Below are 144,179 nucleotides of genomic sequence, written 5' to 3'. Positions count from 1 at the left end.
CATTTGCAAAAGTGTCATGAACAGACATTAACGAAGTTTGAAGTCTGGTTTCATTAAACCACAATTTGGTCAACCTACGGTAAATGTGTCAGTGATAAGCATAAAACATTAATGACGGGTTTTAAAAAGAAAGAATACATAAGTAAACTTAACATTAATCAGTAGATGATGGTGGATACTAAATGGACCTAAGCACTGTAATGTTCCTAAGCACTGTAATACGGAACAAATGACTAGAAAGAGAAGTACATTAATGTGAGTTTATAATTCTAATTTCGTTCTATATTGAAAGCCTGTCTTCTGTGTACTTCCTGTCAATGAGTGTAGCTTCATGTTGTAAGCCTTAGATATTGTAGTATTGTACTGTATTGTTTACACACGTCTGTCATGATGTGTAAGGTACGAGAAGAATACAAGCGAGTGCTCCATGGAATGAAGACACGCGCTTGTAAAGAGAAGTATAGCGAGCGTTTGAATAACTCGTAGTCAACGTCTGTCAGTTGGCGGAGCTTGATGTATACCCTAGATTTTCCCTAATATAACTTATGTCTAAGGTAATAAATATATCTTCCCCACCTCCGTGCGTCGTGCCATCATTTACACTTCAAGTGGCGACGAGGATCGAGCTCCGCCGCCTCCTTTGATGAAGTTTTGCACCTTTTTTCACTGCCGAGGCCGTTTTATCTGTGGGCGTTGGGCATCTCCGTTTATATAAAGTAGCAGCGGCTGCAACGTTGACTGGCTCTGGCAGATCCCATGCTGCTGGCCGCTCCGTTCGCCCGAATGTAGCAGCGGTTGCAGCGGATGTTTGTGAGGCCAATCTGCAAGCTGATAAGCCAATCTGCGAGCTGCTCTATCTCACAAGTAAGTCCCGGCCACACTGTCTTGCTGTAATTTCTTCCGGACATTAACCACGCCCCTCACCAACTCGCTTATCACAGCAAATCCTGATTACCACTGTACACAGTGTAGAGGGGCACCCGCTCTGCATGGACAATACATAAGTGTTGCGCAAGTACAGAAGGTCAAGTTTAAGCTTATAAAGCCTTCACAAAACATTATTCACTGCTGATCTGCAGTTTGGTTTATACACAGCAAGCATGATGAGAGACTCCTGGGAAGCATAGATGTGAAATACATCGTCTCTTCATACTTCCTATGATACAACAATTACTACAATAGAGTGCTAGTTAGATTTTCTGTGTTCCTGGTGTTTAATATTACCGCATTATCAGCTGTGTGGCATTGACAGGACCAGCAATCAGAGATATTACTTTTCAATTGCAAATATTAACCCTGTATCAACCTAATCATCATGTCTTTTAGCCGTGTCCCACCTCCCATGTTCTTTCTATCAGATGTGGGGGAACCTGCTATTCCATGGAAGAGATGGATTAAAGCTTTTGAGCACTACTCAGGTGTGATATGCGGTCCAAATTGTAGTGTGGAAAAAAAGCAATCACTTTTGTTACACTGGCTGGGTCCAGCTGGCCAAGAAAAGTTTGAGGACTTGCCTGAACTGTCTCCTGAAGAAAGTGCAGATTTAAATGAATATGAATGTTCAAAAAAAAAAGAGGAGCAAACACTATGAAAAGAAAGTGAGCACTATCCTTGAACGCTACAAGTTTGGTAAGAGAGTTCAGTAAGAAGGTGAAAGTGTTGAGCAATACATAACCACTTTGAGAAAGTTAGCCAGAACCTGTAATTTTAATGCACAAGTGGATGAAAGACTTTGTGACCAGTTCATGTTGGAGTGCAGGAGCAGTAAGGTGAGAGAAAAGTTGTGGGCTGAGGATGATCCATCCCTTGACACAGTTTTGAGGATAGCCAAAGAAGTTGAACATATGGAAAAATGTGTTCGTGAATTAGAGGACAGAATGCAGTCTATTGAAATCAAACACGATAATCTGAAGAGCAGTGTTCCCGTCAATGCTAATAAAGGTAGTAAATCAGTAGCCCAAGTGACGGATATGATGAGCAGCAGAAGAAAGCCAGAGAAGACTCGCAGATCAATGTGGAACGAGGACAAGAAAAACAAAGGAGCATCCAAGACATATGCGAGGAGGAGTCCACGCAAACAGAGGAATAGTCCAAGGAGGAGGAATACTGCCAGGTGTTTCAGGTGTGACAGTACAGATCATTGGGCAGATAACCCTGAGTGCCCAGCCTTGAAGATTATATGTGGTAAATGTAAGGGCAAGGGCCATTACGCCAGATGTTGTAAAGCACAGAATACCTCTATGAATTGGATTGGTGATGATAACCACAGTGATGGTGATGAAGATGAATGTGTATTTGTTATCTCTGATGAGGAACATGAAGAAGAAATGGAGAGTCTGAAGGCTATTGTATGTGTTTACGGAGTAAATATGCACATGATGATTGATTCTGGTGCCAAATACACTCTTATACCGCAGGATAGGTGGGACAAGAAAAAACATGAATACTTGCATGAACCAGACATTAAGCCCAGAGCCTATGGTGGTGTTAAAATAGACGTTATTGGCTGGTTTTGGGGTGCACTCAAGTTTTAAGATAGGAAAGAGAATGGAAAAATCTACATTACGAGAGCTGGGAGAATTCCTTTATTAAGATGGACCCACCAAAGTAAACTCAAGGTTAAATTAGATGCCAGTGCCGATGAAACTGTGATAAACATTGAAAATGAAGCAATAAGTAAATGCACCGGAATGAAGAACACAAAGAATACTGATGAGGTGATGAAAGGTGTCTTCAAAGATGAGATAGGCTGTCTGCAAGGGTTTTCACATAAAATCAAGATGAAGCCAGGATACATTCCGGTGGCACAAAAATTACGTAATGTTCCTCTTTCTATGAGAGAAGAGGTGAAAAAGGAGTTGAAGAACCTAGCGGAACAGTGTGTTATAGAGAGTATTGATGCCAGTGAATGGGTGTCTCCTTTAGTTGTACTGAGGAAGAAATCTAGGAAGCTAAGGATATGTGTTGACATGAGGGAACTAAATAAATGTGTGATACCAGATAGGCACCCGCTCCCTAACATCCAGGAAGTAGTCTCTACTATTGGTCCATCTAAACACTTCTCCACTCTCGATTTAACCTCAGCATATCACCAGGTGAAGCTGCATAAAGAATCTAGGTGTATGAGAGCATTTATCACGCCAGACGGATAATATCAATATAAAAGGCTACCATTTGGGCTCATATCGGCTGCATCTGTCTTTCAAAAGATTATGCATACATTATTTGAAGGTGACCATGGCGTCCTGTGTTTCTAAGATGACATTTTAGTTCATGCTGTTGACCAAAGAACACATGATGAGAGACTATGACACGTATGCAGGAAGCTATGTGATGCTGGCATGACTTTAAGCAAAGAAAAATGTAAGATTCATTGTAGTGAAATCGAATATTTGGGACATACCATATCATCTGAAGGTGTACGACCAAAGAAACAACTACTACATGCTATTGAAAATATGCCCCAAGACCCAAATCTAAAGAAGAAGTGCATACTTTTATTGGCATGGCCGAGTACTACTCAAAATTCATGCATGATTTTGCTATGCACACCATTCCACTTCGCGAACTTTAAAAACATTTTTTTACATGGAACACAGAGTGTGAAGAACAATTTATGTGGATAAAACATGAACTGAACAAAGCACCATCTTTGAGGAACTTCAGAAGTGGTGAGAAAACTGTTATCACAACGGATGCCAGCAATGTGGGTCTGGGAGCAGTTATCACACAGGAGATTGGTGGCAAGGAGAGACTGATTGCATTTGCATCTAGGTTTTTGAAAGGGGTGGAAAAATAATATGCAGCTATTGAAAAGGAGACATTAGCCATCAAATGGGCTGCTGAGAAATTTCGGAACTTTATTTGGGGTGCGGAAGTGGAATTTCGTATGGACCACAAACCACTGATCCATGTCATAATGAATTAAGGATTGGATAATGTATCTAATCGTATAAAAAGATGGGTCATACTCCTGCAAGAATATAATTGTGTGGTGAGATATGTACCGGGCACAAGAAATCGTGCTGCTGACTGCCTTTCAAGACTTACTAATGTCTTTGAGATAGATGATGATGAGGAGATGAAGTCTGAAGTTGTGCTCAACATTGAAGGATTGTCTATTTCGGAGAAGGAATGGGAAGAGGCAGAAGAGTTGGACACAACGTTTCTAGAATTGAAACAGATCATTCTAAGTGGAAACTCTTTAATGAAGACTAAATATGAAGAAATCGGACTGTCAGAATATTGGAAAGTTGCCAATGAGCTCAAAGTGGAGAATAACAGGATTATGAGGAACAACAGAATTATTCCACCCACGAGTCTAGGCAAGAGGATTATCGAATTGGGACATGAAGGCCACCAAGGGCATAGTGAAGACGAAGCAAAGAATACGTGATGATTTCTGGTGGCCAGGATATGATCTACAGATCGAGAGAGTCATACATGACTTTATCCTTTGCAAAGAGAGTGATAGGGGATGTGTGAGTGAGAAATATCCTATTGTAGTCACAGATATTCCAGGTACCACTTCGGAAGATCTTGGTATGGATATATTGGGTCCGATTTACAGTGGAGGTGAGCAAAAATATTGCCTGGTAATCATTGATCTTTTGACTAGATGGGTAGAGGTCATGATCAAACCATGCATGACCGCCAAAATGGTGGTTGAATTTTTAACGGAGGTTTGTGGAAGGGAAGGTTTACCCAAAAGCATATTAACGGACAATGGAGTTCAGTTCCGTTCAAGGGAGATGAAAAGATTTTGTGTAGAAAATTCCATTGCGCAAAAAAGGAGTGCCCCATATCACCCGCAGACAAATGGGGTGGTTGAGCGCTTCAACAGGGTACTTAAGGATGCTGTGCGATGGGCTTGGGCCAATGGAGTGAAGTGGGAAGAAGCAGTTAGGCAGAAGATAAATGCTCACCTCTTCACAGCACATTGCACGACAGGTCTATCACCATTTGAAATGAGTAGAGGTCGGAAAGCCAACACTAAGTTGACTCCACCTTGGATGAAAAGAATGACTGTAATGAAGAAAGATTTTGGAGATGCATGTGAGAACATTAGAGAAATGCAGTTGAAGAACAAGGAAGCTCATGACAGGTCTACAGGTAGGAACGCTAATAGGGTGTCACTGGTAGTTGGGGGACTGGTGAGGATTAAACTCTGACCAGTTCTAAGGAATGGTCCATGTAAATGGTCAAAACCTGTTGGTGTGATTGAAGTATTCAAGCATGCAGTAAGAGTGGAGGATGGAAGGGTATGGAATTTGGAAAGGGTATGTCTATTGAAAACACCTAGAGTGGATCCACCAGAACATGGTGTAAATCTTAGAGAGGAAGGTGGTGGTAAGGATTTGTGTGCAATTGGAAAGCGGTGTAAAGATGTAGTGAGTAAGAAGAAATCGTCAGTAATTTCCTTGCCAAAACCTAAAACAGATTCTTCGCGCACGACAAGGAGAGAAAGGGTAATTTATGATCCTCATGTCATGAAGGACTTTGTGTGGGGACATTGATCCTCACGTTATGAAGGACTTTGTGTGGGGACATTGATCTTTGACCATAATATAAAGCTTGTAAAATAGTTGGGGGTTTAGTTATTTTGTTAAGATAAGTTAAGGAGGGGAGATGTGTAGTATTTTACTGTATTGTTTACACACGTCTGTCATGACGTGTAAGACACGAGAAGAATACAAGCGAGTGCTCCATGGAATGCAGACACGCGCTTGTAAAGATAAGTATAGCGAGCGTTTGAATAACTCGTAGTCAACGTCTGTCAGTTGGCGGAGCTCGATGTATACCCTAGCTTTTCTCTAATATAACTTATGTATAAGGTAATAAATATATCTTCCCCACCTATATGCGTCGTGCCATCATTTACACTTCAGATATTCATTAACGTCGTCACTGTTTATATTAGTAAAGCAAAACTGTTGGGGCCCTGAGAGACAGTCGGTTGCAGCCTGATCTAAGTGACAGAAGTTAAAATCAATACAACGAGTAGTTTTTGTGGCTAACAAGGAACAAAAATGATTCATGCAATCAGGAGAAAGGCTGCAATAGACAAAGCCATTGCATTGGATGGCAGTGTCCAGTTTGCAGATCAGTTTGTTTTTATGGAAAGCAGCATAGCACTTAGAGACTAAGGGGCCAATTTACAAACAGAATTTAACATGGTAAAGTCCAATTGAAAACATTTTTGGCCTGGTTTGCTGCAGTGCTGGAAGAAATAGCATGCTCGCAGCGCAAATGTGCTTCATCAGTGATTATGGGTGATTTTGTTATAGGTGTTCCACAAACCGGAGCACAATTCACACATTCCTCAGTGCCAGTTGTGCAGAGCTCCATGTTTACATGTTTGCCTGCCATGCAGGAGCATCATGGAAATGGGCAACGTTACAGTTCTTAAACAAAATGGTGAATGCTCTTGATTGTGTGGTATGCAGTGATAAAATTGTGGCAAAAATATCACCTGTATAAAAAAATCACTGCAAAAATGCTGTGGTTTGACCAGGTAAAAGTGTACCCCATTACACCATTTAAGGGGAGTGGGGCTTGCGGGGGTGTCCCCTGCCCCCCCATTAAATGGTATAATGGGTCCAGGGGTTGCAGTGGTGTCCCCCGCATCCTTTACATGGATTGCTTCAGCAAAACCACTGCCTTTTTGCCACAATATTTTGTGTCCACGGCCATTTTTTCCCGTGATTCTAACACATGGAACTGATTGTGCCAAATTGATTCGGCTTTTCCTAGCAGTTGTATGTGCCACCAAAGAGGATACACAAAACCTAGCTCCCTACTACCACCACATACAAACATCATCTGGTCCCTCTGCAGGCAGTGAGCTCATCTAGCTCCCTCTCCCATTCCTCTCTAACCTTGCAGTGTTGATTAAGAGGGGTTCAGTACAAGATCCCCTCACCACTTCCAAAGATATCTATTTACGTAAAGGAGGCATGTCCATTTTCTGTTTCCTACATGGGAATCAGTGCTGAACTTGTAATGAGGAACACAGCCACTTTTCTTCCCCTTTGCAAGCACTTGCGTAGGCTCATGCCCAGTCTACTTTCATAAATAGGTAGTGTAAGGCCACGGCAGAGTCTCTAAGAGAAGATTCTGAATCCAGTCCTGCGGAATGGACTGTCTCAACAGTCAATATTAGCCTATAAGTAGCGGGAAGTTAATGGGTTATTCAAATTTAGAGTCATGCAGTTCAAAGAGCAGTAACAGCTTGTGATGAACAGGAGCAAGAAAGTGTCACGCTCCTTAATCTAGAATTTCTTAGGCAATATTGATAATACGTTATTATGGGCCCAATTTGTGGATATTTTTGCACGGTTCAAAGTGACTTTGCCCTGCTGAAATGTGACTTTGCACTGCTGACACAAACCATTTTTAATGGAACTGTGCAAAGTGTATTTTTTTGCAGTGCAAAGTAATTTTTGCATTAAAAAATGAACTTTGCACTGACTTTGCACTGCAAAAATAAACTTTGCACAGTTGCATGTATCAGGGTGTGTAAAGTCAGATTTCAGCAGTGGAAAGCCACTTTGAACCGTGGAGAACAATTCCATGATTCGGGCCCATATGTCTTTCTTAGCAGCATATTGAGTCAGATGATCCGGGTAAAAGTCCTCGACCACGTGCAATGGCCAATTAAATGTACAGCGCATTCCTTTCAGATAAAGCACATGACGTCAAAATCATTACAGTGCAAGTCTATGGCATTTGCATTGCGGGAAGCCCACTCTGAAATGTGAAGTTTCTTCTGCCCATGGCACATTCTAAAAGATCAATGCAAGAGTGTAAAATAATGATAATGACAATAAGTAAGTAAATAAATGATGGCACATATATTTGAGGGTTTAGCTATATCTCCAGTCACCTGAGTAGGTTGCTGGTGGCTCTCTATGACATGGTGTCTCATTCCAGAACTGTTTCACGAGTGCAAGAGTCATTTTGGTAATTGTTAGGACTATTGCAAACATGTCCACAGTGCAAGATGTTTGCCCTGCTGTTCATATGTTGCTCTAATACCACCAAGTCAAATATTGTCCTGGTGCACAAATGCATTGAAAGAATGTATACTTAAGGATTTTTGTTTTGCTACAGTGTTTCCCCATGCAAGTGACAAAAAGATGTGCTTCCATGGAGGCTTGGTTTAAGGTGTTGACCGTTCCACATGCAACGGCTGCATTCATGAGGCACTACGTAAAAGCGCAATCGTGATACGCCGACCCACTTCAGCTCTTAATAACTCTTTACACAATCACCACCTAAAGCTATAACCCTACAAAATCGCCATTATTAAGTAGGTTAACGCACAGGTACGAGTATTTTACTCGATCCTTGGATTGCAATTGTGACAGTACTTTGCACCTGAGTAGACATATTCTACCGCCAACTTTATTTAAAGCTCCGACAAGGGTAGGTTCCTGCTTAAAAGTATCTCATGCCTGTCCTTCAAATTTCAAAGAATAAAATATTCTGCAAATGTTGCTGGTGTATGGTGGATATTGCAAGGCATTGTGCATTTACCTGGTATTATTTACGTTTGCCATTAAGTAAATTATGTTTGTCGCTTTGGGACTGGGTCAATGTTCATACCAGACCAGTTGCCTACAGTTTGTAATGTGTGCTAAATCAATAGACTGTTTAGTTAGAGGTACACACGTTCTGCTCGAGATATTACATCCTTTCCTTTGTTGCAGTGTGTCAATTGTCAGGTATGATTTGTTTTCAATAATGGTGTGCCAAGCTTTTACATGTGCATTCGCTCCCAGCACCCAAGTGAGTGAAGGGACTGGGTTGACCCTCCTCTCAGTCGGTGATGGGTGCAATTTTGTAAGTGATGTGCCTGTCACTGTCAATGCTATTCTTGTATTTGCACTTCTGTATCTGTGACGTACAGGGACGTCATTTCCTCAAAATGCCAGGGGAAGTGGAAGTGACATCACAGGACCCTTGACCCACTGATGACATCACAGGAAGTGATGTCATTTAACCCCACCCCAACGTGATATCGTGGGAAGCGATGCAACACGACCTTTTACACATTGACAAAACAGGAAGTGGCATCACCTGGCATTGTACACTACGAAAAATATGGTTACGATATCACTATAATGTGATGTACATTTCATACAAGAATGGATCTCCATATGTATTGTTAAGATCAGTGTGTTTAGGTCCATATTACCAAATTAAGGTGAATGCAAGCAGACATCCATGACCAAATGATAATGATGTGTTATTATATAGCACTTACGCTTAAGCTCTTAAATAGAATAATATACACCCAATATCTCACAACCTGTGTTGGTATTCATTTATTGACCTCAGAAGGATGAAAGGCTGAGTTGAGGCGTTTAAGAACAGACTAAATCAGTGACTCACCCCTTGAAGTGTGCCTGAAATAAACCTTTAATGAGTCTAGCAATTATTGTATAGAATTCCAGAAAGACACATTATTTGGTATTCCTATTCTTTCTTATTTAGGGTCAGTGCTGAAAGTGTTAGACTTGTGGCACTCAGGTTCTTATTTTTCTTCTTTTTTTTTTAAGGGGCCTGAACAAGAAAGCCAGCCACTGTAGAAGTAAAGAGCCACATGGTGCTGGCCAACATTTTTTTTTTTTTTAGAGGTCACAAGAGAGACCACCGAGGCGCAAGGGACATTTTTATCCCTGGTGACATATACTGAATGAAGTGTCAATATATGGGACCATTTTATCCAGAGTGTAAAGTGACTATGTAAAGTCTGCTGTCTGCACTCATGTTACCTTGCAGCTTGCTTGCGACTTAGCAGTCAAGCCCAGAGAAAACAAAAACAGAAGCAGTGCTTCCGGATGCAAAAAAGCAAAAATATTTAAAACTTTGGGGATGTTTGATGAGATTTAATTTTGGCTCACCTGCATGCCACAAAATCATTCATAACAAATTGAGAGAAACACTGTTCTTCTGAAAAGTGTGAGATCCGCTAAATGGTTCAATGTAATCTAACTGCATATATGCTCCCAATGTTCACATTCTACCTGTGCACCACATCTGAATGCACAAAGGGGAGGGAAGGAGAGAAACTGGTACTAGTGTGCTGGGACGTTTGGGTCAGCATAGCGTTACCTTAATAGGGCTAAGACAGAAGTTGCAGAATTGCCCGCTACTATACGGGGGCTCGGGGATAAGCCCACGAGCAGGGCATAAAGGACAAACTTTTGGGAGGACATGCGGCCGGCGATGGGCCCCCTGCCCCTCTGCTGCGACCATCGAGTAGGATGGATAGCATGTTGCAGGGCCCCTCCCCCGGGATGGTGTGCACAGTGGATTGAACAGGCAGAGCGACCCTATGGCATATATACTGGACATTGGATCATCTCAACTAGGGATCTGAATGCAATTGAACGTGAGGAGCAACAGGCGAGCCGGGGGACAATGATGATGCAACATAAGTCCTGTGTAAAGGCCTGAGTGTAAGATTAGCTCCTTAGTACACAACTTAGAGCGATTACCATTGAGGTGCGTAGGAACGTATGCCACGGGCAGGATGAGCCGCAGCAGCCAGTCCCGGCACGAACAGACCCTAGGGTTGGACCAGAGTGGAGCAATGTTTGTGAAGGGCGAAAAAGCCAAGGGCAAACAGCCCACGATGGACATCTATGCAAAGGCGCAACAAACCCCCATCACCCCGGCGCAAGGTGCAGCGATTGCACCCACAGAAACAGGCACCCCCCGAAGAGATAGCGTCATTCTAATGGCCATAACGGAATTGAAAGCCTCATGGGGGGTAATAATGGCAGACATGAGAACCACACTGGAGAATAAAATAGACGCAGTGGGAATTGAGGTTAACTTGTTGAGACAAGACATGAGGGCATTGGCGGAGAGAACTAGCGGCTTGGAAAGTGTAGTGAAGATCATCACGGACACTGGAGCGAATAACGCTAAGGAGGTCCACATACTAAAACAACAGGTGGCTAACCTGGAGAGTCGAGCGGAGGAGGCGGAAGGACGAGCGAGGCGCAACAACGTCCGGGTGGTCGGACTGCCGGAGGGGGAAGAAGGGCAGGACCCCATGACATATGTGGAGAACATGATCCTGCAGGAGATTGGTGCCGGTGAGCTGTCTCAGGGGTTTGCAATTGAGCGCGTCCATCGGGCACTGATGAGAAGACCACAGCCTGGGGCCTCTCCCAGGGCAATTATAGTGACAATTCTGAACTACAGAGACCGAGAGAAGATATTGGAATTCTTCCGGAAAGGAGGGATGATAGAGAGGGGAACCGCTACCATCACAGCATATCCGGATTACACCATGCAGGTGCAGAGACAGCGATATAGCAATGTGGCTGTCAAGAGGAGACTACGCATAGCTGGATACAAATACATGCTGCTGTGTCCTGCAAAGCTTTAAGTTTTCCACAAAAATAAAGTGCTGTTTTTTGACACCCCGGCGGAGGCGGAAAAGTGGTTGGATGCAAATGGCTGTCCGGACCGAGGCGAGGAGCAGGCCCAGCAGGAGCACGATAAGTGATCATAAAGCCGTGTATGGTGGCGGGGGGAGGAGGTTACCAGCAAAGGAGTGACAGAATTGGGGAATTGAATAGCGCAAAGAAATGTAAAACGAATGACATTTGGACATGTTGGACTTGAATATAGACAGTGAAATGAAGAAAGGGTAGCAAAGAAGGCGCTTAGACTAATCCATAAAGTTGGAGCCACATGTTGAAGAAGGCTTACCCCCAAGTAGTAGTATAGTTAGATCACCACTAGGGTGGTAATACCCTGCTGAGCTGTAAGTACGGCTTTGCCGGAAAGAGGCTAGATGTGGGGGTGCCTGAGATCCAGGGATGGAGCTGGGCAACAGTTGTGGGTGGGTGGGGAGCAGGTGGGTAGTGTAGTGGAATTTGGGGTGGGGGGAGGGGGTAGGGGGAAGAGTCGGAGATGGGGATGTTGAAGTGTGTGTTGAGGTGTTTGATGTGTTTTTAGTTAAGGGGAATTTAAGTTGGGAAACAAGCCTATACAGAAAGGGATTAAACTTGGATATGGACTGCAATGATGGGAGGATGGGTGGGATTCTAATAGGCCATGGGGGACCTTAAAATAATTACTTGGAACGTTAGGGGGCTCAATAGCTATTTAAAAAGGAACAAGGTCATGTTATACCTGCGTAGACAAAAGATAGACATAGCTCTGTTGCAGGAGACTCACCTGACACAGGATAAGATGGAGATGATTGGGAAGAAATGGAAGGGAACTGTGGTGGGTGCATCATATTCGGCTTATGCTAGGGGAGTACTTATTTGGGTAGCGCCACATGTCCTTTTTCAGCTGGTACAGACGATCGCTGAGACGGACGGGAGGATGGTCATAATGAGGGGATTGGTGGAAAATAAAGAGATAAGTATGCCCCGAATCAAAATACAGTGGCATATTTTAGGACAGTGTGTAACAACCTCAGCATGTGTGTGGGGAGTGTAGTGATTTGGGGAGGAGACTTTAATTGTGTTCTAAACCCTAATTGCGCTCTAAACCCTAAGGTCGATAGATCGGATGGGAAAATGGACAGACCTACCCCAGCCACTAAAGCGTTACAGACACTGCTGAATGACTCGGAGATGTGTGGAAGACACGACATCCCCATGGACAATATTCGCATTATTCCGCCCCGCAGCAGTTACATACAAGGTTGGACTATGTCTTTGTCACACCAGATGTACTGATGGAGATTACGCAAGCAGAATATAAAGCAAGGGCCCTTTCAGACCACTCGCCCTTGATCCTCGGATGGCAATACCGACCCCCGAGAGCGAGGATTCCGACATGGTGACTCAGAGCAGAGACGCTGAGAGACCCCTTTTTTAGGGAGGATATGAGGGGGGAGATTGTTAACTACTTTGAGACGAATACTGGTAGTGTGGACTCGGTGGGCACGTTGTGGGAAGCCTTTAAAGTTGTGATGAGAGGGGTAGCCATAGCAAAATCTAAAGGATTGCAAGGAGGGATCCTGGCTGACCTGCGGGAGACAGAGGGAGAATTGGAAATAGCACTGAGGGGAGAAAATAATACCAAGGAAGACACTGAACTGATACTCAGGCTGGGCACTGAGAAGTACTGTGTAACCTTAATTACAAAAAGTATATAGAGAGACAACATGCGGGAGGGGACAAACCAGGAAGGATCTTGGCATGGCTATATAAAAGTGAAAACCCGAGACCCATGATTAGAACAATAACAAGGGAAGATGGTAGTGTAGTTGATGCTCAGGAGGGAGTTATCCAAGAATTTGCAGACTATTACAGGCTACTATATGGGGATTATGGGGAGAGTAATTGTATAACGATAGCAGAAACACTGGAGGATATAGGATTGCCACAGATCAGTGCTGAAGAAAGAGAGGAGCTGGATGCACCAATTACTTTAGAAGAGCTAGGAGAGGTGGTGAGACAGTTGCCCACCAATAAGTCTCCGGGGGCTGATGGTCTCCCAAGTGAATTCTATAAAGTATTTAAAGATGAGGTGCTCCCCCCACTGTTAGGAATGTTGAATGAGGCATATAAGCTGGGCAGACTGCCAGAGTCACTTAGAGAAGCAATTATAGTACCGCTTCCCAAACCTATGAAGCTGGGGCATAGCTGCGGTTCATATAGACCCTTGTCAATGTTAAATCAAGATAGCAAAATACTGACGGTCGTTTTGGCAAACAGACTGAGGAGGGTCATAGGCAAACTAATACATCCTGACCAGACGGACTATGTCCCGAATAGGAACATAACCAATAATCATTGACGACTCCATCGAGTGATTGAGTATGGAAACGAGAGCGAGGGTGAATTGGCAATTGTGTCACTGGACGCAATAAAGGCCTTCGATTCGGTCAAATGACCATGGCTGTTGGCGGCCTTGGCTGGCTATGGGATGGGGCCTGGGTATCTGCTAAAATGTTATATAGTAAACCGCTGGCCAGAGTTAAAACAGGACCAGTGATATCGGAAAGATGGCAACTCCGTAGGGGTACCAGACAAGGATGTCCTGGAACCCCTAGCGATATACTTGAGGCAACAATATGATACGATAGGCATTGCTGTGGGAGGGGAATGACATCTGGTCTCCCTATATGCGGATGACATGCTGTTGTACTTGCGACACCCGGAGGAAAACCCCCAATATATATTGGAAGTGATGGAAAGATATGCGGGGCTGTCGGGTATAGCGGTGAACCCTCAGAAATCTAGCATGTTCCCATTGGGTGGATATAAAGGGATCCTATTGAAACAGCTACCGGTGTTACAGGTACCTTGGGAAGTTAGCACGTTTCGCTATTTGGGGATAGATCTATACCACACGGTGGAAGAGGAGCATAAGTGCAACACAGAGGTAGCCATTAAGAAAATCGAAAATTGCATGAGGTTCTGGGTGAAGCTACCCTTAGCAATGATGGGACTTGGGGCAATGTTGAAGATGGTGGTCCTACCTAGGCTCCTGCACTATTTTGGGAATATACCGCACTTGATACCAAAGAAGTTCTTCACTAGATTGGACAGTATGTGCAGGGATTTCCTGTGGCATGGCACACGGAACAGAGTGGCCTTCTGGAAGCTCCAGAATTACTATGAGAAAGGGGGTATAAAACTGCCTAATTATGAAGTCTATCATATAGCAAGCCAACTGCAATATGTTGCTAAATGGCTCTCAGAGGAGGTGACCTCTGAATCCAGGTTGTTTGGACAAGATTGTGCCCCATTTTATTTAAGAGAGATTATGTGGCTGCCCAAGCCGGAAATGGAAGGGCATCCAAAGATGATGGTACTTGGATGGAAGATGTGGCACAGGGCATGCCAGATGATGGAGAACCCATCCCCGTGTTCCCCGCAAGTACCCCTAGTTGCACTGGCGGGTGAGGAAAAGCAACTAAGGATGATAATCAGAAACCATTGGGAACCGGTTGGGATAGCAACAATGGGTGATATTTGGCAAGAGGGGGCTATAAGGGATTTTGGGGTGTTGGTGGAGGAAACCGGGTTGCATACAGGCCAGTATATCATGTACCACAGGATGGTGCAAAGTATTAAGAGAACATGGCCCGAAACGGTGCTAGAGGAAGAACCAGATGCTACTATAGATATGATATATGACATAGCAGAGGGGAGACATGAGATATCTAGAATATACGAGATGATGATGTCTAAAGTAGGAAAGGAGGTGATACAATTGAGACAGACTGGGAGGCGGAAATGGGAGCCCCTGTGGATGATGGGATGTGGGAACGAGCCCAAGGGTATCATAAAAAGGTGTCGAGGAACGCAAGACTACAGCAGATGCAACTGTATATTACGCACATGGCGTATATGACTCCCCAGAGGATATCTAGGTTTAAAAATGCAGGATGGCAAGCATGCCCTAAATGTGACGAAGAGAATGCAGGTATGGTGCATATGTTCTGGTCATGCCCGGTTATCGAGCGCTTCTGGAGCGAAGTGGCACACAAACTAGCAGAATGTGCGGTCAAGATTGTGGTTGATACAGTGTGGGCCTGCTTTTTGGGGGGGTTCCCTAGACCACGGAAACTCAAGCATGTGAGAAAACTAAAGGACCTAGCATATGCGCTTGCGAAGAGGAGAATAGCTATTGGGTGGAAACAAACCAAGACTTGAGGTATGGTGGAAGGATTTGCAGAAATGGGCGGAGGCAGAAACCATGGTGTGGCAAGAAGCGAGCAGCGCTGGGAGGGAGTAAGAGACAGAGACCCTGATGGCCTGGAAATTATTAGTAGCAGAGCTGTTTGGGTCTATGCGAGACCCAACGGAGCCAACGGAAGGGGATACCCTACCACAAGATGCAGGAATAGAACGTGAAATATAATAGGCTCGAAACAGGGGGGTGGGATAAGGGAAGCAGTGAACACAATTAAGCGATGTACAACCGAAATGTTATTGTATGCATTGAAAGTTTGGTTTGTATTGTTTGTTTGAAGAAACTAATAAAAACATTGTTACAAACTATGGTTAGTAGACTCTTGTTCGGTACTAGGGAGGGTCGTATGAGCCTTGGGGAAGGGCAAGGCCAGTGGTCTTCCCTCTTTAAAATAATTGGTCCAAGGACGAAGGTAATATCTGTTGGTACTGTGGAAATTATACAGTAGCAAAACACTTTGAATTCAGAGAAAAACTGTATTTAAGAGAAACTTAAGGTGTTCTGATTTATTACAACAAAGCCCTTGAAATGCACCGGGTGCGGGAAGGGATGAGCATCGTAACACGGCGTGTCTCTCCCTGTTGCAAAGCAGAAGGGGTCGAAAATGAGATACAAAGTTTCATCTTGGGGAACATCAACGGGCAGCATGATGAGTCAAGATGCTCATCAATTCCCACACCCACTGAATTCCAGGCTGGATCTACTCTCATAACTAAATTATTTTAACTTAAAATAAATATATATATATATTTAATTTGAAAAAAAAAAACCATTGTTAAAGGGATGTTACAGATACATTGCTCTAACAAAGATCTTTCAAATTCAGAGAAAACAACTTTGTTAAATGGATATTATGGTTAAGTATCTCTAGAATGATAACTTGCGCCACAACTATGCACTGCTCAGACTGACCCACAGTAACATCTAAGATGACATCACAAATGGCCTAAAAGTCTTTCCCTGGTGGACATGGGCAATCACAATGGGTCATCAAATTTACATCACTATTTATGGACCCGACATTTTGCCTTATTTTAAAAACTACAACTATGGACAGATGATCACAAACTTTGCAAAAGCATGCTTTCGTCACCTGGCAGAAGATTCTCCTTTTGACACAACTCACGTTTCTCAAATGACCAATCAGTGCCTTCATACAATGTCCACAGATGTTATGGGATTTACTGATTGGTCCAGAGGCGTCTGCTTTCGCTACATATATAAATATATATATATATATATTGAGGGCTTAGTTCGCAATTAAAAATTGTGCGTATTTTTCTCATTCTCCTCACTGCATCAATTTCCAAAGTGACTCACCAACTATCTCTTTTAATGCTCCTAAAATGTTCCCTTTATCCATAACACTGAAAATGACTGTTCTATGTATGTATTTAAATAAATGGGTTCTATATGAAGATAGATATATTTTCTGCTGACATGCCACTGTTTGGAAATCAAGATCTTTGAAAAAAGTGAGAACTTCAGATTTAAATTGCATGAACACTTGTTGAACCAACACAAATGATAATGAAAACATGCATTGTCACCAGTCACACTTCTGTGGTGCTGTTTTTTATGTTGAATTGCAATCCACAAAATAAACCTTTCACACATAATCCCACACCCATGCATCATGAAGTCCCCCTAATATCCCAATCACACACATTTTAGGTTAATTTAGGAAGAAATACCTGCATTTTATTTTTACAACAATAAAGCAGGATTTGTTCCCCAAATTCACTTAAACTATGTTTCTTCCTCAACTTCCTACAACACCTTATTCTCTCAACTGACCTTGATTACGGTCCCTGAGGGCCCAATTTACTTACCTAACTTTTAGATCATAACTCAACTCAAACTCTCACCTCCCATGTCACTACGCCTACTCTCTTCTCTACACCATCACTCAATTAGAGTGCAGCTATAAACCTTGATCAATTCCAGCCTAGCTGCTCACATACAAACATTAACACATAAACACCTCATCATTCTAATAAAACACAGCTGTATCCCATGACAAACCTGTCTAGCTGCACACATAAGTGTCGTACAGGCCCAACACAGCCAGAACCCAGTCTTGGTGTCAACCCGCCAGACTGCACACATTTAACTGATATCAATACCACCACACCTAATGCTAGGATGCAGCTACCATCAGGCAATTACATCAGCTGCACACCTAACTGGTGCTCCTAAGCACCCTGCAGCACCTTTTTCTCTCAACTGACCTGCACTACGGTCCACAAGGGCGTTCAACCTACCAGCGCTTTGAGGTCATACCAATGATATATAGAGTGCTATATAAATGCCAAATAACATACCATAACATAACATAACTAGCATACACTTACCTTGTGCTTGACACAGCTTATTATTTAATATTCGTAGGTATTTAATATTTTCCACCGGAAAAGAACAAGATCTTAGATCTAGATCTCAGGGGAAATGCTTGAAAAGAAAAACATCAACACTATCCCAAAAACCCAAACCTTCACAAATCCTCCTGCCTTACCATGCCTACTTTTTCCAATTCTGTCCAAACTACATTACTCTTTCCCCTTATATAGTTTTAAGGCCATTAAAAAAACACATTTTTTTGTTCTTGCAAATCTTGATATGGAATATGGAATTTTAAAAAAATGAAAATCCTTGGGTCCAGCAATGATTCATGGGATGTATAACATTATTTTTGAGTTACGAGGCACCCAGCTCTCTGACAAATGTTATAAAAACTACAGGATGGATTTCCTTTGAGAGTGTTTGTGTCCAGCTTGTTTCTTATTTGATGAAAATCTGTCCAGCGATCTTGGCTGTGTGCTTGAATAAAAAGGTGAAAAATGCAAAAATGTAATAAGTGAAAAAAACACCCTTTTTTTGACCCATTATATTTTTTTAAACATAATACAGATTTGCCCCAAATTGTCCAGTTTTAGAGGGCCCGTGCTAGATATTTGGTTTGGAAAATGTAGTGCAGATCCATCCTATGTGCCAAATGTTATTAGACAGTTATTAGAAAAAAGGATGTTCGTATTTCCTATGGTTAATATGTTTCATCTTAAATCAGTGCAACAAAACCTTTGACATTATGAGTGAAAAGCATTTATTGAATTGATGTTGAGATGCCATTTTAACACAAATCTCAATAATACCCCAGACATTTGGCAGGTGTTAAAAGCTACAAAACATTAACTTTGACCCTCCTTTTCATACCACATGAGCACAATGATGACATCACACAAGATATAATGTATGACATAATTTATGACATCATGTATAGCATCATCAAATACATCACTGGAAACTAGAGAACAATGATGACATCACCATTATGGTCATATTGCATCACAAATACATTGTGGAGATCACCAGTAAATTGTTTGAGATCAGTACAGTAACTTCAATATAATAGACTGTGTGGTGTCAGGATCAATGTTTGTCTTCAATTCTCCTTTAAAGTTCTGTTTCTTTTCAAGAATGACATGAGTTGTGTCCTTAAGCACTTTGCATAGAAGCACAAGCCTAGTGCCTTGTCCAACATAAAATCCTTTTGGTAACAAGGACATAAAATGAGTGCGGGATTCATAATCAGGATGCTCGTAGAAGGTAATGTAATAGTTGACGTGATCTTGTTCAGGATTTTCTGACAGGTAGTCCCCATGAATGTTGTGACATCTGAAAAGCTCCTCATTGTAGCATTACACACATTGGTGAAGTAATTAGTACACTATTTAGCAGTGGACAAAAGGATATGAACATTAGAGGACCCAGGTTGATGAATCCCTGCATTTTTCATATCACAGCAAAGTTATAGTTACTGTAAGAAAGGAAAGCGTAGGCTCCAAACACTAGGTTTGGGGACCTGTAAAGGTCAATCAAAATGAAATGCAATGGGTTGGTTCAAGGACAACATTTTAAAATTATAAAGGACTGGTTGAACTTCTGTTGTTCATATTGTAAATGCATATGAAAATGTAGATTGCATTTAGCATGAACTACTTTCTAGAATGTACTATTCAATGATTTTTGATGCTGGACAATCACTCTTCTCCTTTCTGTCAAGTATGCATGATATATATATATATATATATATATATATATATATATATATATATATACTGACAGGGTTTATTACACCTGTGTCCGCATGCAGCATTTCTACACTCGCCAGACTTTTTCACTGAGATGATTCATTTCGTATGATTTCATAAGTGATTTTTATTAGTGATATCATATGTGTTGTCATTAGAAATGTCTTAATTGATGCCATTATTCATGTCTTTGATGATGTCATAAGATATGCCATGAGTGAGGCCATACAGGACAGTAGATTCATCATCATCGGTAATGGCATCTGTGATGTCATCAATGTGCTCTAGTTCCCAGTGATGTCATTGATGATGTCATCAACATAAATGATATGGTTATAATATGATGCCTCCCCATCTGATGTAAGATCGATCATGTTCAGTACCAACCATAAAGGAAATGTGAATTTGATCCGGTGAGTACCACAGTACATGCATGGGCCAAGATATATAAAAGAATTGGACTGGAGAACCCATATGACCCAGAAATCCCACCGTGGAACTTCCCTAGTATCGTTCCCACTTTTGATAAAGCCCTACAAAAGATATGGGACCCGACCAAGAAATTTAAAATGCGAGATATGTTCCCAGAAGGTGTATATGTCGACCTGAACAAGTGTATTTACGCAATGAGAGGCGGACAACTTCAACAATTTCATTTTCACCGTAAGAAAGCAGCATTTGCAGCTAAATAGAGCTATAATAGCGACAGACGGGCAAAGGAAAGGGGCTTCAGTCTTGTATAACCTGGTCCAGTCCCACTCTGTGTCACACAACACTGTAAAAGAGAAATGGGAACGCAACCTTAATATCACACTGAGTGAAGAAAAATGGGTAGATGCTGCCAGCTCACTAGAACAGTCTCGTTGAACTCAGGATTGCGATTAATTCAATTCAAAGTGTTAAATCAGCTACATTACACTCCTGCTAAACTGTCTAAATCTGTGGAGGGTTGCAGAGGTATATTTCTGAAATGTAACTCACCGGATGCAGATGCGTACCATATATATTGGTCCTGCCCTAAGGTGGTGTTGTTTTGGGGCGAGGTTGCTGAGATCCTGGAGGAAATAAACAACTATCCCTGAAACCCCCTCCCCATTGAAATACCTATTTGGGGATATTGGCAAAGTGGCAGAAACCACAAGACGATTTTTTAATTTAGCATGTGTGATTGCAAAAGGATGTATATCGAAGTGTTGGAAATCTGTCAATGCACCCGGTAAGAACGACTTCCTTAGAGACTTGTCAATGGTAAATTAATGTGAGGAACAATATGTGTCGTCCACATGTCGCCCCAAGGATATCTGGGCCCCGTTCCGAAGTTATTTTAGGAGTATGATATGAGACAATGATTCTACACCACCAATAACACCCTGAGTAATAGGACTATATTTGATATGTTCTCAATGCTAACACGATGTATCAATTGAAAATGCTGATGCCCAGTGGTTCCTTCTGGGCTGACTGAAAGGTTCTCCCTGGCTAATGTGTGGATGTGTAGGGCTCCACCCGCCACTGCAAATGTATTTACCATGCTTAATGAAGAAGAGCTGCATGAGGATGTTTGGATTCCAGATGCCCTTGTAAAGAGCATTGCAGTTGCAGTGAGTAGGGGAGCATATCACTGCTGTCACTTTGGTATTCTCTATGTCTCATGGATGTTGCTAGTAATCTGTGAATGGGGTCTGCCGGTTCCTCAAAAACAGGTTTGCAATCGACAAGGCCGCTTGCATGCACTGCTGGTCTACCTAGTCTCTTGGTGTGGGTACAGGTATGGGTGCTGCCCCATGTTGCGGCAGCAGTGGCTTGCAAAAGGACCATGAAACGGGGGTGGACAACACTTTGGCTGCAAATCTTCTCACAGAAAAATCAACATGCTGCCTGTGTTTGTTGCCCCTGTTGTTCACTAGACCCAGCCGGGTGAAGGAATTTAGCAGTTATGGCAGGAGCACAGTGTTTCCTCAATGCTGATAAAGTGGGGAACACAGGGATGTAACGTATATAAGGCTGCAGTCGCCCTGGAGGTGGGGCGGGGCATTGAAGTTTGATTTATAGATCACCTATCTCATTGGTAAGGGGGAAAGTACAGACATTACAGGTATCCCAGCATGATTTTCCTAGTGGCACAGCACCAAGAATGTTGGGTAGGACAGTGCCCTCTTATTTGCCACTGTATCTTGCTCTTTTGGGGTCACAGAGCTTGCAGATTTGTTCAGGGTCCTGCCATATGTCCAGGAGTGTCGCTCTGTTTCCCACCCTCCACAGTAGTAAGCATTTGTTGTTATCACATGCTTCCTGTAGGTTGAGATTTTGTTTTGGGTGAGCTATGTTAGCACACAATGTAGTGTCTTGTCCTCCCAGACCTTCTGTGTGGTGTTTGAGGCACATAAGGACATTTGGACATGAGGTCCAAAATACCTTGAGCTATCCCTCCGCAAATTCCTCCCCTCTCGAGCTCTTTGCTCCTCTACATCTAACTCCCTCAGGGTCAGTCGTTTTTCAAAGAAACAAGCTGGGGGCAGTTTGGTTGGACCTGTCAGGTAGTGGTAGTTAGTAAGACTCATTGCAAATATTATTATTATTATTATTATTATTATTATTATTATTATTAATAATAATAATTATTTTCAATATTATTATTAGGGTATTTAATTAATTGAATGTGAACTTATCTTCGGGAAGGAACAACAAGCTTTACAAATCAAAGGGGAAGGAGATGGTAAGGGAAACAGAGCTACAACGAATTGGGAAACTAAAAGCATTGGCGGAGGGGTAGCAATGTATCTACAAGCAAACATGGGAGGAAATAGGGTTTCCCCATCTCAGGTTAGATGGAGAGTAAAGGCTATGTGCATCTAGTTGTTTGGGATGATAGTCACCAGAAGGCCTTCTAAATAGCATTGCCACCATCCAGTTGTCAGAGTACCGCAGCTTGGATAGCAGATCATAAGTCTTTTTCTGGGATGAAGAGCTTGATTTTCTGCAGGAGAGAAAGTTGGTACCAAGCCTTTTGTGTCTTCCATGCTATGTGCTGTTTGAAGGAGACATGTCTGTCAATGTTTAACTCAAGAGATTTGGCATAGATGTCCAGTGGTGGGGTGAATCCCTTGATGTTCATAACAGAGGGCCAGGTCTGTATGTCAGGGTGTTTGGTTTTGTTGGTCAGCATTAAGAATTCGGTCTTGGAGGGGTTGAGATTCAGGGAAGCCCTGTACATTCACAAGTGGATCATTGTGAGGCAGACTTTAAGCTTGTTGGAGGATATCTTGAAGTAGACCAGCATGTCATCTGCATATTGGTGAATCTGAACATTATGTGGAGACAGAATGGATCTGAGTGGTTCCATGTAAAGATTGACGATCAGGGGTGAGAGGATGGATCCTTGCAGGACTTCATAGGTGATGGGTAGTATATGCAATATGGAGGAATCCATTTGGACAAACTGGTAGTGGTTAGCAAGGTTGAATTTGAACCAGCTGGGGAAAAACTCATTGATCCTGTGCAGCAATGTATAATATTGGTGAGCGTCTGGTAGTCAAATGCTTCTGAGAGGTCAAGGAGAACCATGAGGCAATGGGGGACATCATCGAGGATTTTAAGGGCATTGCCAATCACCTTGTGGTACTCCTTATTGTGCTGAATTCGGGTGTGAATCCAGATTGATAGTATTACAGAAGGTTATTGGCTTTCATGTGTTGAAAGAGTTATGTGGCTACTACTTTCTCAAAGATCTTACATAGGAAGGAAAGATGGGTGATGGGGCAATAGTTGGTGAGGTCATTAGGGTCCAGTGTTTGTTTCTTGAGAAGCAGGAGAATTTGTCTGGTCTTGAGGGTTGAGAGGAAGGTGTCATTAGTTGGGGAGTTGTTGGCGATTGTCATGTAAGGGAGGAGTGCTTCAGTCGGAAGAGTCATGAGCACATAGGCAGGGAGGGTGTCATTCACATATGATGCGATCTTGAGAGATGCTAAGGTGGCAGTGAAGTCTTCCATAGTGAGTGTCTTAAAGTTGTCCAGGCATTTGTGGTTTTGTGAGATGGGATGTATAGTGGCTGTCAGTTGTGACGCTGGTGTCTATGTGTTGACAGAACATGCTGATCTGGTTGAAGAAAGTGTTGATGGTATGGTTGGGTCAGGCAGATGATCAATGCAATGCTTGATAACATTGGAAAGGGCTCTGCTTTCATTGTTGGTCTTGGCTATGGTGTTTTGGTAGTATTTTTGTAGTATTTGTATTTATTTGAAGGACATGGATGTCAATTCAATCGAAAATGACTAAAAATAACACATTCCAGGTGGCAGAGGCATTCTCATGAAGGGTGCCTGTAGAAAAGCACAAATATGGGAACAGGTAGTGAACAAGTTTATCAGGGTGTAATAAAGTGGGACATACAACCAGACAAGACAAACAGAAAACTATAGAAGAATACAGTATAGATATACATTGCTAAGTATAACTGGAGTCAGTGGTGGGGTCAGGTAGGGTCAGGTAGGGAGGATGATGGAGAGGGCAGGGGGAGCTCCTCCTTTAGTAAGTATGTTTAGGCCAATCTTTCAAGAGATCCACAGTTGGGTTGGCTTTGATTGTTATTGGCAGTGGGTTCCAGTGGAGCAGGACAAGTTGGGAGAAAGAGCAGAAGCAGAATATGACACAGGGAGGGTATTAGTTAACCTTGGTAGATGTGATCAATCGTCTACATGTAGCATGGAGATCCTTAAGCAGGATGAGGCTGGATTCACTGCAGGATTTTTGCCAAGTAACTTCTTGTTTTCTGATGGTTCTTTTTTTGAAGTTGAGTTCTTGAGTGTACCAGCTTGGGGTATAGGCTTGTGGATGTGCTGTTTCATTGGGGCATGGCAGTTGATGTCGGATGTAAGAGTGTTGTTGAGTTCATGGAGAAGCGACTCACAGTCTGGCTCTTCTCAGGTAGATTGGCCTATGTGAGGTGGAGGTTGGCATGGTCTTCCATGAGAGCCTTCACTGTGAAGTTCTTGAATGTTCTGAAGGCTTGCTTGCTGCATTGACGATGGGTGTACTTGAGTGTGGTGGTGTGACTAATGTCAAATGGAATTGCCAAATGTTCCAACTTGTCGACCTGGGTTGGAAAGTATTGATGGGGGTGGGCAGGGCATTGATGATGATGTCAAGGATATTGCCTTTCTTGTGAGTTAGGTCTTTCATTTGCTGTTTGAGGTTCAGAGTGTTGAGTAGGCAGTGGCAATCTTCTTTCATTTACCTGTTTGCTGGTTTGCCAGGGATGTTGGCATCACTGAGGAAGATGTTGTTGGCATGTGTGAGAGACATGGTGGTAACCAAGTCTGTGAAGTCTTCGATGAATGAGGTGTTGGGCTTGGTAGGTCTGTAGATGAGGTGGAAACTGTCTGTGTCCATTCGGGAGAGCAGGAAGTTACAGGAAAGGTTTTTGAAAGAGACGATTGTAGAAACATCCATTTGGGTACATGGTCATGATGGCTTTCACATTATGGTGAGACTTCTGCTCATCTTGTTTGGATGGTCTTATTGTAGAATTCTGCAGTAGCTAGGAATGAGGCTAATTACTATGTGGGTGGAGGTGGATGTGATCCAGGTCTCGGTAATAAATATTCTGTCCAAGCCATGTGCGGTGATGAGTTCAGCAATGTCTGCTGTTTGATTGACTGGTGAGTGGATATTGGTGAGCAACAGATTTTGCGTAGAGGTGGGTGATAAGGTGGTGATGGGGTCTATAGTGAGATGTTTGAGGTTGCTGCAATGCAGTGTCATTGATTTTGCTGGTGAGTGGTGTGGTTGGCGATGAGTGGTGATGGTGGGGATGTTGAGATAGAGGTGTAAAACACATAATCAGGGGAGCATACCTGATTTAAGAGGAGCAGGGTTCCAGTCCTGGGTCCTTCCAGTCCAAACAGGTTTGAACAGGAATTGCCCTTTCCTTCATATGACCTTGTCTTTAGATACGCAGAGGACAGCTTCTCTTGCTCTAAGAGTGAATAAAGAAAAGGAAGGGGAATGGCTGAGCAGGTGGGTGGGTCTTAGGTTATGTGACCTAGATCCACTTGCACCAGCTCTCCAACTGCAACACTATAGAGGCTGGATGGTTGCTTAAGTAGACACATAGACTATAAAACCCATTTTCTCCCGGATTTAGCCAGCATATAAAGTTACTTAGTAACACTTCTGTTTACACCTATTACTGTCTGTGTATCAGTAGAATATTGTCTCAAGTATGTGTGGCAGGGGATATACCCATGAAACCACACAGTTAGACAAACCCGTGGTGTAACAACATTCAGAACAATGTATTAAGAATTACAAAACATAAAACCACCATAACTGATGCCACATGACTTTAAAACTGATCATGTATTTAAAATTAAACAAAAATTAAAAAAAATTCAAACAAAAATATATTAGTGGGTGTTGTTCAAAAAAACAGGGATTTCAGAAATGAGTACAAATATTTACAAAACAATGCATTCACTTTATATTTTAGCAAATGTTGAGTGACTGCACTCACTTTACCCTATATTGCTATAACGTCATATGCAGGAGACAGTGAAGAAATCAAGCAAGAACATTTGATGAATGTGAAACATAGTAAACTCCTTTTGCTAATAAAATGTCCTGAGCATCGAGAGGATTTGCTGTCCCAGGTCTCTATGAAATGGTATTGATCTACTTTCATCTTATTTCACTCCGCCACGCGCGCGCAGAATCTTAAATGAGACCGGTCCCACAGCGGACGGACCTGTCTTTCGAGCTGAACTGTTTGTATCCCTGCAGTGCGTGTGTGGCTTGCCTTTTGGTTTATGTATGGTTTTAGTTGTCACAACTCTTGAAGGCACAATATTCTTTTACAAGTAAGAATTAATTTATGTTCGTGCTTGTGTGTGACACAGGATGATTTGAGGCTTTGTTTGTGTTCTGCTGGAGAAAAAAAAAACAATTGGTATTATTTTTTGTCAAAGGATTTTCAACAAATAAACACCCATTTCATTTTTCTGAGCGAAGAGCTAGTCAAGGTGTGCAGAACTCGGGGCCCAGAGGGATACATAGGATCTGGTTTTCAGTATTATCACCATGAAAAGTCAATGGATACAAAGAGGAAATCAGGTACACATTCTTTAGACCCAATGGATTTGAAGATTGAAGGCCACTGCTGTCCAACATTCACATAACGCGCCACAAAATCGTACTGGATACGTCATGCGGTGCCATTGTAACTCTGCGCCCATTACCCAGGTAGGTTGGCTGCAAAGGGCCAAGAATCCTGGCAATAGGCATTGCATACATGACCATCACCCAAGTAACTGCCTTTATAAATCACTCAAAGGGAAAGACGTATAACCTCTCTTGTGGTCTGCAGCATTTTGAGTAGCCATAATGGCACTTGCTGACCTCTCCCATTATTCACGTCGATATCTCCACGTTGCTGTACACGTGATTAGCTTTGATATTAATCAAATGCGTTTGCTGAAAAGGATAGTGCATTCTCTGTGTTAATGGATGCCCTGCTGTAGGCTGTAAGGCCCCTATTGCAGGAAGTGCTAAAACGGGCCTCCAAAAGTAAACAGAAGAAAGGGATGCGGTCGACATAGTCACCACAAGTTCACCACCCCACATCGTCGAAGATAGAGTGCTCCTGCAGTGGTTTGAGAGGAATTTGTGCAGATGAGTCCACTCCTCAAATAGAAGACAAACATTACAAGTTAATGGCCCAACCTGGTCACTAAAATGACATGTCATGTCATATATGTGAAAAGGAACTTACTTCTGCAGGCACAAGCCTTAATGTTATACAGGCCTTCAACACGTACGACTTGACATGCCGAAACCTCAAATCTAAGGACCCACACTACACACTGCATACATGGACAAATGGACATAGTATCTCCTGTCTTGACTTCGTCTACCTGGATTATAATCTCCTGCAATGCTGTGGAGCTATTAGCGAAACCTTTACGGGGCATAGTGACCAGGCAAGCCTGACTCGGACACACTCACTTCCTTGCTCACGCGATATTAGCTATATTAGTGACCAGGTCTCAGTAGCCAGTACTGGCAACCGCATTTTCTGGAACTGCAGAAACATGGCTAAAATGAGCGGCTTCTTTGGTAAACAATTCTTTGGTAAACTAGAATGGAACTGTTTCCGCTTGTTGCTATGAATTAATTGAACCTCTCTATCTGCTGCCGTTCTGAAGTGCTGCCATTAATTGCTTGTAACTATCTGACCGCGCTCTTCACTTCACTGAGGAGAGTCTGTCTATACCTGCCAGCGCTGCCCCATCCGCATGCTCTGAGCCCACATACCAACACTAATTGACGTGACAGGAATTGTCAAATCTAAGTGCCCTCTGATGTATGCATCTTAATCGCTGATGGGAACTGTCAAACCTAGGTGCCCTCTGATGCATGCATTTTAGTCGCTGATGGGAACTCTCAAACCTAGGTGCCCTCTGATGTATGCATCTTAGTCGCTGATGGGAATTGTCAAAACTAGGTGCCCTCTGATGTATGCATTTTAGTCACTGATGGGAACTATCAAACCTAGGTGCCCTTTGATGTATGCATTTTTGTCGCTGCTGGGATTGTCAAATCCAGGTATACTCTGCTGTATGCATCTCAGTCCTTGTTGGGATTGTGAAATATAGATGTCCCTCTGCTACCTGTCTCCCAACATGTATACTACTATAACTTGCCACATATACATACTCTGTACCTTACTCTGGACTTTTCTAACCATCACCATAACAATGGCCCACACCAACTCCAAACCTTGCAACTTGCAAGAGAGAAACACACGACTTAGAGCGAGACTGCCACGCCTTTATGACCCCAAAAACAAAAGAACTAGACCATTAGGATTTACGTTAACCCTAAATCCTAACCCGCTTGCCCTAGTGGCAGAAAGGCGCCCTAAAACACAAACTGACCTCCTCTATAACCAGAAGAGGTCCAACACTCCCAATCCTAGACTTACTCAAGAAAAAAACCATAACTTCTACCTTATCAGGAGCCCTTATCAATGCGAGGTCCCTCATAGCACACAATACGGAAATTGCCGACATACTGGCCATGGATAACTTAGATCTCCTCGCAATCACTGAGAAATGGCTCCATGTTGCCGCAGGTCCTGCACTCATGATTGCCATACCTGACAATTATAACATACTAAGAGTCGATCGGCCCAACTCTAGGGAAGGCGGTCTGGCTATCATTGCCAAAACTAAGCTAGCTGCAAGACTTACCCTCACCCGGAAATAACATTCTGCAAACTTCTCTCTGCCAAAATACCTATCTCCAATAATAGTACACTAACTGTCTTCCTAGTGTATAGACCACCAGGCCCATTAGGTAACTTTGAGGAAGACTTATCCAGCCTCCTTTCCAATAACATTTAAGACTCCACCCAACTCCTTCTATTAGGTGACTTTAACTTGGGATTTAATGACACTGAGGACAAACAAGCATATTCCATTCACTCAATCTTAGTCGATCATGGCCTCACCCAGAAAGTTCTAGCCTCTACACACATAAAAGGACGAACATTAGATTGGATAGCCAACCGAAACTGTGCTACTACCATTTCTAATATTTTACCACAAACTTGGACTGACCACCACCTCATCTGCTTCTCTTCAACTATAGAGCCTCCCAAACCAAATAATCCGGAAATAGCACCACCTATGCCAACTAGAATAAAAAAGAAAAAACTACTCCCACTTCTCCTACCAGCCCTCACTGCTAGCGATATCAACCCTGACCCTAATACGCTAGTCAAGACATTTAACATAGCTATGTCCAAAGCCTTGGATATAATTGCCCCTATCAAACTACGTAAAAGTAAACCAGAATCTCATCTCAACTCATGGTTCACCCCGCACCTTAAAGAACTACAAATCCAAAAACGTAAACTCCAAGCTATCTGGAGGCATACACCTTCTATGGAGAATAAAACTCTACTTGACAGCCTTGCTAAAAAATATAAGAAGGAAATAATCCAAACCAAAAAAGAAACATTCAATGAGAGAATTAGCAAAGCCAACTCTAATTCTAAAAACTCTTCTCCATCCTCCGGGAAATGGAAAACCCTATTGCTCCCACAGACAATGTCCCCAATGACAAACAATGGTGCACTAGCATCCAAAATGCCTTAGCGAATAAAATCACAACTCTACAATCTAAAATTGCAAAGAAGAAGGCATCCCTGAGTCCCACAAGAACCCATTCCAGCCACTTGACTGACTCACCCAGAACAGTCACCCAAAGCAATTGCAAACCATTCAGATTTACTAACATATCCATTCTGGAAACTGAAAAGGTGATCTTATCATTGAAACCTTCTAATTACCAAGGTGACAATTGCCCAGCACAAGTCATCAAGGATGCTGCAAGAGATTCAGCAACCTTCATCTCGAAACTAATTAATGCCTCCTTTAGATCCAGCACTGTACCCACAAACCTCAAAGAATCCTGGGTACTGCCCCTCCTTAAAAAACAGACCCTTGACCCAGCTATCCCTACTAATTACAGGCCTATCACCACGGTCCCTTTTCTCCTCAAAATTATCGATAGAGTAGCCTACCTCCAGATCCGAAACTATCTGGAGACGAACCAACTACTAGGATCACACCAATCTGGATTCAGACCACTTCATGGCACTGAAACGACCCTTATTGACCTTCAGACACAAATCGACGAGTTGAAGGATAAAGGTAAACCAGCTATGCTCCTCCTCCTTGACTTATCGGCTGCCTTTGACCTGGTGGACCATGCATTGTTATGCAACCACCTAGCGTCTGCCGCCCATTTCTCAAGTGAAGCTATAGCCTGGGCACAACCCTTCCTAGCCAACCGTACGATGAGAGTGTTCTCTCCCTTAGCCTCAGCGGACCCAATACAAATCACCTGTGACGTCCCACAAGGTTCATGTGCCTCCCCCACAATGTACAACATCTTCACTAAGCCACTCTTCGACAAACTTGACAGACTGGGGGTAACTTATACTAATTATGCGGATGACACGCAGATCCTCATACCACTATCTGGCAACTTTGTCGAAGACACAGCTCTAGTAAATAAGATTTACCTCCTCATTCAGGCATGGATGGCCACCCACGGCCTCTGCCTGAATGATGACAAAACAGAGATACTGATCCTGGGTTCCGACTCTAACCTCAAAAAACTTAGCCCTAATTATCTCGCCTTCAACATAGATGGCAATATAATTAAAGTGGCAACCGATGTAAAAACACTAGGTTTCTACCTCGACTCTACATTATCTCTCAAAAAACAAGTTCATTCCCTAGCTTCCTCCACAGCTTACACCTGCAAATTAATCAGGGCTTGCAGACCTTACCTCTCCAAAACCAATTGTATTACACTAGCTAATGCCTTAGTAATGTCCAAACTGGACTACTGTAACGCCCTTTCTGCAGGCGCCAGCAAAACTGTCATAAATAAAATGCAAATACTGCAGAACAATGCTCTTAGAGCAGCCTTGGACATACCCCGCAGAGCTCACATATCCAACATCAGGAAAGACCAGCACTGGCTAAAAATCAGTGACAGAGTTCTCCTCAAGACGTTATCCCTCACCTATAAAGGTCTGAACAATTCTGCACCCCCCTATATCTCGGCCAGACTAACTAGAAAATCCTCTACTCACCAAACTAGAGCCTCTAACCACCTCCTACTTGAAATACCCAGATTTAGATTAACGAAAGCGGGTGGAGCAAGTTTCCCCGTCAGAGCTGCCCGTGCCTGGAATGCACTCCCCACCGCACTGAGAGCCAACCTACCCTACACTAGATTTAGATGTAACGTGAAAAGTTGGCTCTGGACTAATGATGACTTACAATCTGTGCCTTTGTGCTAGGCCCGGATTTATTATCTCCTTTAATGACCATGATATTTCTGAAACCTGACATCAGACCATCTCATATAGGGACCTGTATCTTCTATCTTGTATTCACAGCTTGCATATTTTGTATACCTGTATTGCAAATACATTAATAACACATGTAATGTATCTTTTGTATCTTCTGTATGTATCCTATGTATGTAACCTAAGCTTAAGTATTCTTGTGACTACTGCGCCCGGCTACCCATGAGTTTGGAGCGCATTATCAAATAATAAACTAAACTAAACTAAACTTCATCAAAAATAACAGTGCTCTCATTCATAGGTGTCTCACATTACATCAATGGAACCTCAAATCTCTGATGATTATGTTGATAAATTAACTTATTCTCCTGACTTAAAACAAAACACCACCATAAAACCACAACTGTTGTTTTGACATCTAGATACAGCAAGCCAAGAGGCTACTGCGTACTACTACTAAACAGATTACCAACAGTCTGAGTCACTCATGGTAGGAGAAGAACAATTTGAAGGCACAAGCTAGCATGCATTACAAACATTTGCTCAGAACACATACATTCTCCATGAATAACGCCAACTGGCGGCGGCTATTTGATATAATTAAACACACACAATGAAGGCAAATTCTGGACCATGACTGGACGTTTTTTTAAAAACTAATAGTAAAATAGATATCAAAGTAATTAGAGAACTTGAATTGTATGCGAGCAGTTAAATAACTGTATTATCCCTCTAGCTGCCAACTTTCCACCAATGATGGCTATGTGCCCTCAATTAACCTTTCTGAAGGATTCAATTTTGACGGCAAACTTGAGGTCATCCCAGGCCCTGACATGCTGACAAACGTGCTGTTTAAAGAGAGACCCCTTTCTGGGCCACTATCTTAGAGCAATTATTTTGTAAAATTCTCAAGGAAGATACTATCTCCCTAGCTGGCAGAGATCTGTCTTGACCCCAGTGTTTAAAAAGGGGGATCAAACCAACCCTTCAGATTACTGGCATCTGGCAATATGGGACTTCAGTCAGCAAATATTCTTGACCATACTGCTCAAGAAACTCAATAAATTGATGCAGGCCACTGGTCTTCTCTCCCCCCTTTCAGACTGGATGTCGGAAAGGACACAACACCCTGACTAACGTTAGCCTTTTACAGGATGCAAATACAGAGCCAAAGACAGGCTATATCATTCTTTTATTGATTTTAGCAAAGCCTTTAACGCTGTTTTAAAATCTCAATTCTGGACAAAACTTGAAAGCTGGGGTATTGACCCCATCTTACTTTATTTTTATCAGAGCTCTACATGCTAACACCACAGTAGCTGTACATGTCAATCAGCAGGAGCAAGGGATTACCTCAGAGATCTCCACTAATATTGGAGTCAAACAATATTGCGTACTGGCACCAATGCTGTATAATCTGTACTTCAGTGATTTGGATAAGACTATGAGGACAGTCCATAATTTTCCCCAGCACATTGGCAATGTAGACGTTTCCTGGGTTGGACACGGATATGATACAATTGTCTAGGATCTAACCCCTATTGGGCTTGGCAATGTCTGAATGCATTATCTAGTTACGCTCTGGAGAATAACCTCAAAATTAAGCCCAACAAGACAAAAATATATTTTTTTGGGGAAAAGTTAAGAAATCGGCGCATACTTTGACCATCGACCAATTCTTGTCTAGAAAGGGTTGATAGCTATATCTATTTTGGGGATCCTATCTGTGCTCCCCCCCAAGCCCTTCTACTTTAACTACATGAGATTAAAAATGACAAATAAATGGTTCCTATTGAATCGCTTAATTAGTTAATTATTATATGTTTTGGTTTTACATTAGAAAACCTTTACAAAAAAGAAAGAAGGAAACATGATAAAAATAATTCAAATGCTTACACAATACAATAAATAAATTAAATAATTTGCACTATACAAGAATTGATTTGAATTAAGTTAAAAATAGGTTTCTCGACAAATGAACAGAAACACATACAATTTCTCTCATATAACCCGCCTAAAAACAGAAAGTTACGGATAGTTTTGATTCTACAGAGATAGCAACGTTTTTCCTATTACAGACTTTTTCATATTATATGAGACATTGGGGATAAGACATTGTTAGGGATTTCAATCAGGCACACACCCAGGTCTCGCCTAGCATGTAGTGCGCAATGAAACCCCTATTTATTTGTGTCTATAAGTTCAATATTCTGAATGATATACCACTCATATCACACACATCTCCAAATAACCCCCAGCTCACACTGAACCAGGAATCAGGCTGGTTTGTAAAGGTACATATTTATTTATTTATTTTATATTCAAATCACACATACATTTTAATATATAGAGATATGGGGCAGCAATCACCAAGTGGTGAAAATAGAATTCAAAATAAGTAAAGTAATTGAATTCACTTAAGATAATGTAGAAGATAAAACACAGGGGAAAGAACAGTTTTGGTTTGTGAGCAGATAGTGTTTAGGTTAATATTTCCCCATGCAAAGTACTTAAGGTACAAATGAGCAATCCTACACAGATGTCAGTAATCAGCAGGTATTCATGAATGAAAGACAAGGTCTAGAGTTTAAATGCAATCTTCCCTCCCCAAACAAGAGAGAATTTTAGAATTTGACTCTTTTAAAATGACAGGTGAAAAATGGCTTTGTGCAACAATGCAAAACGGTCAAAAATGCTTAAATGGATATAAATTCTTAGTAAAGCATTACTAAACAGGTCCCAACAAACAGGAGCTACAATATAAACAACAGTACACACTTTAGATCAGGATGAGAGTTGAGAAATACTTTGAATGGGAAAATGACACGTGTAAACTTTTGCTAAAATGTCAATTCGCTGCAAAATGTCATTATGCAATGTTTGAGAAAAACGGGTCAAATACACTGTTATCGTTTTTGTTTGTGGGTGTAGCTAAGGGTCTTATGTATCAGTGAGAGTTGAAATTTTGTTTCTATCTATACATTTGGAGAAGTTATAGAGGTTTTAGTGAGAGGTGTTTTAGCAAAATAGGCGCGAAAATGAAAAAGAAATTTGGTTTTAAAAATGACAGATTGGTTGATTACACTATATTTATGACTATGAAAAAGAGAATGCCACACATGAATCTTCACAGTTACGTGGCCAGCATAAACCTTCACATGGTGGACACTCAATTCCTTTCTGGCATTTACTTTAGTTACTCAAAATCACTAATGACTTAGGGTTTGGTAAAACAAATGAGGAAAATCAGCGCAAGAATGATTTTGACAATACTAGGGTTCTGAATTTAAAGATGGGATGGGTTGAGATAGGGATAAGACAATGCAAATATACTATGGGTCACTGTTCTTCCAATTAATACTTACAGTCCCTTGCAATTAAAATGGACCGTCACGGTTCCGGTCATTGATCGGGTCTGGACAAACAACAGCTGTCAGATCCCTTTGATCAAGGTGGGGTGTAGAGGGAAGCATCCTGCCCCTCCCCAGCAGAGCCTATCCTCTGTTCTTGGCTCAGCCACAAGACGAATGTCGAATGAAGTCTATTGTGCTCCATATGCGAAAACCTCCAGCAGCCATTAGCCTTCCTGTAGCAAGGGGTTGCCGAAATGAAGTGTCAAACTTCCCAGGCTGGTCACTGTCTAATCAAAATTAAGCAGTTACCTAACTCCAATACTGGGTTGCTTTAAACTTAATTTACAATAAAGTCTTTTCTTTAACACATATAAAAATAAGCACAGTTCATGAGGGATTTGGACATTTAAAAGAATTGAGCCCTTCACAAACATGCTTTAAATAGGCACATTTTGCAATTTCTTCAGGAAAAAGAAACACTTTTAACTGGGTTTGACATCTAATTTTCTTATGCAGCTTTCAGGCAGTGTAGCCTGGATTCCTCTGACTGTACTGGATGATCTGTGGTTTCAGCACACTTTATTTTCAATAGTTCACTTGGAAAATGCCCGAAATTAGCGCCAAAACAGCACTTTGAAGGTTGCAATTGATCAAGAGAACTGTATTTTAAAGGCATTTTCGGATTTTAACCCACTTCTGTGGCCTTGATTCGTGTGACAGGTAACAGCACCCACTGGCATTCTCATGCATGGCGTTCTTGTTTTGACATCAACTGTGCCTGTATGTAGCAAGGTGGTTCAGCCTTTTTTTGATTTATGAACCATGTGCAGTTTTGCAGATTTGGCGTGCACAGGGTTTAGCGCCTCCATTTTTGGCAGTTTCTCTCCCCCATTGGCAAAGGGGTGCAGTGTGTCGCATTGGCATGGGTTGAAATATCCGAAACATTGAATTGAGATATGTCAGACACACCATTTCCCCAAAGGTAACTTCATTCAAATGATAGCTTACATTAAGCATCATTAATCGATTGAGTCTGTTTCATATAACTTTATGCATCAAAATTAAAACATCGGATTTAAACATATCAAATATGCCAATTCCCTGAGGTCGATCCCTCATCAGTATCCTAGGAAATTATAATTAATGCACATAGCTAGCCTCCAACTTATTTCTAATCAGATGTCAATATCGCTTCCCTGTTTCCACACATCACATGTCCCCGAAAAAATGGGAGTGCCTGATAACAACCTCCCGAGCTACACTTGAGTGGATTAGCCACACAAGTTTCTTTATCACTCATTACTTTTTCAAGTAGCGATTGAGACAACACTTGAAGTTTTGAATAAAAGGTAGACTCTGGGGCGCCTTGCCTCAGAGGAGAACCCAGACCATGATATTGTTTATTGCCCTCATTCATAATTAACTTCATATAAGTGGAAAGGGATCTCCATTCTACTTTGGATGGATTGCAGACCCAGTTCATACCTTAGAGTAGATAGTGGCATACATTTTGGTAGGAAGATCATTAACGCTTCCCAGATTCCAGACTCTATTTTGGCAAGATCTAAATTGCCAGTAATAAAAGATATTTCTAGGTCATAACATTGTTTTGGTATTACTTTAAGTTTGAAGAAACGGAACAAAGGCAACCAGGAGTATGTGCAGAAGTTGCGTTCTAAAACCGTAATTTGGGTGATCAATAACGAGGATTTGTCTAAAAGGTGATTTCGTACTAGGCGTTTATTTGGGCTGTCAAACAGAGGAAACCCGAGGTATATCATGGAGGTTCTTAGTTCCAACTTTACTTTGTTTAGGAACCAAGTTTACGGAGTGGGCTTTTTGCGAGTACTAAATCGCATGGTGACGGATTTGTGCACATTTATTACTATGCCATTCAAGTTGATATAATTAGAAAAGGCTGTGATCAGATGTTGGAGACCCAGAGGCGTACAATCCACCTATAAAAAATCAATAGCGTACATGCACCAGCATACTCGAATCCCCTCAATCTTAGCGGAAATAAAGGATGCTTTCTTTAAATATCTTCCTACATCACCCATGTAAAGGTTGTACAGTGCTGGCGCGAAAAGGCATCCCTGCCGCAGGCCATTTGAATTTTTTTAGCGGAAATGAGAGAAGGCCTTCACTATTTAAGTGAATCTCCACCTTGGAGCCTTCATGTAGGTGGATTAAAATAGACAAAATTTCCAGAGGTAGTCCCAAGGATGCTAATTATGTCCATAATATAGATCTGTCCATGAGATCGAACGCAAGTGATATATCCATTGCCTCAAAATATATAGGGGTGGCATTTTTTTTACATGCAGTTCTTGGAACAATGTTAACATCAGACCACCCACTTCAGTCCCAACGCCATTTCTGTAGCCAAATTGCAGATTCGATAATATGGAATTCGAAGCTGACCATTCTTCCAGTTGATGTAATATTAAACCCGCAAACATTTTTGACTCTGCATCAAGCATTGCAATGGGACTTTAGTTTATTGGCAGGGCCCTGTCTCCTTTTTTATAAAGCGGGACGATATATGACAAATTCCATGATTTGGGAATATGCTTAGTAATGGCAATATCTGAAAATAATAGAAAGAGTGACTTAGCCCATATTTGCGGACTGGCCTTTAATACGATGTTTGCAAGGCGGTTGGACCCCGCAGCACGGGACAAACTTGACTTTTGGATTTGTGCCATAATCTTAAGGATTGAAAATTTACAATTCCAGGAAGTCTTTCGAATCAGATCGTTTGGTAGAGGGGTGCTCTAGTGGCATACAGGGAGTCAGAGTGCCCTGCCCAAACCTCTTCGGAGATGGGATTTATCTGTGTGGCTGCCAGAGGCAACTCATTCGCATTTATTAATCTCCAGAACTGGCGCAAAGATCCATCTTTCAATGCATTCAGCATTGACTTGTTATCCACTAGGACCATAAAACACTTGAGGCCCTTGAGACAGCTTTTTTATTTTTGTTTCAATTTCTTTAAGCATGCATTTTGGAGTTCCCTTGAGAGTCCCGAGTTACGGAGTCTTCTCAGATCTTTGTTCAGTGCGTTTTTAGACAACCCTACCAGGTTGTCATAAACGCCTAAATGGGTTGTGGGCTGTGCAGACTTTCTACTGTGTTTAGTTGATTTCTTAATTAGGGATTCAAGATGTGAGGTGTAATTTAAATATGTGAATACAAAGTGCATCGTTTCTAAAGGCTGAGTATGGAATTCAGATACAAAAACTCTATTGAATTTCTGTCTGTTGCTGTTATGCCAGGTAACACGGTTCTTTCGCTGGATTTTGCAACATGTAGTTTCGAGGTTGCCTATGCCGAGTCAGTTGGACTGCAACTACTAGGATCCTATGATCACTGGTGGGGGGTAGTGGTAATGTTTAAAGAGTAAGCCAGGTCAAATAAAAAACTCTGACAAGAATATATAGTCTATATCGGAGGATCTAGCACCAACCGACCACGTATATGGATCACAAGCCAAATTTAGAGTAGAATTTATGGAGCTTAGGCCCCAATTACGAAAGTGCTGGTGCAATAAGTGTCCCTCCATGATCTTCCTGGAGGAAGCTCTGCTACCTCATCTGTTAGTAATCTCATCACCATCTTTTCCAAAGATTGATATTCAGGATCCTTAATATAAAACAGATTTAGGTGATTAGCAAAGGGAATTTCTGCATTTAAATTACCCATTGCAATAATCTGGAGTCCTTTGAATGTAATCATTTTCACAAACAACTGATACACCTCTTTCCTCTTTCTCATCCATGCTAGTAGCTGACTGCGGTTTTAGTGAATGGCCCGTGTCAAAGTCCCAATTCGGCTGTTAGATTTGGGATTGGTTGAAGCTTTAATTTTATTTTTGTTTTTATTTTTATGTTTGATCATCCCCTCTTGGGACATCTCATCAGAGAGAGTGTTGGCCACCGGGATACATTCCCCCATGTCAATCACGGAATCCCCTTCTAAGTAGATATTTAATCTGTGACCTAGTGTATCTGCTAGGTCCACGTCCTCCCTTATGAAGATACACCAAGAGTTCTTCAAGAGTTTTTTAACTAAATTAGAATGCACATTATGGGGATGTTTTTTATTATTATTTTTTTTACTTTATTTGGTTTGCTGGACGTATGAGTATTGGCAAGTCTGCCACTCCTACAAGTTGTTGAGTCTCTACCACTGAACACTTTTTTGGTTGTTTCGCACCACCCCTTCTCTCATCACAGATGGCCTGTTTAAGGACCGAACCATCAGCTGCTATTAAGATGGGCTCACCCGTATTACTGTTTCCAATCAGTGGTGGTTTAACCGCTGTAAGCAATCTTTCCTGAATGATCCTTATGTATGTACGGCAGATGGTATTTTTATTCATTTCAGCTAACACCGAATCCATGATGTCGGTATGACGGGCCGGGGCACCCCCTCCCCGTCCCTGGGGGGAGAGCACCAGCATATTGTGGGCGTACTCAAATCATGGAGACTGCGAAAGCGCAAGAAGCGCCACGTCTTCAGGCATGAAATTTAAAGGGGTGTCTAAAAAGGATTGTTCCAGGGCTATGCTAGTGGATGGCCCCACTGTATTCATGGGGTCAGAAGGGGCGAATCTATTATATCGTCAAACAATGAGACCCAAGAGCTGGTGATGGTTAACGGGTTACCTGCCTCTTCCGACTCCAGCAAAGCTGAGTCGGTTGGATCTGGAGACGAAGGGGGAAGAGACATGGCAAGAGTCATCCTCAACTTGTTCTTTACCGGGGTAAAAACAAGGGCCGTGGATAATATATCATCATAGATCCGCGCCCTTTGTTGCTTTGAGCTAAGTGTGTGAGGATTCACCTGCATTGGTTTCAAGGGCACAGTACCTAAGCCAGCCCTTCATAGCGTCATGCTATTTACCGATCACAATAGTCCTGACGTGAAAATGTATGAGAGTAATGGAAGAGGAAGGAAAAGTGGGGAGGTGATTGTGAAGTTAACCCCGTGGCCCACCAGCCACCGGCCCCAGGCTTAACAGGGATAACAGGGCACTTTGCAAGGGCACTTTCTGCATGGGTGCGCGCTAGGGCGCGTGCGCAGCAATTTTTATAAGCGGGCTGCCAAAGGGGCATGGCTTCTAGTAAAATAAGGAAATAACACATTTTAGTTACTTAAATACAAATAACATACATGAATTATGTTCACTGAGAGTTAAACACACCATAGGAGCAAATATCCACAATGGAGATTGAGAAGTCTATCTCCCACGTTCCAGATGGACGATAGTGCTGCAGGGATAAAGGGCACTTCGCAAAGGGAACTTCCGCATGGGCAGACGCTAGGATGCGTGCCCAGGTGTTTTTATCAGCTGGCAGCCAAAGGGGCGTGGCTCCATAGGAGCAAATATCCACATTGGAAATTGAGAAGTCTAGTTCCCACTTTCCAGATGGACAATAGTGCTGGAGGGATAACAGGGCACTGCGCAAAGGCACTTCCGCATGGGCGCACGCTAGGATGCGAGCCCAGGTGTTTTTATCAGCTGGCTGCCAAAAGGGCGTGGCTTCATAGGGGCAAATATCCACAACAGAGATTGAGAAGTCTATCTAACAACGTTCTACATGGATGATAGTGGGCACTTCGCAAAGGCACTTCTGCATGGGCATGAGCGGTAGGATGCGTGCGCAGGAGTTTTTATCAGCTGCTGCCAAAGGGCCGTGGCTTCATAGGAGCAATTATCCACAATGGAGATTGAGAAGTCTATCTCCCACGTTCCAGATGGACGATAGTGCTGCAGGCATAACAGGGCACTTTGCAAAGGGCATTTCCACCTGGGCACGTGTGCTCGGGAGCGTGCTCAGGAGTTTTTATCAGCTGGCTGCAAAAGGGGCATAGCTTCATAGGAGCAAATATCCACAACAGAGATTGAGAAGTTTATCTCCCATGTTCCAGATGGACGATGGTGCTGCAGGGATAACAGGGCACTTCGCAAGGGCACTTCCACATGGGTGCGCATGCTAGGGCACGTGCGCAGGAGTTTTTATCAGCTGGCTGCCAAAGGGGAGTGATTCCACAGGAGCAAATATCCATAATGGAATTTGAGAAGTCTATCTCCCACGTTCCAGATGGACGATAGTGCTGCAGGGATAAGAGGGCACTTCGCAAAGGGCACTTCCGCATGGGCGCACGTTAGGGTGCGTGCCCAGGTGCTTTTATCAGCTGGCTGCCAAAAGGGCGTGGCTTCATAGGAACAAATATCCACAACAGAGATTGAGAAGTCTATCTAACAACGTTCCAGATGGACGATAGTGGGCACTTCGTAAGGGCACGTCCGCATGGGCATACGCAGTGGGATGCGTGCGCAGGAGGTTTTATCAGCTGCTGCCAAAGGGGCATGGCTTCATAGGAGCAAATATCCACAATGGAGATTGAGAAGGGTATCTCCCACGTTCCAGATGGACAAAAGTGCTGCAGGGATAACAGGGCACTTCGCAAAGGGCATTTCCGCATGGGCACGTGTGCTTGGGCGCATGCTCAGGAGTTTTTATCAGCTGGCTTCAAAAGGGGCATAGCTTCATAGGAGCAAATATCCACAACAGAGATTGAGAAGTCTATCTCCCATGTTCCAGATGGACGATGGTGCTGGAGGGATAACAGGGCACTTCGCAATGCAACTTCCACATGGGCGCGCATGCTATAGTGCATGTGCAGGATATTTGATCAGCTGCTGCCAAAGGGGCATGGCTCCATAGGAGCAAATACCCATAATGGAGATTGAGAAGTCTATCTCCCACGTTCCAGATGGACGATAGTGCTGCAGGGATAACAGGGCACTTTGCAGGGGCACTTCCAGATGGGCGCATGCTAGGATGCGTGCCCAGGTGTTTTTATCAGCTGGCTGCCAAAAGTGCGTGGCTTCATAGGAGCAAATATCCACAAAAGAGATTGAGAAGCCTATCTAACAACGTTCTAGATGGATGATAGTGGGCACTTCGCAAGGGCACTTCCGCATGGGCACGTGCGGTAGGATGCGTGCGCAGGAGTTTTTATCAGCTGCTGCCAAAGGGGCGTGGATTCATAGGAGAAAATATCCACAATGGAGATTGAGAAGTATATCTCCCACGTTCCATATGCACGATAGTGCTGCAGGGATAAAAGGGCACTTCACAAACGGCACTTCCGCATGGGAATGCATGCTAGGGCACATGCGCAGGAGTTTTTATCAGCTGCTGCCAAAGGGACCTGGCTCCATAGGAGCAAATACCCATAATGGAGATTGAGAAGTCTATCTCCCACGTTCTAGATGGAAGATAGTGCTGCAGGGATAACAGGGCACTTTGCAAGAGCACTTCCGCATGGGCACACGCTAGGGTGCGTGCCCAGGCATTTTTATCAGCTGGCTGCCAAAAGGGCATGGCTTCATAGGAGCAAATATCCACAAGAGAGATTGAGATGTCTATCTCCCACATTCCAGATGGACGATAGTGGGCACTTCGCAAGGGCACATCCACATGGGTACGCGTGGTAAGGCGCATGCGCAGGAGTTTTTATCAGCTGCTGCCAAAGGAGCGTGGCTTCAGAGGAGCAAATCTCCATTATGGAGATTGAGAAGTCCAGATGGACGATAGTGATGCAGGGATGACAGGGCACATTGCAAAGGGCATTTCCGCATGAGCATGCATGCTCGGGCGCATGCACAGGAGTTTTTATCAGCTGGCTGCCAATGTGGCATGGCTTCATAGGAGCAAATATCCAAAACGGAGATTGAGAAGTCTATCTCCCACGTTCCAGATGGACGATGGTGCTGCAGGGATACCAGGGCACTTCGCAAGGGCACTTCCACATGGGCAAGCAGGCTAGGGCGCATGCGCAGGAGATTTTATCAGCTGCTGCCAAAGGGGCGTGGCTCAATATGAGCAAATATCCACAATGGAGATTGAGAAGTCTATCTCCCACGTTCCAGATGGACGATAGTGCTTCAGGGATAACACGGCACTTCGCAAGGGCTCTTCTGCATGGGCACATGCTAAGGTGCATGCCCAGGTGCTTTTATCAGCTGGCTGCAAAAGGGGCGTGGCTTCATAGGAGCAAATATCCACAACAAAGATTGAGAAGTCTATCTCCCACTTTCCAGATGGAAGATAGTGGGCACTTTGCAAGGGCACTTCCGCATGGGCACGCGCGGTAGGGCGCATGTGCAGGAGCTTTTATCAGCTGCTGCCAAAGGGGCATTGCTTCATAGGAGCAAATATCCATAATGGATATTGAGAACTCTATCTCCCACGTTTCAGATGCACAATAGTGCTGCAGGGATAACAGGACACTTCGCAAAGGGCACTTCCGCATGGGCATCCGTGCTAGGGTGCGTGTGCCAGATTTTTTATCAGCTGGCTGCCAAAGGGGCGTGGCTTCATAGGAGCAAATATCCACAATGTAGATTGAGAAGTCTATCTCCCATGTTCCAGACGGACGATAGTGCTGCAGGGATAACAGGGCACTTTGCAAGGGCACTTCCGCCTGGGCGTGCATGCTAGGGTGCATGCGCAGGAGTTTTTATCAGCTGCTTCCAAAGGGGCGTGGCTTCATAGGAGCACATTTCCACAATGGAGCTTCATAGGAGCAAATATCCATAATGGAGATTGAGAACAATATCTCCCATGTTTCAGATGCACAATAGTGCTTCAGGGATAACAGGGCACTTCGCAAAGGGCACTTCTGCATGGGCATGCGTGCTAGGGTGCTTGTGCCAGACTTTTTATCAGCTGGCTGCCAAAGGGGCGTGGCTTCATAGGAGCAAATATCCACAATGTAGATTGAGAAGTCTATCTCTCATGTTCCAGACAGACGATAGTGCTGCAGGGATAACAGGGCACTTTGCAAGGGCACTTCCGCGTGGGCATGCGTGCTAGGCCGCGTGCACCAGAGTTTTTATCAGCTGGCTGCCAAAGGGGCGTGGCTTCATAGGAGCAAATATCCACAACAGAGATTGAGAAGTCTATCTCCCATGTTCCAGATGGACGATACTGCTGCAGGGATAACAGGGCACTTTACAAGGGCACTTCCGCATGGGCATGTATGCTAGGGCACATGGGCAGGAGTTTTTATCAGCTGCTTCCAAAGAGGTGTGGCTTCATATGAGCAAATATCCACAATGGAGATTGAGAAGTCTATCTCCCACGTTCCAGATGGACGATAGTGCTTCAGGGATAACACGGCACTTCGCAAGGGCTCTTCTGCATGGGCACACGCTAAGGTGCATGCCCAGGTGCTTTTATCAGCTGGCTGCAAAAGGGGCGTTGCTTCATAGGAGCAAATATCCACAACAAAGATTGAGAAGTCTATCTCCCACTTTCCAGATGGAAGATAGTGGGCACTTTGCAAGGGCACTTCCGCATGGGCACGCGCGGTAGGGCGCATGTGCAGGAGCTTTTATCAGCTGCTGCCAAAGGGGCATTGCTTCATAGGAGCAAATATCCATAATGGATATTGAGAACTCTATCTCCCACGTTTCAGATGCACAATAGTGCTGCAGGGATAACAGGACACTTCGCAAAGGGCACTTCCGCATGGGCATGCGTGCTAGGGTGCGTGTGCCAGATTTTTTATCAGCTGGCTGCCAAAGGGGCGTGGCTTCATAGGAGCAAATATCCACAATGTAGATTGAGAAGTCTATCTCCCATGTTCCAGACGGACGATAGTGCTGCAGGGATAACAGGGCACTTTGCAAGGGCACTTCCGCCTGGGCCTGCATGCTAGGGTGCATGCGCAGGAGTTTTTATCAGCTGCTTCCAAAGGGGCGTGGCTTCATAGGAGCACATTTCCACAATGGAGCTTCATAGGAGCAAATATCCATAATGGAGATTGAGAACAATATCTCACACGTTTCAGATGCACAATAGTGCTTCAGGGATAACAGGGCACTTCGCAAAGGGCACTTCTGCATGGGCATGTGTGCTAGGGTGCTTGTGCCAGACTTTTTATCAGCTGGCTGCCAAAGGGGCGTGGCTTCATAGGAGCAAATATCCACAATGTAGATTGAGAAGTCTATCTCCCATGTTCCAGACGGACGATAGTGCTGCAGGGATAACAGGGCACTTTGCAAGGGCACTTCCGCCTGGGCGTGCATGCTAGGGTGCATGCGCAGGAGTTTTTATCAGCTGCTTCCAAAGGGGCGTGGCTTCATAGGAGCACATTTCCACAATGGAGCTTCATAGGAGCAAATATCCATAATGGAGATTGAGAACAATATCTCCCACGTTTCAGATGCACAATAGTGCTTCAGGGATAAAAGGACACTTCGCAAAGGGCACTTCCGCATGGGCATGCTTGCTAGGGTGCGTGTGCCAGATTTTTTATCAGCTGGCTGCCAAAGGGGCGTGGCTTCATAGGAGCAAATATCCACAATGTAGATTGAGAAGTCTATCTCCCATGTTCCAGACGGACGATAGTGCTGCAGGGATAACAGGGCACTTTGCAAGGGCACTTCCGCCTGGGCGTGCATGCTAGGGTGCATGCGCAGGAGTTTTTATCAGCTGCTTCCAAAGGGGCGTGGCTTCATAGGAGCACATTTCCACAATGGAGCTTCATAGGAGCAAATATCCATAATGGAGATTGAGAACAATATCTCCCACGTTTCAGATGCACAATAGTGCTTCAGGGATAACAGGGCACTTCGCAAAGGGCACTTCTGCATGGGCATGCGTGCTAGGGTGCTTGTGCCAGAGTTTTTATCAGCTGGCTGCCAAAGGGGCATGGTTTCATCGGAGCAAATATCCACAACGGAGATTGAGAAGTCTATCTCCCATGTTCCAGATGGACGATAGTGCTGCAGGGATAACAGGGCACTTTGTAAGGGCACTTCCGCGTGGGCATGCGTGCTAGGCCGCGTGCACCAGAGTTTTTATCAGCTGGCTGCCAAAGGGGCGTGGCTTCATAGGAGCAAATATCCACAACAGAGATTGAGAAGTCTATCTCCCATGTTCCAGATGGACGATACTGCTGCAGGGATAACAGGGCACTTTACAAGGGCACTTCCGCATGGGCATGTATGCTAGGGCACATGGGCAGGAGTTTTTATCAGCTGCTTCCAAAGAGGTGTGGCTTCATATGAGCAAATATCCACAATGGAGATTGAGAAGTCTATCTCCCACGTTCCAGATGCACGATAGTGCTTCAGGGATAACACGGCACTTCGCAAGGGCTCTTCTGCATGGGCACACGCTAGGGTGCATGCCCAGGTGCTTTTATCAGCTGACTGCCAAAGGAGCGTGGCTTCATAGGAGCAAATATCCACAACAAAGATTGAGGAGTCTATCTCCCACTTTCCAGATGGAAGATAGTGGGCACTTTGCAAGGGCACTTCCGCATGGGCACGCGCGGTAGGGCGCATGTGCAGGAGTTTTTATCAGCTGCTGCCAAAGGGGCGTTGCTTCATAGGAGCAAATATCCACAATGGAGATTGAGAACTCTATCTCCCACGTTTCAGATGCACAATAGTGCTGCAGGGGTAACAGGACACTTCGCAGAGGGCACTTCCGCATAGGCATGCGTGCTAGGGCGCGTGTGCCAGACTTTTTATCAGCTGGCTGCCAAAGGGGCGTGGCTTCATAGGAGCAAATATCCACAATGTAGATTGAGAAGTCTATCTCCCATGTTCCAGATGGACGATAGTGCTGCAGGGATAACAGGGCACTTTGCAAGGGCACTTCCGCCTGGGCGTGCATGCTAGGGCGCATGCGCAGGAGTTTTGATCAGCTGCTTCCAAAGGGGCGTGGCTTCATAGGAGCAAATTTCCACAATGGAGCTTCATAGGAGCAAATATCCACAATGGAGATTGAGAACAATATCTCCCACGTTTCAGATGCACAATAGTGCTTCAGGGATAACAGGGCACTTCGCAAAGGGCACTTCCGCATGGGCATGCGTGCTAGGGTGCTTGTGCCAGAGTTTTTATCAGCTGGCTGCCAAATGGGTGTGGCTTCATCGGAGCAAATATCCACAACGGAGATTGAGAAGTCTATCTCCCATGTTCCAGATGGACGATAGTGCTGCAGGGATAACAGGGCACTTTGCAAGGACACTTCCGTGTGGGCATGCATGCTAGGCCGCGTGCGCCAGCGTTTTTATCAGCTGGCTGCCAAAGGGGCGTGGCTTCATAGGAGCAAATATCCACAACGGAGATTGAGAAGTATATCTCCACTTTCCAGATGCACAATAGTGCTGCAGGGATAACAGGGCACTTTGCAAAGGGCACTTCCACATGGGCATGTGTGCTAGGGTGCGTGTGCTGGAGTTTTCATCAGCTGGCTGCCAAAGGGGCGTGGCTTCATAGGAGCAAATATCCACAACGGAGATTGAGAAGTCTGTCTCCCATGTTCCAGATGGACGATACTGCTGCAGGGATAACAGGGCACTTTCGCATGGGCGTGCATGCTAGGGCACATGGGCAGGAGTTTTTATCAGCTGCTTCCAAAGGGGTGTGGCTTCATAGGAGCAAATATCCACAATGGAGATTGAGAAGTCTATCTCCCACGTTCCAAATGCACAATAGTGCTGCTGGGATAACAGGGCACTTCACAAATGGCACTTCCGTATGGCTGCATGGTAGGCCGCGTGCGCAACAGTTTTTATCAGCTGGCTGCCAAAGGGGCGTGGCTTCATAGGAGCAAATATCCACAACGGAGATTGAGAAGTCTATCTCCCACGCTCCAGATGCACAATAGTGGTGCAGGGATAACAGGGCACTTTGCAAAGGGCACTACCGCATGGGCATGCGTGCTAGGGCGTGTGCGCCAGAATTTTTATCAGCTGGCTGCCAAAGGGGCATGGCTTCATAGGAGCAAATATCCACAACGGAGATTGAGAAGTCTATCTCCCATGTTCCAGATGGACGATAGTGCTGCAGGGATAACAGGGCACTTTGCAGAGGGCACTTCCGCATGGGCATGCGTGCTAGGGTGCGTGTGCTGGAGTTTTCATCAGCTGGCTGTCAAAAGGGCGTGGCTTCATAGGAGCAAATATACACAACAGAGATTGAGAAGTCAATCCCCCACGTTCCATATCGACGATAATGGGCACATCGCAAGAGCCCTTCCTCATGGGCGCACGCGGTAGGGCGCGTGCACAGGAGTTCTTATCAGCTGCTGCCAAAGGGGCATGGCTTCATAGGAGCAAATATCCACAATGGAGTTCGAGAAGTCTATCTCCCACGTTCCAGGTGGACGCTGGAGCTGCAGGGGTAACAGGGCACTTCGCAAGGGCACTTCCACATGGGCGCGCATGCTACGGCACGTGCGCAGCAGATTTTATCAGCTGCTGGCAAAGGGGCGTGGCTCCATTGGAGCAAATATCCACAATGGAGATTGAGAATTCCATCTCCCATCTTCCAGATGGACAATACTGCTGCAGGGATAACAGGGCACTTTGCAAAGGGCACTTCCGCATGGGCACGCGTGCTCGGATGCGTGCGCAGGAGATTTTATCAGCTGGCTGCCAAAGGAGCGTGGCTTCATAGGAGCAAATATCCACAACAAAGATTGAGAAGTCTATCTCCCACTTTCCAGATGGACGAAAGTGGGCACTTCACAAGGGCACTTCTGCATGGGCAGGAGCGTTAGGGAGTCTGCTTAGCAGTTTTTATCAGCTGCTGCCAAAGGGGCGTGGCTTCATAGGAGCAAATATCCACAATGGAGATTGAGAAGTCTATCTCCCATGTTCCAGTGGGACGATAGTGCTGCAGGGATAACAGAGCACTTCACAAGGGCATTTCCGCATGGGCGCGTGTGCGGGAGCGCGTGCGCAGGAGATTTTATCAGCTGGCTGCCAAAGGGACATGGCTTCATAGGAGCAAATATCCACAACGGAGTTCGAGAAGTCTATCTCCCACGTTCCAGATGGACGATGGAGCTGCAGGGATAACAGGGCACTTTGCAAGGGCACTTCCACATGCGCGCGCGCTAAGGTAAGTGCCCAGGCATTTTTATCAGCTGGCTACCAAAGGGGTGTGGCTTCATAGGAGCAAATATCCACAATGGAGATTGAGAAATCTATCTCTCACTTTCCAGATGCACGATAGTGCTGCAGGGATAACAGGGCACTTCGCAACGGCACTTCCACATGAAACAATTTATTCTGAAGATGGGAGGCCATAACATTGAAGGAATGGACTCAATTTATCGAAAAAGCATTTTACCATGTGCACTATACTGTCTTGCCGCTCTCCCTTTAGTAACGATGAACAGTATTGAACAATTGGAAGGCAAATTACTGCTATCAATTCTGGAGGTCCCAAAAATGGTACCGGTTGAGGCACTTAGATGACAACTTGGGATCCCCTCTATTCAATCTCTCTGGCTGATCCAAAGATGTAATGTATACTTCACAATCATACTTTCCACTCCTTTAGTCAATACTCTGAACAGCTATCTTGCAGACCAATACGCAAAGGATTTAAAAAAACGATTTCTTAATCCAGCTAAGAGTTAAATATGAGCAACAAAGTGATGATTTCAAATCCACACAGAGCAGACATCTTAGAAAAGAAAACCTGTGACCTTGACATGTGCATTAACATAGATAATCTAGCCAAACTAGTGTCATACAAGGAGTATAGCAGACAGGGTTTCAAATAATGATCTCCCAGCCCATATCTGACCAGGCTATGCTCCAGGAAAAACAGAAGATTTATTACGTATTTGCATTTTAACAACTTATCTACGTTGGAGCATACAGGGAGATGGACAAAGATGCCGCGAAAAGAAAGGCAAAGCCGACTTTGCATGCGAGACATTGAAACTGCTTGACATCTTAATACCCAATGCAGCAAACTGATCTGTGTATATGCCAAAAGTTACTCTAATTTTATTGCACATATTGAATGCATTGAAAACAACCAATTTTGTAGCACTATTTACGGGGTCGACTCCATTGTTCTGACGGCAGCAGCATATCATATATGCAAGAGAGTGTGTTCTCTGATTAGTGTCCCTTGATATATTGACCGCCATCTATACTGCTATTATTTTACTATATCACGGGGTATCATCTTCCAGTGCACTAATGCCTGACATATTTTACCACTGTATGTGTTGCAGGGACTTTTGAGGGTGCAGAATTTATCAATGTTTTATGCTCTATCCTATGTAACCTATGCACAGAGAATGGAATGTAAACCTACAAAAGCCCCTTTTTTACCCTGAATGTATTATCTTAGTACTTCTTAATAACTTATATAAGTATATGTATTTAAATCGTTTTACTTTTATTTATATATATTTATTGAAAAAATGCTATGCAAGGGTTTGTCTTAACCATATGCACAAATACAAAAACATTATTTTATTTAGTTGAGTGGCTCTTCAGCAATTAAATCAGGAATACTGAGTGGTTCCTATTGGCACAATTACCATAAAAGTAATTCAATTCCCAGACATGTCATGGATTTCAAATATATATGTATTCAGTGAAAAACTTTGTTAAAGGTATGTTCTGGTTCAGTTGCGCTAATAAAAACCTGTCAAATTCAGTGAAAAAACATTGTTAAAGGAACATTATTGTTACAAGTAAAACCGAAAAACCCCAGAAATTCGTTAGTTATGGTAAGCTAAGCAACCATAATTTACGCCACCACCGTGCACTTCTAAGACTAACAACCATGACACCAAAGATGACAATCCAAATGTCATTGATGACATCACTGATGACATCACATATCTGGCCCCTTGTTTTTTGTTCAATTAAATATCTAGGCCAGGTGGTTTTGTTTACTGACAGTCAGAAGCTGAAAATTCAAAAGGTATTGTATTTGCAGACATTACCCTTCTCATATGTTCTTACAGTAGTTTCCTTAGGGTTGAGTCGCATCTTGTGATGCATATACATAGGGGAAGAAGCAGACCTGAAACACAGCTATCATTTCTTACATCAAGATAACCATTTACGTTATGAACAGTTTCTGATGATAGTGCTTCTCTTTGAGTTACTTTATTTTCCCTCTACATGCCCCATATTTGTATGCAGTGTGAGCTAGTTATTACGTGTTGCACAGTATGCAAAAGTCTGATACGGAAGCATTCACCATTTTACTATCCAACATTGCAACATTATAAATATTGCACCTCTATGGTGCATTCTGCAGTCAATGCGTATGTTTCTGTTTGAGTAGGTTGCTGGACTAAAAAGAACACTGCAATGGAATGTTGTTTATAGCAGTACATTCCTTATTGAAGTACGTAGTTCAAGATACGTCTCCCAATCCCCCGTAACACTTTTTTGCCAACTCTGACGGTCCAAGTCATCGAACAGGGGCTTTGTAAAGATGCTGTACAAAGTTGGCGAAACACATGAGCCTTGGGGCACCCGGCAGGTGATGGGTAAGGGGTCAGCTGCTGCCAGGGGCAAGAAGACTTGCATAGTCATGTTGTTAAGGAATGATTGGATCCACGTGATGGCTGATTTAGAGAAGTGGGTCGCTGAGGTGAGGTGATCACAAAGTACCTTATGGTTGACCAAATCAAATGCCGCGGACAGATCCAGAAGGAGAAGGATAGCGAGTTTGCCTTTGTCTTTGAGATTGTCAATCTGACTTTTTAGGTCAACAAGAGTGGTTTTGGTCCCGTGTTGCGGTCTAAAGCCAGATTGCTGAGTTCTCAAGAGCTTATTATCCCCTAGATAGTCTTGCATTTGTAGGTATGCAACCCTATTGAGAATTCTTAACAAAAATGTGACCGTGGTGATGGGTCTATATTTTTTGGGTATAGTAAGTTCTAACGTGTTTTTTTTCAATAGTGGGAGTACCCAAGATTCCTTCAGGTTGCTAGGCACAATGCCACTTGAGAATGAAGCGTTAATTAATTTGGTGATGAACGGGGCCAGGTCTGTGGCTGCATCTTTGATGATCTGTGCAGGACAACTGTAGCCCTGGCATTTGGATGGTTTTAGTGTGGCTATAATTGTTTGTACCTCATTTACCAATACATTAGTAAATTTAAAGCCTTGAGTCTGTTGGGTGAGTTGTGCTGGGGGCAATTTGGGTGCGGTGGAGTTAGTTAGAAGTCGCCGTTTGTCTGTTATTTTAGTCTGTAAGCTGGCAATTTTGTCGGTGAGAGCATTTTGAATGTTTGTGGACCAAAGTTTGTCTTTTATGCATAAGTCAGTGGATGGGTGAGGTGTCTCCATTTCTCTTAGGATAATGAAGAGTTTTTTAGTACTGGATCCAGCTTGGTTTATTCTATTGTTGAAGGTATCTCGCTTGGTGTGGATAATCTCTTCTTTGTATTTGGCAGATATGTTGGCTACGTTAGTTTTGTTCTCTGGCGACGGGATATGTTTCCAGAGTGCTTCACATTTTTGTTTTTCCGATCGAAGTGACTTCAGTTCGGGGGTGAACCAGGAGTTCACATGGGCTCTTGGTTTCCCTTTATGCATTTTAAGAGGTGCGACTGTATCTATTGCATTAGACATTGAAGAGTTATAGGTGTCAACTAGTACGTTTGGGTCATTCGTATTATGGAGCACATTTAATGTGGGGATAACAAGGGGCATGATTGCCTAGGCAGTAGTGTTGCGCTTGTTTCTGGTAGGACACGGGGGTGCCAGAGGGATGATTTTGTTAGGTGCTTTGTCTGAGATGAATTTGAAACTAATAAGGTGGTGGTCAGTCCATGGTTAGGGTCGTTTTTCATTCAGTGTAATGTTTCAGTTTAGATCTGCTACCCAGTCAAGGATCCTTCCTTTCTCGTGAGTAGGGCTGGTGATTTTGTATTGAAATCCATGTTCAGCCAAGGTATTAGCTAGTGAGGTAGCTTGGAGGTCGTTTTGGTCATTGTAGCCTACGTTAAAATATCCTAGGATTACGGATTGCGAGGTGGTTTTGATATTGTCTGAGAGTAAGGTTGTTATATCCTCCTCAAATGAGCTGGGCCCAGGGGGTCTATAAATTAAGTGTATAGAGAAGGTGCTCCTCTGCGAGGTTTGGAGTTTGGCTGTGAGAAGTTTGCAAGACGAGAGTGGTGATGAGGCGACCGTTCTCATGCTTAGCGTGTTTTTGTAGATGATGGCAATGACTCCTCCTCTAGATGTTGGTCTATCAGATCTAATGATGTCATCATTATCGGGATTGCTAAGAGAAGGGAAGGGCCCGTTGCAGCGTGCAGCCAAGATTCTGTTACTTCAAGGAAGTCCAATTTGTTAGATATTATGATGTTGGCTATGTAGATAGCATGGGCTACTAGGTACCTTGCGTTAATTAAGGCTCCTTTGAAGTGTTGTAGTGGATTGTTTGAGAGGATGTTACTATCTTTAGGTGGTTTATTTTTCTCATTATGGGTGATCTGGGTGTGTTTGATGGTAGAGAGTCCCTTAGGGTTGTGTCTTGGATTCTTGGATTCTGCTGCCTCTGCCTCAGCACCACCCCAAAACCACCTCCACCACCACCACCTCCACTACCACCACCTTTCCAGGGACCTGGTGAGGGGAACAGGTGTGATGATGCAGAGGAGGCACAAGAAGACAAAGAGGATGAGGTAGTGGAAGTCCTTGCTACCAGCTGCCGATGTAGTCTTAGGGGAGGAGGCTTTTTACCACTGTTGGGGGTAGCCAAAGCTCAAGCAGCCAAGGTTCATTGCAATGAGTGCTCAGTTGCGACAAACCTGGGCTGTACAGTTATGCCACCACCTCCATGCGGTGACACCTGAGATCCAACCACAAAGCAGCAGTTGGAAGGTCATCCCCTTTGAACAGGGTAGTAGGTTGAGTAGTCAGCTCCTGTCAGCATAAGAGACACTCCTGTGGGGCAGTGGATGCCTGACTCAGCCTCACAGGCCACATACACCACAGTAGACACTTACCTTTCAAAGGTCACTGTATTGTGTGTGTACTGCAGCGTTGTACTGTGCGGGGGTGAGCAGTTCCGGAGTGGTTTCAAGGCTGTTGTCCGGGACCACGAAGGAAAGTGTCCCCTACTTCAATGAGGCCCACCCATCTTCCTCTCCCCACCTGCCCTTATCCATGTGGTTGGCGACCCTCCCATACCCTCCCTTCCCTTCCTTGTGTGTCTCATTGATAAAATACCCCAAAAATATAACACAAGAAAACACACAAAAAAACTGCTCCTTTCAGAGCCACCTTTCAGTTTAGAAATAGAAGTGCCAATGAAATGGTGCAGGCCCCTGCGTAGTCCATGGATTCTGAGCACAGTGTGGTAGTTTGCAGACTTCTAAAGCATGCAGGTGGTAGAAACATGTAAACCGTTGCATACTTTTCCGGGAGAAAGTGCTGGCTGTGATAAGAGCCTTTTTTTTGGTCTTGTAAGTTTTCAAGTGGCCAAAACCTACTGCACAAATGCTTGCTATACTTGGAAGAAGGGTTGCAGAGAATTTTGGATATTGCACAAAAAAGGTGATTGCCAGCATCAGTAAGATGGACACCATCTCTGCGGGAAATGTTGGTGCTACGAAATGTAATGTTTTCATTGTGGAAGGAAGGCATACCAGCATCTCACAAAAATGCACAAACAGCCTTGTTGACATTGCACCTGACTTTCTCCATTTGGAGACCAAATGAGGAATAGAGAAGCCACATCTGTCTCTGGGCAATGCGTGAAAAAAATACTTGAGAGTTTGGAAACATGTACATGACTTTCCTTCTTCATGGCAAACTGCAGAGAGATTCCAGTAACATGGCCTAAACCGTTCCCTCCACAATGAACAATAATAATGGCTGGATGATCCTGCATCACAAAAGTGGAACAAAAGGGAAGCATATCCAGCCACTTCATGCCATGCACTCCATATCAGTGCACATCCACATGAGGGAATCCAAGATGTGCAGCCACTCGACAGTGCTCTGCATACACCTGCAACCAATGTATCCAAGAGTCCCCCAAAATCTAGAAACTCTGTGCCCTAAAACACAGAGCCATAGTCATAGCCATCTGCAATCCTCTCAGCAAACAGAGCCTTTGCCACGCTCTCTACTTTCAAACAACACCCAGGAAACCTTATTGTGGCCTCCACAGTGCCATTTCTATGCCAACCATCCTTGAAAATCCTGGATGTGGCACGTGCGATCCGCAAACTGCTGCAGTGTTCACAGATAAATCAGCCAAATAAAGGGGGGTGGGAAGAGAAATGTAACCCAGGTTAGAAGATGTCCGCTATTGTTGTGGCTCTGAAAAGAGCCTCTTTTTTTAGGTGTTACTAAATAAACACCTTTTGTTTTCTATTTTTTTTGGGGGGTGGTTATCTTCTTTTCCTCTTTACTGCCTTACATCGACCTCTGCAAACCATCCTTTAGATTGTGGAAAACATAAGCATTTCCAAGAATGGACAGCAAAACGCCATCTGGAGTGAAAATTGCACACTAAGGTAATCAATGTTGACATTGGAGAAAACAGACATCTCAGCACGCTGCAAAACTATACCCATGCCTCGATTAACAAGGAGCCTTACAACATTTTGCTGGGGATTGAAGACATTGGGGTTGTTCCATTGTGCTCCAGATGATATATCAGAAAAAAACACCTTTGGAGTAGGGAAAAGCAGCATCAGTTCTTCCTCCAACAACTTCAGTACAGGAACCAAACTTGGAGCACTGATGTAGCCCAAATACTCTCCTCCCCAGTGCACCACCAAAACATCAGGACTACCAAAGGTAGACATGTTTCTGCAAAGAGCAAGCAGTGGCTGCAAATTATGGCCAGACACACTGTACCACAAAGCCTGCAGGCCTGGAAAACCAAGATCAGCAGAAACTCCTATTTCCTTTGCATACCTCTCCAGAACACATACTAAGGAATATCCCACTATCCATACAGTAACTCCAGCCATCTTCACTACACAACCAACACAGCAATGAAAAAGGTATTACCTTTCCTTCCTGATTGGCTAATCCCTGCAGTACCATTTCCATGCCAGGCACGCTGAGAAGCCCCAGATGAGGCATGTGCGATCCACAAACTACTGCGCTGTTCGTGGATACCGTAACACAGGGTCAGCCCTGCTTCGCTTTCCACTTCACTCTTCGCAGCACTCTCTCATTGGCTACTGTTAAGCAGTCACAAACCCATCCACCAATCACATCCAAGATCTCTACAGCTAACTCTGTCAACTCAGTAAAACACTGCAGATGTACTGTACAACACTCAGAGTACAGGTCCCCTGTGACTCCCAAGCAACTGCATGCAAAAGTACTGTAAAACGCTCCAAAATGTCCACTTCCAGATTCATCCACATCTACATCCATCAACACAAACTACAGGTATGCATATAATTTGTAAAGCACACAGAAAACAAAAACTGCTTTTAGATTACCAAAGCATAGCAAGTACATAGATTGCATGCATGTGTACAGGGTGCCTGTCACTTACCTTGCATAACCTAATCAATGATCATACTCTTATTTGTGCCATCTCCTGACGTCAAGTGACAGTTGCTTACAATGCAGTGTGTTTTCAAAGTTTTCTTTTACTGCCCACTTGCATAACAGCTGCAAACCACATATTTCAATTTTAGCAGCAGTCTCTGTGATTTTTTTTTTCTAAAAAAAAACCCATTGGGTACCTTCCTATCGTGGGAAAAACAGCAAGTTCAACTGCCAGATCCTATGTGAAATGCCCAGAATGCACATAGAAAAGGGAAACTGCATTATGTTAGGAAAGCAATGCAAGTACATACATTGCACAATTGACAAAATGCACCATTGGAAGGAAAGAAAAGAAATGCATGTGCACATTGGAAACAGTGCTATATGTAAATCTGGATAAATAAATGAAACAACAGAAAAGGATTTCTGCACTCATTTAGGAAGCATCTATGTGTGGGAAAGTTAATAACAATCTACACTCTTCTTTCCAATCTGTACATCTTTCTGATCCTTTTTCTCATCCTACTCGAACTTGCACTAACCCATTTCCAAAGCAAGTAGTACAATAGCAATTCACACACTTGCAAAAGTGCAGCCCCATAGGGCACACTTATCAATACACAACTGCCCCATATTAACAATTCTAATGCTCCCAAGTCCCCATTTCTGTGCAGTGCTTTACAATGGAACACTCACACTAACTTGTCCTGCCAACAAATCCCCCTACAATCTCCTAGTGCAATTACTGTGCCATTATCACACATACCCACCAACTTCCTTCTTTCACAATTGCAGTGAAGAACAGCCTCCTGAAAGCCAGTGATTTCTCCTGTGGAAAATAAAACCCAGAAGAAACCTACTCTTCATATCCAACAAAGTAAGTGCAGTACTGTAGTAGTGTTATGCCTGTTACTCAGACAGTGCAGCGTTGGTCTATTGTAGCCTAGAAATTCTATCCAACCCAACAGCAGTTGCTTCACTCTTACTCACTGCACCTTAGCAGGTCCACTCTTTGTATTGTCATCTGAACACCAGTATGGTAACACTCACTAGTTTTGTGAAAACATCATAATGTTCTTACTTCGTCAGGTACAGTAAACTTTCACACACCCTGAAGCAAACCTTCCACACAGAAACACACACACACATACCAGTACAACCATCCCAAACAAAAGTAACAGCCCTTTACACAATCACACACCCCTCCATGTATGCCTACCCTCATAATCAAACTCTCATTCACAGTGCACACACATACATTGTACAACTTCCAAACACAACTTTCCTTTTTTCTCCAACAGACATAAGAGAATGCCTACCAAAAAGCAACTCCATAGAAAACAATGCAGAAATAGAACAGATAAAACTCAAAGCATGCAAAATAGGTATCCGCCTCTACTAGACTTTGTACAAAAAGTGCAAACAAAATAGCTAATACAGTCACTGAGCAAAATGGAACCAGGAAGAAGGAAAAAAGTGTGACCCCTCTTCCAAAATGTAAAACTAGAAAGAAATGTATCAAGAAGAATGCAACTACCACTAGTGATAACACTGCATCTACCAAAGTTAACGTAGACACAGGTAAGCATTCAAAAAAAATAATTTTACAAAAAATGTTACACCATGAAGTCCTTCAGAACCTTATAGAAACAGGGAAGAAATCACGCTCACCCCTTCAAACATACCGCAGAAAACAAATCCTGGAAGCTCTCACAGACAGTGCAATGCTCCTCTAAAGGAAATGTTTATATTAATTTTAACCAGAATGAAACCACTAACAAAATTCATTAATAAACTACAAAAAGTATTTCGCAACATATGCAACATCAACATAGACACCTTTGCAAACTTCTGTGCAGGTGAGTCGATTCAGACAATCAGTACAGAGCCCTATTTCAATGAAGAGGCATACAACAAGTGCAAACAAACCCAATTGCCATATATAGCAGTGGCCAAGGGTATGAAAAAGTAGACAGTACCATTGTGGCAGAAGAAATACTGATTAAAAGAATATCCTCAACAAAACTTACAATCAACTCTCCATTGCACCGAACCAATCCGTCCCATCTACAAATGGCCGTGCACCTCCAAGTGTAACGTACAAAAACAATCCTTCAAATATTTACGGCAATTCCTCAACCAGTATGTGAAAGCCAACGAAAAATTAAAAATTTAAATATTACAAACCATGGACTCCTTTACAGTGCGCAAATGCACAGGACTGTGAGGACATTCATTAGCCTGCATTTCTGGGCCTGCTCACATAAGTACCTTCCACCGTATCAAAATGCTAGCCACACACGATTCTACTATACAAACTCTCATTCAGAGACTATATTATGCAAAAAGTTCTGCTTTAGCACTGGAGTATTTAAATCACATTCTACTACATGGCACAGCCAAACAGCTCCTGGAAGAAATAGACCACATTCAAAGCAAATATTATGGAAGTGAAGAGAACTTTCAAAATCCAGTAACTTTAGAACAGAGTATTGACAACCTTACAGATGCCAACCTTCTTTTACACACGTACAAAAAAGAAATAGCAAAGTGTAAAAGCACATCTGCTGAAGTACCACACCATGTATGTATACGTTGTCACATACATTTTTATACAAAGAGCACCAAATCTGTAGTTATGGAATACGAAATAGAAGACAATAAGGAAGCCCAGTGGTTCCGATTAGCTCTTTAGCTTATAGCAGAAAACAAATACAAAATGACTAACCCCTCAATACTTTGCGCATACTGCACTACAAAGCTTGATAATAACCAAATGCCTTCATGGGCTATCACTTATAACTTGGAAATATTCCCACTTCCAAAACCACTCCAACAGCTTAATTTGTATGAGCGCATTGTAATCCAAACAGTACACCTATTTCAAGTGATAATATGCCTCCAACCGAAAACAGGCAAATTGCCTCCTTCTGAATTACTGAAAGGCATTTGTGGCAAAGTAGTTTATTTGCATTAGATCTTAAAGAAAATGTAGACACTCTAGGAGTGCAACGGCCAATAGATCAATCTTTGATTATCCTAGTGAATGGTGTACATACAAAAGACAAAAAATGTGGCAGCAACTAGTAGACTTAAACAAAGTTAGAGAAGCCCTGCAATATCTTAAAGAGAACAATGAATACTAAAATGACATACACATTGAAGAAAACCTGAGAGAAACCACTGAAATAATTCAGGATTGCATAGCAACTGTTGAATTTGAACTTCTAGATCCTACTACAGATTCCACTATTCTAGATCAATATACACTTAACCCACTGCACTGCAAGTCAGCACAGATGATGCACTTGAAACATATCAAATGTGGCAAGCCAAAGGATCTCCAATCAGCATTTGGAAAAAAGTGTGAAACCACAAGACTTTCCTCTACTCTTTCAAACTGGAAAAAGTGAAAGGTGTGATGAAAGATGCACACAAATAACAGCATCAGAATACAGCTCTTTATGAATGTATTCCGAAGCCCCCAGATTCAGACAAAATGTTAAATACATATTTCACCATCTGTTTGAAAATGAACTAGCAACTCTATGTTACAGAGTTGCACACACATTGAAAACAGGTTCCAATTTTTTTAACATGTCTGCTGTGCAGCTACTTCAAACGGTGCAAGAGAAAGACAAAGTTTCACAGTCAAGTATTACAAATCTCTTGGCAAACATGCATGGTATGAAAAAAAACTGGTTCCGATGTCACGCAGATGTACGGCATATGCTACGTAACCTTGGCCCACCCACATGGTTTGTCACTTTAAGTTGTGCATAGTATGCATGGCAAGACTTGCACGATTTCCGTTGCATAGCAAATGAAAACAAAACAGGGATAGACATGAAAACACCAAGAGAACTCTGCTCTCTTGACGCTGTAAATGTGTCAAGGTACTTCCATCACTGCTTTATTGCCATGCTGTTCTTCATCTGTAATAAAACAATTCCTACCCTCTGAGAAGTGCAACACTCCTTCTGGAGAAAAGAATATCAATTCAGAGGGGCACCACACATCAACATGCTTTTGTGGATTAAAGATGCTCCTAAATTTGGTCAGGACAGTGATGCCACTGTTTTGCAGTTCATTCACAAATATGTCACTTGCGAAATCCCTTCAGAAAGCGCACATAGTGAGATACATGCACACATTTGATGTGTTCAAAGACATAAATGTGGCAAGTATTGTCGACGTAGATATAAAAACAAAGGCAAATACTACACTAAATGCTCCTTTGGTTTGTGTAGACCAGTTTCAGGAAAAGGACAAGTAAACAACTTAATTTCTTCTGTTAGACACATTGTGAAAGGCAAATCACCTAAGAACACATACTGCATTAAAAGAAGCAAAACATCAAAGTACATCAATGATTACAATTCAATCATTGCCCTCCCATGGAATGCAAAGATAGGGATGCAGTACATTACAGACAATTCCACTTTATTTGCTCAATATGTCATCGCCTACTTAACCATACCTAAAAAAACAGAGCTCAAAGACCTCTCTTACAGAAAGCCAAGAACCACTTGGACAGCCACTCATAATAAATGAGGCAGAATTAGTCATGACGGAAGTAGAAGACACATGTGTCAGTATGAAGAATATGAAGAAAACTTTGCTGAACTGAAATCACAACTGAATGATGAACAGTGTAGCGTTTTCCTGGAAGGAACTAAAGAAATTGAACATGGTGTGCAGCATGAAACTAAAACGTGTACCTGTCAAAACTATAAACCTATACTCCTGTATCTAAGTGGTGAAGCTGGTTCAGGCAACATATTCTTAATAAAAATCATCAGCAAGTTCCTCTAACAATTGACAAACAAGCATGCAGCTGTTGTAACTGTCCCTACAGGTTGAGCTGCCACAACATAGGTGGTGTTACTTTACACTGATTGCTACTATTTCCAGTAGAACAGGTTTTTTTAAGTGAAAATGTTTCATAATATTACATCACTGTATATAAATTATTAGTAATTCCTATTTAACATATAGGAAAGCAGTATAAACCTCCTTTAATAAACATATTTTTTGCAATGCATAATTATGCAAGACGTTATCAGCAGAGCATAGCCCAATAGGTAAATCAGAGTAGACATGCTTCCTTGCCTAAGACCAGGGCCTTTCCCCACGGCAGAACAGTTATACCACAATTTGTTTGTAGTTACGTTTCGACAATTTCAACAAAGTAAAACACAGGGCAGACTTCCAAAAGCATCCTTTCAGATCATTGCTGATGCTCTTCGAACAACTTTGCTGCAATCCCATCCAGCACTCTGGGCTGCAGCCACAAGCAGATTTTTGTTTCCCATTTAAACCTACAGCTTCAGCCATGCCGCATGCCTGCAACTTTCCTGAAATCCTGTCCAGCATTCCGGGCTGCAGTCGCAAGCAGATTTTCTTTTCCCATTTAAACCTACAGCATGCAGCAATGCCCCATGACCCAATAAGTAAATCACAGTAGGCATTCATCCTTGCCGTGGGCCAGACCCATTGGCCATTCACCAAACTTACATCACTGTGATTTGTGCCACTGCCCACTGCAGAAAAGTGATATCACTAGTACTTGCGTTTCCACACTTTAAACACATTTTTAACACAAGACTGATGCTCCTCCCACAAGTTTGCTGCAATCCCATCCAGCACTCCAGACTGCAGACGCAATCAGAATTTGTTTTCCCATTTCAACCTAGAGCTTCAGCTATGCCGCATGCCCCAATAAGTAACTCCCGATGTACCAATGCTGTGATGATAATGAGTGAACAAGCGTACATTAGCTTAAACCTTTGCACCCCCCAGTATGAAACCTCACCAAACCTGGCTCAATGCATACTAAGTGCACACTCATGCGTGTCTCTGTAATGTACATAATACATAATAACATATGTCTTTCTAAACATGTCTCTACAAGGCACTTAATATAACAGGCCTCTTTCTCTAGAAAACCAAATGGCTGAATAATATATGGATAAGTGGAATACCTAATGTCACTACTAATCAGAATGAAATGATGGATAACTGAATCCCTAAATGAGTAATGAATTTCTAATGATAACATACCAGACCTCTTCATATAATATCTGGTTTTACAAATCACGCTAGCCTTCCACACGCAATTTGCTACTGGCCTCCCACTTTCCTTACCGTTGCTTCCTGCTGCATAAACTCTGCATTGGCCACCGAGTCTCACGCACTCAACTTGCCACATCACTAATCAGGAGTTGCTTCCCCGCGCACTTCGGTATTCCTTTCACTCTTACCAAAACAGCTGACTGCACTGATGACTCCATTTCCAAACGGAGGTCAATGTTTTAAAGTGCCCGCCACCATAATGATTCCAGGGAAGACTAGACTGCTGACTAACAAAATGGTAGTTCTGTCTTATTCATGTTGTCCTCCTCCTTGTCCCAGTACACATCTGAGGCTGATAAATGTTTGCTTTAACAAACTGAGGATGACAGTAGTCTACAAAGGCTTGAAGGATAGAGGGTTCAGTGTGAAAATGGAGAGGTGGGTACCATGTGTCACCAAAGGACGTCCACTCCCCACTTCCTGAGTTCCCTCCACCCAGGTGATCCCCGCTTGCATATTCACCCCAGGATCCGGATCCAAAAGTGATGGTCTTTCCCTGCCCCCCTTAGAGAAGTATCCAGGGGTAAAAGAAGTGAGGACGCATGGGAGGTGAGTTCAAATCTCTCCTTCATTGCCTTTTTGTTAATGGCCTGAAATGGCCTATGATGGATAACTATTCAAAAATACTAATATTGATCTGATATATGTATTTAACAAAGTATGAGTTTAGAACTTAAAGGTAAGAGGTAAAATGTATCAAACTATAGCATGGGGCATTTGAGAGTAAGCAATCTTGTTATGTTATATTTTATTTTGAGAAAGCAATCAGCCTCATGGCTTTGTTAGCCAGCGGGATCTGCCTCCTACTATAAAATTAGAAATACCAGAATGTATATCCAGTGTTAAAAGGGATGCGCCCATGCTCAGAAACCCTATAAAAGCAATGCATTTGTTTTAGATTGTGTATTTCCCTCTAAAATAAATAGCACACATTTTAATTATTACATTTAAAACACACGGTTTGTTTGAAATGTGTGTTGCTGTTTGGAGAGCAAATCGAGGCAGGTGATACATTTTATTTCCAAATAGATACATTTTCAAATAACTATTTTGTGATTCATTTAGGATTACACATCCCATATTGGAGAGAAATAAAAAGCATGCCTCATGCAGTGCTTGTTTTATGAACTGAAGTATTACTTCATGATTAGCTGTACCCAAGCCCAAGTGCATAGAAAAATGTGCAACAAAATTAGCAGAGGTGTTTATTAATTGAAATATGTGTTATTGCTTGCAAACTGATTGATCAAATACAAAATAAAGTAAATATATAAAATAAGGGGTGAATTAAAGCAAATTGCTAAAAGTTAAAAAAAGAGGTGACCACCTTCTCTATATAATGGACTAGGAATTAATCATGAGATTAACCAAATCTGCCTTCCCCTGTGTATGTTTCGCCAGGCCCCTTAACATGTGTGATGTCTCAGTGTCTGGGTTTTCTGTCTTGTCTTTTAGTTTAGAGTTGTGAGGGGTCGGAAATGAGAGGCAGACACAAGTTATTCATATTTTCAACTAAAGACATTTATTAAATAAAAATAGGTTGGGGAAATGCCTTTCTAGCCCTATTCCAAAGAGGAATCGTCCTACCCAGAAAGCAAAACTTAGGATCTGTCTGTGTCAGTATGTCAGTAAATTATTAGCCGTCCTTGGGTGCAAAACATCCTATCCTGGCCCTCACATTCCATACAAAACAAGAAAGGATGCAAAGACATGTCTTTTACTTGATGTGGGCAAAAGTGTTCAAAATCACTTAGGAAAAGTATAAGAATAGTGCTGTAATGGCTGGTTTGTAATGTGGCAGATGTTAGCTGTGAGTCAGGCATGGAACACCCCTTGGAATGCTGGTGGGAAAACGTACCTTGAGAATTCAGGGAAATCAGTTATGCTGCTGCCCTGAAGATGTTGGTCCAGCTGGGGGGCTTGCTCCCATGTTTCTGAATTAAAGCCTGCTTGCTGTCAATAAAACAGGTTCCTAGCTTGGTATCAAATAGCTCAAATGATAATCTTCCCCAAACAAAAGACCCTTGCATCTAGAGGGTGGTTCACTTCCCCTGGATTCTTTAAATAGGAAAGAAAAAAGTGTCTCTTTAAATCACAGTGTTTTGCACTATGGTTGCTAGTTCCACTGGAGTTTTGTCAGCCACCTTTAATACTTTGTTAGCTTTTATTCTTGAAAATTGCCTGTTTGCCCCCCCTTTTTTTCAATAACCCTTGTTTGATGTCATTAAAAGGTGTTGTTTCTAGAGTATTTAATAACTGATAGGAGTTCTGGATTTCTCCTCTCAGTAGGGTAGCGAGGTAACATGTTTTTAGTTCACCCTCCCATTGAAATTGTCGGGCCAAATCCTCAAAATTGAGGAAACAGTTCCCCAGGTCTTCTCCTTCCCTACAGGGTTCCAAGACCCTATGTGGTCATATGGGTCTCTGAGAAGATGCAGCAATTCTACCTAGCCCAGCTTGAAATCTGATTTCCGCTTTGATTTGATGGGCAGTCATTTGGGGTAAAAGATCTTCCAGGGTTGCCATCTCGATATTCTTTTCAGGACCCATTTCTTCAAAGAAATAGATGCCTGATTCAAACTGGACTGCATCAAGGTCTGTAGCTGGTTGGACGAAGAAGGAAAACACATTTTTTCTACCTCAGGAAATGGGTCTACCTCTATTGGATCACCTATCTCTAGTTGAGCAACAGAATCTAGTAACTCTTCCTGCTTTATCAGGAATCGGGTGGGTCTCCTAAGACTAGGTTTGACACATGAAAAGGGCTTGGCGACAAACCTATTCCCACTTTGATTACTAAGTTTAATTTACTGTGTGGTCTTAAATTGTAATCTGATACCTTGAATGTATCTAACATGGGTCAGCCATGAAAACGACGTTTTTGATGATGGATAGGAAAAGCAAACTTGGTCAAAATCTTTTATTTCATTTTATTTACTTATTGGATATTGCTCAGGCGCTTATACAACAAACAGTGTTTCAAGGTGCCAAAAAGCAAAAAAAGGGGTGTGTGGACAAGGGAGAAAGATACAATGAAGGGTCAGAAATGAGAGGCGGACAGAAGGTATTCATATTTTAAACCAAACATATTTATTGAATAAAAATAGTTTAGGGAAATGCCTTTCTAACAATATTGTAAAGAGGACTCTCCCTACTGAGGGGTCAGAAATGCGAGGTGGACAACTGCTTGTGTTTTTCTCAGAATTGAGCATTATGTTAAAAGAAAAAAAGGTGCAAATAAATCCTCGCTAAACCTACTCTATTAGGGAGTCGCACACCTAGTCTAAGAACTAAGGGGATTACTTCTAACATAAACAAAACAGGCCCTCACACTAAACACACTACACAACAAAACATTAAAGTGAATCTTATACAACATAAATGAGTGAATAATCGACAACCAGTAATTTGGATGACCATCACCTGTACTGGGTAAATCCCTTCACGAGGATTGTTCATAATCAATTTCCTAAAATGTTCAAAAAGAAAAGTAAAGTCTAGAACCAGTTCTTGTAATTTCCAAATGCAATAAAAGGTCACCAAACAAAAATGCGCTTTCAACAGTTCTTCAGCTTTCTTTTGAAAAGTTCCCCATCCTATTTCAGCAAAGAAAACAGCACCAATGGTAATCCTAGATATCATCTTTCCAAGATTGTGTTGCCACAGTTCAAAGAATAAATGAACAACTTCTTCACCAACTTTCCAAGGACGTATGACTTCAGCAGTGTCCTTGGTATAATTGTCAGGACGCTTTTTCTTAGGGTGTTGCTTTCCTCTTGACAACCACCCTTCTACTACTGTTACTATGGAACCAGACTCCTAGACTCAACAGTATGCTACTACTTCAACCACCTTTAATGTAACATCCACTGACAGTATTATACACAACCACAGGTCTGATATTTCTGCTCCAACTTTGTACTTTATGATAGTTAGGCAATTTAAAGACAAGACTCTTCGACCTCTGCAGTTAGGCAAGGGACTTTTGTTCCCTATACTATAGGACAATGGCAGCCTCTTTGCTTCTTCACTCTGTCTTACTGCCACCAGTATAACCTGCCTTTGCTTCCAGGCTGCCTTTCTCTCAACTTTAACAGTCTCAGCATTACAGATTGTTGACTTCATCTTCTTACAAGCACCCAGTTCTTTTCCCCAGCTTCATTCACACCTTCTTGGTTCCAGTAGCTACCCTGAAGCTACATTGCCACAATACCAGCTTTGGATAACAATGTCACACTTATATCAGATATCACTGGACGTGTAACAACTTTAACAACCTCAGAATTCAGGTGGATAGATTTCAACAGGGCTGGTTTCACTATAAAAAGGATTCAGCTCTTGGCTTGGGTAAAGCTTACTCTTTGTGTCAGTTCATTAACTTCTCCTTTTACTAAATGCTTGTTCTTAATGTTCTATGGTTCAATCTTCAAAAGACAATCAGATTTAAGTACACACAACCACTCTTTAAAGAGGATATTTAACTTTAAAGAACCATAAGTAATTGCATTCCGACTATTTAACACAGATATACGCTCTGACTGCAGTTGGGACCTACATTTGTTCACACGTGACCTCTCTTTAATATAATAAGTCTTGTAACAATAGTATCCAAGTGATTTGTAAAGTGTTCCCCTTCCGAATTGGAGACACGCAACCACTTCAGTAATGTTAAACAGTTTACAACTGGGAAATGAAAAAGCTTTTCTTTATACGTGAATACTCTGATGTTTGTTATAAGTGTGTGTGTGATACATTTCAATAGTCAGCCGGACTCTTCGCAACGACGAACAGTTTCTACTCACTCCCACTCTTAGGCAAGTTAATATAAAGCTGGTAACAGTTAATGGCAAGGTTTTCAGAGTGAACCTGAACACATAGTTCCACTCACCAGCTCCAGGAACACAGTGGTTGCTGACTGCTTCTTCTCCTTCTGCTACAACTGTAGGCACTCTTGGGATGCAGGCCCCTCTGCAGCATGGGTGTCTCCGAACCTGCCTTGTCAATGGGGAGTCTCCTTCACTTCTCTGTTACTTGGTTTGCTTCTTTAGACCGGCCTCGGGTTGCAGCATGATCACAGCTCTGCTATTACAGCCACTAGGTGCACCTGGGAAGACTTTCAGTCTTAGCACGTCTCTCTCAGTGCAGCTATGGCAAGGCAGAGTTTATGAACACAGGACCCTCTCAGAACCAGCAGGTGAAATCTGCTTTGCTCGTGTCCCAGCATCCCATAAGTGATCCCACTTACTTATGAACTGCCAGTCTTGTAATCTTATGCTTCTGCTACTAATGTCAGCCTTCCAGATCCTGCTCCAGCTCTTTCGCCTGCTCCTCCTTTCTTTCCCACGTGCTGCAGCCTTTTTTGCCTCTCAGGTGGGGCAATTGAGTTCAGGTGCAGACCCTTACTGATAATTTCCTGACCCTTGCAAAGGCAGTTAGGCCTACTTGCCTATCCTTCCCTTCTACATGTTTCTTCAGTCCTCTTCTTTGTCTCAGTCCCTATAGGATTCTGGGACATGTAGTTCAGTTTAGGAAAGTTTGATTTGGGGGGCATGGCTTAGCGCCGTAGCGGATGGCTGCTTAATTTCCTAGCTCCCAAACCGGCTCTTGCATATTAATAATACTGCACTCATATTTACACCAATTTAAGTTATAACTTACTTGTGGCACTTCCCTGTACTGCCGCTGTGAATCTGGGGCTCAGCGACTGTGTTTGAAGGAGTTTTTGAGGAGTGGCATCATGAGGAGGCATGGCCTATGAAGCAGGGGAGTCATGCTGCAGTCTGAAGCTGGACACCGTGTGAGCTGATCTGCGTTCGCATCTTGGAGGCCCTGCAGACGTTGGGAAGCACATTTGCTTCTTGGCAAGGGTAAACCTCCATAGAAGCACTATCTTCCCACATAATGAAGCAGAATTAACATACAAAATGACTTCCTCATCGAAATATAGACTTATTTAATAACTCCTTCACACAGTGTGGGCTCAAAGCAAATTAAGGGCAGCAAATAACATTTTAATCAGACCAATGATGAAATAATCAGTCTATAATTGCAAATATTGGCAAATAAGGACTTCAAGAAAACTAACAAGGAGCTTAGATACCTCTTGATATCATATATGTGATAGTTGATGCTCATGTGTGACAAACAACACTCTTACTAACTACAAAGCACTAAACCACACAGTATCAGTTCATGCCACTAACATACGCAGGTTTGCGATGAAGTACGTTAACTTCTTGAAAGGCTTTTCTCTAAAAAATATAATACACATAACCTGGAATTACTTTAACTGTCTAGCAAGCTTGCTCTGCCCATTTGATAGCTTACCTGGTCTGAGAGTTCAAATAAATATTAAGATAGAAGATTAACCTCTACTATCAACACGGAACTCAAGACTGCTTCATTGTGTTCACCCAAACAAAGTTTTTCAAGTATAAAGTGTATATAGCTACTGAATCCTGTGTCCTACTATAAAGGGAATTACTTCCATTGCTGTGCTAGCATTCTACTCACTAAAGAGCAGATATCGTGTCTTAATATGTCCCTTAAAAAGGGGCAATCCAACGAAACATTATCCACGTCTACCAGTAATGCCTCCAAAAGATAGAAGAGTGAATCTGCCACACCCAAGAAAGATTCACTCAACCCAGTCATGACTGCCATCCTAATGATAATCAATTCACTTAAACCCTTTATGGAAGCCACAACGGCCAAACTACAAATGCTGGACGATAAGTGGTCCACTTTCGAATCCAGAATATCTGAAGTGGAAAGAAGAGTAAGTGATGTTGAGGATGTCGCTTAGAAAGTGCGGTCTCTGGAGAATTCAGTTCTATCTTTGCAAAAGTAGGCTGAAAACTAGATAGAAACAGGAGGAACAATATACATATAGTTGGCCTTCCTGAAAACATTGAAAATGATAACCACACCCAGTTTTTATAACACATATACCCTACTCTTCTGGATCTGTCTTCACCGCCAAAGTTCAATATCCAGAGAGCTCACCGTATTGGAACCAGAAATTGCTCTTGCAATGCACCAAGGACCTTGATTTCTGCTTTATTGGATTACACCCATGTAACACTCATAATGGAAAGAGTTAAAATGAAGAAAACTCTTATGTGGAAAGGTACCAACATCTTTGTTATGCAGGATGTGTTGAATATCACAGCAGAAAGGAGGAAAGAACTATAAGCTTTTAGACCAGCATTGTGACAGCTCAATGCCAAATATAGGATCAAACATCCTGCTTCTCTAAAAGTCACCCTCAATGGCCAGATGTACACATTTCAAGATCCATTAGACTTACACAATTTCATTCAAAATCATAGGAAAGATGAGATGGATACCACCAGACTGCATAATTAAATAAGGTTGAGCGTGGAAGCTGTTAGTCTATAAATGACTTTCTTGCCATTAAGGGGCACAGAGAGGTACATCCGTATTAGGTGCTCCACCCTTGCCTATTATTGACTCTATTTTTAACATGGTTTGGAGTGGCTGTATCAAGTTAGCTACTACTCTTTCATTTACAAGTGCAGTTCTATGTCTTTTGCAAAACTCCATGTGTTTCAAGTTTTTCTTCCCCATTCCCTTTTGTGTCACTCCTTTCAGTGTCTTAGACCACTTGTTTATGACTATAATGATTACTTTGCTTATAATCCTTTTATTGTAATTTCATGCATCTGAACATTTTAACTTGGAATGTCAAAGGTTTACATAACCCAGTCAAACAACAAAATTATTTCACATCTCAATAGTACGAAACCAGCCATAGCATGCATACAAGAATCCCATCTCTCACAAGATGAGGCAGTCAAACTGAAAAGATTATGGGTAGGCCAAGTTTTCTCAAGTGCAGCAGATGGGAAGAGAACAGAGTGGTCACCCTTATTAACAAACTCCTTCAATGCAAGATATTATCTGCAGAGACAGATAATGTTGGAAGATGGGTCTTAGTCAGAATCCTCATTGATTCCACAGAATATTCTTTTCTCACTGTTTATGGCCCCACTATTCCTGACCCAGGCTTCTGGATTAATTAAAGAAACCATGTATCCAAATTTCGTCTCAATAATTTAATTGTGTGTGAAGATTTCAATGAAATATTAGACCCTATATGTGGCAACAAATCTAATGTACGATTTAGAATTACCATGTCTCACCTTAAATTTGCCAACTTTGTATCAGATTTAGGTCTCATTGATGGCTGGTGCATCATTCATCCCTCAGATTTAGATTACACATTTTTTCGCCTCCTCACTCTCAAGGATTGATTATATTTTAATTTCTAAATCTCTGAAGAATAATAGAATAGAGGCACAAATAGAACCTATTGTCTTATCTGATCATGCGTTGGTCCAGATCAAATTATCCACTGATCAAAACACACATAAATTTAACAGATGGCAATTCAATTTTGCCCTTTTAAGGGATGAAGATTTTGTGAAATGTATTATCAACAACATTCCTTAACAACAAGACTTAAAAAAGAAACAGATGATATTCTCAAACAACTACAAATCGTACATTCACAGTATATTCATACTAACTCTGCCCCAATTCATCACAAAATCATCAAACTCAGAATACAATATAATAATCTAACAACTGAATACTTGTGTGCCAAACTTTTAAAATGTAAATCTAAGATTTATCAGGTTTCAAATAAATCAGGCAAAGCGTTGGCATCCTATTCAAAAAAGATAAAGCAAACATCATGATTATTAAGGATCAAAATGGTAATAGAGTCTTTTCAGACAAAGACATTATACAAGTCTTCTCAACATGTTATCAAAATTATTTTCTTCAGAAAAGTCTCCAGAGAATACTCATGCCTCTGATTTTCTTAACAATATCCATCGTCATGTTTACACTTCTTCAAATTTCAAATCTTTGAAAGATCCTATATCATTGAGTGAAATGTATAATGCCATTAAGAATCTCAAAAAGGATAAGGCGCCAGGCCCACATGGGTTTTCCATTGATTATTTTGCCCATTTTAAAGACACATTAGTTTCGGAGCATAATGAGTTATTGAGATATTTTATTACTAATAAACTAGACTTCGGCTCCTTTTCAGAATCTATGCTGATAGTTTACCCTAAACCTAATAAAAACCCTGAATTAGCCCAAAATTATAGACTCACTTCCCTGATAAACACGGATGGTAAAATATATGCCAAAATTTTAGCCAAGAGACTCAGCCCCCTCGATATGATATGATATGTTATTTATAATGCACTTAATACCCAGAGGTTTCTAAGTGCGGACCGGGGGAGCGAGCCTGTAGTGCTCCATGTTGTCTTGCTTCCAAGGTGAGCATGTTGCTCCTGAGCTATCCTCCAAAGACAAATCTATCCTCCTTCTCCCTAATTTGATTAAGAATGACCAGGTGGAGTATGTGAAAGGAAGGCTGTCCTCTACAAATATTCTACACCAATATCATTAGTAGCATTCAAAACTGCCCACATCCCTACATGGCAATGGCAATAGCACGAGATGCAGACGAGGTGATTGACAGTGTCAAATGGGAATATATGCTTAAAGCCCTATCCTGGCATGAAATCCTTGATTTGTTTATATCCATGGATAGAGTGTTATATTTTAATCCCACAACATCAATAGTCAAATGTCCCCATCATACCCTCTACATAGAGGTACCAGTCAGAGCTGTCCCTTTTCCCCTTTATTGTTTATACTAGCATTAGAACCATTCCTAGAAGCAATCAGACAAGAAGATAACTTATAGGGCACACAGTTTAAAGACATTAAGATCAAAACAGCAGCTTATGCGCATGATGTGTTACTTTTATTAAGACGTTGGATATGTGCATACAACACTTAAATTGTATCATCTCACATGTGTCCCTTGCATCAGGGTACACTTAATAAGTACAAGTCCGATGTATTACCTCTTAACGTACATTGTACAAATCATCATTGCTCTAGTCGTGGAATGAAATGGTGCCCAACAGATATTAAGTACTTAGGCATCCAATTTTCATCCTCAATTAAACACATCATCAAACTAAACACAGCCAATATCATTATAAAAGTGAAGGAATTAACAAATACATGGTCACTGCTTTATATGTGCTGCTAGGGGGATTGGAAACTGTTAAAATGATGCTGTCAACCATTATATTATATTTTATCTATATGCTTCCTGTGTCTATTCCTAGAACTTTTTTTTTAATTCTTTGGACTCTGGTATCCTCAGATTCCTATGGGGTAAGAACAAAAGAAGGATTTCATTGGATAAACTTTAAAAACCTAAATCCAAGGGGTGAGTGGCATTTCCAGATTATAGAAAATATCACTCTTCCTTCTTGCTAAAACAGGCTCAGTTATGGTTCTCCCCAAATGATATAGATATACCCAAATGGCTGCTCATGGGGAAAGCTGTGGTCTCACTTCATGCTCTCTAGGATTGCCCCTATGTTAATAATTATAAGAGACGTGTTTCTAATACCAGTATTAATATATCTATTTCCGCCACAAACTAACAATTTTCAGTTTATATCCCAGTATATATGGATGAATCCCCTAATTAGAATTCAAAAGAGAGTCATCTGTTGGAGACCATGGTTCGATTTAGGAGTCAGGTATATAGGACAACTATTTATCCAAGGAACCCCATTAACATTTGATGAGTTTTCTATTAAATTCCAAAACCCTAGGGCCTTTATCCAGAAATATATGAGCTTAATGAATGCGATTATGGAAAACTATGAATTGTTAGTATCTAATTCTACTAATTATCAAGTTCAAGGATTACTCAATTTATCAAATCGTAATTTTACAATGTCTATGTTGTGTAAAACATGCTCCTCTTTGCAAACCCGATGAAGTTCTATTTAAATGTCAAGAAGCCTGGAATCAAGACTGCCTCCACAACATGACACAATCTAGATGGCCTCGCATAAGGAAAAATATTTGTATGGTAATTGTCTCAGCTAGCCTTCTGCAAACACTTCATTTTTTTCACCATGGTGTGTTTATAACCCACTAATGCTCTTTAAGAGTGGAATTTCTCAAAGTAATAATTGTTGGATATTGATATTGATATTGATATTTTATTTCTATCGCGCTCGTACACAAGTGTTTCAGAGTGCGAAAATCTGTGTAAGATCTCAGGGATCATTTAAGCATATGATCTTTGAATGTTACTATGTTGATGCCTTTTGGAAAAAGATTGGAGAAATCATATATTTTGAATACAGTTCAGTATGTATCTTGAAGTTGTATATCTGGGAATTCAAATAATCCAACCTGCTAGTTGTAAAAATGATGGTTATTTGTTTGACCTACTTGTTACTATAGCCATCCAGACAATTACGTCAAATTCGAAAAATCTGAAAGATATATACTATAAACTATGGTGGAGTTCAGTCTGTAATATTCACAGGATGGAAATAGATTATTTAAACAATGCAACATCCAATCAAGATTGGGATTTTGGTTGAATAGTATTAGTCCTTTTCAAATATATATATATATATATATATATATATATATATATATATATATATATATATATATATATATATATATATATATATATATAAGAAATCCTCCCCTTCCCTTCCCTCCCCTCCTGGTGTTTGTGTTAGTCCTGTGTGTCATGTATGACTGTATATTGTTTCTATGACAAGTAAGTTATAGAACTATTAGCTTATTTAAATTGCATTGTATGCATTGGAATAGAATATACATATAGTATATTCAGTGAAAAAAACTTTTTTAAAGGGACATTATGGTTAAGTTGCGCTACTAAAAACCTATAACATTCAGTGAAAAAAACTTTGTTAAAGGGACATTATGGTTCCAAGTAAAACCAAAAAACCCTTGCAATTCGCCAGTTATGGTAGGCTAATCAACCATAACTCACGCCACCACCGTGCAATGCTTAGACTAACACCCAGGACATCAAAGATGACATCACAAATGTCATTGATGACATCACTGATGACATCACATGTGCATTTACTTTTCATGAAAAGTCTGTACAATAAATATCATGAGGTACGTAGTGCATTAAGGAATGCATTGATACGAATACCATTCTGTTATCAGGTTCTTTGCGGTATACTAAGCTACTCATGTAGAACTGTACAACATACATGATGGAGGTGCAATATTAATAATCTTACCATGCTGAATAGTAAAATGATAAATACTTTCATATTACAGTTTTGCCTACCCACTTACTACATAACTGCATTATTGAAAACAAAACCCAAATAGACAACAGCACATACATATATGAGCATATACAGTGAAAATGAAGTAAACAAAAGAACAGTATGACAAGCCAATCTTCATACCCTAACTCATTAACTTTATGCATAGAAATGATTGCTCTGCTTCAAAGCTACTACTTCGCTATGTATGACTATTTTATAATGTGACTGGACCCTAAGGAAAGTAGTGTGTATACAATGAATACAAATATGAGCATATCCAGGGAAAGTAAAGTAATAAAAAAAACAGAACTATAAGAACGTGTTGATAACCTTACTGATCATCTTCATACATACAAAGCATTGCTGTCCTCCAAATCTGTGTGTTCCCCTATGTATTTGTTTCATATGCTGTGAGTGAACCCCAAGTGAATTACTGTAAGAACATACTTGAAGTATAAGTCTGCAAATATAGTAATTTTTGAATGTTTGGTTCCTGACTGTTACTGGCCTAGATATGTCAGTAAAGGAAAAAAGAGGGAGCCAGACATGTGATGTCATCAGTGATGTCATCAATTACATTTGTGATGTCATCTTTGATATCCTGGGTGTTAGTCTTAGCAGTGCACGGTGGTGGCACACGCTATGGTTGCTTAGCTTACCATAACTGGCGAATTTCAAGGGTTTTTCGGTTTTGCTTGGAACCATAACATCCCTTTAACAAAGCTGTTTTTCACTGAATTTCATAGGTTTTTAGTAGGGCAACTTAACCATAACGTCACTTTAACAATTTTTTTTACTGAATGTCATACGTTTTTGGTTGCTCAACCTAACCATAATACCCCTTTCACAAAGTTTTCTCACTGAATATAGATATAGATAATATAAATTCAATAAATGTTTACTAGGATTCCCTTACCTTACATACATATAACATAGAAAATACTGAACCCCCTGCCCCCGCTACTGATTTCGATGTCCGTGGACCATGTGTATGTGCGCAGACGGACGTGGTCACCATCAACTCTATCCAAAAACTCAGGGGGTATCTTACATTACTGTATCATACAATAAAAACACCAAACATGTTCAAAAGCACCACATAAATACATTACATTTAATAGTAAACAAGAAGTGGAAACTGTATATGTAAAACACCAACCATCCACTGAAATAGCATTTGAAATATAATAGAATATACCAAAACAAAATAAATATGCCTTCAACAAAATTACCTCACAGAAACTGTACAGCAAAAAGCAAGAGCATACCTACACAGCAGTAACACCAAAGGTTTGTAAAAAACTAGTAAGTACACTACATTTATTTCATATATTTATAAACTTTCTGTATTAGGTACACTAAAACTAATATATATTTCTTTTTTTTACACAGAAATGTCCAGTACTGTGGAATGGCTGGAATAAAATTGTCCACGAGATAAAATGAGTGAAGACAGTGATACTAATGGTAGACACAACATTTCTCTATATAAGCCAATTAATAACTATTACTTTATGTGTACTTAACATTTTTTTTTTTAGCAGACCATACAGAAACTACAAATAATATACCAAGAGAGACATTAGAACATACACTGCAACGAGTGCTACTAAAAATGGATATGATAATGAAAAATGTAATTCTTATAAAACACATTAAAGAAAACATTAAATATCACTGTCCCACATCTACCTGTTCCCCCTCTTCATGTCCCAGCCAACTATCCCCAAACCCTCCCCAGCAAGAAAAACGTTACGATGAGACTTCCATCCCTTCCCCCTCCCATACATCATGTCTAAATCCCTAATTACCTTGTATTTGTTTCAGTTTCTGCTTCCCCTCTCTTTTGTAATTTGTATACTGTTATACAATAATAACATTTTAAGTGTATTCTTAGTATATGCCTGTGTCTTATTTTTTTTAAAAAAAGGCAGTTAGGGTGTCCGAGGCCAGTGCGGGTGTCCGGGATGTCCACAATTAACCAAAATGGGTTGTCCTAAGGACACTATGGCTTTTCGTACTGTTCGTAATTAAAATGACATTGCCCTTAGAACACACAAGAAGTCCGCCTGTCGCCAATGAACCAAAATGGGGGTGTCCTAAGAACACTATACCTGTTCGTACTGTTAGTTGTTAAAATGGGGGTGTCCTTAGAATACCCACCCTGTTCGCAATGTCTGCAACCAGAATGAATATGTCCGTAGAACACATACCCCGTCCGCCTGTCCGCAAAGTTTTGATGCACATTTATTTTATTCCGGGACTTCAAAACTGTTCGTAGAACACCCGCGCAAATGCGCACCACACCGTTGGGTCCTACGAAAATTGTGCTTGTCCGCAACTGTCCGCCGCACGTGTGTCACACTTTTAATTAGTTCAGGGACAGGAACACTGTCCGTTGAACACCTGCATGCATACGTACAACCGACCCCGCACATTTGGTGGCCTATGGACAGCTGTCCCATTCGCAAACGTATCCGTGATGTTATCATGTGACCGCACCCACGCTGAGCATGTGTCCTTATTTGCGGATACTGTCCGGGCCCCCAAACATTTAAAAAGTGATATTTTGAGCAATGCAAGGTATTTTCCATTAAATGTTCACCATTGCACATGTCCCAGACAATGTCCCTGGTGATCTACATACTTTTCAGAACTTTTTGAGCCCTTTCTTGGTATTCGATCTCTCCATGGACAGCATGGGTGTCCGCGGAGTGTGCACCTGCACTGCACCCCTATAAAAGGCCACACCCCAGAGCTCATCCTCATCCTGTCTTTCTACTACTGCAGATTGACCTGCTTTTTCTGCTTTTTCTGCTCTTGCTGCTTTTGCTTCAGCTAACCTGATGGAATCCATGGCTGCTGCTGGTGCTATTGTTGTCTCAGCACCACACCCAACCCCTCCACCACCACCACCACCACCACCTCCCCAAGGGCCTGCAGAGGGGAACAGGTGTGAGGATGCAGAGGAGGATGAAGAGGATGAAGAGGATGAGGGAGTGGAAGTCCCTACTACTAGCACTCATTGTGAGTCTTGGGTGTGGCGGTTATTTACCACTCTTGATGGAAAGCCAACAGCTTGTGCGAACAAGGTGTTCTGCACTCAATGCCGCAAGGTGCTGAGTCGTGGCAAGCCTGGTTCATATAGCTATGGTACTACATCAATGAAGCGACACCTAAGGTCGTTCCACACTGGGGCCATTCGTAAGGTTGTACCTTGCTATAAACGTAGTAGGTTGAGTTCCTCTGCAGCATCATCCATTTCCGCTCCTGCCACCAAAAGAGACACTCCTGTGGGACAGTGCATCCCTCCAGCTGCCTTGCAGGCCATTCATGATGCTGTTGACCCTTACATTTCGAGGGTCACAATATTGTGCATGTACTGCGACACAGTACTCTGCAGCGGGGAGAAACTTTGGAGTGCTTTCGAGACTGCGATCAAGGAGCACGAGCAGGACTGCCCACTACCTTAATAAGGCTCACCCTACACCTTCCTCTCTCATCTGCCATTTCTTATCCCCATGGTTGGTGTACCTTCCTTACCCTCCTTTCCCCTCCTTTCCTTGTGTGTCGTGTTTAAAAAAACAAAAAAAAATAAAACAACACAAACCAAAAAAAGGCTCTTTTCAGAGCCGCCTTTCACAGTTCAAAAATAGAAGTGACAAATAAATAGTGCAGGGCCCTGTGCATTTTTTAGAAGTCCGTGGACAGTCCGCGGACATTTAATTTTTTGGGGGTACTGCCCTATCAGAATCAATGCACTTTTCTATGGGAGGAAGTGGTGGCTCTGAAAAGAGCCTTTTTATGGTGTTTTATTGTGTTTCAATAACTTCAAATGGTCAACACCTACTGCAAAATGGATAGCTGTAATTCCAAAAAAGGTGGCAATGCATTTTGTATATTTCACAGAAAAATTGGATTGCCGGCATAAGTAATATGTACTCCATCTCTGCGAAAAATGTGTGTACTACAAAACATAATGTTTTCATTCTGAAAAGAGGACATACCAACATCTCTCAAAAAGGCACAAACAGCCTTGTTAACATTGTGCCTTGATTTCTCCATTTGTGGACCAAATGAGAAATAAGGCAGCTACATTTGTCTCTGCACAATATGGGTAAAAAATTACTCTGGAGTTTGGATACATGTCCATGACTTTCCCAAGTCCTGCTTTCATTACAAATTGCAAAGAGATTCCGGACACATGTCCTAAACTGTTTCCTCAACAATGAATAATAATAATAATGTCTGGATGATGCTGTGTCACCAAAGTAGCACACATAGGTACCAAATCCAGCCACTTCATTCCACGCACTTCATGCCAGTGCACTTCCACATGAGGGAATCCAAGATGTGCAGCCACTCCAAAGCGGTCTGCATGCACCCCCAAACAATTTATCCAAAGATCTCCCAAAATACAGCTTTCTGAAACACACAGACATAGCTATCTGCTCTACGTGCAGGAAAAAGACTGTCTGACAAACTCTCTCCTTAAACAACACACCCAGTAAACCTTACTGGCCAATCCCTTGCTCTGCTCAGTTTCATTTGCATTTGCATGCCTCTCAACCCCAAAATCCCTGTACGTAATATGTGCTGTCCAGGGACAACCATGGTGTCCGCAGACAGATCATAAAATCGGAGAGTGGGGAATGAAAATTTAAATAGTGTGCCCCATTTCCCCTTTGAGGTTGGCTCTGAAAAGAGCCTTATTTTAAGATGCTTCAGAAACACCTTTTATTTTGTACTTTTTTGGGGTTATTTTCCTTATATTCCTCCAAAAATCTTCACTTTAGCTTCTCCAAACCAATCCTTATGTTCCAAAAGAGCATGGCATTTCCCATAAAAGATAAAGACATGCCATCTTCTTTAAAATAAACAACATTACCAGAATCAATGTTCTCATTATTACAAAAGAACATGCCAGCTCTAAGCATGAAAGCAAACATGCCTCGGTTGATTGCACACCTAGCAATATTTTGCTGAGGACAAAAAACAGAACTATTGTCCCATATTGCCCTAGGTACTAAACCAGAAAAAATAACCTTGGCATTTGGAAGTATTTTCATTACTGCCTGAACCAAGTGCTCCAGATCTTCTAACCAAGTACGGACACTCACATAGCCCAAAGGCAAAGCACCACAGTGCAAAACAACTACATGTGGACTGTTCACCCTGCCCAAAGCTCCACAAACGTGTGCAATTCCCTGCACATTGAAACCAGGCACAGTGTTCCACACCACCTCCACTCGTTTAACATCAAAATTGTTTGCCACATTCCTGCATTTAGCATACTGCTCCAGACCATGCACAAACATATCTCCAACCGCCAACACCCTGACTTTCTCCACCTCTGCCATCTTCACTACACACAGTCTCTTTCAACACAAACCACAACCTCAACACCTGATTGGCTGATTCCTACAGTCCTATTTCCATGCCAGATAGGTTGAGAAGCCCCGGATGTGGCACACCCAGTCCGTGGATAGCCGCGGTGTCCGCGGAGCACATAACACTGGGGCAGCCCTTCTACCCTTTCCACTTCACTCTCTGCACCATTCCCTCAGTGGCTACTGTTAAGCAGTCACACAACCATCCACCAATTACATCCAACAACTCTAAATCTAACTCCATCATCACAGATCAGCCCTTTAGATGTACTATTGATCACTCTCAGTACAATTGGGCTGTGACTGCAAAGGACCTACAGCAACAACTACTATAAAACTCCCCAAGATTTCTACTTGCAGATTCATGCACATCCACATGCATGAATACAGACTACAGGTATGAATATTTTCTACACAGCAAATGTACAGCTCTTCTAGGAATACATATAAACAGAGTAACTGCCACTTACCCTGTATAAACTGTAAAATGAACTTACTGTAATTTCTCCCATCTGCTATGATCAGGTGTCACTTGCAAACCTGTCTGCGCTCCAGATTTTTGTTTACACACACAGCTATCTAAAAATGTTTTATTTCATATTAAAAGATGGGAGAATAACAGTATAATTATGGAAAAAGGCTTTCTATTGTGTTATAAAATTACACAAAGCCAGGATGAGTACATGCATCTTCATTCATGCACACAGACAGACAATGTCATTAAAAAGGCTCCCAGCTGAAACGACACCACTGCCTCTATATCACATCCTTCTGCTTTTTTTTCCCACACCTACACAAATGCATACATTCCATGCTTTTCTGTACAATCTCTGCCATGTACCCTGTAAAAATAGCAAACAATGCATATGATAATTTGTTCTATCTCCTAACATTCAATAACATAGCCTTAAAACAAGTGTGCTCTATACGTTTACTATTATACTCATTTGTAAAACATATTCAACTAACAGATTCTAAGTAAAATATACAGGATGCACATAGGAAAAAGAAAGTACATGTGCATACTATGCTCAGTTATCAAAAAACACTACTTCTACAAAAACAAAAAATCAATGTCTACATTAACAAAGGTGCTATAAACACACATATTCACAAATTTCTTTCTTTTACAATTGCATTGAAGACCACTCTCCTGAAAAGCAGCAGCGTCTGAAGTACGAACAAGAACTTAGAAGAAACCTACTCTTTCCATACAATAAAGTAAGTACAATACTAACTTAATGTTCTGTTACTCAGACACACTAACATTTTAGTATTCTAGAACAAACAAGTGTATTAACCCTCTATCATTAGATTTAGTATTAGTGCTTCCCCTTACCAGCTGCATACATTATTATCATCTGAAGTCCAGTATAGTAACACAAAAATACAAGAAAAGTCTTCCCAAATTGATATAGCTTCCCATTGCACCAGGCCCGGCTCCAGGAATGTTCATCTGGGTGGGCCAGGTTTGTGATCAGGGGGGCCCAATTTCTATTCTGTGTGGGCATTTGAGTACTCTAAAGAAAGGGCTGATATTATTCCAGATTTCCCAGATCCGTGATCCAGAAGAAAATGTCTTCCCAGATCCGGACAAAAATAAATGTTCACCACTCTATAAAAACAGCACAGAGTAAAAGGGAAACTAGGAAAATAGTGTTGCAACATCAATCTACCTATCTTCACTTGTCATCTGCTCCTCCCGTTTCTATTATATCCACTTCTCCTTCACCTTGCACACCCAATCACCTTCCATCAGGTCAGGTCCCCCTGACCACCGTTCCCATTTACCTCCAATCCCACCTACCCCAAAAACCCACACCATGGTCATCATTACAGGTTTGCCGGTCCGGAAATAATGGTGCCGGTAAGCTTACCAGCACTTTTGTTTCCGAACTGGCAAACTAGGAGTCTGCCTGCCAGAGCCGCTGTGTAGGCAGACCGTCACGGAAGCACCAGCACTGTTAACAATGGTGCTGGTGCTTCCCTGGTCCCCATTCCCATGGAGTCTTACGGGACTCCATGGGAATGGGGACATACAATTTACCGGCGCCTGACTTTCCGGAACGCCCGGGTTGTAATACCCCAGTCTTTCCGGCAAGTCTGGCGCCGGTAAATCATTAAGGGTCTGGTGGCAAACTGCCGGTAGTACCGGCACGGTTATCGCCAGACTCTTAATGATTCCCCCTTGTCTTTCTTGGCCTGGCTGCGGAGAATCAAGGGTGATGCTGCCTCTTCCTCTGCGAGGATTGGGCAGCGAGGCCCCCAGTCTTTGTTCCATTTCAGTAGGTGCGTGCCCAACAATGCCATCCTAAACACTGTGGCTACTCCTAGCAGGCCCAGAAGGAGGTGCTTTTTGTCCTGCCATCTAGTTGTAAAAGACAGTCCCCCCTCTCCAGAATACTGAAGCAAGGAATAGGACATCGTGTTTCTTACAAAATGACATTTCGAAGAAAAACATTTTATTTTTTTGTTACATTTTTGAAGAACACTTTAATTGAGTTGAGTGCATGAGGAAGTGGTAGCATGTAGGAGAGAGAACTTAGGGTTGGGGGGAGTGGGATCAATAGGCAGACAGTGCAGGTTAAGGGGTTTCCAGCTGCCTGGTATCGCTCCCGGTTGGGCTTGGCAGGGAGGAGAGGTGCTTCCTCCCTGCCATCCCCCTGTACATCATTGTCTAGAACATACTGTTTACATGCTGGATAGAAAATATGCAATTGTCCATTATGGCTTTTTGTTTGATGTGTTTACTTTGATTTGCTATTCAATTTCACAATTTTGTTCAATATATGTGGCCTGATATTTTCAAAGAATGGTGCGTGTGTGTTCTTGGCAGGTCCTGACACATGCGCTACTCATCTCTTAAACCACGAGTGAGGCTTTTTTGAAATAGTTTATACTGTGAAATGAATGATTACATTATTGCCCAGGATCACACACTTTGGTTAAGCGGGAAAGTCAGAATTTGAAACTTGCTTGAAATTTAGATAGTTGACTACGCATCCTCCAAGCTCAAGTTGGTACAAATATGTGTTGAAATTTGGTTTTGAATATCTAAAATAATACTAAATTTTATACAATTGCTTTAAAAAGTCACATGATAAACCAACCTGACAAGGTTATCATTGTCGAAACGTGTTGATGAAAAAGACTAAGGGAGTAATTTTGTTTGCAATCCTAAATTGCACCACTCCTGTTTTCAGTTTTTTGAAAACGTACACCTCCATGCAATTGTAATTGTTTCCACCAAGTACTGGTAAAGTAAAGCATAAAACACTGGTAAATATCGCCTTCGTTCTTCCCTTTTCCTCTATGTGTCTGGAAAAGTGTAAATACCTCCCACAATTAACAATTGTGGGAGCCATCCACAATGTTTTCTTTTGGAATCTGCCTGCTTTTACCAGTGTAAAAAAGTCAGGCGGATTCCATAGGAATCCATTGGTTTTGCAGCAACATAAAAATACATTCTGGTGGAAAACCAATCGGATTCGGCAAAGGGACCTTTAAGAGCAGGCAAACTTGTTAAATTCGATCTGCTCTCCAACTTCGCCTACCACACCATCCAAATTCCTGCAGTGAACAAAAAGTTGTGATAAATGCTTTTAGCGCAACCTTTTCCACTCCGCTTGACTTGGAAAATGATCCACTATGATTGTAGCTGTATTTTCCCCATCCTGAATGATAGCCTACAAACTCCAGCATAAAAGTTAATGAGAATTTAAAAGAAATCTGATAAGAGTACCAACATCTACCCCAGACAAGTGTTTCGGTCTGGTTGGACCTCATCAGTGTGGTGGAGCTGTGCCTCTCTAAGAATAGTGAGAAAAGGGTCCATGTCTGGGGCTGTTGCTGGTACTCTTGTTCAGAGGAGAATTTATTAGCATTTCGGTGCTGGACTGCTCTAGGGCAGGACAAAGACTGATATGGTTTAGATATTTCTCCTTTGTGAAAGATAGTGAGCTAAAGACTCCGGGTAAGTCTATCATAACCAGGACTAATGTCCGGCAGAGGTACTCCCAGGTCCCCCCTTGATTTTTGCATATTAAGTAACTTTGGTTCTCACCCTAAGTTACTAGGGGAATCCAGACATGGACCCCTGCCCACGCCTCCGATAATTAAGAAGAAGAAGAAGAAGAGAGACACAGCTCCACCCTACTGATGAGGTCCAACTAGACTGAAACACGTGTCTGGGGTTGCTGTTGGTACTCTTGTTCAGAGGAGAATTGCTTAGTATTTCAGTGCTGGACTGCCCTAGGGCAGGACAAAGACTGATATGTTTTCGATATTTCTCATCTGTGAAAGATAGTGAGCTAAAGACTCCGGGTAAGTCTCTCGTAACTGGGACTAATGTCCGACAGAGGGACTCCCAGGGCCCCCATTGGTTTTTTCACTTTTTGATTTTATTCCTCTCCGCTCCAGAATTACATTTTTGTTACTACCAACCTTATTTTTTCACTTATACTTAAGTTGTTATTGCAGCAGAATATATATTTTCAATGTAATTTGTAAAGGACCCCAGTTGATTGATGCACCTTCTGTAGACATCTGTGTGAAAGCAACATCATGGGGGTCATTACGAGATAGGCGGTAGCCATTGTGCTATTAGCACCATGGCTGCCTCCCATAGTGGGACCGAGTCCGGTCTTGTTCAAGTCCATTGTCCAGTCCATTCCGCCCCGGAGGGACCGGTAAATCCCCAATGAACAAACCATTTCCCATTCCCATTTGAGCTCCCATAGAGCTCAATAGGAATGGTGAGGGCGCTAATAACGGACTCGTGACTAGCAAGCCTGTTATTAGCGCCCTGGTCCATTAGCGGGACCCGTAAAGGACGCGTGGTCCGACCACATGTCCCTTACGGTTCCCGCTAAGGGACCTCGGAATTGGGCGGTAGGGGATTACCGGCACCGGTCTCCTTACCGGTGCCGGTAATCCCTTACCGCCCAACTCATAATGACCCCCCATGTGTCATTTATTGTTTGATATAGTTAAACATTTAATAAAGCATGATGTGAAAAAATTCTATATTTCCACAACAAAATAGACATGCTTTAAATGACAGAAACCAACTTTGTGATTTTAGGTTTGAGAAAATAGTTGTAGGCCTGCTTAAGTAAGTGTGATTGAGTATGCTTGAGTAAGTGTGCTTCTTCACTTAGTGGTGTTTAATGGCCCTTCATCTCCCTGGTTGTTTATGCTTTCATGTCTGTGAGGCATAGATCATTGTCCAGGGCAAGCAAACAAATCTGGCTGGGCCTCCTGCAGTGCAGCCTCTCAGAATGATAATGTCTCAGAGGTTCCTGCTGCACATTTAGGGCCTGATTCACAGAACGCTTTCTATGGGATTGCGCCATTTTAAAACACTTCTGTGAATCAGGCCCTTTGAGTGAAATGCCCAGTGCTGGGATTGAGCCGGCTCTCGCCAGAACCGAGATCTGGCACCAGATGTGTAGCTGGATCTCGGGACCTGGCCAGACCCAGCGCTGGGGAAAAAATAAGGAAGCGCCCGTGAGCAAACTATAACTTCCTCTGGTGACCCTGTGCAAGGGGTCACAAGAGGGAGTTCCAGTCCTCAGCCACAACCCGGTTCATTTATTTATTTATGCAATGTCTATCGGATACATGGACCCAGATTATTTATTTATTTCTGTAATTTTGTAAAATACCTGTATCCGACAAACATTGCATAAATAAATAAATATGCAGGTATCCGACAAACATTGCATGAATAAATAAATACCCCTATTAACATTGAAACTATCACACATGATGCAGCCACCCAACTGCTTTCAGAGGGGAGCTGCACGAGCTGTGCCGGGTGTGGTTCAAGTAAAAGAAAACCTTGCTTATAGCAACAGAAATCACCCCGTTTGAATAGTACAGAAGGGGAAGTTTTTAAAAAAAAAATAGGATGCAAACTGTGCATTTTAAAGAATATTTACTCAGCAACACTGGTCAAAACTATTTTTCTGCATAGTGAAGTAACTCATCACCAGTGCCATGGAAGTGGTTTAAAGTGGAATTGATATATAGTTTAGAAAAGAAGGAGCATGAAAGTAATAGCGCTGTTTAAAACTATTATTTTGGACATTTCCTTTGATCGGAGGTCAACTGCTAACTACGCTCCCCTAAACCCTGCCTCCTCGGGCACCGTCCCCCAAAACCACTGCCCCCACCCGGCCCTTGTGGGATCCCCCACCAATTTCTTTCCATTTCCACCACTCTAAAATTCCACACTCCCTTGGGTCCCACATTGAAGGCCTCCTTTCTAGGGGGGGGCGGGGAGTGGCCTTGGGGGGGCTTGGCCCCCCTGGCCCACCTGCTGGAGCCGGGCCTGCATTGCACAATCACACACCTCCACAAACATCCTTACCTTCATATTCATACACTCATGCACAAAGCACGCATACACCGCACAACAGCTCAACTGACACTTTCTTTCTTTCTCCAGCAGACCCCAAAAATGCCTACCAAAAAGCAACTCTGTAGAAAGCAATGCAGAAGTAGAGCAAATCAAAATAAAAGTGTCCAAAATAAGCATGCATCTCCAGCAGATTTTGTACAAAAAAAGTTCAAACAAAACAGCTCATACAGTTGTTAAGCAAAACAAAACAAGCTTCCAGTACAGAAACCTTGCCTCCTCTATCAAAATGTAAAACAAAACAGAAAGTGATTAACTAGACTTCAGCTACCACTACTGCTAACACTGCATAAATCTTGATGTAGTGGCAAGTAACCATAACCAAAAAAAGAAGTATTTTAGAAAAAATGTTCCGGCACAGCCTCGTTCAGAATCTTATAAAAATAGGAGAGAAATCATGCACAACCCTTAAAACCTACCATAGAAAATTAATCTTAAAAGCTCTCATAGACTGTGCAATCCTTCTCAAAAGAAGTTATTTATTTTAGTGTTAAACAGAATGAAACCACTAACAAAACTAAGTACTAAATTACAAGAAAGACTTCTCAATAAACGGAATGTCAACAAAAATAACTTCTTAAATATTTGTGCAGGTGAGTGAAGTCACACCACGAGCACAGAACCATATTTCAATGAAGAAGCATACAAACAAAAACAAACAAACACAAATTGCCATACGTAGCAGTGGACAAGAGTATGAAAAACTTAATAACACCATTATGGAAAAAGAAACTCTGCTCACAAAAATATCTCCAGAATCTCAGTATCACCTCTCCATTCCACTGAACCAAAACATCCAGTCTACAAATGGCCGTGCACATCAATGTGTAACATTCCCAAAAAATCTTAAACTTAAAATTCCAATTCTAGACCTTTTAAAAGACATCTTCAATACCTTTGACAATTGCTGCTGGAATCATTGCCTAAGGACTTTTTCCTACAAAGTTAGAGTGCCCCTTTCATCCAAAGTATGCTCTCTCTGTTTTTTTCCCTTACAGGGGTGGGTCATTACTCATGTTATTAGTTGTGTGCATTTTTTTCTTAGTTTAATCAAAGATCCTACTTTCATAGAACCTTCATTGGACATTATTTCATTTTGATAACACAGTACTATGGTTGTTTGCGTTGCTCCTATAACAGCTTACAACCCACACCAAAACACATAACCTGCCTTTGGCCTGTGCTAAAGAGACAAAGTCAATATATTTGTCAGGGTGCCTGTTTTCGCTTTTTGATTGGGATCCCTGAAGTTGTACGTGACTGGGTAGGAATGTTAGTAACTTCTCACGCCTGTGTTCCTACAGAGCAGTAGTCATTTCGTCTCAGAGCCATTATTACTTGACTTTTATTATCCGCCTTTTATTTTCGACAAGTTCTTGTCAGTTGTGTTCACTGAGAAACTTCCCACTGCTTCAGGAAGTGCTATGGGAGCTCTGATCAAGAGCCGTTGGCACCCATGTATTCATAGGCTCTCAGCAATCAAATGGCTGGTGGGTTGGAACCACACGAATACAGTAGGCCACAGCTTTCTAACAAGGGGAGTGCATTTTTCATAAGGGATCTTAAAGAACCCGCAATGAAGAATTTTAAAAATCAAGAGAAGTGCATTTCTTAAACTGGAAATTGGGTGATGTGAATTGGGGCCCTCGAGTGCCGGCACAAGTGCGTGTAAAAAGAGAGTTTGAAAGGCAATGAATCATTCATTCCCCTGTGGCTGCTCCAAACAGAACTAGGGAAATGGATGGGTATAGCCAAGCTATTTTGTACATTATCTCTTTGTGAATATGTGATGTAAAAACAAATATGAGGACTTGTCCCGAGGCAGATTTACGGCATTGCATAGAGGGTGCAACGTACATGTGCGTGCGTTTTTCTTGTTCCACCTCTGCATGTGAAAGTGCATGCATAAGCGAAAAAATATATTTTAAGAGTTTGGCCCATGACTGTATCTGCTCACGCATCTTGCAAGCAATTGAAGTGTGCGTGGGAAGGTGTAGATGTATATCAGACAAACACTTGTACATATAGATATGCCCCCCATCCTGTATTTAGTTATCAACTCATTTATCTGTAAGTATGAATTTAATCCCAGAGACCAGTTGCTAAATGCCGGGCAAAGATACAAACCTCAGTCGCGCACCTTTGTTTCGCTCTCAAGGATTCAAACCAGAGATGCTGTGCTTTGTCTTGCTTCCAAGACAAACGCTTTACCCCTGAGCTATTCTCTGGGCCCGCATAGGTGTTAGGGATGGGATCGAGTCTGTGTTACACTGCGTCGTCTTGCTTCCAAGGTGAGCAAGTTGCCCCTGAGCTATCCTCCTGAGACCATATTGACATGGTTGTCTTCTGAGTTGTATGCAAGCACTGTTATTAATTCCATGCTGTTTGCATGTTGGGTGTTGCAGTTTCTGGGGGTATGGAAATTACCATGCTTTGAGTACAAGGTTGAATGCATTGGGCCCAATTCACAGAAGCGTTCTATAATGGTGCATTCCCGTAGAAAAACACTCTGTGAATCAGGCCCGTGTGTCTTCTAGGAATGTTGATCTGGCTGAGGTGTTGTGTGCTCAGGGCCTAGCCTCTCTGTATGTCTGGGGATCATTTGAATATTATCTGTGCCGCTTGGTGCATGTTTGTTGGTAGAAAATGTACTCATGTGACAACAGGTTACTTACACTCTTTTCGGAAACATGTTTCTCTCGGTGTCACAGGACGTGATTGAGCTTACTGGATGTGATGAGAACTTGTCTTTATTTGATTTATTTATTTTATTTATTTAGCATTTGTTAGGCACCTACACAACAGAATGGTGTTTCCAGGCACCACAAGGCAAGGTGGGGTGGACAAGGGGAGTAAATAACAGTGGTAAAACAGTAAATATACAATCATGGTCCTACTAGTCCTTGTGACATTCAGACGTGTAAGTGCAGTGAATAGAAGTGCAGGAGATAGGTAAGGGGGCAAGGTATGGACAAGTGCTGGTGGGAGCAGTGGAGGGAAGTGCAAGGGGGGAGCCAAGGGCTAAGCGCTAGGACTACGCATTTGCCCACATGCTGGTTCCAACTTGTTGGTGGGCCGAACACCGCAGCTTGTGTTCATAAAATGTTGAGGTTGTCTGCAAAGGTCTTTGGTATGTTGGAAGTGCAATTGGGGAAATAATGTGGTTTTGACCCAGTATCTTTGTGGCATCCCTCATTTCTGTTGTTATATCATTTTTTTTTGTTGTGACACAAAACAGTGGGTGCAGTGTCTGGTGTAGGACACATGCGCACTCGATTTCACACAAGCGCTTTTCATGCTGTCAACCTGGGAAGGCTGGATAGTGCTCTGCTTTTGTAACATTAACCATTTATCTTTGTAGGTGGATAGGGATGGAAGCATTTTTCCCAGAACTCACATACCACCACCCGACCTCTCGCCAAACCCACTTCCTGGTCCTGTGTGAATGCCTTGCCTCGGTTCTGCTTCTTCCGTGCCCCCCAAATTGTGTATGCAATGGCAGAGGGAGTCTCCCCTGCATCACCTATATACTACCATTATACACACCACTACTCCAATCCATCCCTCCTCCATCTTTCCAGGATCCAGCCTGTTACTGCATCATCATGCTATTGATAAGGTTGTACATAGGATCCTGTTTCTGAAATAATTACCTGATCATGTGGATAGTCGGTCCTCTTCTTTTTGCATGTATAATTGGGGGTGCTTTCGCATGAGCACAATGGCATAAATGCATGTTCTATCCTGTATACATTCGACGTTCACAGGATCTTTGCATGCAGACTGCCCCACAGGTATTTCCTCTACTGACTGGCTGCATCTGTGTTTTTCCAGTTTTACTGTAGCTGGTTTATGTGATTTCGCCGTCACGTTTTAGTTAAATATTTATCTTGCAACTAAAACTATGTCACTGCAATTTAGTGATTGGCAATGGGTATGGGAGACATTTAAATGGGATACAAAGTAAGACTAAAGAGGAATGGGAACACAGCCAACGAAGATAAAGAAATATGAGTTGAAGCGCTGTTCATGCTCTGCTGCTTTAACCCGATGTCACTTTGATGGAACTGCCTACAGCATGAGCCAAGACAATGTTTTACATGCTGTGAAACTTAAGGTTGCTTAAAGGGTAGTCACAAATTAAAAGCAGCTATCTTCGCTAAGTCTGACTGACTGTGAAGGGTTGCCATCTGGCAAAGGTGCAGCAGTCCGGACAAGTGTTAAATATAAAATGATTACGGGAATTCTCTCTCAGAGAGAGTGGTCTGCTGCACTTCCAACTTCCATGGCAAACGTATAGTGTACCAAAGGGTTGCTCTCCATGGGAATCGTCTTACTAATGTCACAATAATCAAAGAAGATAATTAACTATTTTAGGCAATCAATATTCATCCAAGTGTATTCTTAGTGATAATTAATCTCACATGTTTCTTTTATGATGATTAGTATCAAAAGTTGTTTTTTATTCAATAGTGCATTAATTTGTAGTATTACTTAATATACATTCTGTGTGAAAAAGCACATAGAGCAAGCACATAAACTACAAACAAACCATATAACATATCACTGAAACATTAGCCTACCTTAATAAAACATTTAAAAAGAGACAAGTATCTCAATGGTAAAAGACATAGCTATAGACAATACAACATCTGTACATTTAATTACAACCCGTTCCAAAATCCCTAAAAAAAATTAACAGGAAATGATAACATTAATGATTTGTTCGCAAAACGAGTACTTATTTAAGAGAACTGAGATAACCATTTGGTTGGTTGTGGATATGTTATCCATATTTATAGATTAATAAAATGTAGGACTTGTCCACACTTATCAATTTTTAACATGTAGAATCACACATGGAGTCTGTATACACTTGTAAATCGTTAACAAGTAGGGTCGTCTGTGCACACTTGTAAGTTGTTAACCAGTAGGGTCGACAGTGTACACCTGTGCCCTTCTGAATCAGTAGCCTGATTTTCAGCTCCTTTTCTTCCATGGCACAGAAGACTTTCAGGTCACAGGTGCCGGCTTGACAGCTGCAGTGACAGCCAAGTCGCTGAAGTACGGGGTCTGCTTTAAGATATGAACAAACTACATACCTATGAGAGTTACTATCCTGGTGGCATTAGTAAACTTTAAATATAAGCCATATCTGAGTTAGGGTTTGGTGACTTGCATATTTCATACTTATTATAGCTACACCCATTGATATCATATATGTGTCAGTGCTGCAAGCTAAGCTCAGATTTGGAAGGACTGTGTGTTTTCTGGTCAGACATCCTGGCCCTGCCAAGTGGCAGCATAGGAGATTGGATGGCCATGCCTCTCCTTTTGATCCTTTATGAGGGTGAGTAAAACCCTCCAAAGTGAGAAGTCTCCCAGCAGGAGCTAGCCTGGGAAACAGGAATAAAAGGGCCCACCCAGGCCAAAGGGACGAGCTTTACACCGGGTGCTGCATACCAAAGGGTTCTTAGATGTTATTGACAAGGGAAGGGGCAGAGTTAGTGTAGACAGAGGGAGCTAAAATCAGTTTGAAGAAGATTCCACCATCTTATTTTCTCTCTTCATCTCTTCCTTCCTGCCCCGCCACTACCTTAAACACTTCTTTTAACACTTTGGGTTTGATGTCAAAAGGTAAAGTCCACTTGTTCCAAGGACAGGGATTGGACCCATAAATCAGCTTTGCTTTGTTAAATCACCTGTAGGCTTTGGCATTCAAAAGAAGAGATTTCCCTCTCCTTCTGTTGCTCACTTTGGAACAAACACACAGGAAATATTTCCAAAGCCCACCACCAGTGAGGTGAGTTCTGAGTGTCCAAGGAAAGGTGAGTTTTCATCCTCAGGGCACATTGGGGGTGATATGCTGCTGAAGAATGACCTACATCTCTGCTAGCCACACTGCTGCCCACAAACATGTTAAAGGATCTCTGGAAGTGTGCAGCAGCCTGTCTTGTGTTAGGAGCCTGAGAACAAATACTTCAATTGTCCCAGATGCCCCAATGAGGGACACACATCACCTGAGAGCCAAGACAAACAGGATTCCTGAATTCCCTGCCATTGAACTTCTGTGAAACATGAGTCGAGCCTGTTGAACCACATCAAACCATGAGGACACCCTGGCTGCTGCACTTAGTACTCATCCGATCTTTGCACAATTGAAATGCACTTTCAAATCAGTTTGCCTCAGCTGAAACTCAAAGCTCTTCATTGCACCTGCCACCTTTGTACCACTATTCAACCGTCAAACATCTTTGCTACCAATATTCATCAACAATCCAATTGACCATGGTGGGCCATCGAACAACGGCCATTCAACGCTGGATCAAATTGTCCAAGTGTCAAGCATCTTTGCCATCAAATAAACCCAGGTGCCTCTCACAATCCCCATTTCCTAGTGCCTCCTCAAATCAACTGCATAGCTCAGCACATCCAGTCACCAGCCTCTTTGCTGTCAATTGACCCTTGAATTGACCCTGGGCACTCTCATGACCTGCCCGCTTCAAACATTGCTTCATACTGTAATTAATTTTATTTTTACCCCTCTGCTCCCATTTAGAACAATATGACCACTACTTTTGAGCTGCTTCAAACCAAATGAAAAGCTGTTAATTTCCAGATTGGTCAATTTTTGGGACCTAGATACTAGCTGTGTCACCATGCAGCCCTTTCCCTTAAGTACATTTCCTTTATCCTATTTTAGGAAAAGAGTTGAAGGCCTCAATACCTTCAACTCTCTCTTCCTAAATATCTTCCTTTTCAAGCTCTTCACTCATCCGCCTACAACTCCCTCAGGGTCAGATGCTTCTCCAACCAATGAGTTGGTGGTAGATCTCTTTCTTCGGCTGGGGCCTCCCTCTGGAACAGCCTCCCTGCCTCCCTGAAACTTGAGAAGAATCATCTCTGGTTCCCGAAGCACCTCAAAACCTTTCTCTTTGCTTCTGCTTCTTCTCCTCCTCTCCCCTGCTGACTTCCTGGCTGATACTGAAACTGTACTGGTTACCTGGCCACCCTCTGAACTCTTGCCCAGGCCCCCTCCCCCACCAGTCGCACTCCTGCACTGCCTTTCTGGCAACCCCAACACTTGGGGACTGTTTTCTGTATCCAAACAGTCCCACTACAAGCACTTGACACCTGTTGTCTGCACTTACCCTTGCACTTGCCACCTGCTGGCCATACTTTTACTTCGTCATTATCCCATGTACTGCACTGTCCACTCCCCTCTCCCCTCCACACTTTCCTCCTTCCCCTTCCCATGCTTTTGTGTGATCTGAATGACACATGGCCTCGTAGAATCATTGTCTGCCTTCCCTTTTCTTCTCCTGATTCATAAGCCAGAGTGTGGAATATTCTATTCTTGCATATTCTCTGTTCTTTCCAGAGGAATGGGTTTTGTACAGTGTTTTTCTATTTATTTTGCATGCACATAGTGTGTTTTTATTAAAGTATACTTAAATATATATATATATATTAGCATTCATTTTTTAGCCTTAATTTATAATTGCCTTGGATTTTTTATGCAGTGCAATATTTTAGATAACGTTAAATGTAATTGCAGATTGGTTGCGACAGTAAGCAGTTTTTTGCACTGCATATTTAAAGTTGACTAGATGTCTACTATATTTGCACCAAGCATGCATGGCTTTCTATGCTAGGAAAAACAGGCTAAAATGGCCGAAACGGTCGCATAGCTACCGCATAGTTAAAGGTATTAGTGCTTGAAGTCCCATGGGACCCAATCATGTGACTGAGGTAGTTTCAATTAAAGCTTTTTTTAAAATTGTTTTGCTGCATTGTAGTCACACTCATTGTGTGATCAAGCACTGTGTGAGGTGTGAAACGTGTTGCTCTGGTGTTTTCTTCTGTTGCCTGTAGCCTGCAGGTGATTTTTATGCCCCAAATAAAATGACACAGTATTTTCACCTGTTTTCTGTGTGCTGGGACTTCTTGCAATGTTGTGCTGTGGAGTGCATTTCTATGTTTAAATATATTTTCAGTGAAAAAACTTTGTTAAAGGGAAATTATGATTAATTTGCACTAATAAAAATGTATGAACTTCAGTGAAAAAATGTTGTGAAAGGGACGTTATGGTTACAAGTAAAACAAAAAAATGTAATTCACCAATTATGGTAAGCTAAGCACCCATAACGCGTGTCACCACCATGCACTGCTAAGACTAACACCTTTGACAAAGATGACATCACAAATATAATTGATGACATCACTGATAACATCACATGTCAAAACAATTCTGATGAAAAGTCTATACAAGGGGTTGTGTTTACAGTGTTTACAATGTTGGTAGCAACATATCAGGGATGATCGGGAGAGCTCTCATGAAGTACTGTATTAAACAACATTTTATATTGGAGTGTTCTTGTTAATAAAATAACCTAATAATGTATACATATAGGCATTGGGTGCAGCATGCACAACAGAAATACCGTATTTTTAATCTGGTAATGAATGCAAGAATCTTGACCAAGGTAAAACTTGGAATTAATAGCTAACATTACAAGACTTACTACACACTAGTGTTAGTACAAACAATACATATGAAGAGTCACAATACGTAGGAATATGAGGGGCATATAGAGAAACTCCAGTAAGGAGGAAAGACAGAACATTGCTACAAAATGACAATAAGATTAGCGTTTATTGTCATGTATGCACATGTTTGAGTCGTGCTTATTTCCCGTTGCATGTGTACCATGAGCTGAGGCCATATCCTAAACAAAGTACCTTAACAACATAGGACAAGGTTAACGTCAAGATATAAAGCACCATTTCAATTATGAAAAATGTTCTGTCATTGAAGAAAAACAAATGGCCTACACATGTCAATGAAGAAAAACAAGTGGGACAGATATGTGATGTCATCTGTGAAGGCATCAATTATATGTGTGATGTCATCTTTGATTTCCCAGGTGTTAGATCTAGCAGTACACAGTGGTGGCATGAGTTATGGTTGTTTAGCTTTCCATTACTGGTGAATTTCTGGGATTTTTAGGTTTTACTTGCAATAATAATGTCCCTTTAACAATGTTTTTTCACTGAATTTCATAGGATTTTACCAGAACCCCCTAATTTGCTACAACTTCCTAATATCATACTTACCCCCAATATAGCAGCCTTTTCAGCGAATCTAGGATGTTTCAAGTGAAGACTGTGCCATTCCCCACCTTCCGGCAACATTCTAAACATTTCTATCAACCTTCTACAACATTTTACACCATTTTTTGTTTACTGACGTCTGTGAACATCTGATGTCACCACAGTCTTTCTGAAGAGTGTCACGTGATCATGCTTGCATGCCATGATGACGTGATAACAAATGGATCTGTGTTCCACAGACATTTTGAAACTGCATTTTCAGCCAATCTAGGAAGTTTCAAGCTGAAAGCTTACCTTTGCACAGCTCCTAGACCCAGTCTTACTAATTTTCATCTGCAGTCCAGGAGTGAGCAACTGCTTGGAAGAGCATTTAACTTCAAAAACGACATTAGCCATTGCCATCCCTCCTCCCCAGGAGCCACCACCACCAACACCACCACCAGCTGGCGGGCCTTGATAAGGGAAACATCACAAAAATGAAGAGGAGGATCAAGAGGACCAGGAAGAGGAGATAGAGTAAATGCCTACCTACAGCACCCAGAGAGAATCTTGAGTATGGCGGTTCCTTAAGACCATACGAGGGGTACCAAAGGCTCGTGCTCCCGTGTTGAATGCATGGAGTGTGGAATCCTACTCAGTCACGGACAACATGCAGTACTCTTTTGGTACCACATCCAGGCGCTGCCACACCCACTCATACCACCTAGGCGCTCTGATAAAGGCTGTTCCTTTCTCAGGAAGTAGTAGGCTGTCTACCTTTACCTCAGATTCCTCAGCCACTGCTGCCACCACACAGGCTACTCCTGTGGGGCAGACAATCCCACCAGCTACCATGCAAGCCACTAAAGAGGCTGTTGAGCCATATCTTTCCAAGACAACAGTAGTTAGCATATACTTTAACACGCCACTTTGCAAGGGGGAGCAGTTCTTTAGTGCTTTTGAGGCTATAATCAATGAGCATCATAACCACTGCCCCCTACCTTAGATTTAAAGCATGCCTAACATCATCCCATGTGCACCTAAACCGCTGTATCTGTGGTTGGTACCCCTTCCCCCATTTCCCTTCTTCTTATTACTTCCTGTCCTCTCCTGCAAAAAAGAAAATATCAAATCAATAAACACCAAAAAAAGGTTCCTTTTGGAGCCACCTTTCACAATTAAAAACTAAAACTAAAAAAAGGTATCTTATAGATTCCATCCGCTTTACATTTTTCAATGCAGTAGTTAGACTCAATAAGATTCTCCAGCATTTCCTTTAGCATTTTGCACTATGCTAATGTAAGTATTGGACAATTCTATACTGGAGAAAAAGAAAAAAGGACAGAAACACTTTTCTGTCACAAATACTTATCTTTAGCATACAATAAAGAACATAATCCATGGACCTTCATGACCGGTCATAGTCTCAGCAGTCCCCTTTCCAGGCCAGGCATCATTAAAAGACCCAGATGGCACATGTACAACATCCCACAGGACAATCCTTCTACACTTTTTACTTTTATGTTTGTAATCCGGCAATCAATTCCAAGAACTCTACATCTAACCCTATCAACATATTAAAGTTCCACATACCAACTGACACAATGTTCAAGAAATATTTTTTATCTGCGTTTCCCTTACTTATACAAAAAAGTGAACACAGTGCTGCTATAAATGCACATATGCATTATGCAATGAGAGAAGTGTGTCAGTGGATGGCAGAGTAGGGATGAGCCACTGTTGATGTGATCACAGGAGGGAAGTGCAAGGGATGCCAAGGTGTGAGGCCACTGGGTAAGTGCTGGTGCGCAGGAGTTCCAAGAGTGGGGTGTAGTCCCAGACCCCAGAAAGCCTTGTCTATGATACAGAGGGTCTTCAATTTCATCCTTGTGGCCACCAGGAGCCTGTGTAGACATTTTGGGGCTCCAGAGATACCATCCTGGCCTTCAGGCCAATAGGTGTGGAAACGTGAGGAAATGTCTGAAGACAGTGATACTAATGGTAAACACTTCTCTATATAAGAAAATGAATAATCATTACTTTATATGTATTTAATATATATATATATATATATATTATATATATATATATATATTTAGATATATATATATATATATATATATATATTTAACAGACCATACAAACATTGAAAATAATACAGGAAAAGAGACATTAGAAAATACTCTACAGCGCATGGAAAAAAAAATGAATATGCTTACAGAAAATTTCAATCTTTTGAAACATTTTGTAGAGGAACACATAAAAGAAAATATTGATGATCATTGTCCACATGCACCAGTTCCCCTTCTCCATGTCCCAGTGAACTATCCCCAAACCCTCACCACCAAGAAAAACGTTATGATGAGACTTCCATCCCTTCATCCCCTCACATCGATCCTCTCCAAACCACTAATTCCCCTGTATTTGTGTCGGTTTCTGCTTCTCCCTCTCTTTCATAAATGTTATATTTGTATATAATAATAACATATTATTTGTGTTGTTACTTCATTCCTTTGTGTCTTCTTTTTCTTTTAAAGGCAGTTGGGGTGTCCACGGACAGCGCGGGTGTCTGGAATGTCTGCAATTAACCAAAATGGGGGTGTCCTGAGGACACTATACCTGTCTGTACTGTCCGCAAGCAAGATGAAACTGTTCTTAGAACACACTCAGTGTCCAGTATATCTGCAATTAACCATAATGTAGGTGTCCTAAGGACACCATATATGTCCATACTCTCTGTAGAAAATCTACGCACATGCGCACCACACCCATAAGTCCTACGAACATCGGGCCTGTCCGTAACTGTCCTTCTCACGTGTGTCGCACTTTTAATTAGTTTGAGGACCTGACCACTGTCCGTGGAACACCCGCGCGCATGCAAAGGACTGGTCCTACGTATTTGGTGTCCTGCGGACACTCGTCCCATTCGCGGACGTGTTTGTGACGTCATCATGTGACCGCACCCACGCTGAGCATGTGTCCTGATTTGTGGACACTGTCTGGGTCCATGAACATTTAAAAAGTACTTTTCAGGCAATCCAAAGTATTTTACAGTAAAACTTCACCATTGCACATGTCCCAGACAATGACTCTGGCTTTCTAAATACTTTTTGGAACTTTTTGAGCCTTTTTTCGGTGTTCGATCTGTCCGCGGACAGTGCAGCTGTCCGCAGAACGCGCACCTGCACCCCTATAAAAGGTCAGACCCCAGAACTCATCTTCATTCTGTCTTTCTACTATTGAAGATTGACCTGCTTTTGCTGCCTTTGCTGATGCTTTTGCATCATCAAACCTGATGGCATGGCTGCTGTTCTTCCAGCTGGTGCTGCTTCTGCCTCAGCACCACCCCCAGCCCCTGCTCCACCAACACCTCCCCAAGGCCTACAGAGGGGAACAGGCGTGAGGATGTAGAGGAGTAGGATGAAGAGGATGAAGAGGATGAGGTAGTGGAAGTCCCTACTACCAGCACTCGCCATTAGTCTTGGGTGTGGTGGTTGTTTACCATTCATGGTGACGTACCAAAAGCATGTGCGATAAAGGTCACCTGCAACCAGTGCAAAATAGTGCTGAGTTGTGGGAGGTCTGGTTCGTACAGCTTTGGTACGACATCCATGAAGCGACATCTAAGGTCGTTCCATGGTCGGGCCGTTCGCAAGGTTGTACCTTGTGATAAACATAGTAGGTTGAGTTCCTCTACATCATCCTCAGTTTCCGCTCCTGTCACCACAAGAGACACTCCTGTGGGACATCACATCCCTCCAACTGCCTCACAGGCCATCCATGATGCTGTTGACCCTTACCTTTCTAGGGTCACAATAATGTGTATGTACTGCGATGCAGTACTCTGCAGGGGGGAGAGTCTTCGGAGTGCTTTTGAGGAGGTGGTCACGGAGCATTAGAAAGTCTGCCTACTACCAAAATAAGGCCCGCCCTACATCTTCCTCTCTCCACCTGCCCTTTCTTATCCCCATGGTTGGTGTCCCTTCCTTACTGTCCTTTCCCCTCCTTTCCTTGTGTGTCGTGTGAAAAAAAATTAAAAATATATAAAACAACAAAAACCAACAAAAAATAAAGGCTCTTTTCAGATCCGCCTTTCACAGTTTAAAAATAGAAGTGGCAAATAAATGGACCAGGGCCCTGTGCATTTTTTCTTTAGAAGTCTACAGACAGTTTGCGGACATGTACAATTTTGGGGTGCTGCCCTATCAAAACCATTTCACTTTTCTCTTGGAGGAAGTGGTGGCTCTGAAAAGAGCCTTTTGGTGGTGTTTGTGATTGAAAAACTTCAAATGGTCAACACCTACTACAAAATGGATGGCTGTAATTTCAAAAAAGGTCGCAATGCATTTTGTACATTTCTCATAAGAATCTGATTGCCATCATAAGTAAGATGAACTCCATCTCTGCGAAAAATGTCTGTGCTACGAAACATAATATTTTCATTGTGAAAGGGGGACATGCCAACATCTCTTAAAAAAGCACCAACAGCCTTATTGATATTGTGCCTCGATTTCTTGATTGGTGGACCAAATGAAGAAGAACACAGCCACATTTGTCTCTGCGCAATACGAGAACAAATTACTTGGGAATTTGGAAACATGTCATGACCTTCCCAAGTCCTTCTTTCATTTTAAATTGCAAAGAAATTCCAGACACATGTCCTTAACGGTTCCCTCCACAATTAATTATAATTATGTCTGGATGATGCGGTGTCTCCAAAGTAGTACAGAGAGGTACCAAGTCCAGCCACTTCATTCCACGCACTCCATGCCAGTGCACTTCCACATGAGGGAATCCAAGATCTGCAGCTACTCCACAGCGTTCTGCATGCACCTCCAACCAATGTATCCATGAGTCTCCCAAAATCCAGATAATCTGTTTTCTGAAACACACAGCCATATCATCTGTTCTTCTCTGAGACAAAACACTTTATAACAAACTCTCTCCTTACACAACACACCCAGTAAACTTTATTGACCAATTCCTTGCTCTACTCATTCTCATTTGCATGTCTCTCCACCCCAAATCCCTGTATGTAATACGCAATGTCTGAATGTCTGAATACGAATGGACTACCGCCATGTCTGCGGACATATCGAAAATCTTCCCCTTTGAGGTTGGCTCTGAAAAGAGCCATTTTTTGGGGGTTTTATTGCATATGCTTGACAGACACCTGCTATTTTGTATTTTTGTTTCTTTTTTTTTTCTTAGTTTACTCCTAAAATCTTCACATTACCTTCTCCAAAGCAACCCTTATATTCCAGAACAGCATGGCATTTCCCATAAAAGGTAAAGAAATGCCATCTTCTTTAAAATAAACAACATTACTGGAATCAATATTCTCATTATTACAGAAAAACATAGCAGCTCTAAGCATGAAAGCACACATGCCTCGGTTGATTGCACACCTAGCAATGTTTTTCTGAGGACAAAAAACAGAAAAACAGAAGTATTGTCCCATATTTCCCGAGGTACTAATCCAGAAAAAATAAGTTTGGCATTTGGAAGAATGTTCATTACTGCTTGAACCAAGTGTTCCAAATTTGCCAACAAAGTAGGGGCACTGACATAGCCCAAATGGAAAGCAACACAGTGCAAAACTACTAGATTGGGACAGTTCATCCTGCCCATATCTTCACAAACCTGTACAATTCCCTGTACATTGCAATCAGGCACAGTGTTCCACACCACCTCCACTCCTTTAACATCAAAATGGTTTGCCACATGCCTGCATTCGGCATACTTCTGTAAACCATGCACAAACATATCGCCAAGCACCAACACCCTGACTTTCTCCACCTCTGCCATCTTCACTACACACAGCCTCTTTCAACACAAATCCACAACCTCAACACCTGAGTGGCTAATCCCTACAGTCCCCTTTCCATGCTGGATTTTCTGGAAAACTCTTTAATGTGGAACGCCCTGTCCGCGGACAGCCGCGGTGTCCATGGACCACGTTACTCTTGGAGAGCCCTTCTACCCTTTCCACTTCACTCTCTGTGTCATTCCCTCATTGGATACAGCTAAGCAGTCACACAACCATCCACCAATCACATCCAAGACCTCTACATCTAACTCCATCATCAGAGTTCAGCACTTCAAATGTACTGTTGATCACTCTGAGTACACGTCTCATATCATTGGAAAACACCTACTACAAAAACTACTGTACAGGTCTCCAAGATTTCCACTTGCAGCTGCATGCATATCCACATGCATGAATACAAACCACAGGTATGCATATTTTATGTACAGTACATATACAACTATTATAAATGCATATAAACAAAGTAACTGCCACTTAACCTGTATGACCTATAAAATGAATGTACTATTATTTTTACCATCTTCTATAATCAACTGTCACTTCCAAACCTGTCTGCTATCTAAATTCTTTTTTTTTACACACACAACTATCTAAAAAATTATAATATTAAAAGATGGGAGAAATAACACTATAATTGTAGAAAAACACTTAGTAGTGTATTATAAAATTACACACAGCCAGGATAAGCTCATGCATCTTTATACACTCACACAGATAGACAGTATCATTGAAAAGGTCACAGCTGAAATAACACCACTCGCTGTATATCACATCCTTCTGCTTTATTACCCACATCTTCACAAACATATACATTCTATGTTTTTGTATACAGTTTCTGTCATTTTCTTTACAAAAATTGCAAAATAAGTACATCATTATTTGTTCTATCTCCTAACATGCAATAACACAGCCCTAAGAAACCAAGTGAGTATGATATACATAGTATTCTACTCATTTGCAAAGCATGTTGAACTAACATATTGTAAGTAAAATATAAAGGCTGCACATAGTCAAAGGAAACTGCATGCACACACTATGTTCAGTTATCAAACAAGAATACTAGTACAAAAACATAAATATCAACGTCTAAATTAACATTAGTGTTATAAACACACAATATTACTAACTTCTTTCTTTTACAATTGCAGTGAAGACCACTCTCATGAAAAGCAGCAGCATCTGAAGTACAAACAACAACTCAGAAGTAAACTGCTAATTCCAAACAACATAAGTAAGTACAATACTACCATAATATTCTTACTGTAACTAAAACAAACTGTGGGGTGGGTTCATGGAATTTGTGCACCAAAGAAATGAGATTTGTGCACCATTCTGCCCACAAATCCACATTTGTTAAACAGGGATTTGCAGGCACAAGGGTGCATAAATTCCTGTTTTTCGGCACACAAATGACATAACTCAGCCCCTGGAATGTTAGTATTGCAGAACAAAGAACTGTTTTAATTCTATAACATTAGATTTACTATTAGTTCTTCTCCTCACCACTAGCTTACCTTCTACTGTTAATCTGAACCCCAGGATACTAACACACAAATACAAGACTAGCCTTTCCAACTAGTTGTAGCTGTCCAATGCACAATGACACATCACCATATACATAGTTAACATCATACTCAGACACTCATGCACACAGCTCACATACATTGCAGAACAGCCCAACCCATACCTTCTTTTTTTTCAACAGACCCCAAAGAATGCCTTCAAAAAAGCAAGTCTGTAGAAAACAACAAAGAAGTAGAGCAAATGAAAATAAAAGTGTCCAAAATAAGCATCCGTCTCTAGACGAATTTCTACAAAAAGTTCAAACAAAAGAGTCAGTAAGTAAAACAAAACAAGCTTCCAGTACAAATACTTTCCCTCCTCTGTCAAAATGTAAAATGAAACAGAAAGTGATTAACAAGAATTCAGCTACCACTACTGCTAACACTGCTCCTATAAATCTTGATGTAGTGGCAAGTAACCATACCCAAAAAAATAAGTATTTTAGAAAAAATGTTCCGGCACAGCCTCGTTCAGAATCTTATAAAAACAGGAGAGAAATCATGCACAACCCTTAAAACCTACCATAGAAAATTAATCTTAGAAGCTCTCATAGACAGTGCAATCCTTCTCAAAAAGAAGTTATTTATTTTAGTGTTAAACAGAATGAAACCACTAAAAAAACTAAGTACTAAATTACAAGAAAGACTTCTCAATAAATGGAATGACAACAAAAATAACTTCTTAAATATCTGTGCAGGTGAATGAAGTCACACCACGAGCACAGAACCATATTTCAATGAGGAAGCATACAAACAAAAGTAAACAAACACAAATTGCCATACATAGCAGTGGACAAGAATATGAAAAACTTAATAATACCATAATGCAACAAGAAATACTGCTTACAAAAATATCCCCAGAAAATTCTGTATCACCTCTCCATTCAACTGAACCAGAACGTCCAGTATACAAATGGCCGTGCACGTCAATATGTAACATTGCCAAAAAATCTTTCAAATCTTTACGCCAGTTCCTCAATCAGTATGTGAAAGGCAAAGACAAAATCAAAATGAAACTACTACGAACTATAGATACCTGTCCAGTGCGCAAATACACAGGACTACAAGGACATTCATTAGCCTGCATTTCAGGACCTATTTGGAAAAGCACCTTCCATCATATCAAAATGATATCAACACATCATTCAACTATAAGAAATCTAGTCTATAAACTGTACTATGCTAAAAGTCCTGCTTTAGCACTAGCCAATTTAAAGAACAATCTTCTATGTGGTACAGCCAAAGACCTACTCGAAGAAATAGAGCATATCCAGAGAAAATATTTTAGAAGTGAAAGCTACTTACAAATGCAATAACTTTTCAACAGACTAGCAACAATTGTACAGATGGAAATCTTCTACTACACACTTACAAAAAAGAAATACTAAAATTTAAAAGTAAATCCACTGAAGTACCAAACCATGTGTTTGTGTGTTTCTGCAGAACGTTTTATAAAAGTAACACAAAAACTGTAGACGTAACATACAAAATAGAAGATAATGAAGATTCCAAATGGTTTGCATTAGCTCTCTACCTTATAGCAGAAAACAAATACAAAATAACTGACCCCTTAATACTTTGCACTTACTGCACTACAAAACTTGACAACCAAACTCCTTCACGTGCTATCACAAATAACTTGGAATTATTCCCACTACCAAAACCCCTGCAACAACTCAATTTATATGAGAGCATCATAATTGAAACAGTGCACCCATTTCAAGCAATAACACGCCCTCAACAAAAAACAGCACAATTACCTCCCTCTGAATTAGTGAAAGGGATTCATGACAAAGTAGTTTATTTACCATTAGATCTGAAAGAAAATGTGCACACTCTGGCAGTGCAACGTCCAATAGAGCAATCTTTAATTGTCTTAGTAAATGGTGCACCTACAAAAGACAAAAAAAAATGGCAACAACTCTTAGTCTTACATAAAGTTAGACAAGCCTTGCAATATCTAAAAAAACAATAATGAATACTGCAAAGAAATGAATATTGAAGAAAACTTGAGGGAAACCACAGAAATAATTGAAGATTCACCAGAAACTGGTCAATTTGAACTTCTAGTTCCTGCTACAGTATCCAATATTTTAGACCATTATACAATTCATCCATTGCTCTCTAAAGACACCATAGATGATGCACTAGAAACATACTAAATGTGACAAACCAAAGGATCACCAATCAGAATATGGGAAAAAAGTATAGAAGCACATGCTTTTCCTCTACTCTTTCCTACTGGGAAAGGAGGAAGGTATGATGATAGACCCATTCAGATAACAGCATCAGAATACCATTCATTACAAATGTATTCTGAAGATCCCAGATTTAGACAAAATGTGGAATACATAGTCTAACTACTCTTTGAAAGTGAACTAGCAACGGAGTTGCACACACATTGAAATCAGGTACCCACTTTCAAAATATGTCAGTTACGCAATTACTACAAAAAGTGCAAGAGAAAGATGAGGTTTTACAATCAAACATTACAAATCTTTTAGCAAACATGCGTGGTACTAAAGAGTACTGGTTCCAACATCACGAAGATGTACGTTGTATGATAAGAAACCTAAGCCCGCCCACTTGTTTTGTTACATTAAGTTGTGCAGAATATGCATGAGAAGATTTCCTACGCATATCAAATAAAAACAAAACAAAACAGACATAGATATACTAACACCTGGATAACTTTGTTCTCTAGATCCTGTTAATGTTTCAAGATATTTCCATCATCGCTTCATTGCTATGCTACACTTTATTTGAAATAAAACTATTCCTCCTCTCGGAGAAGTGCAACACTTCTTTTGGAGAAAAGAATACCAAGCCAGAGGAGCACCATATATCTACATGCTTTTATGGATAAAAGATTCTCCTAAATTTGGTCAAGACAGTGATGCCACAGTTTTACAGTTTATCGAAAAATATGTCAAATGTGAAATTCCATCAGAAGCAACAAATAGTGATCTTCATGCACAAATTGTACAATTTCAAAGACACAAATGTGGGGAATATTGTTGTCGCAAATACAAAAACAAAGGGAAATACTACACCAAATGCCGCTTTTGTTTCCCTAGACCAGTTACAGAAACAGGTGAAGTGAACAACTTCATGTCTTCAGTTAGACATAGTGTTAAAGGTAAATCACCCAAGAACACATATTACATAAAAAGAACAGAAGAAGCAACATATATCAATGATTACAATGCAATTGTTGCCCTCTTGTGGAATGCAAACATAGATGTGCAGTATATTGTAGACAATTCCACTGCAGTTGCATGATATGTTACAGCCTACTTAACAAAAGCAGAAAAAACAGAGCTTCAAGACCTCTGGGATGACCTATCATTGGACAAAACACTGTCTCAGAAATTGTACAGTTTAGGAATAAAAAATGTTCTCTCATAGATAATGTGGCTGCTATGAAGCTGCAGATCCTTTAACCAGTACTGCTTTGTATGGAAAATCTGGAAATATAGTATGGCTAAGTCTTGGTCCTGCTAAATCTAGAAAAAGAGTTTTCAAATCATACGATGACATAGAAGCAATAGCCCAAAATGATGCTAACAGCCAAGTCATTTTGAAAAATAATTTACTAGACACATACTACCCGAACAGAAGTACCACTTTGGAAACCATGTGTCTATAACACATAGCCCAAAACTTCACATACAAAAATAATATAAAACCCTATGAAAATAAAGGTAGATACAGAGTGGCAAATTGTGAAGGCAGCTTAGTGAAACTTACCAAACGAAGCTTAATTAATCATATCAAATTGTCATTAAAAACTCCTCAACAAAACAAACTATATTACATGTCCCTGCTTCAACTTTTTAAACGACGGAGAAAAGAAGAAGAGTTACTAGATATCTATGACTCCTATGAAGACGCTTTCAAAGCAAATGAAAGCACTATAACCAATGCAAACTTTACACAGTACAAAACAATGTTGCACAATGAACAGCAACACAAAGAAGAACTACAGGCCCAACTAGATAAAGGCACTACCGACAGTAGTCAATATTCTGTAACAGGAAGCTAAGAACCACTGGGACAGCCACTAATAGCAAATGAGTCAGAATTAGCTATGACAGAAGTAGAAAACACCATGTCTCACTATGAAGAAGCTACAGAAGACTTAACTGTACTGCAATACAAACTGAACAATAAGCAGCGTAGCATTTTTCAAGAGCTAACAAAGGAAATTGCATATGATGTACAACATGAAAATAAAGAATGTACCTGCCAAAATTACAAACCTATACTACTATACGTCAGTGGTCAAGCTGGTTCAGGCAAAACATTCTTAATCAAAATCATCAGCAAGTTCCTTCAACAATTGACAAACAACAAACTGTCAGCTGTTGTAACTGCCCCCACAGGTTTAGCTGCCTAGAATATAGGCAGTGTCACTTTACACCAATTAGTACTCCTTCCAGTAGAACACCAAAACAAATTAGAATATTACAAACTTTCTACAGAAGCTGCAGTGGAACTACGCAGAGTGTTAAAACAAATGAAAATGCTACTAATAGATGAAGTGAGCATGGTCTCCAACCTAATGTTGGCTTTGATTCACCTCAGATTACAAGAAGTACTCAAAACAAACTATGAAGAGCTCTTTGGAGGAAAACACATTATTGTTTTCGGAGATCTTCTTCAATTGACACCAGTGAAATGTGAACCTATTTTCAAAATCTTAGGACACAAACTCTGCCATAAAACTGTTGGCAGCATAGGAAATGTTAATCTTTGGCAACATTTCCAATACAGAGAATTAACAGAAAACATGCGCCAGTCTGCAGACCTCACCTACGCCAACATTTTAAAAAGTATTAGAGTTGGTGTACTATCTCAAGAAGCACAAGCAATATTAAAAACCAGGCACATCCATGCACTTTATGGCCATAACTCATGTGTTACTGATGTCATAGAATAATTAGCAAAAAAAAATGTCAATTGTATGTCCTTGATGGCGACTCTTGCAAGCTGTTAAATTCAACGAAACAATGTTGAAAAAAGAAATGCAACCAATAATTGAAATTTGCTCCACAGACAAACTGGACAAACTGGACGTACATGGTATGACACTACCCATGTGTCAACAAGCCACAACAACACTAAATACCTTAGAAAACTCTATCTCAAAAATCAGCTGGGTTGGAGAAAATATAAGAATTATCTTTAAACTCTAGAGTAATGCTTAATCATAACCTTGACATGGAGCAAGGACTGGTTAATGGAGTACTTGGTACAGTTGTTGGATTTCAAACATACCCACATGACAACAACATTCAGTTTGTCAATATTCTCTTTGACAAACTATCAGAAGTAAAAAGGATAGGACGCTCAACAGCTCGAATGTACGCAGAGAACAATTTTCTCTAACTCTTGCATACACAGTCACCATTCACAAATCACAAGGTCTTACCCTAGATAAATCATTGATAGATATTGCGAACACAGTCTTTAAAGAAGGCATGAGCTAAATAGCACTATCACGCTTACGTACACTTGAGAGTCTATTTCTAATCAACTTTGATGCAAGTAAAGTAAACGCTTATATTCCTTGCATTTTAGAATACAATAGATTACGTTCACTATACACCCCCCATCTAAAAACCTATACTGTTCCACAAAAATCAAAATGTTGTAAACGAAAACTACTTCAAACAGAAATGCAACAGTATCTTACTGCAAATCCTCCAAAGAGAGTAAAAGAAGCTAATACTGCATCAATTACTACAACCAAAGAGGAATCTACTACTCAAAGTAATTCAGGTGCGTTTTCAAAGAAGCAACACACACTCCAAAGAAATGACTTGGACACAGAACTATCTGGTCCATTCAAATTTTCAAACATAAGTGGTGTAAATTGCTACGCAAATGTAGCACTAAATATTCTATTTCAATTGCCACCAATTGTTGATAACATTTACTTACACAATACAGACCAATTGTGTTTGCAAATGTTAGTCCTTCATAAAAATGCAAGCAACAATCCTGACAACACATGTAGTGTTCATGGAATAAGACAAGAATTGGACTACTGTGCTGGAATGGTCAAATTCATTATAAACTCACAAGAAGATCCACACGAATTTCAAATGTACTTACTACAAGTACTGGAAAACAAAAGCATACCTATAAATGAAATCTTCCAGGTGTGGAAAAATACATGCACTCTGTGCAACAATATGGCACAGGAAGAAGTCCCTAATGAACGCTTCTTGTATGTATCCATACCTAACTGTGAATCCATTCCATTTTAGCAACTTGTACAAAAGGCAAACCATGGCAGATTATGTACTACCTGCAATTCAGATAATCGCTCCACCTTACAAATACAGACACATAGGAAATACGTAATAGTAATGCTTTTACGTTACAATGCAGATGGTACCAAAAACAACTGTAAGCTGACTCGATTCACACATGGTCAATTATCACTTGGTAAGAAAACCTTCACAACAATAGGTATAATCTACCACGCAGGAGCCACAACCAATACAGGTCACTACACTGCCTATATAAAAAAGAATTGTGGATGGTTCGAATGTAATGATACTACCATTACTGTAAAACAGAGATTACCAGCAAATCTTGTGAACGCTTACTTAATATTCTTAAAACCAAAATTTAATACGTAATCCGTGTATGAACATAAGCAAAACTTCAACTTCAAAACTATGCACAGTAAGAATACAGCAACAGGTATCTAATTGCCCCAAGATTCTACAACAAACAAACAGATAAATTCCACTAACATCAAACAAAAAGATTCTAGGCCCTGGCCACAACCACTGCAGCATAACACACCCATGCTACCAAACATGTTGACTGTGGTGTGGTATGTGGGCTGCTTATAGGTGATATTAATTACAATCAATGCTCTACTAACAAACCAAAACCAACATCATATTAAAGTAAAATAACTAGTAGTGCATTTATTACGTCCGCGGACAGCCACGAAGACCCCGGACATGGCATACACATCAGGGGCACCTTCCACCTAAACAAATACAGTATTTGACCCATCGATTACTCCCCAATCCTCCCAAAGCACTCCTGCACACCAACAAACTCCACAAAATTGCAATTTGCCTCTGTTCGCTGCTGCTCTGTGATCCAAGATGGTGGGCGCATCGAAACAATGTGACGCACCTCACGCCTCACTCCAGCCAATCGGCGGACACATTGCATGTCCGTGGACGTGACGCAAGTCAATTAGCCAATCAGTGTCCTGTCTGCAGAGCTCACAGGGAAGTTTGTCCACTGAGCGGACATAGATATCACTAATATTTTTGCCTTACATTTTGTTCATTTAAATAAAGACTACTGGACAGATTTACACCAAATTAACAAAAGCATGATTTTGGGACTGAGCCACCGCTCCTGCCGCAAATTTGGTGGAAATCGGTACAGAGGTTTGAGCTGAAGGCATGCACAAACATTTTTCCCATTATGTCATTTTGGGAGCCCCCCTATAACTTTGCCCCCCTGGACCAAACCTCACCAAAATTTGCAAATTTTGTTGAGGATTCGTCCAGGGGGAGTGAAAATATAAGCCACCCAAAAACTGCTCTTCCTATGGGATTAGCAACTTAACCATAACTACACAGCCACTACTGTGGCGTGTAAAAAAATATATATATATACAACCTTTATTGGACATTCCCTTTATTTAGGACTATTATAATTTGCTATTTGGGTTTCTATTGGATCAGTTCACATCACTCTTGAGAGCATAGCTTCCCTCTGCAAACATTAGCACCAAAGGTGAAGGTTTTGAGCCTATGGATGTCCTTGATGGAGTCGATCTTGAGGTATAGCTGTATGTCATTGGCATATTGGTGGATGTGGATGTTATGTCCGGCTACAAGGCCTTCTGGTGGCTCCATGTATAAATTGAAGATCACTGGGGAGAGGATGGCCTGATCTGCTGCTCCAGTTCTGCCAGTGGCACACCGTAGGTTCAGAAGTCACAGGTGTCCACCTGGCAGCAACATTCACATCCAAGACGCTACAGCACAGGGGCTGTCTTTAAGATATTCAGCACCGTTCCAAAATTTTATGATTATAAATAGCCCATGCTTGAGCCAAGGTAAACTCTACCAATAAGCCATGCCTGAGTTAGGGCATTATGCATGTCACTGCTCATAATAATTGCAGCCACATCCAATTTGATATCCACACATGTGTCAACTCCTGTGAGCCAGCTCAGCTATGGAAGGTGATGTGTCTTCTGGCCAGAAGCGGATACTGCAAATTGACAGAACAGGAATCTGAATGGCCATGCCTCTTCTTGCATCTCTTTGTGAGGGTAGGTGACTCACTCTCCTAGAGACAACCACTCAACAGGAAGCTGCCCTGGGCCCAGTAAGCAAAGGATCACCTCCATTCAAAAGAGGTAGCCGCTAAACATGGTGCTGCATATCAAACAGTGCTTTGAGACTATTGTAAAGGAAAGGGTGTGGGGATAGGGTAGACAGGGAGAGCTTGGTACAGTTGGGGGAAGGTTTCACCATCTTGTATCAATCTGCCTCTGCCTCTCCTTCTTGTCCCCTCCACTTCCTCTAGCACAAAACAGTTAGTTTCTGTTGGGTTTATGGTCATAATACCGAAAATATAAATCTCGAAAAAAGAAATCTCGAAAAAAAAGGCCGAAAAAAAAGTCGCATTTTTTTTATGACGCTTTTTATTCGAAATGGGGGGGTTCCCCACCAACCCCCCTTTTTTTAAATTTTTTTTTACCATTTTTTTTTTTAATCCCAGACCCCAAAATAAATATATAATTAAAAAAAGAGAAATTCGACTTTTTTTTCGAGATTTTTTTTTTTACCTTTTTGTCATTCGAGATTTTATTTTCGAGATTTTGATCGACCACCTTTCTGTTGTCAGAAGGGCCAAGTTCACTTCTTTCTAGAACAGGGTTTGCACCCAAAAACAGGCTAGCTTTAGTCCAATCACCCGCAGTATTTTACCTTTAATAGAAGGGGTCTCACACCACTTCTTCGATTCATCTCTGGACTTCAAACTTTCAAGAAGAATTTGTTTGGACCCTGCTGGGAGACTAGTTCCGCCCATGGCAGAGGAAAGCTCTGCCCCCAACGATCCCCAGGGAACATTTGAGGTGGCCTGCTGCTGGAACAAGACCTGACTCTCTGCCAGCCACAGAGGTACCGAGGTCCTCGCCATGTTGAACGACCTGCCTGCCTACCCTGTGTTTGGGAGCCTGAGAACAAGGGCCTTCCTTGTACCTGAGTCCCTGGAGTGGAACTCACAGCAACCTGAGGAGTGATCTAATGCTGGAGCAATACCTGACTCTCTGCCAGCCACAGTGGTACCCAATAGCCCACCATTTTGAAGGACCCCTGCAGCTGTGGAACAGTTCCCCAGTGCTTGAGAGCATGAGAAAAGGACTCACCTTGTCCCTGAGCCCCTGGATTGGGACTCATAGCACCCTAAGTGCCAAGACAGCCGTGATACTTGTGTTTTCACCATTTAACTGCATGGAGAAGGGTTTCAAGAAGCATTTGACACATTTGAACCACCAGGACCCTTTGGTGCTGCCTTTTGCACTCTCCTGTTCTTCGAATCACTCACACAGCACCATGAAATATGGTTCCAAGAACCGAGAAAGGTATTATTGACTACTAACTGCCCCTTTGGTTCATCTTACGGTCCTAGAGACTGGCTAGCTCACATTAATCCCAGTTTGCTTCCAAAGGCATATCCTCAGAGTTCTGAATCCTGTTATCTTTGCTCCTTCTTTGGTCTGTGTTTTGTGCAGAGTTTCTCTAGTTATTTATTACTGCACATGGTGTGCTTAATTAAAGTATGCATATTTTTTATAGAACCTTGGTTGGACATTCCTTTATTTTGGACTTTTCTACTTTGCTGTTTGGGTTGATACTGAAGCACATTCACACCTCTCTTGAGAGTATAACCTTCCCTCTGCCTATGTTGCCAAAAAAAGGCAAAGGTGGCATATATCTCTTAACTGTGTTTTTTTACTTGAACCATTATGCTGGTTCTTGGTTTGTAGAAGTCTGAGGGGCGTGTAGGTGCTTTAGCCTCCACTCATCCTTATAGTCCTGCAGGGCAGAAGTCAATTTGTCATATTGCTTGATTACTTACGTCAGACCCTGAATGAAGGGGTCTGCAAACTGGCTCTCCAGAATTTTTGAACTTCTAATCCGATAAGCCCTAACCAGCACAATTAATAGTAAGGGGCAATGGCAGTCACATTCCAAATCATCTGGATAGCCACAGGCAGCAGACCTACATATCTCACTGTTTATTGTGTAGGCGGTTTGGGTACATGGGCTAGAGTGCAAAATGCACAGCACTAAAAGCATGTGCACAAACGTTTCAACAATAACAAAAACATTGCTGCATTGTTCGACAAGTAGCGCGAATTTCTGTGTTGATCTAAGGATAAAAGTATATTCGGTTGGGGGAAATTATTGATAAATAGGGGTCTGAAACCAGGCAATCTAATAAAAGCATCATTCCAGCTAATACAAATTCGACTTTTTTAAAATAAACGCGCTTATGGTGAAGAATTTGCACAGCAACAATAGTCAACAAAATAGCGAGATTATAAATAGTTAAGTGCAGAAAAATGTTGCGGTGGGGTGAATTCCCAGGACACCGGGCTGTATGCAACATTACGAAAGACCTTATTTCCCACACGCGCTAGGCCTCGTCCCGTCTCCTATATCTACCCCAGGGGCTCAGCAGATGACCTAATTTGCTTAATGGAAAAGAGGCTGAGGAGCAGAGCATGTCCCTTGACATGTGCTCAGGCTCAGATGGCGGCATTGGCGCGAGCACAAAGGAGTTGTTGGCGTGGCACTGATCTGACAATTTTGAACCACATCTCCCTCTCATTTTTTTTCGATTGGCCTGAAAACAAAGCGTTGACATTCCTTGATCCCGAGTTCAGTGGAGCGCGAGCCATACATGCTGCACACATCACAGCCATTCTCCATAGCGAGGAACTCTTGCAGGCTTTATTTTAAGTGTTACTATGATTCGTTACAGGGGCCAACACAGCAGGACCTGAGACCTTTCGTTTTTTTTCATTCACAATGATTGGTCAAACAGAATCACGTGAGCTACTATGATTGTATCTGTTGGCTGATTCAGTGAAAATAGAATACATTTATCCATCGATATCAGTGCATTCTAAAATAGTGCATACAACATCAGGCATTACAGCACCATGCAAACTGGAAATGGGCGAATCAAAAGGATGAAAACGGTATCAAAGCTGAATTGTGTTTTCACCATGCTTTCACTTTTAGCCCTTAAGACCATCCTGCCCAGACAAGATCAAAGCATTGAGGTGTTCATTTTGGGAGGTGGCAGACCAAAGATGAAAATGACAACAACTGTTCATGGATCTGCAGGAGGCCTGTGATTACAAAACATGGAACTCTGCCTCTTATCTCATCAGCTATCTCCACCTGCCACCTTCTTCCGAAAGCCAAAGTGTGCCCATGTCCGAATCCACACAGCAGACTACAGTGAGGATGTGGGATGTGTTTTCAGTGCTTTTACTTACCCTTGCAAATAGTTTGTAATTATGGCAACCTACTCCATTTTTCAATACAGAGGTCATGGTGTAGGAGAATAGGTTATTGAAGACTAATCCCAGAGTTCAACTCCAAGCTACTATCAACAGTGGTCGAAGTGAGCAGTCGGGAGTGGTGATCCTCGACCACTGACTATCAGAAAAAAAAAAAAAGCAGATTAAGAAAGCGGGTCTGACTCAACATTGGAAGAAATGGGAAGATACACTGATCAAGAAACTGGAAGAAATCTTAATACGTGAGCAGTTAGTAGCTACAGAACCCATTCCTGTGCAGACTTTCGGTGTTATTCGTGATGAAGATTCTGCAAGATAGATGCATGCCAGACCTTACCAGATGACGATTAAACCAAACTACAAACAGATTCCAACCGGAATTACAGGGACTACCACCACTTCAAATGTCTCCCTCATCAATGCTGTAGCTGGGTGACACTCTCAGAGTCAAGTGACTCCAGCCCAGAGGATCAACCTGAGTATGAATAGGGTCCCCCAACACCTCCACTAAACAGGGGACCTATATTTAGAGAGAGGAGAACAAAACAAAGCACAACACCACACTGAGGCAACTACAAAATCATAATAACCTTATTTTAAAACCACGTGATGAAGGTGGGGGTATTGTGTTGATGTCCTCTGAACAATACAACACAAAATGTATTTGGTGAAACAACACGAAGACAATGATACCTGTCGGCAAGATATTGCACAGGCCCAAACAACTCAATTATGCTTTCAATGGTCCTAAGGAAAACACGCTCTTCCAAACTTTTATTACGCATTGAGTTGAAAAGACTTCAAGGAGCTCTGAATTACGACAGTGAATTTTTCAAATACAGGTCTCCATTGATTAAGCTTTGTCGGTGACCACACACTTAGTCCTTTGCACTCTTATTCATTCAGAAGTATGCCTGTTTTATGTTTTGTATCAACTGTGTCCTTTAAAATGTGTTTAAATATACTCATGGAATATTCTCTTTATTAATTGTGATTAACGTATATGCACAAAAGTACAACATGGTTAACACTTTGATGTAGCACTTATGCCCTATGTTTGATCAATTCGTCCTGGGATGGGCTCAATTGGTTTTCATGATTTGATTAGTTAAATCAATGTAAGATGTACATAAACTATTTGTAGGAGAAATCCTCGTTTTTGTTTATTTGTTCAACCTGAAGGGCAGGAAGGGGTGACAATGAGCACATATGCACCCCTGTCATGCTGTAACCATAAACAATTATTACTGCCGGTGCATCGTTGTGTCTAACCCATCATTTTCTTCACATTCTTTAAATCAATTTTTAGAAACGGAGTGACAGTCAGACTGGGATGCAGTCATACTGTCAACACATGTTTCATGCCTTTACAGCTCTTTCTCTGGGCTGTAATAGTATATGGTCTGCCCCTGTCTATTTGGTGTGGCAGCCATGGCAGGCTAAAGAGGCACAGCCAGAGAGTGGTTTAGTCCACAGCAACATCCCTGCTGAAGAGATGCAGGAACACCGAATGCAATATGCCTTTAATTTAAAGGGCCTGAAGAAGTACCACATAGTCATGAAACGTGTGTTGTCTGTATGACTGTATCACACTTAGAATGCTACTCAGTTGCTAAACATCCGCTTAACATATGACAATACAATGTTGGGTTAAACACTACACTAATTGTTAGGACATCTTAATAGAGAATGCGATGAAAACCTTAAGAAATATACGAGGAAGATATGGCTTAGAAGAAGATTAAAGGTGAGAAATATAAAAAAAAGGAGTCCCTCTATATGGGGACTATGGAAAAGTTAAAATGCTCCGCATGTCTGATTCAGATATGAGGATGTTGACAGGTGGGGAAATTGCAAATGTATGGTATCAAACCAATACAGATGAACCTACCTGGATTATTCCAAGATGACCTCAGAAAATGCACCAGCAAGATGTGAAAACTGATTCGGGTTTAAATAGAATTAGGAAAATAAGCTAAAAAGAAAACTTAGGAGATGGTGTAGATGACACAGATGCTTGCTTGAAGCTCGCTCAATTAAAGATCCTGCATGATCGTGATACTACCCCTACAAGGATGTATATGTCTAGTGGAGAATGTTAGTGCTGTTCGGTGCAGTTTATGAAAATGACACAGTCCACATATTATCAGATTACCCATGACTAGAAATCTATTGGCACAAGGTGCAGGAGTAGTAGATGGGTTGAGGAATAGGCTGGTCTCAATGTGCAGTAGGGTTAGCATTCTACATAATGATTCTTCTATGGGCAAATTGACACACAGAAGTGATTCACAATACCCTTATTAAAAGTGGTGCAGGGCTATAACAAGGGTGGCAAAGTTAACACAGTCTATAATTGGAAGAATCAATCCCCTGTCTATAAGTGCATCATATGAATACATTGTTTGCAAGTGGAAAGAGCAGGAATCCATTTATAGATGAGGATGGGGATACTGCATGTCTAAATTGGGAATTGCTAATTTTCTCAACTCCCTGACTGTTTTTTTTAATGGGGTTTGCACCCTACACTGACATTGCCCCCTACTCTTTGTCACTACATCCTCTTTATCATTTTACCTTGTTTACACTTTCTATTCATTTTTCCCCATTTTTCCCCCTTTTAGTTAGTTACCTTTCTATGCTAACAGAATACATGTATGGCTAATATGAGAAATCGTCAGATTGGGGACAGGAAATTTGGACCCCTGATGGTTTATATTCGGTTTTGTGTCTGCAAGTCTTGTGGGTACTATTATTTTAATACAGAGAGGGGGCAACCGTTAATGAAGATACCTCACAGGATGAGCCTCGTGGGTGTAAGACATTATGAGTTCCCTGGTATCCTACTGGTAATTATGGTGAGATACCGGGCAACTACCGTACTGTCTCCGACACCCGATATCCCAGTGTTACTTGGACATTATGAGTGGCGGATACGACGGTAACTCCCCATTCCATGAAGTTCAATAGGAATCCATGGGATGGGGTTGCCCGAATCACCAACACCATTAGTAACGGTGAAAGTGATTCGGGAATTTATCTGCCGGTAGGGGCCTGATTTACTGACAGGTCAGGTTTGCCGGTAGATCAGAAACCCTACTGGCAGATTTGTAGTTTTCTGGTCCGGAAAGGTGCCGGTATACGCTATTACCGGCAACTTTTTTCCAACCCGGCAAACTCGTAATGGCCCATAGATTATACATGTGAGCATGATGATGGGCAAGCAAATAGCAATGAGAGAATGGTAAGAGAGTAAGACTCCTCTCAGGAAAGGACTGATGATTGAAGAAAGTATTTTGTTGGATAAGGGGATGGATCCAGAAGTGGGATACGTTGTAAATATTAATAACTCATGCTCTGCGAATGCCAGGGGACTTTACAATACATCAAGGAAGGAAAAACTGCACTGTTCTCTTCAGTAGTAATATTTTGTCCTATATTTTGATTCCCTACCAGTGATCCCCTTTGCACAAAAAGTTTAAAGCAAATTAATATTCTTAAATAACAGACAGTAATCATTTCAGTTGCAGACTGGTGGTCTGAATGCATCTGTGCCTCCGTACTTCAAACCAAATGTGTTCTTTACCTACAGTCACAATACCTAAATAGATGGTAGAGAACTGTGACAGTGCTGCAAAATGACAACTGAATGGATGGCTCACAGCCATGATCACTCAACAGCGCAAAACAAACTGCAATTTGGCTGAACAGCGTAGTGGGGAAGTGTTTACTATGAGGTGGCAGCATCAGAGAAAGGATCCTACTTAATGATGTCAGCCTTGGCCAGCCACTCCCATGTGATTTATAAACTGGATTCAAGATCTTGGATCCAAATATGACATGCCACACATGTATGATGATAGGAGATAGGTCCCCCTCGCCTAAGAATATTGATGGAGGCAGTAAATCACGTCGCTTTACTCTTGTTCGTGATTCTCCCACCGTTTCATCAGCTTCGTGATTATATTATGAGTATTACAAACATTTAAAATGTAACATGAAACAAAGCATAATAATAATAGTAATACAATAAACTTGTTTTATAGCACTTCATTGAAGATTCCTCCGGCTTCTAAGTCCTGTGACAATTGATGTCATTTTTGTGCTACTGAATTTACCCACTGGATTAAGTTATGACCACGAGGGTCTGAACATTGGCCACATGTCAAGGGCAAGTGCTTACCCGTCCTTTGCGCTGCCGACCTGACGGTGGATGTCACATGTCTATCAAACGACCCGTAGAGCATTGCCCAATATTTGGGCCCCTCCTATTCATCCATTTCATAGAGACATGTGACAACAGAGAGACATGCTGGACAAATGTTTAAAATATGGAGATATGCTCCATTTCACATATTCCATTCTATGTTTCTATTATAATAAGGCAAATGTTCTGAAAGAACAAGAAAACCTTCCTAATTTCAGACGAATAGTAGAAACAGAACTGCTCAAACCAGCTTTTCCCTGAGTCGGGAACATATGACCTCACCAACCAGCTGGACACAGCTCGTGGGACGGTTTGAACCCTGAAAGCCTTAGCATCACAAGGCACCACCTACTGTATGTCTTACAACTAAGTTGATGTCTGCCTTTGCTGCTAACCTTCTTGGGCACTTCCTGGTTCTTGCATGAGGCCTAGTGAAGTGAAACCGGTCCAGCTGTGAATTGATCCTCATCACCCTAGTGATCCCCTATCCCCTCCATTTTACCCACTCGTCCATCAATGCCACTCCCCCACCACTCTTTGCTTTCCAGTGGTGGCCTGGAGAAATGTGTCTGTAAAACGCACAAACCAGATTTCAAGAAATACATGAATACATAAGTAAATAAATTCACCAAATACGCAAATTACCTGCAATGGCAGGCTTCACCAGGAGCGTGACTACGCCAGCACATTGATTGGTTAAGAACTCAGTAAACTCAGGAATTTGAGTAAACTAAGAAAATGAGTGATCACATTTTGCGAAATGTGAATAGTTTTTTTTGCAAATAAAAAAATAAAACAATAAATAAAAACAGAAGGAATTAATGAGGAATAGGCACAGGTTCTAAAGAGCAAGCTGGGCCAGTGGGAGAATTGGAACATGCACATACTGTTTTGGAAGCAGGCACTGGGAAGAGTTTTGGAAACTGACCAATCTCACAGTGGACAATGCACTTCCTACACATCCATCAAAAAGCCCCTAAATGTTTTTTATGTTGGTCTACTTTTGTAGAAAATAAGCTGTAAGTGTGCATGAAGAACAGTGAATGTAAAGACACTTAAACAAATGCACCATACACTTTAAATAGTACAGGTGTGCATTCGGCTTTAGAGAGAGTGCAGCATTCGAGAACAATTAAAAATGAGCCCGCCTATAGATATAATCTCATGACCATGACTCGCAGGAGGTGAAACAAAGGTGATGGGAACATATTGGTATTAACCATAATACAGTACTGCTTGTATGGTTCAGGACTGCTGGGGAAAACAATTAAGCACTTGACGACAAGTCCGAGCTGAACATAAAATGCCTGATTCAAATTAGAAGATTCCTGAAGCAAATAAAATGTGCCCTTGAGGAAAACTTTGTGGATTCCTGGTGCACATTGACACCTTAGAGATTCTAAAGACACTTCTACAGAGTTCGAAATTGAGATTCGATGAGCAGGAGCTAAAACCAGCGCCTGAGTCTCGTCACCCTGTAGGCAGGAGCTACCGCAGGACTCCCGGCAGCTAACAGAGATGCACCTTTAATGTTTTGTCCATTTTGTGGGAACCGTTGTGATTAAAAGTGTATTAGATGTGGTCTGATTCTTCTTTATTAACATGCTCAAATGCTCAAAGTTAATGCCACATTTACATATTTGAAAGGCATCAGTTGGCCCTAGGAGCCAAAAGTAGCTCCTCGTTGCTGTTGGTTCCAAGCTCACCAGGCTCTACTATGCTAGAAGCAGGAGCTTCATAGCTCCAAGCTTCCCTCGATGTGGAACCCTGCTTATAGTTTTGTTGTAGTGGGCAACGTTTGTGAATATGGTATTGGATGTGTGTGTGCGGGTGTATCTATTCGTGTTAGAGACTCACAGGAATGTCACAACTTGCCTTTGAGTGGAATGGAAGTGTGAAATCTGTTTGAGTGGATATCTATGGACAATGTATTATTAATTCAACTTGTAATCCTTGCAAACTCCCGTGCAGATTTATTTTTCTTTGAATCGCAACAAAAGCAATGAAATATGCAGGAGGTGTATTCAATTATGTGGGTAAATAAAGGCAAGCAATGGCGTTAATAATGTATTGACCGGCGTCTGCGTAGGGCCCTTGTAGAACAGATCTTAAAAGACATGATGTAAATGTCTGTTGCTGGGGAACTGCTGAGGGAAAGTTCACACCACCTGCTGGATCCATACTAATAGCGTTAAACCTGCTTTTAAACCAGTGATTGCAATAATAACTAGGATGGCATCCTGGATTCTGTGCCAAAATCCGTGCCCTGCAGGAAACAAGATTATGTGTGTGCTGTGAAACAGCAGAAACTATAAAAAGCATCCAGAGATCTCCGGCTGACTGCAACATTCAATGCTTGGAGAGCAAAAGGCTTGCATTTTTTTTTTTTTCCATGACATTAAATATGTTTGTATCTGGCGGCTTAAAGAGGCTATCCCTATCGAATTGATTTGAAATGGATATCAGCATTTAGAAGAATGACACTCACGGTATAAATGGACAATTAAGTAGATATATTTTATTAACTCACGGAACTGTGGTGCACAAACATCGTTAATTCATAATTCATCGGATAATTTCCAACTGCTTCTGCCCATAATGACAGCAGATAATCCTGATAAGACATCTCTCCGAGATAAGCATTTGCTTCAGTGATCTGCATGTAACCAGCAGCCTTAGGTTAATATCCTGGCAGTGTCGACTCAAGTAGTTTTCCTTCCAAGGACAATGCATCCAGAACCATTCAAATGAATACAATTAACAACATCGCCACTTACACTCCCGAGGAATCCAGTATTGGTTGTAATATAGAAACATGGCAACTTTGTTCAATTATTTCATCAATTTTTTTCAAAAGACTTTATTGTTAAAATTCCCCAATCTCTGCAACAATGTCATCTAAATGACCTCTGACCTGCTGTGTGCCAGTGGTAGAGCAGGAGCTGCAAATCAGGATACTGCTAAATCAGGACACAGATACGCAGTATGCTGTTGGCATGGAGCTTATTAAAGGGGAATCTGATCAGATCGGCATTTCAGAGATGGAATTACCTGCATCCTTTTATCACTTAATACAAATCAAAAGCCCAGGGCTCTGAGAGAGATGGCAATTGCTCACAGTATGGGAGAAGCACTGCCTCTCAGGGCCTTTCCTGTTTTTCACAAATTACTCAGGTCATCCAATCTGAGAAGCAGTGGAGAATTGGATGAGTCCAGTCTGTTGCAGGTAAACCTCAAAACTTGATCATGAAGAGGCAGAGATTGCTATGTTCACTCGATATTGTGCAGGATAGCTCAGGGGCAACGTGCTCCCCTTGGAAGCAAGACAACGCAGAGCAACACAGGTTTGATCCCTGGCCCACGCTTAGAAACTTCTGGGTATTAAGTGCGTTATAAATAACCAATAAAAAATATTGACACTCCTTAAAGTCATTGTATCTTGAAGCAAATATGTGTGTTTTCTACATATTCACACTCTCACCCGCAATCTGCCTCATTTACCAAGTGCTGAATGGGTTCGCATCTTGTGAGCCTGTATTTTTGTTCATGGCTAATTCATCTTTTCAAAGTTGAGGTTTCTCTTTTCAAAATGAAAAAGCACTATTGACTTAATGGGGCTGATTCATGGAATTATTTGCGCTGAAAAACAGGGATTTGTGCGACATTCTGCCCACAAATCCCTGTTCAACAAATGGGGATTAGCAGGCAGAATGGCGCACAAATCCCCGTTTTCGGGCGCAAATAATTCCATGAATCAGCCCCATATGTTCCCCCCCCCGTGACTGACTCTCTGTTCCCTTTGTTTCATTATCTTTGACAGCCTCCTTCATGTTTGTTTCTTTTTCTTTGCCAGTGAATGCCTTCTTTGCCATTCACATTTGACGTCAGTCTTTTTGTTTTTTATTAAGAATATTTGAAATTATAATCTTGAATGCTATTTTGAAAGAAACCAGTATCACAGAACATCTAACTGGATCTCAATCCATGCCCCGCCCCTTTCACTGTCGTGCTGTTCCCACAGCTAAGGACTTCAAGTTCAAGATACATTGTGAATCTAACGGACCAATCATGACACAGTGGATTTCTGCTTTGCTAGAATTGTACTCTTTCTTAAATTGTGAGAACGAATGAACGAATGATTCCCGTGAACAGCCTTAGCATCAGAGAGCGTCAATGTATGTGACCCAAGTGATTTTGCAATTAAATATTTTGGAAAAATGGAGCTCGTAGATTAATATCCATAATTTGCGAAAATAAACAATTTGCTAGATGGACAGACACGCAGTCAATTTACCATAGCAAATTTCAGAGTGGTACATTTCACTGCAACCATAATACCGAAAAATACTGAACATATTAAATAACTATGTATGGGGTAGTAGGGTAAGGGGTTTGTATGGGTCAGGAAGGGGTTGGGGTGGGGTTATGAGGATAGAAAAACAGGGGGCTTGGGAAGGACCCCCAAAATTTAAAAAAAGACAGAACATTTGGTCTTTTTTCGGTATTTTAGCTGCAGTGAAATGTGCCACTCTGAAATTTGCTTTTGTAATTTCACATATTTCAAAATGCACTTTCATCATAGAGAAGGGAGAAGGGCTTGAAGCTTAGTGCGACCAACTGCAGTCCCACAGAACCAAGACTGCAGTACTCATACTAAATTGACTCAAAGTATCCCTAGAAAAATTGAGGGTGAGTCACCATTTAGAGAATAAAGTTATGTTTTGGAGAAAATAAAAACAGCTTTGCTCCAGGCGTGCATTGGAGTCGATTGGCAGCAGAACCGTGATTTGTCCAATGACTAGGTACACAGGGATACCCTTAGCGAGACAAGTATTAATTACACTTAGGGGACCCCGCTACAGTGCTGCAGAACTAGAGACTACTAGGAAAAAATACTCTGTGTCGCTCACTGGGTTGAGGAGGCCCATTCCTGAGATGTCTGCATGGCCCAAACGTCACAATGCTTTAATTTAAAATGTATCCCTATATAAGGTACCAGTCTCATAACATAGAGATATTTTTGGAGGAATAAGTAACAACTTGGAGACAAAACGTAAAATGGCTGACAAAGGCCACAAGTTCAAAATCAGCTGGGCTGAAACAACAAAGCCTTTCACATTCACAAGGTCATTCAAAACAACTATTGTTGAGTAAGGCATAATAACCTCTATTGCACCTCCACAGTTACATTTACTGTGTGTGCTATGCTAATGGTCAATTTCATGTTAGCATGAAAATACGGGTGCTGTGTGGCTTATGACAGATTCAGATGACTGAGTGACATTGTTTAATATTTCTGGAGAGGCACAATTTGGAAATCTCTTTGCTGATTCAGCCTTTATCACTCATGAAAGCCACACAAGTATTAATAAAACGAGGGAGACTCTGGCCAGAGCAGATCATGGTGAATGGGTGTGTTAATGTTCATGGTTACACCCTGTGTAATGTTATGTTGTGCTACAGGGTGCATATATCAAGCAAAAGCAAGAATGGCCATCATATCTGTGCACATAGTCTGTCAAAGTCTGCACAAAGTCTATCTAATAGCCTCACTGTGCTAAAGTTGAATTTAAAAACCGTGCCTAATAGCGTAACTGTGGTATAGTTGAATTTAGAAATTGTGCCTAGTAGCGTCTCTGTAGTATAGTCACTGGGGTACAGTTGAATCTAGAAAGTGTGCCTAATAGCGTCACTGTGCTAAAGTTGAATCTAGAAAATGTGCCTAATAGCGTAACTGTGGTATTGATGAACTTAGAAATTGTGCCTAAATGTACGCCCCCTGTCCTTCCCTTGTGCTTGATCACAGGTGCTTTACTGATAATCACCATATCAAACTACTACGCTTACTCTCCCCTATACAGCATCATTCAACTAGAACACAGCTGTACTATGACACATTCGGTCTAGCTGTTCTCATAATTAACATGACCCCACGAACTCCACATCATCCTAATAAAACACAGCTAGCTGAGCACATCCCAGCTAGCTTAAGCGTCCCTTCAGGCCTAACACAGCCAGAACTCAGTCTGAGTCTTTACTATCCATTTCAGTCCACAAAGTCCTAGAAACATGTGCTTAGTCTCTTCAGAACCACCAGGAAATTACATGGAAAAATATAATAAAATGAAATTATTTCTCATTATAAATGCTGGGAAAAATGCCTAAAATGAATCAATACTTTAATGTCAATTTGGAGGATCTGTCACATATGGGAGGGTGGTGCTCCATCCCCCACAGCCAAATGTCTCCCCCTGGCTCAGCTTGCAAAAAAAGACTTTTATTACACCATTTGAGTTTTGTCAGTTTGTCCTTGGGAGAGGGTGCAGAAGGAACTCACACTTCAGGGTCAAACTATGGCCACGCTTGCTTTATTTGTCCTTCCCGCCGGTACTGCCTTCTAGTCTGCCAGAACAGAGGATCATCACGCCCTCAACCACATCACATGTCATTGCGGGCTGGTTCACTTATTGGTGAGACGTTCATTGGGAGGCAAGGCTTTCAATTGAGTTGTGTGCCTGAGCCCAAAAACTGGTTTTAATAGTATTCTGAGCCTTTTTCTAAGGTGACTGAAATCTTGTGGCGACAAACATAATGTTCATTGCGTAGCCAACCCCCCACCCACACATATTCACTGACATTTCTGTGCAAGCAAAAGCTATCACTTCACATTGGCTTTTAAACATAATTTTTCTTATTTTCCTTCACATGTGTGCAAGCCGTATTTCATCGAATATTTGAAATGTGGTTCTGTAGGTCATGGGATTTTCTTTTAATTTGTCCCTTTGAGTGGGTTTGCATTTACTGTTTGTCCATAGACATGGAGGGGTAGGCCCCCTGCCCAGAGTTCTTTTGATTTGACACAGGATAAAAAGAAAAAGCCAAGCCGTTTTTCATTTGCAATGTTTAGAGCTCTGCTGTACACAAACAAGGGAAAACAAAAGCCATATCGGGTTGCAATGTTGAAATCCTTGCCCCTCATGTGAATTAACAGTAAGACAAGACCGTTTTTTTGATCTAGTGCATAACTTTTTGGCATTCAGATGGAATAAAGCAAACGCAGGCCCGTTCTTCAATGCAGTGCATAACCTCTTGTTACTCAGATGAAAGAGAAGCAAATGCAGAGCCATTTTTAGTGAAATGTTTAACTTTTGTCATTCAATGGAATAGAAACAAACGCAGAGCCATTCTTTGGGTTGCATTGTTCAAATGCTTGCCACACATGTGCCACGGTAAGCAATGCATAGCCATTTTTGCTGGCAAAGTTAATGCAGTTTTTCAGGTAACAGGGATTTCTGTTTCAGGGACTTAAATGCATCCCACAGAAACCAATACTTTGCCACTCTTGACCCTCAGAAACCTTATTCCCAGGTGGCCCCCTCACCCTAACCGCTCGTTAAGGCATGCCTACCTACTTCTCCTGGCCCCTTTCATCTGTTCTTTAGCCCTAACCTCTTCTGTCCCGTTGAAGGGCTGCAGGCCACCACTGCTGTGAATGCCCCATCCGAGGTCACCCTGCAATGGGGTCTACCCGTCCCAGGTCCCCTCGCCCCTGTGACCTCTTACAATACCTCCTTCAGCTGCATCTTTGAAACATTACTTATAAGGCTCAGTGCCTCCCTTCCCCAACCAAAAAAACATTCACCAACTTTTTCACCTTTACCCTCGGTGCAGATCTCCTAAAGCTACGACCCTTTCCTGTAACTTTAAAAAAAAGTGTTTTTTAATTAAGTTTTATAAACATACCAAAAACAAAAACCACATTGAGCAACAAGCTCTCATACGATATACATTGTATCCTCAAACATATATATACTCAACAATTCCCACAACTACCTTTACATAACCTCTACATAACCCCCCATCCTACCTATAAACCAGTCTGATCGTTATTACTTTGCATCAGCATCCTCCAATTGTCGCTTACTCCCTGCCTCTAAACACATTGCAAATAGTGTTACCATTAGTGCTATCCATCTTTGAATATTCCTGCTAGCCTCTGCAGTTTGTGCCGTGAGTGCCTTCTCCCACATCCCTGTTTCAACTGTACACCATTTTTCAAAGTCCCTCCACTATTTGACCACACTCGGTTCCCTCACATCTTTCCACCCCATGGCTATGCTGCGCTTAGTCATGATATTCATCAGGTCTTTAAGTTTATTCAGCGGTTTATCTGTCACGTTTTTCTTATAACAACCAAGCATGGGAGCCTCTGGCATCTGAACATCTAATTCAATTCCACCTTGGCCCTTATTTTCTGCTATCTCCCTCCAAAACCTGTGCATCCCCGGGCACCCCCAGAACATGTGCGTGATCCCGGCCCCCTCTGCTTTACATTTTGGACACACTCCCCCCCCCGCCCTGTAAAGGTGTAGATAATGGCCGGTGTCAGGTATGCCCTCTGTACTATATACATTTGTATTAGCTGTAACCTTGCATTCCTGGATACCTTTTTGTGATACAATTTCATTTTTCCCCATTCTCGCTTCTCGAATGTCTTCCCCGGTTCTAGCTCACATTTGCTCTTACCATTCAGTTCTGCTCATGAGGTGTAGCCTATTAGGATCTCATAAATTCTGGAGACGGCATGTCCGCCTTTCCGCCACTGTGAGTAACATCTCAATATCCTCATTTTCGAAATTCCCTTCTGTAACATTTGCCCATCTCTTAGGTAGCATATGGGTGTCTGCAGTTTATTCCAGAATCCAATGGACGCAACAAGGCCAGCCTTGGCACGTACTGTGTTCTCCACATTTTCTCGTAAGGGGTCCTGATGGATGTTGATACCCAAATATGTAAAGGAGGTCCTGCGTCAGGTCAGGGAGAGGTCTGGCAAGTCCTCCACCTCCCTCTTTGCGGTAGCCACCAGCAGGAAGAAGCATGATTTCCTCATATTTATTTTTATACCTGTGAGCTTGCTAGAGCTGTCCAGCTACTCCAATATGTACGCCAGGTTCACCTCAAGGTTTCTCATGTATAACAGCACAACATCCACGTACATGGATATCATGTGACTCACTCTATTTATATCTATCCCCACATCCCCATATTCCTGCCGCATGTAAGCTGCGATGGGCTCTGCCGCCAGCATGTACATCGGGAACAGCGGGAACCCCTGTCTGGTGCCCCTATCTATCTGCCATGTCTCTTAGTATGTGCTCCCGTCTCAACCCTGGCCATAGGTTTCGTATATATCAGGTGCATCCATCTCAAAAACAACAGGCCAATCCCCATCTTCGTCATTGTGGCATAGAGCAAATCCCAATGCGCTGAGTCGAATGCCTTTGTCGCGTCCGAAGACACCACTGCACATTGTGAGGCACGACCCGCTGTGCTGTACAGCACGTGTTGAAGCCGTATTAGATTCTCTGAGATATCCCTGATCTGGGTGGATCAGCGTGTGTATCACCCGTCGGAGTCTGTTGGCTTAGATAAGGATCTTGGATCTATAAGGATCTTGCTATCCTGGTTTAATAAGGACAGAGGCCTGTAGGATCCACAGTCCATACTTACCTTATCTGGCTTAAGCAGTGGCACTGTCAGGGCATCCCACATACTCCCGGGCATAATGCCCTCTTCATACAACTTGTAACATACTTTTGTCAGCAGCGGAGCCAATATATCAACATTGGCTTTGTAAAATTCACCCGGGAGCCCATCCGTCTCTGGTGCCTTCCCTGTCCGCAGGGATCTGATGGCAGCCACCACCTCTTCCAGTGTTATGGGGGCCTCTGGTCACTCCGTCTGGGGATCATCTAGTTTAGGTACATTTATCTGAGCAAGAACATCCTGTATGATTCCTCGCTGCCACTCTGCGGGGCTGCATACAGTGCCTTGTAATATTCAGAGAACACATTGTTTATCCCCGCCTGGTTTCACACCTCCTCCATATCTACATTCTTGATGGAGCAAATCGGATTCCTGGTGTCTCGCGCTTGCATAGCCACTCCAATATTCTCCCGGGCATATCACCTAAGGCATGACTCCTCTCCAGATATTTTGCGTAGCTAAATTTCCCAAGTCTGTCCCACTGTGCTAAACCTGTTTGTTTCAGTGTGATTATCTCTTCCAGGAACTCCTTGCCTGTCGAGGCCTCCCCATCCCTCCATCTCGATTCTCCCTCTGTCTTCTCCAAATCCCTCATCAAGACCTTCTGTACCCCATCTGATTCTGCTATCATCACCCCTCTGATAAACACTTTGTACGCTTCCCAGACTGTACTCACCTTTTGCACACTCCCCTCGTTCACTGTCTTATATTCGATGGTACTCTTTCGAACTTGCTCCGCAAACATGTTATCCTTTAGCGCATCTCTCCTCAGTCTCCACTTGGGAATTGGTGGCCTTGGTGCGAACACCTTCCACCTTGTCACCAATGGTGAGTGATCTGATAATATTCTATCTAAGTACTCCGACTCCGAAAATTCAGCTCCATATTCCGCATCCGTGAACATATAGTCTATCCTATTCTATACTGTATGTGGTGCTGAGTAATGGGAATACCCACTCTCCATCCCATGTTTGACCCTCCATATGTCATGCAACTCAAAGTGCTTCACTAGCGAGTTCAGAACCTTGCCTGGGGGGATGGCCACCTATGCTTGGTATCAGACCTGTCAACCACCGGATCCCTCGTACAGTTGAAGTACCCACCCCAGATCAAGGTGCTGCTTCTGTATGGGCCTAATCTCACGTACAGTGACCTGAAGAACACCGTAGAGTCATGGTTAGGAGCGTAGGTGTTAACAATACAAACCTTGCGGTTTTCTAATAGGCGGTGTACCATGGCCATCCTGCCCTTGTTGTCAGTCTTCGCTGTCAGCACTCTGAATGGTATATTAAGGGCTATCCAAATAAGGACCCCTCTTGCATATGTCGAGTACGTAGATCCCACCATCACTCCTACCCAAGCCCTCTCCAGGTTCCTTTGCTTCTGCCCATCTAATTGTGTTTCCTGCAATAGTGCTATCCCAAATTTATTTTTGCAGATATGCATGCTCACTCTCTTACGTTTCACATAGTTATTGAGTCCTCTGACATTCCAGGTCATGATTCTAATCGTGTTAGACATCATGGGTTGTGTCTAAGATGTTAGTGAGGCTGCCAACCTGTGGCCAACCTCAATAGGAGTTTGATGCAATCTACAATTAACTTTTTGTAGGCTCCCCTTAATTGTCTCTTCTCCCTCTCCCCCACCACACACCCAACTCACATCAAACATAACACATCCTGCTATGCAATGCATGCAGGGAAAACCCTACTTCCGCCCCATTCAACCTGGTTGTAAGACTAGTTTCCTGGTGCCCTATGAGCGGGCTCTGTACCAAGCCCCTTGATTACCTAGGGAGGGTGTCGGGTCTGTGTTAGCGTTCCCTCCACCGGGTGACCGCAATTCTCCATCTTGCACCCACTATTGTAACTTATCACATCTAGTCATTACATTCAATTGTCTCCTTATGGCAAGTTTGAGCTGCGCACATCTTCCACCTTCTCGGGTCTTGCATTGCGACATCGCGTTGCAACTCTACTCTCTGGGCTGTCCTGCTCCTTGGCTGAGATCCGGGACATCTGGCAACTGTGTCCTGTCCATCCATTCTTGTGTTTCCTCTGGTGATTCGAAGAAGAGGGCCATGCCATTATGAATCACTTTTAACCTTTCCAGGCATATCAGCATGTACTTGAGTCCCGTTCTCCATAGCATAGCCTTTGTGGCGATGAATTGTGCTCTCTGCTTCTGGACTTGAAATGTATAGTCAGGGTATACTGCTATTTTTCTGGAATCTCTTTGTATCATCCCCCCTGCTCTGGAAAACGTGAGGATCTTTTCACAGTCTTTATAGTTGAGCACCTTGGCAATTACTGGTTTAGGCGGGGTGCCCGGGGTGGTCTCCTAATGAGGGAGCAATGCGCTCTTTCCATTTTGAATCCCTGGGGGGGTTCTTCTGCTTCAATCTGCTGTAGCATTAGGTTTTCCACATAGGTGGTAAGGTCCGCTCCCACGATCCCTTCTGGTAGGCCAATGATACATATGTTATTTCTGTGGGCTCGGCCCTCCACTTCCTCTGCTCTGTTTTCTAATAGTTTCACTTTTTGCATAAGTACATAAACCTCTTTCGTTGTCTGCACTCTGACTGACATATTTTCCTTCACCTGCTCTTCCAGCTTGCTTGTGCGGTCCGCAATAGCGCAGACATCCTGGCGCAACAGTGCCACATCGATTGCCACAGTATCAATCTTGCCCTCCAGCATGGTTTGCAGTACCCCAATTGCTCCAGGATCTGTCTGTTTCTCGGTTCTGAGGTGTCCAGGGTCAGCTGTTGATCTTTTGTTTTGTCATCCTCTTTCTCGCGCCAAGGTGTTTGGCCCAATGCAAAGGTTTCTAGCATTGTTTGCTTGTTCTTAGCCTTGTCGCCTTTGGACGCCATGTTCCTACTATAATCTGTGGAATTAGCCCCCTCACGGTGCCCTTTGGGGTTTTCTTCCTCAGGGGTCCCCAGGATCGAGTCTTGCAATGTTTGCAGGGCTTATGGCTCAGTTAAGACTTAGGGCCTAATTCACAGAAGCGTTTTATAATGGCAAACCCCCATTGGAAAACGCACTGTGAATTAGGGCCTTAGTGTGTTGCCCCTGAAAAGCCCCTTGCCACTATTCCTCTTCAGTGAGGCTTTATCTTGTTGGTGGTAGTGTATTGGACAGCTGCTCATGTGTCAGACTGAGTGCAGAGCGAGAAGCTCCTGCTTCCATACAATTTTTGTGGAGTGGATATGTGGGTTGGTGCCTACTGTGCCTTATTTTGTCTGCCACGGCTGTGCTCCCAGGCTCAGCGGCCCTTCAGCTATTAGGGGCTGGAACACCCCCCCAGGTCATGGTACGGTGTGATCCTCGATCACGCTTCATGCACAGTGCCTCTGCTCGCCACCTCTCTATAGATTTTGCCTACGGTATTCTCCTACACCCCTCTCCGAGGAGGGTGACGTCTAGCGATTTCCTATGCCACCTGCATGGCACAGTATTCTGTCAGTTACCCCTCCTTGTGGTCGTGGCTTTGTGGGGGCTGGTTTCCTTGTGCCTCCTACGTAGTGTTGCCCACTTTTGGCCTTGCTGCTGCGCCCATGGCCGCCTTTTATTTACCCTTGATGTCGTGTAACACTGGGCCCTCCAAGAAAATGCCCCATTCTATCACTCTGCCTCTGGGGACACTCTCCCCCATTGTTTGTGGCCACCACCAACTCCAGGCCAGAAGATCAAGTCTCATTGTGTAGGCTGCAGCTTCCTCCGGCTAAGTGGTCTCTCTGATGGCCGTGCTAGATTCCCAGGCAGCGCCCTCTGTGTGGCCTTATTACATATGTTCCTGCCCGGCACTCACGCCTGGCGTGGGCTTAATTGTGTGCCAGTAGGGGGGGCCTGGGGCCCACAAACAGTCTCCGGGAGTGGCAGGGGGGAGCCCACGGTTTCAGCAGATGCTTGGATTTGTCCATTCAGGGGCCCTCACCCCACCAATGCCTTACCACTTGTCGGTGGCCGCTATGGTTCTCCGACCTCTGCGTTATCCTCCTGCAGTACGCGTATCAGGAGAACACCATGTCTTCAGTCCGCCAGTAACAGTCTCTCATCCATATCTTCCAGGAAGGCTGCAGTCACTCTGGGGGCACAGCAGCATGGGGATACTTGGTCGGCGACGGTCCTTCACATTGCTCCTCCAGTCCTGTCCCACTAATCCGCTTTGTTCGAGTACCTCGCTGGGTCCTCGTCTCAGGCTACAGGTCCTCTGTTCCTCCGAAGCCTCCTGGCGCACTTCTGACATCCGCTATCTGGACCGAACAGCTGCTTTGTTATTTGTTGGCGCTGTAGCCCCCGAAGGACCGTCAGCCACCCCGGGCTCCGTTTCTAATGTGCGGTTCACTGTGCTCCACTGTGCCCCTCACCCTTCTCAGAGCTCACGCCACCGGGTTCCAGTGTCCACCATTTTCCATTATTCCCTGCAGCACCTCTTTCCCTCGGCGGTTCGGTATGAGCGCAACTCGCTCGTTCCTTCTCACTTCTCATGAAGATGCACAGTCACATCCAGCTTCCGTATGGTCCTTTGTGATCCCTTCAAGTAGATTTTGGCATGTGTTTTGCTGCTAATCAGTGTACAGATCACGGGAGCTCATGCAGCTCATGTCCACTATACATGGCTGCTAGCCACGCCCCCGGCCTTTCCCTGTAACTTATATATTATCTACTTCTTTGCATGTTAATATTTGTGTGTGTCCCACACCTGCCCCACCAACTTGCCCCCAGCTGCCCATAAAAAGGCACCCACCCCAAAGGCCAGGCTCCCGCTTTGTCCTGGCCTCGGGTCCTGGCAGTGCCAGAAAACACAACCTGACCCCACCAAATGGCACACTGCACTGCCACCTGGTGGCTGGCCCACAGCACTGTACTCTCCCTATACCGCAAAGAAAAAATACAGAGGTCCCGCTCTTGCCTGGCATGGAGAGCCGACCGGACAAACCGGACCACATGCACCCACCTTATGAGCTCCCAAAGTCCCCCAACTAGAATGAAGGCCTTGCGCCAACTACAGGCCCTACCAAGCGGGCGCCCTGCCGCCACCCAACTGTCTGCTGACAACATTGCACTCCTGCGGGCAAAGAGTTGTGCCGGCCCTGCTCCAGGTCCCCACCCAGGAACATGGCTCACCCGACATCACCACCAGTGGCCGATGAGCCCACCTATCCCCGGCCCAGCAGTGGTCCACAGCCGGGGGCCTGAGAGCCCATCCAACGACTTTCACTGAGATTGGAGAACCTGGGCCTCTCGCACTGCACCCTGTTAAGGTAAGGTTGTGCCGAGCCCCACCGATCCCAAAATCCCACTGCAGCCTCCTTACTCCCAGGCGCCTGCCCCCCACTAAACCCCCCTTTCCTCCGACACAGGCAAAACTGTCCTACCAGACCCCTCCACACCAACCCGTGTGACAACAATTGTGACTATTGTTAAGTGTGACCCTCCCAAGTGTGTTGCTCTTTTAAGATGGTGCATTCCTCCCAAGTGTATTGCCCTTTTAAAATGGGACAAGAGCGTGTCATGGCCCAACCTAATAAATGGAGCCCCTGCATGCATGTGCCTCAGAACGTCTTCAGATAGTCCAGAACAAGGCCCTGCGGATCTCGTCTGGAGCTCCAATTTTCACAAGGATAGCAGACCTTCACAGAGACCTGGACATTGATATGTTGGACGAACATCTAGCGAAGCTGAGTAAGAACTTCTGCCAAGGACTGGATCAGAACCCGAACCCTCTGATCAGAAGACCCACTACCACCACTGCAAACCCCTTTGACCGCTACCCGCGGCCCATCACTGCGAAGACCCTGTGAAACCAGCTCTGCTGTGACAAGACCACACAGACCAAGAAGAATACAAACCCACGACTACATACTCAACCCGAGAAGATGGAGTAATGAGGCTCAAGCCTCGGTATCCAAAAATCACAGCTGTTGGATAAAAATCTATCAGCAAGAAGAAGAACAAGCGCTCGGGACGTGCCTCAGAACGGCTGCAGACTCCAACAATGGAACTGCTGACTCTGTCTCTCATTTCAAGCCTGCATGCCCACAACGTGTGACCACGCTACTGCAGACCTGGCCTGCGGGCACACGCTGTGTGATCACGCTCCTGCAAGTCCCGGCTGGGCTGGGCCCTCAGATCAGCCTGGTGCCCTGGGTCTATCCCAGGCACCCTTCACCTAGGATGCTCTCGGCATCATGGTGCCCCCGGGAACCCAGGCCATGTCCCCATGACCTAACAGAGTCCCGCCCTGCAACCACCGTAAGCCTGGGTGATCCGGCAAACCCACAAAGGTACTGGGCCCCCAGCACCTGTGAAGCTGGCCGTGTGGCAACAGCTGGCCCCACAATAACTATGATCTCCTAAACTGGAATATATTAATGTATATTTATTTATGATTTTTATTTGTTAAATTCCACTCTCCCTTCTCACTAGAACCCCACAGCCAAGAACCCGCGCTCTATTTCTACACAAACAACTAACAGTCCTGCGAAACTTGGGAACTTTCCCTCATCCTATTTGTACCTGGGAGGGGGCACTGTGCCCAGCACATGCCTGGGGTGCAGCACCCAAATCACCCTGCGGTAGGACGAGCATGCTGGCGTCCAGGGGGCACATCTTAGTTCAAAAAACAGGAAAGCACAGCATGGTGTGTTTTTGTGTAGCAATTCAATCATTGAATGTTTTTTTAATTTTTTTTTACCACTTGCACATTATCGCATGAGTCCTTTATTGCTTAGAAGCAAGTTGCTTCGTTTTATATTGTAATATAGATGTATAACAACTTCAAATCGGTCCTAGATTCCTAAAGGTCTACATGCTGTGGGCCTGAATCATACAACGCTTTGCACTGGTGCAAAGTGACTTTGGACTGGTGTGTCTATCTTTAATCTCCGTACAAACGATGCCCATCGTCTGGATGTGTCTATGATTCAAACAGTTGATGGCACTGTGAGCCGTTACCATCGCACCACTGCGGGTGTCCAGTGCTTCGTTTTAGAATCTTGGCCCGGATGCTGCACCAGGGGCTGCTTATGCTGCCTGTGTAAGGTGCCGTATTGATGACACGAGTCAACCCGTTGCCGAGGATGAGAGCAGGCAGCGCTCCAGCGGGGTCTGTGTAACGCGAGCTCGTCGGGGATGCAGTTTGCGCGGCAGCATTAGGCATTCGCTTCAGGTTTCACGTAAATGCATGCTGGCTTCTTAAGGGGACGGGCAGTGCCTTGTGCTGGCGGTGGGGGCAGAGCCTGGAGGGAGCAGGGAGCTGTCTCGCATCCTCTGGAAGGGGGTTGAGCTGTGTGGTTCGCCTTGCACCGCTCTGGACCGTGGATGTTCGCTGGGATCGGAGGCTTTTGGATGCAGCCCGTGTCTCCCGGTGGCACGCAGGACACTGCACCCAGGAGGGCGCTGTGCCAAAAACACTCTCCACATCACTGATTCGGGGGTGTCTCTGGACCCAACGGGGGTCGCCCTCGAGCTGGAGAGGCACTGCCTTCTCGAGACAGCACGATTACAGATTCATTGTAATGTGGACACTGGGAATTAAGACGCGTGCCATTGCCTGAATGGAGGTTGCTAAACACGAGGCGTTTTAATGCGGGGCTCGGCTGGAACGCTGCCCGGGATTGCTGGCTTAACAGTGGTCGCAGTGCTGAAACATAGCCGTGTGTGAATATTTAATAACATGTGCATTTATGGACCTACGAGATTGTCCTCTTGTTAATCCGGGTCGGTGGCTGGATTCCAGCGCAGGGTCACCAGTTGGATAACGTGCATAGGGCATCTTTGCCCCTGGACATCGCGGGGCATGTGCCGGTCAGGGCACACATCCTAAAAGGTAAGGGGGGCGCTGCTCGCTGCAGTCGCCAACGGGATGCGGGAGGGGACTGTACTGTGATGATGTCCCATTCTTGTCTTGCTAGTGTTGTGAATGTGATGTTATTTTCTTAACACTGTGAACGTACACAGTAAGGGGTGGGAAGCCATGGGATATTGTATGCATCGCAATATGTTGTGCTTTTTCTTTGTAATGTGCCCAGTGTGTGATACCTTTGCATTTCGTGAATGTTATGTGTATTGTGCCTGGTAAGCCTAGCAATGTGCTCTTAAAGCAGGACATTTGGGTTTCATTAAGAAATAAAAACAATACAAAACGCCTATGTTGTCAAAGTTACATAGATTCGGTGTCTACCCTGCACTGGCTGTGTCACCCAGCGCCCCTAAAGAAAGCAGTCTAAAATGAGTCGCATTGTGTAAAGTCTGTGTCTTGGTGGGGACGTGATGTTCAAAAAGTGTGACCAGGCAGCATGTTCAGCGGCGCCATCCCAGCTAAATAACAGCAACTTTCTGAAAGGAAGACGGGGTGTGGGCAGGGCTGGCCGCCTATCCCAGCGGGCGGCTCCTTATGGGAGTTCTGCTTTGCTAACTCCAATACGGGGTGCCAGGGAGCAGAGAGAAAGGCCTCTGCAGGGTCACACATCCTGCTGGGCAATGGTGACCGTTCCCCGAGAGGAGTTCTCATGCAGTGGACAGGTTCTGCATTGCCCCCGGGGTGAGGCATCGGATTCTGTCTTGGCACTGCCATTGGGTATAGGTCTCAGTATAGGGAGTGCTGTTCTGCAAGTAATGGATGACCTGCTAAATGAAGCTCGATACCAGACAGGCAGCACAGCTGATGTAGCTCCTGGGGCGCTGCACTATGCATGAGTCAAGGGCCATTCATTATGCCTTGCGTTGGGCCGAGTCCGGTATCACTTGAGCTCCTGAAATCTTGAACCAGGCGTCCCTTTAACACACCAGTCTTCTGCCGGCGATCGAGAGCCAGGGTGCTTGAGCCGTACTGTGTCCTGACGCCCAACCCATTCAGGAGATCGCCATCAGCAACCCGGTCTTAAAAGGTTCAAGTGCAGTGCTTCTCCTGAAAAACCAGCATCTACCTGTTAGGTGCATTTGCATGCACTCTGTAGCTGGAATGGTAAGAGCCAAAAAGTAATGAATGAAGATCTTTGATTTAATCACAACCACTGGCATTTCTCTTGGCATTCTCCATTGAATTGTTTTTTATTACATGTCTAACAATAAAAATCTGCACAGACATATGTAACTCGGTCTTGTGCCACCACTAGTGGGGTAAAGTCCAAAATGTTGGACCATTTCCCCTCTGCCGAACCATGCAGGTCTTGTTTTATGTCCCCTAGGAGGAGCAGGAATACCCAGACGTGGGTCCTGAGCAGGCTGTATCTTCTACCCAAAGCAGAACCTCACTGGTGATGCCCAATGAGATTGGCCCTATGCTTAACCAAGCAGTTTGCGCTGGAAAGCCCCTTGCGAGGTAGGACCAATCCCAATGTTCATCTTGTTTTAATCCCTCTGTAGTCGAACAGCACGCTCCAAAAAATAGTTTGGCTGGTTTTGCAGAGTCATGCCAGAGGTTAAGATTAATTCACAACCTTCCATCCATCACTTAGGCAATAAGCCCTGCGACAGCGGGCCATTACCACATAAGGTACACGAGTACCTCAACGGAGGCCCCTGGGGCATCAGCGTATGCGGTAATGGAGCGCAGCCGAGGTGCTTATTGCCATTAGTACCCCTGCCCGTTAGACTCGCAGCGGGAAAAAACAAAAAAGTAAAAAATAATGGCTGCCACGGACAGGAAAACCTAGTCAGTTCATAGTAAACAAAGAAAATGGCCACCATAGAAGGGGAGAAAGGGGAGAAGAGACTACAAGTAGTCCCTTCTCCCTTTGCATGGCGGGCCATTGAAGTAAATTGAAAAAAAAGTAAACAAAAGAATTGGCTGCCATGGAACAGGGAGAAGGGACACATAGTTCCTTCTCCCTTTCAATGGAGGCCAGTCGCAGAAAGAACTCGGGACACTGCACAGAGCTCCGAGCCTTCTAGGGCAGGTAAGGTCCGGGCAAGGGTCAATGAGCTTGTATTTTACAAGATCATTGACCCTCGCCGGGTACTAATCTTCAGTATAGCTTGAATGAATATTATTCTTTAAGTGGGACATGCTTTAAGTGGGACATGCTTTAAGTGGGAAATGGTAGGGTGATAATGGAGGATCAGAAGATCATTTTAATCTTCTAGAAGACCCTTTCCAGGCCTATAAACATTTTCTTGAGACTTTGAAGTAGTGCAGTGTTTAGCAGAGTGGACAACAAATCTTGCGTTTCTTAAGATCGCATCTATACCCGACTATATAGTCTGCTGCCTTAGAATGTGGGTGTTCAGACAACTATTCAAAATTAAAATGCTGCTATTTATGAACTGGCGTGTACCACAGGGATGTCTAGATCATAAAACATTTAAAAAACGATTAGAACACAGGACTCAAAGACTGCCCTCTAATATGTGAGGCAGCGCTTTCATTGCACTGGATGTGACTGCCATGTCCTTGATTTCTGGAATCCAATTGACCATTTGTTTTCTTTAATTCGAACTTCGATTGTCTATTGATGGTGATCAACCAACAATCCCAGTAAGGCAATCCTTTTGGCATAAACGGACCCCACTCACAGTCTCTGCACATTCACCAATTCACCCACACCCACTTGCACCGGACCCTCAACTTACTTTATTGTGGGAAGAAGATTTAAAATCACCAATAAAGAAAAGTGAAGTTGATTATGTGGTTTTAGTAGAATAGTGTTGTGGGTAAGAGAACTTTCAGGTTGATGGGGCAATTATTCTCTCCAAAGAAAGAAAACGAGTATTGATAGTCAACAGTCATTCGGCCTTGTGTATTTTCATCTAGTATTGATGCCCCCAGGCACTGCCTCACAGAGCCTGCGGTGTAACATCCTTATGACACAGCTTGAAGGCATTGCACGGAGACAAGAAGTAACTGGTGCATAAGCAGAATGCTGATGAGAGCCATCACTGACCCTTTCACCTTGTCTTTCCGAGAAAATGCGCTGCCCTCCCAAAAGTCTTCAGACAAGTGACTGCATAGAAGGCGAAGCATTTGGGGTCATTACAAGTCTCTTGGTATCCCACCGGAAAATCTGGTGGGATACCAGCAAACGGAATTACTGTTACCAGCACTTGGTCGGCTGGAATTACCGCCCGTTACAAGTGCTGGTAAGGGTGTTAAATCCCCATTCCATGGAGTCACATAGGACTCAATGGAAGGATTTGCTGGTATTACCGACCCTGGTAATACCGGTGCCAGTGATACCGGCTATTTTTGCTGGCGGGATGGCGGAATTACCTCCAGTTCTTTGCTGGAGGTTATTTTAGCCACCCCACCGGCAAACTTGTAGTTGAATAGTGTGGTAATGGGCCGGTAAGCGGATTAACCAACATGTTATTACCGCATCAGCCAACTAGTTATAACCCATATTGACTGAAACTGAATTCTGGCAGGATTGGGCTGTTGGGCGAATATCGAGAGAAGGTAATGGAGCTCACAATATAAATAAATAATGGGGATGAAAAACACCACTGCCACTTCAGCAGTCAACAAAAGCACTTTTCAAGCAAACGCCTCCAACTGCTCAGAAAGGTATTTATTTTCTCAAATTACTCTGATGGGAGCCTACATTTTTTCCAGTACTCGGTTCCTATACGTAGACATGTATGCATGTGTGTATTAATGCTATCTATATAGCACAGACCTAGCTAATATGCACTTGACAGATTCACAATGGTTCAATAAATCAAAGTCACCCAAGGAAGGCAGCACTACCACCCAATATAAAAGTCCTAGGGAAGATACTGCATCCTGCAGATGCTGATGCAGAATATACGATTCCTGCTGAATGGTTTTATTAACGAAGATGAGGTTTTCAACACTTAACATGAACTCTTTTGCCCATTCAGCTCGGAAATCAAAGGTAAAATGTGTGTGCTATTTGGCACCCCCATGAAATGTGATGGCTCCCTTGTTTCCCATTCATTGACAGAAACTCAGCAGGCATACTCTGAGGAATCACTGAAACAGCACATGGGGCATGTAGGCTTTTCAGTGCTATGGACAAGTGCAATATAGCGGAACTGGGACAGATGTGTTTTGTATCCAATTTTCACTGATCAATTTTGCTTTGCCTCAAATCTCCTTCCGTACCAGTTGCCCTTTGTCGCTCCTCCCACTTTATCTTACTTTATCAAATATTCTTCTACCACTAGCTAACCCGCTCCCTTCTTTCTTGATTCCAACAGCTTTTCTACAAATAAGCTGTTTTCTAGTGCAGAAGACCTAGTGAAGTTTAAATCACTTCTTTCCAGTAATCTTCTTATAAACCATAATCTTGATTGGGAATTTCTACTAACCTCTGTTCCCACTAATCCATGTAATCCCCTCCTCCTACCTTATTTTATCAATGTATTTTAACAATGTAGAGTCTTTATGCCATTTCAGTGCTGAATATGTGTTCAATTTCACAGGCATATTTAAAGTTGTCTGATGCAAGGTGGAAACATGGCATGTGCTTGATGTTGCGTGTCTGTGTGTTTGTTTTACAATTGATTTATTTCACCTTGTCTATTGCACATTGAGTGGAAGCGGAGTGAATATGCATGAACGTGCATATGCAGTGTGTTCATGGTTGTGGATGTCTGTAAGTGTGCATGAGTATGTGTTTATGTAAGCGTGTGTGTGTGTTGACATTGAAATGTTTATCAGCAAGATAGCATTACTTTTGAACCCCTGCTTTCACTGAAGGCAATGCGTGACTACTGGCATACTAAACCATGGCCCATGGTTGGAAGATACCACAGGATGTGCACTCTTGCTATGCACATCTGCTGTATTAACTGTGTTCGAAATGCACAAGAGAGTTAATGTGAACATTTTCTGAAGAAGACAATATAAACCTGGCTTCACAAAGCTTCAGGACCAGCCTTATCTATACCTCTCCCACAGGGCTTTACCATCTACTGGCAGGATCGCCCACTCCAGGAAGGAGGAGGGGTAGCCTTATAGCGAAAAAGACAATCACAATTAGAAAAGTACAAGGAGGAGACTTGGGTTGCAACAGTGACTTCCTGGTCCTTAAAATCAACCCATCCCCTAGTTGCACGATCACCCTCCACATAGTGTATCAACCACTAGGTCCAGTTACAGACTTCCAAGATGCTCTCCTACACACCTTAACTGATAACTTAAAAAAAACGTCCAAAGTCCTCCTGCTGGGGGACTTCAATCTTGGTCTTTATGACCCCGTCAGACTCATAAGCCGCTATCTTCAACAATTCCTTATCCTCCCTACAATTCCAACAAATGGTTAAACTGCCCACCCACATTAAAGGACACACCCTAGACTGGGTCGCACACCACAACTGACCCCCTACCATCACAGCTATTTCCCTAATTCCTTGGTCGGATCACCATTCTGTCTGTTTTCACTGAACATTGCCAAAGACCCACCACGGTCAGCTAAACATCTCCCGCCAGCCTTTTGTAGGAGTTCCCGGCAGCTCACCAAGGAAAGGCTCCTGCCCTGCCTTCAGTCGCCTGCCCACAGGGCACCATTCTCCAAGGACCCAGATATGTTTGCTGGCACTTACAAAACCATTTTCACCCACACAGTGGACGCCATTGCCCCGCTCACCCTCAGGAAAGCCAAACGAAATAAACATACAAACACCTGGTTTTCACTTGAACCTCTCGAGATACGTGCTAGAAAGAGGGTTTCACATCCCGCCGCATGGCGAGCCAAACCTTGTGACTCCACCAAATCAGCTTTCAAGACTGTTGCCAAAGAATATAACGCTGCCATCATCAAAGTCAAGAGCAACTTGTTCTACACGAGGATAGATAATGCTCAATAAGACTCCAAGGAAATCTTTGCTAGAGAGCTGGAATCACCAGCTCCTACTCCACCCTCCCCCCCAAAAAATGCACACTGTTGTAATTGCATCCAGTCTGCCATGCTTGACAAGCTTAACTTCCCGCAAAGCAAAATCATCTCCCACCAACAGGCCCTAAGCCAACAAATTGCTGACCTCCATTGTAAGACTGCCCTTGACTCCCCATCCTTCTCCTTCAAAGAAATGAATGAACAGGAAGTTATGGCCCCCTTGAAACCAATAAAACCGTCCAACTGTAAAGGAGATGCCTGCCCTGCTCAAGTTATTAAAGAGTGTGCTTCCTCCTTAGCCCCTTTTCTGATGGCTTTTATCAACGCCTCATTCACATCTGGACTGGTTCCCACCTGCCTCAAAGAAGCCTGGGTACGCCCGCTCTTGAAGAAACACTCTCCTGACCCAACTGTCCCAGGGAACTATAGGCCCAATACTACAGTCCCTTTCTTATTGAAATTCCTAGTTGAAGCTGCCAATCTCAAGCCCAAAACTTCCTTGAAGCCAATTGTCTACTAGGTCTACACCAGTCAGGCTTTCATCCAGGTCATGGGATAGAAACTGCACTTCTCGACCTAAAAACTAAATTGATGATCTCAGGGACGCCAGTGAACCAGCACTCCTCCTTCCACTTAACTATTGACAGCTTTTGATCTTGTGGATCACAATACCCTCTGCCACCTCCTTTCCTCCACTGCCAACTTCTCTTCTAAGGCCACAGCTTGGATTGCATCCTTCCTCCAAGGCAGAGCTATGAAGGTCTTTTCAGACCAAGCTTGTGCCAATCCAGACACTATCAAATGTGGTGTCCCGCAGGGCTCATGCATTTTGCCCACCCTTTACAATCTCTTCATGAAGCTCTTTTTCAACTTCCTGGACGAGTTAGGCATATCGTATAATAACTATGTGGATGACATGCAGGTGCTCATCCCCCTTACTGGAGACTATGACTTGGATAAGGAAAACTAAACTCCATCTACTCTAAAATTCAAGCCTGGATGGCAGAAAACTGGATTTGCCTCAACAGTGAAGAAACTGAGCTTCAAGTTATTGGGGCCCCAGCAGCCCTAAAGAAACTTGACAAGTACAACTCCTTTATCATTGATAATACCCCAATCCCTGTCTCACAGGCAGTTAAAAACTTGGGGGTCTTCTTAGACTCCAATTTGACCATGAGCAGACAGGTCAATGCGATTGCATCCGCTGCGGCATACCATTCAAAGTTTATCAATGCAGCCAGAGCCTTCTTGTCCAGACAGAACTGCCTCTTTATAGCAAGGGTGATGGGTCCCGGTTAGACTATTGCAACTCCCTTCTAGTAGGCACTTCCGCCAAAAACATCAGAAAACAACAGACCATACAGAACAATGCCGTCCGGGCCACCACCAGCATCTCTAACAGGGAACATATCTATGCGACTAGGAGACTAGTCCACTGGCTCCCCATCAAGGAAAGCATCACCTTCAAAACCCTTGCCATCAGACACAAATGTGTCAACAACACTGCACCCCTGTATCTATCCCAGAGATTCACTAAACCCACCTCAGGCAGACCTGCAAGGATGGCCTATGCCAAAATGGTCACTGTTCCTATAACCCTGAGGTCTCGAGCAGGAGGCACTAGCTTCCCGTTTGTTGCTGCGTCCCTATGGAACTCCCTAACAACACAGTTAAGGGGCACTGAATCACACACAACAGTCAGGAAAGCTATTAAAACATAGTTGTTTGTTTAATAAAGCCTCCTAGATGTGTGTTTCCTGCTCTGTTCTCTAATTTAGCACCCATGCACTGTAATCTTATTGGATGCTCGAGTTAGGGTTCAAGTAATTTTGTCATGTACCTTCTTCCTTTTCATAATGCCTAAGATATTCCACGAGCACCTTCATAATGTGTGACTAAGACATTTGCTTTCAACAGTGCCTCGATGCCTATGGGCTGTAGAGCGCTTTACAAATACAAAAAATAAAATAAATACAGTATATACAGTGGCAACTACCACACAATTATGGCAGTAGATGGGTATGGTTCCACATGGTGG

Source organism: Ambystoma mexicanum, chromosome 7q (assembly GCF_040938575.1).
Source record: "Ambystoma mexicanum isolate Mex_15411 chromosome 7q, UKY_AmexF1_1, whole genome shotgun sequence".
Classification (NCBI taxonomy): Eukaryota; Metazoa; Chordata; class Amphibia; order Caudata; family Ambystomatidae; genus Ambystoma; species Ambystoma mexicanum.
Note: the sequence above shows the minus strand (reverse complement) of the source record.